We start from the raw sequence: 144,179 nt of genomic DNA on the forward strand, positions 1-144,179 counted from the left end.
AGACCTACTGAACAATCCTTTTCCTCCACTCTACTATACATGAAGTTATATATACACAAAACTATACCTATTTCTGGAGAAGGCAATGGCAACCCACTCCAGTACTCTTGCCTGGAGAATCCCAAGGATGAAGGAGCCTGGTAGGCTGCAGTCCAAGGGGTCACTAAGAGTTGGACATGACTGAGTGACTTCACTTTCACTTTTCACTTTCACACACTGGAGAAGGAAATGGCAACCCATTCCAGTGTTCTTGCCTGGAGAATCCCAGGGACAGAGGAGCCTGGTGGGCTGACATCTGTGGGGTCGCACAAAGTCGGACACAACTGAAGCAACTTAGCAGCAACAGCAGCAGCATACCTATTTCTGGGCTTTCTGCTCTATTACTTTATTCTTTTTGCCATTCCTATCTTACAAGGGCTTCCCTTGTAGCTCAGTCAGTAAATAATCTGCCTGCAATGGAAGGCCCAGGTTCGATTCCTAGGTCGGGAAGATCCCCTGGAGAAGGGAATTGTAACTCACTCCAGTAATCTTGCCTGGAGAATCCCATGGACAGAGGATCCTGGCAGGCTACAGTCACAGGGTCGCAAGAGTCAGACATGACTTAGCGACTAAACCACAACCACCACATCTTACTTGAAGACAGGTCTCCTCTTCTGCTCTTTTTCAAAAGTTTCTTAGCTAGTTGTGGATCTTTATTATTTTACATTTATTTATTATCTCACATATACTGTACTTTCTAAGATGTAGGAGAATATCTCCATAACTCTGAGGTGGAAAATACATTCTGTAATCAGTCCAAAAAGCACTGATGCTTTGACTACAGCAAAACTAAGGATTCTTTTTTAGTGAAGACTGCACCAGACAAAGCTAACAGATGACTGTCATCTTGACAAAGATATCTGCAACATCTAAAACTGAGACGAGATGAATATATGCAGATAGAGAGATATAATATAAACTATGTATATTGTTTCTCAAAAACTGTTAAAATATTTGTTCAAATCTTGTTTTATTTATGTCTTATCACATAAAGAATTTGAATCACCATAATATTAAGTCAGTCTGTCTTTAAACATGGCATATGAAATTTTCTTAGGTCTTTATATAGCTTTTAATTTTTTTTTTAATTTAAAGGTCTTATGAAGACTTTTTAGGTTAGTTTCCATATAATTTTTATTTTTTGTCATCACTGCAGTGTTATCTCATTTTCTGTTTTCTACAAATAGTAACTGTTCATGAAAAGGGATGGTATATATTTTTATAAGTTGATATCCAGCAATCTTGCATAATTCCTTTATTATTTGTAACACTTTATCTATTGATTCTTTAGAGTATTATATGGAAATTATCATATTACCTGCAACTAATGCACAGACTTACAGTAGAATAGTAGCATTATACCAGGCTAACCTAGCCCTGAAATATAAACTAGAAAGGAAAAACAAACATAAACACAAACTGCAGATTAGACTTGCTTCTGAACATAGATGAAAAAAGCACACATCAATATTGAAAAACCAAATCCAGCAATGCATTAAAAAATAATACATCATGACTATGTTAGTGTTTATCTGATGATGTAAAGGAAAATACATGACTTGACTGATAGATATCCCACAAGTTGTGGTTAATGTTCAACAACCAACCTTGGTTAAAATGAACAAATAAAAATCCCAGTACTTTTAAACCAGGAATAAACTAAAACTCCTTAAAAACACCCCATAGCAAATACCACACCTTATATTAAATATTAGAATCATGCCCACTAAACAACAACAGTAAGGTTAATGAGGATTCTCATTACTACTGCTACTAGTAAAAATTTTACTGGGAGTTGTACTCATTTCAATAAGACAAGAAAACATAAATATAATAGGAAAAACCGAGATAAAAAGTGCAATTTTGCAACCTATATGATTGTCTCCTTGGAATACACAATATAATCAACTGAAAAACTATTAGAAGTAACGAGTTGAGTGTTAAGTAAACTGGCCCTATATGAGGGAAGTCTACAAAGATCAACAGTCTGCAATATCAACCAGTCATAATAATTAGACTGAGAAGGAGAAACATTCAACTATGGGAAGAAAAATTGTTAAATACATTAGAACAAATGTAACAAAATCTATATGAGGAAAATGACTCAATTTTACCTAAAAATATGAAAGAAACTTTATTAAATAGAAAAGCAAATGGTATTATTAGATAAGAAGATGCAGTATTAATATCAATTCATACAAAATTATCTACTATTTTGGTGTATTCTCAATTAAAATATAAAATAATTTTTTAAGAACTTGACTAGTTGATTTTCAATTTTATCATGCAGGGGAAAACCCCAGAAATTTAGGATATAAGGAAATTAGAGACAACTTTGATTGTAAAGTGAAGCGGAGTCATAGTGCAGTAGCTAGAGACGGTTTAATGATGAAGAGGTTTCTTTTTTTAAGACTTAACCATGTTTGAATGCTAATGGGAAAAAAGCTAGTAGAGGGGGAGAAACTGAATTGGAAAAACTAACAGCACAAATTTCCTAAATAGCTGAAGGGCAGGGTACATTCACAATAAAGTGACAACAAAAAAAAACCACTTACAATTTGAACAACACCATTTCAGAATATACAAAACAGAACTTTTGCTTAGGGTGGCATACTGAATATATTAGTTAACTCCTAGCTTCAATTCCTTCCACATTCTCACTGAAAGAACCCAAAGGATATAATGAAAGGGAAAAATCAGCCAGCAAGGGGACTACAGAAGGTTTTACTTGTAGTTACACTGAGAATATATTTAAAGATATAATGGATGAAAGACAGGAAAAAGGAACACTAAACTGTAACTTCCTTCAAGGAACAGAAAGGCCTTTCTGGGAATACAAAGAAAGTAATGCCAAGGTAATTCCTAATTAATTAAAACTAGTCCCTAGTCATCTTCACTGTGCCTTTATTTGATGCTGAAAGGACAGACTGGAGCATTTGCAGGAAAAGAGGCCTATTTAAATCCTATTTGAACCTAGAGGAAATGACATTGTCCAAAGAAATATTCTAACCCCACAGCACAGATTACCACCTAATTAAGGTGAGGATCCTGGTGAGGTGATATCTTTAAAAGGCACGATGAATTTTAGTCATTATATACAGTCATGTGAGTGCTGCCATAATACAAAATAGAGCAATATCATAAAACATATGTGTGTGTATATATATATATATGTATATATATAGGCAATCACACCAATTACAAAAGGAAAAAAGTGTTGGCTTAAGGCTATTTGAACTAATTGATCTGATCTGGAGAGACTACACTGAAATTTTCGACAAAATAAACATAACAATAATAAATAATAAACCTTATATTTAAACTCCAGGAGATAGTGAAGGACAGGGAAGCCTGGCATGCTACAGTCCATGGGGTTGCAAAGAGTCTGACGTGACTTTGCGACTGAACAACAACAAATGCATCAAAGATCTGCCAAAACAGTAAGAATTTACCAGGCCACTACTGAGCAACTGAACAACAACCAGGTCAAAATATAAGTGAAGAAACTTTGGCTAGGTGAACTTTTGCCAAATCTCTGAACTTTAACTTAGTTTCCAAGGCTTGCTTTCTCTAGGGAGTCAAAAGACCAAATCAAGGGTACATCCAGGTGAGGATTCTAAGAGGAGAGCCTCCCTCCAAAGAACTCTATCCTCAGGGTAAGACAGATACAAAGCTGATTCCCCCACCTCACAGAACCTTTCATACTAAGCTGAGCATCCATCAAACAGATTGGTAAATTAATGTGTGATGATACCAAGAGCTGCAAGGAGGTGAAACAATAGGTATTCACTAGGTGAACTCTATCTTAAGGACACCACATTTGAAAAACAGTGAAAATTAGGAAACTACTACCTCATTCAAGAAATGGATCTCACAAATCCAATAATGAGTGAAAAATAGAAAGTCGCAAAAGAAAATATACAGTATAATTTCTTTCATGTAAAATTATAAAATCTAGCAAAACTATCTCATATTGTATAAGAATATACTTAGGTTGTACTCAGTCGCTCATATGTGTCCTACTCTTTGCGACCCCATGAACTGTAGCCTACCAGGCTCCTCTGTCCACGGGATTTTCCAGACAATACTGGAGTGAGTTGCCATTTCCTTCTCCAATGAATATGTACATATACATATATATAGAAAAGCAAGAGTATAATTATACAAAAGTCAGGAAAGTGGTTACCTCAGGAGAGAGAGAGGAGTTACATGTGAGGAGGGGCAATGGGGACCTCTTGTGTGTTGGCTTGATTTAGTTGGTAATTATCTATGAATGTTAACATTGCAATTTTTCTCTAAACTGCACAAATAACTATATACTATTTTGGCATATATTTAGCAATAAACATTAAAAAGGAAACCAAGACAAAAATAAATAAAACTAAGAGAATGAGGATGACAGCAGAGGAAGAGGAAGAAGAGGAGGAAAGATGAAGGTGCACAACTCTCTAATTTGTCTCAGAGATAAGGTGCACAGTTCTCTTATCACAATAAACATGGAAACCTAGTTTTTAAGCATCAAGACCATGCTCCCTGCTCTGCCTGCTCCTAGTTCTGCAGTTTCCATCTTCCTTCTAGGTTTCTGGACCTCAAAAATGGCAAAGTAAAACTTGAGAGAATCTAAAATAACTCCTGTTTGTTGGTGTTTCAAGTATTTGAAAGGAACTAACATGATCTCGACAAAAGCCACCATCAATGCTTCCCACTGATAAAAGAGACACCTCTCAGCAAATCTACTGAAAAGAACAGAAATAATTTGACTGTGAAAACACTTAGCAGTGAAAAAGAGGGACTGAACTGACAAACCCAAGCAATGGCTTGCCCCCAGCACCTCAAGAAAACTGACTTCTTGCCTAAAAAAGTCATTAAAAAATCTAGAGTTAACAAGATATGGAGAGTACATTTTGTTTTATAACAACAGAAAATTATGAGAAAAGAACAGTACAAGATTAAGAGATATTTTTTGAGGTCTGAAAAGCATGACTGCTGAATTTTTTTAAAAGAAGCAGCAAACAAGAGATTTGATTTGAGTGACAAACTGAGATGACAAAGTAAATACATGCTCAAGAAAAACTCAAAAAAAAAAAAGGCCCAATATAGACAGAATTGATGAGAGAAAGTAAAAGATGTGGAGAACAAATCAAGCACATGAAATACACATACAAAAAGTATTCTCAAAAGAGAAACAGAACCATGTTCTGGTTTTGGTTTACTAACTGCTACTGCTAAGTCACTTCAGTCGTGTCCAACTCTGTGTGACCCCATAGACGGCAGCCCACCAGGCTCCCCCGTCCCTGGGATTCTCCAGGCAAGAGTACTGGAGTGGGTTGCCATTTCCTTCTCCAATGCATGAAAGTGAAAAATGAAAGTGAAGTCTCTCAGTCGTGTCCAACTCTTAGCGACCCCATGAACTACAGCCTACCAGGCTCCTCCGTCCATGGGGTTTTCCAGGCAAGAGTACTGGAGTGGGGTGCCATTGCCTTCTCCGTTGGTTTACTAACAGCTTGTATCTAAAATGGACACTGAATATTCCTTCATGTCTCATTGGAATTTCTGGATATGACTGTGTGACTTTTTTCTTTTGATCCACTGATATAAAAGATTATACTAACAGATTTTATAAAGCCACATTCTTATTTATTCATGGTAATACTATTCTTTAAATATGTTACTCATAAGCAAATGTAATGAAAATAAAAGATATATCTTCATAAAATTTGTGAATGTTATGGGTTAAATAAATTCAAACCAGCTTCAAGTAAAAAAGAAAAGATGAACCACAAAGGAAAAATAAAGCTCTGATGACCTCAGATTTCTGCTCCATAAAAATAAGAGTCTGAAAACAACTTAGCTTTATCTACAGAATCTTGAAAACAACAGACATACCAGCATTTTCTATGTGGTTGTACAAGCATTCATTTGAGAATCCACTGAAACATACTCCTCACCATATAAGAACTTAGAAATTCTACCAATCACATTTCCATCCTTAAAAGCTATTCCAGGTTCTACTTTAGCTGGCCACAAAATGAATTTAATGTTTTTTTTAATTTAATGGAAGAAGTATAAAAACTGTCAATAACTACTAAAAACAAAGAAAACTTGGACTACATAGCTTTAAAATATTCTAATGGAATTGAATTCAATTGTCACTATTTTGGGGGAAGGAAATGGCAACCTACTCCAGTATTCCTGCTGGGAAACCCCATGGACAGAGAAGCCTGGCGGGCTACAGTTCATGGGGTCACAAAGAGTCAGACACGACTGAGTGACTAAACAGCAGCAGCAGCCGTCACTGTTTTTGACAGAGCAGCTACGTTAAATAATTAAAATCTAAAATTCCTACAATTTTATTCAAAACTGCAAAGACAGCAGCAAACTAGGGAGTAGAAACATTCTAATTTTGTCTTTTTGAAAAATGAGGGAGGGTGAAAAATACTGTTTCATTCTCAACACTGAAGGTACAGCTCCTTTTTATAAACAGTTAAATGTAAACAATTATGCCATCAGAACATAATTACACTTTATCTTCAATTCCCTTTAATTTGCCTTTTTCCATATGCCAGTAATGAATTACTGTGAAGCAACATCCCTGTCTTACTTACTTTAGATTTCATTTCACTGTTAAAATATTATCAGTTGATACCTTAAGATAGATACCTTTTATCACATTATATTTTTGGTTTGCTAAAGAGTTTGTATCAAAGATTGATATTGAATTTTTATTAATGCTTCATTAGAATCTATAATCACAACTTTTTACTTTTGGCCTACTGATATAAAAGAAATTGAAATCAAACTACATTCCTACTTGTTCATGGTGTATTATTCTTTAAACATTGAGTGGTTCAGCTTACTCTCAAGTGATTCAGAATATACTTTATTTATAAATGAAAAGTACCTATAATTTTCATAATTTTGTATCTTTGTCATGTTTTGGTAAGAAGTTTATGCTGGTTTGCAAAATGAACTTAGACACTATCTTTTAAAATATTCTTCAGTGATTTACACAGCATGGGAACCATCTCTTTAAAATCTGAAAAAAGAGTGTGCATCCATAGTTATCATCTTATTTATATATTCTATGTGTTCTTCAATCTATTCTATTAACTTCTATTTTTCTACTAAAAGGTCTATTTTACTGAGAGCAGGGAGGGGAACCCAGGCCAAGCCTGGCCTTACTAAGAAACCCTTAGTAGAGGACATAGAGACAAGGGTCCAGAGACAACAAGGTATACCAGAGAGAAGAGAGTAGCACAAAGAAAGAACCCTGAACATCTGCAGAAGGTCCACCTAGGGTATCCACACACTCATCAGTGCATGTATGTAACAAACTATCTGAGGCTGGGGAAAGCACCACCCAAAAGACTTGGGAAAGAACAATACCAGGTCCTCATCCTGGAACCAAAAGAAGTGCTGGTTGCCACAACAGTAGATTAGTCCTAGAATGAAAACCATTCTGCTGCTTTTCTAAATTTTGTGGTTATTATGCTGCTTTATTGTTGTTTTTTAGTCACTAAATAGTGTCTGACTCTTTTGTGATCCCATGGACTGTATGTAGCCCACCAGCTCCTCTGTCCATGGGATTTCCCAGGCAAGCAAACTGGAGTGGGTTGCCATTTCCTTCTCCAGGGGGTCTTCCCAATCCAGAGATCTAACCCATGTACCCTGCAGTGGTGGGTGGGCTCTTTACCAAAGAGCCACCAGGGAAGCCCCCTTGTGCTGCTTAGCCAGTAGTTATACCCTTAAGGAGCTGAGGGTATCAGGTATCCTTCTGAGCCTCTAAAAACAGTTGTTTAGAACATCTAAAATCAGATGACTATTTCAACAAAGCACGTCCCTCCCCCAAGGTTCATAAATCTAGCTTTGTTGCTAATCCTTTACAGAACAAATAAAGCACAGAGGAGTTAATCCAAATATATTAGTTACATGTGGAGTGTTTACTCCACTGGAAATAATGAAAATAAAGCAGTGTTACTATTGAGGCCATAAAATCCATTTGGTAAAACCTAATCTTCTTAGTTTGTTATTTTAGCATATCAAAACACTCATAATATTTATGACTTTCTTACATCAGTGATAACGGTGTTTCTTCAAAGCTTCCAGAAACCCATTTTTCAATTCACTGTTGTAATGTACTTTTGGAGTTCTGCTGTTAAAAATATTTCTCTGGATATAAAAGAGGAAATACACAACAGCTTTATCCAATCCCTGCTTCACTTCAGCCTTTTATTTAGGTTCATCTCTAGTCTGCAATTTCCCTTATACTCCAAAGCTAAAGTTTCCACTGCTAGTGTAAAGTGTTTTCACTTGTGCTTTTATGTGAACTGGGTTACAACTTCTGGTTTTTGTGTTTTTCTTTCCCACTGAACTGAGAGATAAATATTCATAGTTAGTGGCTATAATAGGTGTCATCTGCCTGCATTTCCACCTTTCAGTATCATGCTCAGCCAGAAGTGTTTAATTCATTTACAAAAAACGAGTGAATGGAAGTTTGAGGACAACTGCAAACATGAAGTAGTCCCCTTTCACAAGCCCCATGCCACTTCATTCCTCTCCAGTGGGTGGGATGCTCTCTTGAAAAACACTGAGCATCTGAAAAGTGGAACTGCATTTCCAGTCTGTCTAAATGCCCAGACTGATAATTATCCCACGAATATCTCCCCCAATTAAATATTATACAAATGATTTATTTTCCCAGGTCTCTAATTTTAGTGAAAACACACAACATGATATCAACTGTGGACGGCTTAAAACTTCACATAATAAGGTCTGGGGAAAAAGCTTGTAACAAATTTCCAGACTGAAAAAGAATGGATATATGTAAAACAGAATCGCTGCGGTAAATCTGAAACTAACAAAACATTGTAAATCAACCATACCCCAATATAAAATAAAATTTAACTTAAAGACAAAAAACCACATTTCCAGACTAAAAAGAAGGCTAAAGCCAAACATGTAGCCTCAATAACAAAATAAAACACAAATGAAACAAGAATGTTACAGTGATTGAGTTGCCTAGCACAAATTTGAGATTGGCAACAGAATCCTATTATGTATCTTGATGTTGCTATTGGAAAAAGAAAAACAGATGGTACTATAATGTAATGGAAAAATTAGGACATTTATGAGTTTATAATCTCAAGACAGACAAGAGTCAATGAGTTGCTGCCTCTGAGACAGTTGCAGAATTCAAGTGAGGGAATGATTAAACTAAGGAATCATACCAAGGATTTATCTCAAATTACATCCAGACAATTGCCACCAGAAATTGGTCAATATGAAAGCAGTATGTCCCCCAAGAGTCTGACAGAGTTGAGCTTAACTCTGCATTTGATACCAAAAGTCACTATAGGATTTTTTAAAAAACATACAAAACCAACTACAATTAAAGATTTATTGTGAGATTTTTAAATTCAGAACCAAGACTGAATGTGATTGAGGGGTAAAATGCTAATTGTAAATAAGTTAATGATAAAAGTAATCAAAAACAGGCAGAAGCCAGCAGAATACCACAAGAGCCCCCAATATGTCTTCCTCTGCTATCCTTCTATCTTTTCCAAAGATGAAGTCTGAGTTATGAACAGATACTAGGGATTGTGTAGAGCTTCATCTTTGTTAAGTAATATAATTTTTAATATGTTTCTTCTCAATAAGCATTTCCTATAGTTCTGAAACATGAATGGTTATTAAATAGGGGAAGAACATTCCTCATTTAGCATTGTTTCTTAAAGCTGAGTCACTTGGACTGACATCATGGAGATTTGGGCTCTTATGTATTGCCTGCCTGGCACAGGTGATTTTTTTTAGGCAGTATAACTTTGGGCTTCTAGAGGCCACTTAATTGGATAAAATTACTACTATACTAAATTTCTATCTCTGTAAGCTTAGACAAACTACTTACCTTCTCTAGGCCTCAGTTTCCTCATCTGCAATATGGGTATCAAAAAGGCATCTAACTCACAGGGTCATTGTAAAGACTGTGCTATTGTGCTCTGCTTACCCGCTCTGTCCAACTCTCTGTGACCCAAAGGAGTGTAACACACTAAGCTCCTCTGTCCATGGGGATTCTCCAGGCAAGAGTAGTGGAATGGGCAGCATTTCCCTTCTCCAGGGTAATCTTCCCGACCCAGGGATCGAACTCAGGTCTCCCTCATTACAGGTGGATTCTTTGCCATCTAAGCCACCAAGGAAGCCCAAGAGTACTGCAGTGGGTAGCCTATCCCTTCTCTAGGGGATCTTCCCGACCCAGGAATCGAACTGGGGTCTGTGCATTGTTGGCAAATTCTATACCAGCTGAGATACTAGGGAAGCCCCATTGTGAAGATTAAATGAGGTAAATTATCTCAATTCTTGCTTAAAGGAATCATTCAAAAATATGAGTTATTTCTGTTACTATCATTAGAGCCAGAAAGGAAATTTAGAGATTATATAGATCAAAATTATCCTAACCTCTGTCAATCCTTTATTTTTGAACAATATTAAGCTAAACAAACTAAATGATAATCTCTACCAATATTCTGATATTATCCTAAGTACATAAAACCTCTTCTTAAAAAACTGTATACTTTCTGTTCAGCAATAATTTCCAAGAAGAATTTAGATTTTAAATTTAAGAATAAAATACAATTGTAGTCAATATATTATTTAACAAAGCCCCACAAAATTCCTATTCTCATCTGATTTTTTTGGTATCTTCTTAAAACTCATATTGCATGTTTTCTCCATCTGATAAACATACATGGTAGGGGTACTCCCTGTATTATGTCACATTATAAGGCAAGGTTTTTCTAGGCTCCAAAATCACCACAGATGGTGACTGCAGCCATGAAATTAAAAGACGCTTGCTCCTTGGAAGAAAAGTTATGACAAACCTAGACAGCATATTAAAAAGCAGAGACATTACTTCTCCAACAAAGGTCCATCTAGTCAAGGCTATGGTTTTTCCAGTAGTCATGTATGAATGTGACAGTTGGACTATAAAGAAAGCTGAGAGCCAAAGAATTGATGCTTTTGAACTGTGGTGTTGGAGAAGCCTCTTGAGAGTCCCTTGGACTGCAAGGAGATCCAATCAGTCCATCCTAAAGGAGATCAGTCCTGGGTGTCCATTGGAGGTACTGATGTTGAAGCTGAAATGCCAGTACTTTGGCCACCTGATGCGGAGAGCTGACTCATTTGAAAAGATCCTGATGCTGGGAAAGACTGAGGACAGGAGGAGAACGGGACGACAGAGGATGAGATGGTTGGATGGCATCACCCACACAATGGACATGGGTTTGGGTGGACTCCGGGAGTTGGTGATGGACAGGGAGGCCTGGCATGCTGTGGTTCATGGGGTCGCAAAGAGTCGGACATCACTGAGCAACTGAACTGAACAGATAAGGCAAGGTGATGAGACGGATGTCCATGATTATGGATCAGAATATGGAGTCTCCATGATTACATGGAGATGTGTGTGTATACATATATATGGAGATATATTGATGTACAGAGATGCTACATAGATGTTACATAAGACTAATGTTCTGTTGTTATGTAAGAGTCTGCATTAGCAGACCTAGGGACTCTTTTTCAAGTTCTGAAGAAATAAGCTGCCATGTCTAAGAGGGTGAGAAGGTCATGTGGAAAGGAACTGAGAGCAGCCTCGGATGACAACCAGCAAGGAAACAGTATTACTTACTGAACTCTGCCAACAACATACGTATGTATGAATATATATGATAAACCAATAAAGTTATTTATTTAAATGGAAAGTGTTAATCTTTATGCAATCAAGTGAATACATGTATTAACTTTTGATACCTCTGCTTTGGGGCCGAAAAAAATCTTCCCCAACTCAAGATGCTATTAAAACACACATATTTTTCCTAAACTTTTTGAAGTTTCTATTTTTTATACTGAAAAAGTTAATCCACCATTTAACAAGATGAAGAAAGGTCTGTGGATGGATAATGATGGCAGCACACCTGTGTGAATGCACTTAATACCACTTAACTGTACACTTGAAAATGGTCAAGATGGTAAACTTTATGTGTATTTTATCAAAATTTTAAAAAATTTAAGAAAAAACTTACCTAAAGAAAAAAAAAGTAGTTAATTCACCTGGAACATATTTTGGAGTATAATAATAGTATACATAATTTTTTTTTTTCCAAAAGTCCTTAGCCAACTGAATCAGTATCACTTACTGAATTATTCATTCGTTCCTACAAATCTGTATACTTGTATATACTTCCGGTCTTTCCAGATGTAAATAATGCTCATTATCTGATTAGATAAAGATTTCCAACTGCCTCTATTTTACTTTCATCTTATCCAGAAGAAAGACATCACCTAGCCCTAAAGTCATTGGCCGTGGAGCTTCAGGCTGCTACAAGGAAGGAAACATAAGGCCACAATCTTTAAGCTTTTGGCGCCACCTAGAGGACTGTCTTCATGTTTTAACCTCTGTTCAGAGTCAGAAAACACTTTGCCCTAGGAAAATCCTTTTCCCCTTCTTAATCCACTAGGGCAATTTTAAGTATATAAAAAAATTAAGCATCATCATGTACAGGATAGCATCCTGCCTCTGACCTTTATCTGTAATCCATCTTTCAGATGCCATGGATATAACAGTAAGAGCAGCTCAGATCACTACTCCTGTCTTCAGACGTTTCAGAGGCTGCCAACTGGCAATAGGGTAAGCCTCATGTAAATTAGCAGAGATGGAGAAAATCAAAAGAGATGAGGAAAATCCTAAAATTCACTACTAACAGAAACAAATGGACCTAGCCCTATTTAAAGTGGGTAACATATACATGCTAAAGAAGACCTTTTTTGTTTCCAGGAAAACTTTCAAATCCACCTTCTCTGTAAAGACTTCCTCTAATCAGAATTCTTCAGTATTCTTGCCTTGAGAACCCCATGAACAGTATGAAAAGAGAAAAGACAAGACACTGAAAGATGAACTCCCCAGGTCAGGAGGTGCCCAGTATGCTACTGGAGATTATTGGAGAAATAACTACAGAAAGAATGAAGAGACGGAGCCAAAGCAAAAACAACACCCAGTTGTGGATGTGACTGGTGATGGAAGTAAAGTCCAATGCTGTGAAGAGCAATATTGCATAGGAACCTGGAATCTTAAGTCCATGAATCAAGACAAATTGAAGGTGGTCAAACAAGAGACGACAAAAGTGAATGTCGACATTTTAGGAACCAGAGAACTAAAATGGACTGGAAACAGTGAATTTAACTCAGATGACCATTATATCTACTACTGCGGGCAAGAATCCCTTAGAAGAAATGAAGTAGCCATCATAGTCAACAAAAGAGTCCAAAATGAAGTACTTGGGTGCAATCTCAAAAACAACAGAATGATCTCTGTTTGTTTCCAAGGCAAACCATTCAATATCACAGTAATCCAAGTCTGTGCGCTGACCAGTAATATTTTAGAAGCTGAAGTTGAACAGTTCTATGAAGTCCTACAAGACCTTCTAGAACTAACACCCAAAAAAGATGTCCTTTTCATTATAGGGGACTGGAATGCAAAAGTAGGAAGTCAAGAAATACCTGGAGTAACAAGAAAATTTAGCCTTGCAGTACAGGATGAAGCAGGGCAAAGGTTTGATTTTTTTTGAGTTTGTTTTTTGAGTTTTGCCAAGAGAATGCACTGGTCATAGCAAACACCCTCTTCTAACAACACAAGAGAAGACTCTACACATGGACATCACCAGATGATCAATACCGAAATTACACTGATTATATTCTATGCAGCCAAAGATGGAGAACTTCTATACAGTCAGTAAAAACAAGACTGGGAGCTGACTCTGTCACAAACCATAAACTCCTTATTGCCAAATTCAGACTTAAATTGAAGAAAGTAGGGAAAACCATTAGACCATTCAGGTATGACCTAAATCAAATCCGTTACAATTATACAGTGGAAGTGACACGTAGATTCAAGGGATTAGATCTGATAGACACAGTGCCGGAAGAACTATGAATGGAGGTTCATGACATTGTACAGGAGGCAGTGATCAAGACCATCCCCAAGGAAAAGAAATGCAAAAAGGCAAAATGGTTGTCTGAGGAGGCCTTACAAATAGATGAAAAAAGAAGAGAAGCTAAAGGCAAAGGAGAAAAGGAAAGATATTCTCATTTGAATGCAGAGTTCCAAAAAATAGCAAGGAGATATAAGAAAGCTGTCCTCAGTGATCAATGCAAAGAAATAAACAGTAAAATGGGAAAGACTAGAGACCTCTTCAAGAACATTAGAGATATCAAGGGACCATTTTATGCAAAGATGGGCACAATAAAGGACAGAAATGGTACGGACCTAACAGAAGCTGAAGATATTTAGAAGAGGTGGCAAGAATACACAGAAGAACTATGCAAAAAAGATCTTCATGACCTGGATAATCACAATGGTGTGATCACCAACCTAGAGCCAGACATCCTGGAATGTGAAGTCAAGTGGGCCTTAGGAAGCATCACTATGAACAAAGCTAGTGGAGGTGATGGAATTCCAGTTGAGCTATTTCAAATCCTAAATGATGATGCTGTGAAATTGCTGCACTCAATATGCCAGCAAATATGGAAAATTCAGCAGTGGTCATAGAACTGGAAAAGGTCAGTTTTCATTCCAATTCCAAAGAAAGGCAATACCAAAGAGTGCTCAAACTACCACACAATTGCACTCATCTCACATGCTAGTAATGCTCAAAATTCTCCAAGTCAGGCTTCAACAGTATGTGAACCGTGAACTTCCAGATGTTCAAGCTGGTTTTAAAAAGGCAGAGGAACCAGAGATCAAATTGCCAACATCGACTGGACCTTCAAAAAAGCAAGAGTTCCAGAAAAACATCTATTTCTGCTTTATTGACTATGCTAAAGCCTTTGACTGTATGGACCACAACAAACTGTGGAAAATTCTGAAAGAGATGGGAATACCAGACCACCTGATCTGCCTCTTCAGAAATCTGTGTGCATGTCAGGAAGCAACATTTAGAACTGGACTTGGAACAACAGACTGGTTCCAAATTGGGAAAGAAGTACATCAAGGCTGTATACTGTCACTCTGCTTATAACTTCTATACAGAGTACATCATGAGAAGCACTGGGCTGGATGAAGCACAAGCTGGAATCAAGATTGCTGGGAGAAATATCAATAACCTCAGATATGCAGATGACATCACCATTATGGCAGAAGGCAAAGAACAAACAAAGAGCCTCTTGATGAAAGTGAAAGAGGACAGTGAAAAGGCTGGCTTAAAACTCCACATTCAGAAAACTAAGATCATGGCATCTGGTCCCATCACTTCATGCAAATAGATGGGGAAACAGTGTAAACAGTGACAGACTATTTTTTTGGGCTCCAAAATCACTGCAGTCATGCAGTCATGAAATTAAAAGATGCTTGCTCCTTGGAAGAAAAGTTATGACCAACTCAGACAGCATATTGAAAAGCAGAGACATTACCAACAAAGGTCCGTCTAGTCAAAGCTATGGTTTTTCCAGTAGTCCTGTATGGACGTGAGAGTTGGACTACAAAGAAAGCTGAGCACCGAAGAATTGATGCTTTTGAACTGTAGTGTTGGAGAACTCTTGAGAGTCCCTTGGACTGCAAGGAGACCCAACCAGTCCATCCTAAAGGAAATCAGTCCTGAATATTCATTGGAAGACCGATGCTGAAGCTGAAACTCCAATACTTTGGCTACCTGATGCAAAGAACTGACTCATTTGAAAAGACCATGATGCTGGGAAAGACTGAAGGCAGAAGGAGAAGGGTATGACAGAGGACAAGATGGTTGGATGGCATCACCAACTCAATGGACATGAGTTTGAGTAAACTCTGGGAGTTGGTGATGGACAGGGAGGCCTGGCATGCTGCAGTCCATGGGGTCACAAAGAGTCAGACACGATTGAGCAACTGAAGTGAACTGAACTGAATCAGAATTTATTTGTTCTCTAAGCACATTGTCTATGCCTATCTCATAGCACTTCTCTCTTTTGCAGTCTAGGTAGTTTGATTCAGGACATCCTGTCAACCATATTAGACTGTGAATGCCTTAAGGATAAAGATGGCATCTGATTCATCACATATTTAAATAGTCTTGATACTTTTAATAAGAGTGACTTTCTTTGTTGAAGGCGATTCTGGGATTTTAAAGGGGGCTTCTCTGGTGGCTCAAAGGTAAAGAATCTGCCTGCCAGTGCAGCAGACGTGGATTTGATCCTGGGTAGAGAAGATCCCCATAGAGAAGGAATTGGAAACCCACTCCAGTGTTCTTGACTGGACAATTCCATGCACAAAGGACTCTAGCGGGCTATAGTCCATGGGGGTGCAAAGAGTTGGACACCACTGAGTGACTAAACAACAATCGTGGCATATGCAGTTCATTTCAGGGTGTTAATCCAGACAATCTATGTCTATCTTCCGTTTCTACATTTTACTTGTTTACTTTTTTTTTCTTATGTGTTTGAGCTCAAACTGATCTCATATTTCCTATCTTTCTTATTTGTGATTCACATTTTGGTATTCCTCATTTCTGCTCCCCTATTAATCAACCTTAAGATATGCATGCCTTCTTAAGTTATGCCAGTGATTCATCTGTGTACCTTCACTCATCTGTACAGTTTAAACTTCAGCAAAACTACCCTGATGTCAAAAAATAGCAATGTAATTATTAGCTAAATACAAATCAAAATTAGAATAATTTTGATACCAGTCAGAATAGCTGTCATTAAAAAGTCTACAAATAGAAAATGTTGGAAAGAATGTGAAGAAAAGAGAATGCTGCTACACTGCAGGTGGGAAACTAAACTGGTATAGCCACTATGGGAAATGGTATGGAGGTTCCTCAAAAAACTAGAGGTACCTTATGATCCTATGATCCCATTCCTGGACATATTTCTGGACAGAACTATAATTCAAAAAATAAATACAGGCACCCCTATGTTCAAAGCAGTACTATTCACAATAGCCAAGATATGGAAAAACCTAAGTGTCCACTAAGAGATGAATGGATAAAGATGTGCTACATACATACAACAGAGTATTATTACTCAGCCATAAAAAAGAATAAAATAATGCCTTTGGCAGCAACATGGATGAACCTAGGGATTATCATACTAAGTGAAGTAAATCAGAAAGAAAAAGACAAATATATGACATCACTTACATGTAGAATCTAAACTATCTCACAAATGAACTTGTCTACCAAAGAGAAACAGACTCACAGACATAGAGAACAGACTAGTAGTTGCCAAGGGGGAGGGAAGGTGGGAAAGGGGTGGAGGGGGAGTTTGGAAGTAGCAGATGAAAACGAATTAGCAGATGCAAACTGAATGGATAAACAAGAAGGTCGTACTGTAAAGGACAGAGAACTATATTCAATGTCCTGTGATTAAAGCACAATGGAAAAGAATATGAAAAAGAATGGGTACAGATAAAATTGAATCACTTTGCTGTAGAGCAGAAATTAACACAACTTTGCAAATCAACAGCACTTCAATTTAAAAAAGAATAGCAATAAGAAACCCACAGCCTCTATTTACTAAGAGCTTACTACCTGCTACATGCTTTAATATATTGTCTCGCTTAATTTTCAAAGCAATTTAGTTCTTACTCATCTGTCACATCTTAATTCAATCATCACTTCTTTAAGGGTGCATTCTGATGTCCTATACTACACTGAACTTTATTAAATACTGCATCTCATAGCATTGTACATTTCCTTCATAATGCTTATTACAGTTAAAATTTTACATTTTTTTCCAAACTTAGTTGAAGGAAAATTACTTCACAGTCTCTGCCATGAGTCAGCTGTAGGTATACATGTGTCCCCTTCTTTTTTAACCTCCCTCCCCTTCCTACCCCCCTCTAGGTTGTTACAGAGCCCCTGTTTGAGTTCCCTGAGTAATACAGCAAATTTCCATTGGTTATCTATTTTATACATGGTAGTGTATATGCTTCCATGTTACTCTATTCATCCCACCCTCTTCTTCTTCCCCCCGGCCCATGTCCGTAAGTCTGTTCTCTGTCTCCATTGCTGCCCTGTAAATGGGTTCATCAGGATCATCTTTCTAGATTCCATATATATGTGTTAATATACAGTATTTTTCTCTTTCTGACTTACTTCACTCTGTATAATAGGCTCCAGGTTCATCCACCTCATTAGAACTGAATCAAATGCGTTCCTTTTTATGGCTGAGTAATATTCCATTCTATATATGTACCACAGTTTCTTTAGCCATCTATCTGATGATGGTCATCTAGGTTGCTTCCATGCCTAGCTATTGTAGATAGTGCTGCAATGAATGTTTGGGTACATGTACCTTTTTCAATTTTGTTTTCCTCAGGCTATATGCCAAGTAGTGGGACTGCTGGGTCATATGTTAGTTCTACTTCCAGTTTTTTGAGGAATCTCCATACTGCCTTCCATAGCTGCTGCATCAACTTACATTCCCACCAACAGCGTAAAAGAATTCCCTTTTCTCCACACTCTCTCCAGCATTTATTGCTTTTGGATTTTTGATGATGGCCATTTTGTTGGTGTGAGGTGATATCTCAGTATAGTTTTGATCTGCATTTCTCTAATAATGAGCAATGTTGAGTATTTTTTCCTGTGTTTATCAGACATTTGTATATCTTCTTTGGAGAAATGTCTGTTTAAGTCTTTTGCCCACTTTTGATTGGGTTGTTTGTTTTTCCAGTATTGAGTTTTATGAACTGCTTGTATATTTTGGAAATTAATCCTTTGTCAGTTGTTTCATTTGTTATCATTTTCTCCCATTTTGAGGGTTGTCTTTTCACCTTGTTTAAAGCTTCCTTTGCTGTCCAAAAGCTTTTAAATTTAATTAGGTCCCACTTGCTTACTTTTAGTTTCATTACTCTAGAAGGTGGGTCATAGAAGATCTTGCTGTGATTTATGTCACACAGTGTTCCACGTTTTTCTCTAAGAGTTTTATAGTTTCTGGTTGTTCATTTAGGTCCCTAATCAATTTTCAGTTTATCTTTGTGTACAGTGTCAGGAAGCATTCTAATTTCATTCTTTTACATGCACCTGTCCAGTAAAAACTCTTCAAAAATGGGCATAGAAGGAACCTACCTCAACATAATAAAGGTCATATACAACAAACCCACCGCAAACACTAATCTCAATGGTGAAAAACAGAAAGCATTTCCTCAAAGATCAGGAACAAGAAAAGGGTGCCCAATCTCACCACTATTATTCAACATAGTTTTGGAAGTCCTAGCTATGACAGTCAGAGAAGAAAAAGAAATTAAACGGGTCCAGATTGGAAAAGAAGTAAAATTCTCACTGTTTGCAGATGGCATGCTACTATACATAGAAAACCCTAAAGATACTACCAGAAAATTACTAGAGCTAATCAGTGAATTTAATAAGGTCACATGATACAATGTAAATATACAGAAATCACTTGCATTCCTATGCACTAATAATGAAAAATCAGAAAGAGAAATTAAGAAATCAATCCCATTTACTATCGCAACAATACCTAGGAATAAACTGACCTAAGGAGAAAAAAGAGCTGTATACAGAAAAGTATAAGACACTGATGAAAGAAGTCAAAGCAGGCATATTCTTTTCCATCTAAGCCACTAGTTTCAGGTGTACTACATAAGAGATTTGGGCTTCCCTGGTGGCTCAGACAAAAAATCTGCCTGCCATGTAGGAGACACAGGTTCAATCCCTGGGTCACAAAGATCCTCTGGAAAAGGAAATGGCTACCCACTCCAGTATTCTTGCCTGGAGAATTCAGAGGAGCCTGGCAGGTTACAGTCCACAGGGTCAGAGTCAGACACAACTAAAGTGACTTAGCAAGAAGAGTGTGTCCCAATGTAACATTAGTATGGTATTCTTGACTGTATGCCTCATGATGCATGTTACCATCCTGTGGCTTATTTATTTTAGAACTGGAGGCTTGTTCCTCTTAATCCTGTTCACCTATTTCATCCCCCTCACCCTCCTGACTCCCTTCCCTGAAGGAATCATCTTGACAATAACATGTATCTGCCTCACTCCAGACAGGTTAGGGATGGGACACTGAGCCTGGTGATGCAGGTTCTTAGTCACCTTAGCTGTTAAGAAGGCAGAGGCAGCAGGATGTAAGTTGGGGCATAAAGAGTCAAGTACATCTTCAAGATTTCAAGGTGAGCAAATAAATACAGTAAAACTCTCCAGCTGAACTATCCTGAAGACTTCTAATACATAAGCAATTTTACTAGTCAATGGCAACAATAAACTGCTATTGCTGTGTGTAGCATGTTGTGGCACTACCACTTAATGAACCCCAATCATTTCAGGCACCATGCTGTGTGCTTACATGCCTTATTTTAAACTCTGTGGTTACTGGCACTGGCATATGAAAAAAACCAAAGGTCAAATTTATAGAAGGTAATTGCCCAAATCAAATAACAAAATGAGGACTCTGTGACTTACTGTGACCAGAATGTACCTTTCTACTCTAACAAGGAGCCTCCAAACATTATGGGGAAGCTATACTATTTTTTCCTAATTTCCTCCCTAAAAATTTATAATGCACCCTCAGATTCTTCATTATTCTTGACTATTTTGTAAATATGATAGTGGAATACATTCCACATGGTCATCATTGCTCTGTACCTCCTTTAGAGTTAACTTACTTTTGTACTTGATATTCATGTTCAATGTCACCCACAAAATATCTGGACTCATAATAATCTTTAAAGAGTTCTTAGATGTGCTACATTATGAGATAAATTAACTTCAGAAATAACATCAATGCAAACAGAACACTGAGATTCTGAAAGGATTTCCACCACCACTGGATTTCAAGTGTGCACAGCAAAAGCAACAGTCTACTTGCTGAGCTTGAGAAATGATCCAAAGAGGAGAACAGAGTTTAACTGTCCCCCAAGAGGAAACTTCTCTGTAGAAAGAGAAGGATAATCACATAACATTTAAGGTAAAGGCTAAAAAGGGAGGCAGCATGGACCCCACATAAACTTAAGGTTGAGAATGTTAGAGAGGTCCCAGGTTGGAAAAATGCAGCCAGAAAATTCTCCATCTTACCTGTCCTGAGGCAAGGTATAAAGGGGAGCTATTGATCTACAGGAAACAAGTATCCCTCCAGAACTCTAAAACCCCAGGGTTCAGGTTGCAATCAGAGATGGAAGAGTTTGGGCCTCACCTGATAGGGAAATAGTAAGCAATACTGTCAGCTGTCACATGGACAGTTTGGATGCCTCTGGAACCCTTTTGGACAGAAGGAATGTGGAGAAAGGGTCTCAGAAACAGGCTGAGACAAGTTCAAGACAGAGAACATAAAAGTTTTGGTTATGAGATGCACTTTCCTTAAATTATACCCAGTGAATCTGTCTTGCAAAACAGCTGATTTGCACTCATGTGCTCCCCCCCATCTTTCTCCCTCTCTCATGAGATAGGAACAAGATCTTAATTGACTAGCTCTCTTGCACACTTTCCTACAAAGTTAGTTTTAATACATTAATTTGCACTGAGGAAATATTGCATCTGTTATACTATATACATACATGAGAAACCCACAGCCTTTGTAATCTATGATCTCTTGAGCTCATTTAAGTTCTGGCTAAGTCTTTATTTCCTAATGTTTGCATCCCACTTTTAAAAAAGCTATTTATTAGCAGTTTCAATAGCCATTAACATTGCTCTTTAGATGTAACTATTCTGCTAACTGGTAAAAAGGTTTTCACCGCTATTATACTTTAAAAAGAATATGAAAGGGAAAACTGTATTTTCACCTAAGATTTGGTTCTCAGATATAAAAGTTCTACCCTTGTATTTATCATGAGCTGGCCACGAACACAGTATAGTATAGGAAGGTTCTATAAATTGAGTCAAATAGAGTAAGGCATCACCCACAAAGAAAGAACAAAGCTGGGAGGGAGGATCACTGTCAAGATAAGACAGTTTCAGAATAATATTCAATAGCTAACTTTTAAAAAAATATATATGTAGTCATTATATTCTGGTGCTTACTAAGCTCTACTTTTCTTACTAACATTTGTAAAGCATTTTGAAATTATACAATAATAGATGCCAAAGCATAGACTATAGAAATTAAGATAACATTGTCATTTTTGCTTAGAATCCATCTCTTTTTAAAGAGATAAAACACTACAATTCACCTGAAGCTCAGTCCTCATCCCATCCTTTCCTCCTGACATTAAATATCATTTTTATGTTATCACTCCAATCTTTTGTTGTTTTTACTATACCTGTATTTATGCAATTTGTCTTTTTCACCCAACAAATATTTTGACATTTACCTGTTGATACTTGTGGATCTGGTTGATTCACATTAGCTTCTACATTGAACTTCACTGTAAGGATGACTCTCAGTTGATCCTCTCCAATAGGCTTTCTACCTTTTTAACATTCAAGGGTTGTAAAGACCAATCCTGTACATATCTCCTTGTGTACATGTGCAAATTTCTCTAGGTCCTCTCCTTGAAGCAGATTTTCTGGGTCGTAGATATGTATTCTCCAACTGTACTAGGCATTGCCAAAATAATTTCCAAAGTGAATGTATCAATTTACACATCTATCAGAAAGGTTAAGTTCTTTTGCCCACTTTTTTTTTTTTTCATTTTCTAAGTACTCTTTTCAAAATTATTTCAACACAAATCAATTCTTCCAATCTATGGTTTAATATTTCACTTTATCATAAGTGACTTTAAAATATTAATGTGGAAAACTGTATCAACATTTTCCTCTTAGGTTTGTGCTTTTTATCTTAAAGAAACTCTCTACCTCAGTGTGATATATTTCTTCAAGTGTTTTTTTCCTCTTCATATCACATTTATATCTTCATACCATCTAGAGTGTATTTTTGTGTATGCTGTTAAGAGAATCTCACCTTTATCTTTTTGCAAAGAAAGCCATTTAAAAAAAGTCCATCCTTTCACCAACTTTTAGAGCTATCATATATTTTCACATACAGCTTGGCCTCTTTCTAGGCTATTTTGGTCTACTGATCTGTCTTATATTTGTCAAAAGATGTCACACAGCTTAAATTACTAGAATTTTCTAGTAAGTCTTGGTATCTGATAGAGTAAGTTCTAATTTTTTTTTTCAGAATTGTTTTGCTTTTTGTTTTGCTTTTCTCTTTATTCGACCATGTAAGTTTTAGGATTAGTTAAGTCTCCCATTAGTGCTTTTTAAAAAATCTGTTTCTTGATAATTTGTTGGTAGTGAACAGGAGCTATTTTTTTTCAGTTTTGTGGTTGATTGGCCAAATCTTTTACTTAGCATTCCATCGCTGATCAACACAAACATATGGTATTACTAGGAAAGAGGGGAGGGGAGCTGTGTGGGGAAAAAAATCATGTTCTAATTTCACTTGAAGTTGTACTGATTTTCCAAATTAATTTGGCAAGGTTGAGAATAGTTATGATAAAGCCTTCCCAACCATGACATAGCATGAATCTCCATTTATTTAGATTTCATGTCCTTAAATAAAAATTAACATTTTTTTGCCATAAAGGTCTTACACATTTTTGCCAGATTAATTCCTGGATTACTTTTTTATTGAGCTATTAGTTGCCTTTGATCTTCTGGGCCACTACCACAGCCTTTCCTTTAACTCAACTCACTTTATTATTTAATCAAAAAATCATACTTTTAGAATCATATATGTTATATTCAGATCTCTTTAAGTACTTTTGTTGTTGTTCATGTGTTCATCTGTTTTTCCAGCAATTATTACACTGAACATGGCTCCTAATATTTTGACCGGATTCTTCATTTGGTCATTACAGACCTTTGACTGTAAATTACCTTTCTTTCAGATAAACAGAGAATTCCACAGGAGCTGAATGGAAAAGATGTTTCTTACCCTGCACTTGGGGCAAAACAAAGGAGACTCTCACATCCTTCCTGAGCCACTTTAGAGGAAGCCTCTAAAATCTGTGTTTAAGCCCTTCTCCCCACCATAAATGTATGGACCACTCAACTCATATCCTTGTCTTTTGTGGACAGGAAGACCCAAGTGCCTCCTACTAGACTGAGTTCCTCAGATGTTGAAATTGCCAAGCTCTCAGGGGCTCTTTGAGTTTCTGAGCTCTAATGATGCTTACTTTTGATTCTTCCACCCCTAGTGGGGAGAAGCCCAATTCTCCAATTTCCTAGAGCCAAAGGGCAGTAGCTCGCAGTTAAGAATAGAAGCCATTTGGATTTCCAAATCCACCAACGGTATATTTTCTATTTGTTTCTTAATAATTGGTGGTGAAAATGAATGGTATTGATTTTAAGAGGGGTGGTTTGCAGCTTTGTGGTTGGTTGGCCAAATCTTTAATATAGTATTCCATCCTAGTGCAACACAAGAGTGGTATTTTGGGGAGCAAGGGAATAGGAAATTCTGCACATTTCAAAGTATGAAAAAAGGCAAAATATGCCCAGCAATTTTCTTTAAGACTTACTTGTGAATAGAACTTTCTTTCTTTATATATACTGATCAAAGCGGTTTCTGTTGTTGCTGTCAGTTGTTTGCTTTTTAATACAGGTAACACTGAGATTTAGTTTGAAAGACACCTTGAAATCTCAGGAGTAGCACACACCAATCCCTCCCACTCAACCCCCCAATCTAGTTGGATTGAATGTAAAGAATCATCCAATTTTCCATCTTAGGTGAGCAGATCTTTGTAAAAGATCTTAGAACTTTCGGCTTCATTTATCAGGAAAAATTAGAAGGAAGGAAGCCTTTAGGAGAATTTCTAGTTGGGAAATATAAGAAAACTAGTAAGCAGGTTCAAATCGTATGCTTTTAAATGAGCTTGTTGAAAGAAACGTTAACAATTCCAGAACGAAATCAAAACGAGTTTAAACTTTTTCCTCTCAAATGCACACACACAAAAATAATCATGGAGAAGTTGTTAACAGGAAAGTCTTAAAAGTGAAAAACAATTCTTCCTTGCACTAGTCCTTGGGTAGTTACCACAGAACAGGCTCTTCTTCACTGGAGCTTCTTTGAAAACCTGGTTTTGGTCCCAAGGTCTTAGTATCTGCTCCGGCCTCCTCCTCTCTCCGAGCGGCTCCCCAGGCGGCCTCCGCCTCGGGGGACCCGGCGGCCCGACCGGCTGTAAGACTCGCGCGGGGGCGGGCACCCCCTCTCCACGGACTGCGGCAGCCCTCGATCCGCTCTGCCTACACGGTCGCGGCCCCCAGAATAGCGCTCGCTCCTGCCCCCAGCATAACCGTCGCGGCCGCCGCCATAGGCGTCGGGCGAGCAGCCGCGGTACTCCTCATAGCGGCCGCCGCCGCCACCGTAAGATGGCGGGGGCCCACGCGCGGGGGCGGCGCTGCGCGGGTCCCCGTAGCTCTCGAAGGGGTCTCGGTAGGAGCCTCCGCTCGGGTGATCCGCGTAGTCGCGGTCGCGCCCCCCGTAGCCGTCTCGGTCACCGTAGCCTCTCGATGGACACTCATCCCGGACGCTGGAGTGGCCGTAGTCACGGTAGGTATACTCTCTGGGCGAGGGGGCAAAATCCCGGGGGTCGCGGGCGCTCGGGTAGTCGCGGCTGGAGTAGCCGTCTCGGGGAGAGTAGCCCCCCTCCCGGGAACCCAGGTAGGGATCCCGGCGCGGGGGCGGCGGCTCCCGGCGCGGCGGGCCCTCATAGCCATCTCGCCCTCGCGTGGCCGGGGCCCGCCCGCGCATTCCACCGCCACCGCCGCTGCGAGCCGGGCCCGACGGCGCGGCCCTCTTGGGGGGTGGGCCGGCCCTCCGCGGTGGCGGCGGCCCGCGCTTCATGGGTAGCGGGGCCCGGGAAGGCCGCAGGTCGAAGTCGCCCGCGTAGCCGCCGTCATCCGCAGGCCCTCCGCGGGACGGGGGGCGCCGCGGACCGCCGCCGCGGGCCCCGCGCAGGCCCCTCGAGCGGCCCCGGCTGCGGGACAGGGGTGGGCCCCGCCGGCCGCTTTCGAAAGCCGGTTTGGTGGCCTGGGCCACCTTGATGGCCTTACCATCCAGGGACTTGCCGTTCATGTCTCTCACGGCGGCCTTGGCGTCTGCCGGACTTTCGAAGGTGATGAACGCGAAGCCCCTGGACTTGTTGGTTTCTCGATCTTTCATCAACAGCACCTCGGAGATGCGGCCATACTTGCCAAACGCAGCCTCGAGGGATTTCTCGTCAGTTTCGAGGTTGAGCCCTCCAATGAAGAGCTTCCCCGGGCGATCCGCTTCCACCATGTCTGCCGGTTGGGTGGTCGGTCAGGGGCGGTGTGTGGCGAAGGCGACAGTCGTCGTGCCTTCTGAGCCCGCTGGTTCAGGGCGGCTCCTACTGGTCGGGCTGCGCGTCGTCGCGAAACCCCGGAACCGCAGTTCTCGCCCCCCCACTGCGCAGGCGGAACGCTCCGGTTTGTGCCTCTCTGATCTGGTTCCCGCAGCCTGCTCGGCTCTTGCTGGTTGTGATTGGTTGGTGGTGCTGGGCCGTAGTCCCGCCGACGTCGAGGAAGGTTGACGGTTTTGTAATTTTTTTTCCAGTCGTTAGACTTCGGCTGATTAACCTATCCTTGGCTTAAATTCTTTCGGTTCACTCCTGAAAGCTCGGCTGTTAAATGAAAAGCCGTTAGGTTGAAACAAAAAAATATTCCCCATTGTTCTTAAAGAGAAGAATTTTAATACATTCCGATCCAAGTTCCCCATACCACATTCAAACAGAAAAATTAACCGAAACATGGAATAAGAACAATTTTAAAGTTTTTAAATGAATTTTGTACGTAAAAGGTATTAAGAATAAGATATTTTGCATTGCCAAGGGGGAAGAGAGAACTTGGTAAGTGGAAGGTTCCCTGGTAGAACAGGAAGGAGAGGGAGTCATTCTTTGGATGCACCATCTTTCCCCTCTCCATTTTCTTCCGTTTTTCAGCTTTCAAAGGACTCGTAGTTGCGTAGTATTGAAATTGTCTTTTCAGATAAGTATTAAACAGAAAGTCACCTCAGGGACAAAGTAAAGGCAAATATGAAAGCACATAGACACCTGTCAAAGTAGGACCTAAGCAAGCATAGAACACTAAAGGCTTCACCTCTTAATCTTGATAGGAGAGGCAAACCTCAGGAAAACAAAACATTCTGGGTTCATTCAAACGAATTACGCAATTCAAATTTGTTCCTTATGATATTCTCTGAATGGAAGTAAGTGTGAAGAGTAAATTAGTGAACACTCTTGTCCTGAGTAAATGGTCTAAAACCTTTTTTTTTTTTTTTACTATATTGACTATGAATAATGCTACATTTGTTTATTGCAATAGCATTTAATCTTGAAAAGGGTAGTAAAAGGCATTTTTATGATGCTTCTGATTTTAATAAGAGCTCTTCTAAGGTTTTGAGATTTTTTTTAGCATTCATGAATGGAAGTGAAAGTTTAAATGCATCACAACAGTTTACAGTAACAATTGTTTATTATTTAATATTAATATATAATTTTAGTATATTCACTATTAATATATTTCTGAAGTAAACTTACCTGTTTGGGATGTATTTGTTTTTAAATATATTAACGAATTTTGTTTGTTCATACTTAGAAATTTTACATTTCCAAGCATAAAGGGTCTTAGCCAATAATTTTCCCTCTCATACATAGCTGAGATTTTTGCCCAGATTTCTCTTAGTTTTTCAGTCTAGTTAGATTTTTAAAAATTTCTTCTTGATTTAGTTTTTGTAAGATATACTTTTTTCTAAAGTTACCATTTTTGTTCAACTTTAAAATTTATTTTTTCAATAGCCATGTCCTGTTTTGCTTTCTCTCTTTTATGTGATCACTCTTGCCAGAAGTTTATCTTTTGCAAGAACTAGCCTTTTTCTTTGCTCACCCTCTCTTTTGATTTTATTTGCTGCTATTGTCTTTTTTACCTTCTTTCCATATTCTTTGGATTTGCAATCTGTATTATTTTCATTCTGGATTTTTAGATAAGGTACTTAGTGCATTAAGAGTTTTAAAAAAACATTTCTTCTAATTGTTGTATCTAAGTTTAAATTTTATTCTCTACTACTAGTTAGCAGCATGCCCTGTGCTGTGGTACATGGTATTTTCATTGTTGTTCAGTTCCTAACATTTTCTCATTTTCATTATTTCTTGACTCATGAATTATAAAGAATATGTTTTTAAAATTTACAAACATATGGATATTTTTGGTGTTATTTTTAACATGTTGTATATGATATCCACACATTGGTGTTGGCTGAAACTTGCATGAGTGCCTGTGTGTGTCTAATATGCTTGAGAGGAAATTATATTCTCTAAATATTAAGGTCCAGTTCTTTCCTTGTATAGTGATGTTCAAGTCTTACTTATTCTAACTTACTTTTCATTTGATAGCATTGTCAATCACTGAGAATTGTTTTAAAATCCCATAATTGTGGATTTGTTAATTTCTCTTTATGTTTGTGTCTACTTTGCCTCATGTAATTTAAAGGTATATTCTTGAATACATGAAGATTGAGAATTGCTGTGTGTTTCTAGTGAATGACTTCATTATGTAATGATCCTCATTATTCATATCTTTTATCTTAATTTGTTTTGTCTGATACTTAATGTAGCCCAATATTTTTCCTTTTTTTTTCTGCCAGCTTATTGTGTGTTGTCTCTTAACCACTTCTTTATTGCCTCTTTGTTCCATCCTTCTTGCCTTCTCTTGTATCACAATTTTATTTTATTCCTTTCTTTTTTCTCTAATAATATGAAAGAAGTTATGTCTTCTGTTTCTATTCTTAGAATGATTATGTTTAATGTTTTTATTGAGGGCTAACTTATAAACACAAAATTTACAAGTTTACTTATAAAATCTTAAATTTAATGCTTGATTAATTTTATTTATGTGTACATCCATGTAAACATGGATGACGTATGTCAAGATTTATAATATATTTGTCTCCATAATGGTTGTTCACCCCTAATGGTTCCCTCCTGCCTTTCAAAACAATACCTTCCTCTCAGAGATAACCAGTTTCCTGACATATCAACCATAATTTAGTTTTGATTATTTTTAGACTTTACATAAATGAAATAAAAATAGAATGAACTCATCTGTGTCTGGCTTATGGTACTCAGTATATTTTTGAGATTCATCCATGTATTGCACACATTAGTAGTTGTCTGCACTTTTGTTAGATTTTTTTAGTCACTGTATGACTATACTGATTTGATTTTTTTCTATTTTTCTGTTGATTGACATAGGGGCTTGGTGGGGAGTGATTCCTATTTTCTCCCATTCTCACAATGCCCTTTCTGCATATGATCAGTCCCTGATGCCACAATACATCCAGAACCCATTTACTTAACTATTTATGCACTTCTATCACCTTCATACAAACTACCTAGGTCCTTTGGACATTTTAAAATGTCAGTGGTCCCAAGGGTCTGTCTGGGACTCTTTCACAAGAGAGCCTCAAGCTCCTTGTCAAGTATCAAAACCCACTGGTGATCTATAACTGGAGCTGCAATTATATTGAGAGAATATAGAAATGTAGGGTTGATAGAATTTAAGAGGAGGTTTGGATGAGAAATGGAATTTTTAAACAGGCTTTACATTAAATGATTGGGTCTCTTTGTCTCTTTTATCTGAATGGATTATGTGGATGGAAATTATATCTGAATGAGGAATGTTTCCCCTACCTAGTACTGTAAATTGCCCTTCAAGAAGTATCAGTCAGACATGCTAAATGGGAGCAAACAAGATCGCCTGAGCCCAAGTGATATGACCAATAAGAGATTATGTTCCAAAATATACAAATTCATACAGCTTAATAGCTATATATATATATATATAAAATATACACACACAGAAGACCTAAAAAGACATTTCTCCAAAGAAGAAATAAAGATGTCCAACAGGCACATGAAAAGATGCTCAACATCACTAATTATTAGAGAAATGCAAATAAAAAGTATCATGAGGTCCCACCTCACCTCAGAAAAATGGCCATCTTCAAAAATTATACAAATAATAAATGCTGGAGAGGGTGTGAAGAAAAGGGAACACTTACCCTGTTGGTGGGAATATAAGCTGGTACAGCCACTACAGAGAACAGTATAAAGGTTCCTTACTAAACTAAAAACAGAGTTACCATATGATCCAGCCATCCCACTCCTGGGCATATATCCAGAGAAAACTCTAATTTGAAAAGACACATGGACCCCAATATTCACAGCAGCACTATTTACAATAGCCAAGACATGGAGGCAATCTAAATGTCCATCAACTGATGAATATATATATAATGGAATACTACTCCGCCATAAAAAGAATGAAATGCCATTTGCAACAACATGAATGAACCTAGGGATTATAATACTAAGTGAAGTCAATCAGAGAAATAAAAATATCATGTTATCTATGTGAAACCTAAAAAAATTATATAAGTGAACTTACTTACATAGAAAACAAATGTATGGTTATCAAAGGGGAAGGAATAGAGTAGGGATACATTTGGAATTTGGGATTAATATATACACACTACTATATATAAAATACTGTAGATAGATAACAGGGACCTACTATATAGTCAGGGAACCATATTCAGTATCTTGTACTAACTTATAATGGGAAAGAATCTGAAAAAGAATATATTATGCATTCATCACCTTGCTGTATGCCTGACACTAACACAGCACTGTAAATTAACTATACTTCAGTTAAAAAATGCTTTTAAGATTGCCCACACAGTATAGAGTAAAACCTTGTGTGCTGGTATAAGTGAGTTCTCTGTACCGTAGACTGATGTGGAGTGTAAACCGGGGCTTAGAGCAAAAGCCTGTGAACACCCCACAGTAATGACTACTGGGACTATGGACTAGAAAATTTCCATTTGAGGGGCAGTTACTAGCTTGTTCTTGGACATTAATTGAAATTGTCCTTATGACTGAAGGACATGAATTAATCTTACCACCTTGCATGCATTAGTATGGTTACTATCAAAAAAACAAACAAAAAAAATATTGGGGAGGATGTGGAAAAATTGGAACACCTGTGCACTAGTGGTGGGAAGGTAAAATGGTGCAACCCACTATGGGAAACAGTGTGGTGGCTTTTCAAAAAATTAAAAATAAAATTACCATATGATCCAGCAATCTAATTTGAGATATGCATAAAAAAGAGTTGAAAGCAGACTCTCAGATATTTTATACCCATGTTCATAGCAACATTATTCACAGTGCCAAATGGTGGAAACAACTCAAGTGTCCATTGATAGATGGATAAACAAAATGTAGTATATATGTGCAGTGTAATATTATTCAGACTTAGAAGAAAATGAAGACACCTGCTACAATATGTATGAAACTGGAGGACATTATGCCAAGAAAAATAAGCCAGTTACAAAAAAGAAAAATACTGTATGATGATTCCACTTATAAAAGGTATCCCAGAATGGTCAAGTTCATAGAAACAAAGTGGAGAAGAGGTTGCCAGAGGCTGGACAGAAGAGAAATGAGGAGCTATTGTTTAATTGGTATAGAATTTCAGTTCTGCCTGATGAAACATATCTAGGGGTTTGTTGCAGAACAATGTGAATATACTTAACACTACTGAACTGTACATTTAAAAATGATTAAGATGGTAAGCATCATGTTACATGTATTTAACCACAACTAAAAATTTTGTAAATAAAAACTATAATAATATTAAAGCCTGAAGGATCAGTGATGTCTTGGGTAAGGTCAGAGAAGCATGCTAGGGGGAAGACAGTGCCTAGAAGAGTTCCATAATAAAATGGAAATGCTTGTATAGGAATATGGTGTTAGGGAAATGCAGAGAGCTACTCAGTGGATTCACAAGCAGGTGGACTCTTTCTCCCAGGACTGACTTTGGAAATGCATGAGGAGCTGTCAGAATCTATTCTATGAACAGTGCCCTGTAAAGTTTTACAACTGATCAACAAAGAGTTGCTTGGTTTATGGATGGCAGTTCCAAGGTGAATGGATAGCATCCTATTTGGAAGGTTATCACTGTGTTTATAGAAGGTAAAAACCAGTCAGTTCAATAGGACTTCTTGCTCCTCCTTTTGAGTAGGAGTCCAATGTAATAATGGAAAAAAAAAAAAAAAACAGTTTGGTGAGCTCAATTATATGCTGTTTTCCTAGCAATGACTGAAAAAATGAACAGTGATAGAAAGTCCCTATGTTTGAGCTTTTACTGACTCCTAGGTAATGGCCTGGTCTTAAGTGAATGGAAAGTTGGCCTATTAAAGAGACACCTGGATGGGGAACACATGTAAATCCATGGCTGATTCATGTCAATGTATGGCAAAAACCACTACAATATTGTAAAGTAATTAGCCTCCAACTGATAAAAATAAATGAAAAAAACAAAAGAGAGACACCTGTATGAGGCATGCTGTATTGAAATTACTATGAGACTTTAAGGGATGCATGATAGTAGATATGGTGATGCCCATAGGAAGAACCAACTTGCAGGTTCACAAGGTGGCTGGAACTGACCAGTGGATACCCTTGTGTGCTTGCTTGAGGATGACACCTGGGTGCATGAAATGAATGGACATTGAGGGGCGACAGCAATACAGAGATGGACCCAGTCTAGACATATTCCTCTTGCACCTCTGAAGCACAAAATGCCACTAAGAACTGCTTTGTTTGCCAACAAAATAGAGCCTGCAGATGGAGATGTTGCAGATGCCTCAAAGGGGAAAAGACCATGAACACAGTGGCAAGTGAGTCAGATGCTGGTATCCAACAGGTCTTAATGGGAATAGATCCTGATTCTGACACAGACTTGGTTTACTCAGTGGTAGATGCAAATGCTCCGAGTACTATAAAAGAACAGTAACAGAAAATATTACACCAGTTTGGATCACAGAGTGACATTGCTTCAGACGAAAGTACGTACTTTATAGTCCATAATGAAAAGAGATGGACAGAGATATCCTGCTCAGAGTAACAGTTTGATAGAGAATTGTAATGCGGAATTAAAGCATCATTGTCTGAGGGGTAGACACAGGCATGAAGAGCTGGTTTATACACTTCATGAGTGTGTGCTCACACTCAGCATGAACAGGACTAAGGGCGTATCCTGACTAGAGTCTCCCCTTCCCCGCCTGCCTGGTGGATCTGGGGTGGAGGAGGATGCTAGTATGACTATATGGTTTAGTCAGTCCTGCCTATGTAGTGAAACCCCATCTAGAAACCCTAAAAAGGGCTCAGGGAACTTCTGGTTTGGTGAACACATGGATGTGCTGGGAGGATCATGCACTTGGAAGAGGCATGGAAATCTCTGTGCATTCACTACCACCTCCCTCCCTCAAACTTGCTCTTTATATCTCTTCATCTGGCTGTTCACTTTTATCATTTATAATACACTGGAATCCTAAGTATAGCACTTTCCTTAGTTCTGTCAGTCATACTAATGAATTATAGAATTGGGGGGACTGTGAATATTTGGAGGAGGGTTGTCTTTTAATGTTCCCTTTAATCTACATTTATATTATTTCAATGAATGATAACAAGTGTCCACTTTGGAGGATTTCATTTCTTTAGGAAAATGGCTTCACAGACAGGGACCTCAGCGTTTATTTTGAGTGGTGAAACGGACCAAGCAAACAAAAGATCTGGGAACTAAAAGGGGTAATGCAGGAGGTCGCCGCCTCCAAGCGCTGTCCAGGGTTCTGCATTCTCTGGTATGAAGACCAGAGTTGGGGTCGCTTTCAGGCATGCCCCTGCCAGGCGCCCCGCCCCGTGAATAGTTCTGACAGCACCAGAGTTAGGGACGAGGGCTGGCAGCCGCTGAGTTCCTGGACCTGAGAAACCCTGTGCTCCCTGCAGTCCTGGCCAGGACCCTGTGAAAGCTAGGTCCGCAAGCAGCGCAGCGCAACGCTTTCCTCTGAGCTGTTTCTTCCCCTCCCACTGCGCAGGATCCACAAGCGCCCCGGAACCACTGTCCTGACCCTGCCTTCCTTCCTGGTTTCCTCAGAGGACTTACGGACAGATTCGCCTCACTTAGAGTAACCATTCTCAAAAGCCAACTGGAAACGCAGGGTGCTGGCCTCAGGAATAGAATCTAGGCACTCCCGACGGAAGGCCACGATTCCAGAAGCCCCAGGATAGTGCGCTCCCAATGGGTGTTAGCAGATATTCCCCTGCCAACAAGATCACCTACTTTACTGAGTTGCTGGGAAGTTGGGAAGGAATAGAGTATTTTTGCTTACATTCATTTATTGAGAACCCACCGTATTAAAGACACAGTGCTGTAGGCTAGCAATATTAATACTGAACTTACATTGGGGTGAGATAGAAGGGAAAAAAAAAAGGAAATCTTTGTCTTAGTGGTAGGAAAGAAACATGATGCAGTGTGAGGAAAATGGAAGAGGATGGTGATAGTTAAGATAGGGTTCAACCTGCAGGAAGAGGTGATATGTAAACTACAGTGAAGAGTGAAGACCAGAGTAGGCAGAGAGGATGAACTGCATAAAGGACCAGTGGTGAAAAACTGGGAGCATTCAAGGTATTGGGAAGAAATTACAGTTGTTTTGTGAGAGATTGGGATTACCATATACACACTACTATATATAAAATAGGTAATCAACAAGAACCTACTGAAGGAAATTTTATTCAATACTCTGTAATAACCTATATGAGAAAAGAATCTGAAAAGAACAGAGATATGTATATGTAAAACTGAACCACTTTCTGTTCACCTGAAACTAACACATTATAAATCAACTATACTCCAATATAAAAATTAAAAATCTTTTTAATGTTTTTCATGATGGATATATAAACCCTTCTTCCTCAAATGCTTTGTTAACCAGCATCTCACTGGTTCTCTTACTAATGAATTGATAATATTTCTTTGATAAGAGTTCATTTTGCATTTGTATAAGAGCCATGATTTAAAATCCTTGAAAATTATTTTACTACATCACTGGATTCTCAATGAACCGATTAGAATCTTTGGAAGACATTTAAAACTAAAGCAGGGAAATAAATCTTTTCTCCTTGGTTGCTAAACTGAAAGCATGTGAGCTCAAAGCTGCCTGTGACATATTTCTACTATATTTACCCATTGCCATAGCCTCAAAATATCCAAAGGAAATTTTTAAAGAATTCCAAGAAAAAAAGAAAAATTTTCCATTGAAAGAGTTAAAAAAATATTCTCAATAATTTAGTTTGAGCAGCAAAAATTAGTACAAGATTATTTGAACTGAATAATTAAAAAGCACGATTTAAGGGGTATATATACATACATAGACAGTCATGGGAAAACACATATCCTTCAAGCACATGTAGAAAACTGATTATATACTAGGCCTTGAATTATGTCTTAACTAATTTCAAAAAATGTTTTCATGTAGAACACATTATCTGAACTCTATTAGGTTAAAAACAATAACAAAAAGGTAACTTTAAAAATGCCTAAGTTTGAAAATTTATAAGCACACTTCTATATGACATGTGGGTTACAGAAAAATTAATTCATGTAAATAAAAATATTTGGATATGAATGCTAATGAAAATAGTTCATATTCTGGATGGACTTGAAGGGTATTATGCTTAGTGAAAGAAGTCAGAAAGAGAAAGGTAAATATTATATATATATATATATGATATCACTTATATATGAAATCTGGAAAATAAAACTAGTGAATATAACAAAAAAGAAAGAGACTCACAGATACAGAGAATAGTGGTTACCAGTAGGGAGAGAATAGAGGGAGGGGCAATATAGGGCCAGGGGATTAATAGATACAAACTACTATGCATAAAATAAATAAGCTACGAGGATATACTGTGCAACACAGGAAATATAGACAATATTTTATAATAGCTATGAATATATAAACTTTAAAAATGGTGAATTACTATGTTGTACACTTGAAACTTATATAATATTGTAAATCCTCTCTACTTCAGTAAAGACTCCATGGTCAATGATGGGAATTCAATTAAAATGCAAATAGAAGGAAATTTATAGTCTTCATTATAATAAAAGAGACGATTTTAAATCAGTAAGAATCTAAGTTAGCATACTAACAAAGCAAATTCAAAGATAATAAAAATAAAATAAGAATTTACATTATAAATCTATAAAAAGAAAACAGGCAAAATGTAAAGAATCAAACATAACATTTGTTTTGACTGCCCTATTTTATTCTTTCACTATCATATTCGACTCCTTAACTATACTATTTAAAACTGCAAACCATTCGTAACATAGAGCTCTATTTAGGATGAGGGAAGTGGTTTTCCTGATGCACAAAATTTAAGGAGATGCCAAAAAGCCCCTCAGAAATGAAGATAAATCATATTTTAGTGGAATATTTTTAAAAATAAAAATTAGTGCAAAAATATCCATGATAACCAAATATTAAAAATTTAAATAATGGTGTCTGACCTGGAACTTGCACAACCAGGAGAATAAGTGCCTTACTTGCCTCACCCTGATCCTGGCCCATGGGTTACCTGATAGCAATGATACCAGGCACTGGTATAAAAATGTAAATGGTGCAAATGTAAATGGTGCAAAATGTAAATGGCATTACTTCTAGTATACTGTTAGCTCAGGGTAAACAGACTTTGTGTTATGGAAGTAAGTACCTGACCAAAAAGACTAAATTTTATTAAATGCCCTTTCAATATATATTAAGATGATTATTTGGTCTTTCTCCATCAGTCAACTAATGTCATAAATTATAAAATTACTTCTAGTACTTGTCCTCTCATACTTCTGTTACAAATCACAGTAGTCATGGTATATATTTTAATTGTTAGAAATAATTTTCAAATATATTTGGTCTTTGAGTATATATTCATAAGTGACAATTATAAATTTCTCTTTAGTGTTATCTTTATAAGTTCTATTATCAAAGTTTTTCTAACTTTATAAAATGCAATGGGAAAGTTTTCTTCCTCTGTAATGCTCTGAAATTTAGTTAAAAAGACAAAAGAATTTTCCTTTATCTGAAAGTTTGGTAGACATCACCGTGATTATAAGCAGTTTTCGGGAATTTCCTGGTGGTCCAGTGGTTAGAACTGGGCACTTTCACTGCCATGGGTCAGGGTTCACAGTGCAACCAACAACAAAAAAAAGCAGCAGCATTTATCACTCCTTGGTTGGAACTTTATTTGGGAAGCTTGGAAATCCTGTTGTTTATGAAGGATAAGATGCTGCTCACTGCAGCTCAGGGCTGCCCTATGAAAGGAATGCCACTTCTTTGATGTATGCTTTCTTTTCTGTGTTTGTAACAGCCTGAGGCTAGCTTTCTCTAGCCAGCACAACTGTATCACTTGGGGTTAACTTCATACTGACCCTTCTCTAGGTATCATCTCTGCCAAATGTCTCCTGTTATCACTGTTCTGTGTGCATGTATCCGCTCCAGGAACATTACTTGTAAATTCTCATCCGATTGCCATCTGCCCCCTTCTAACTGACATGGTTCACTCTTGTCTCTAGCCCTGCTATGCTGACTTGGGAGCTATTATACCAGCAAAGAGACAGACAGGGAGAAAAAGGATAAGAGTTTGTGGTAGTCTACAGAAGGCCACAAATTCTCTAACACTATTCCCGTCAACCAGTGACTGCCCTTGAATCTAGACTGGCTTGGACTGTTTAGATCAATGGAGTAAGAAAGAATTGGCTTTACACCAGTTCTGGGCCTACCTTTTAAGAGAACTGGCAACTTCCCCTTGACTTCGTCAAGACCTGAACCTCCATTCATTACTCCATCCCTGCTGGAGAGGCCCTAAGACTGGAGGGAAGAGGGGCCCAGCCTAACCCAGCCTGCCAGCCAGCCATCCTCTGCAAGGCACCAGGCATGTGACTGAAGTCCTCTTCAGTCTTATAGAGCAGAGCAATATGACTGTCAACTAAATATCACAAGACTCCAGGTGATGTCATGTGTAGCATAAGAAGTGATCAACTGAGCCCTTTCTGGATTCTAATTCATCCAGTCATGAGACATAACAAAGTGATTATTGTTTTAACCCAGTATGTTTTTGGATGGTTTGTTACTTGGCAATAAATTGCATGGCAAAACATTCTCCCACTGAAAATTTTAGTATACCATGTTTCTGCCAAAGGAAGGAATCTGTTTTTAGCTCCACAAACTCCAATAATCTTTATATCTTCATTTATCTTCACAGTAAAAAGGCAACTCCCATTTCTATTGTGACCTGTGATTCTTTAAGAGTAATGTACCAAAGAATTGCCTGAGTGAGTGAGTGAAGTCACTCAGTCGTGTCTGACTCTTTGTAACCCCATGGACTGTAGCCTACCAGGCTCCTCCCTCCATGGGATTCTCCAGGCAAGAATACTGGATTGGGCTGCCATTTCCTTCTCCAGGGGATCTTCCCGACCCAGGGATCGAACCCAGGTCTCCTGCATTGTAGGCAGACGCTTTACCATCTGAGCTACCAGGGAAGTTAAAGAATTGCCTGGGAAGTTATTAAATATGCCAGTGTCTGGGAATCTCACCCAGTAATCTAATTCAATAAATCTGGTATGGAGCTCAGAAATCTGCATTTTAAGAAAACACCAAGTGGTTTTGCCCTGACTGGTCCCAAGAACACACAGAGGAGCATTCAATAAAATGCGCCACAGATGGTGAGACTGTGAAGAGCCATGGCAGCAGGAATGGAGAAAAAGGAAAATAAGGGGCTTTAACAGAATCTTCCCTGGCCCATTCTCCAGTCTCATTTCCAGGCTTCTCACATCTGAATCCTTAAACTTTGTATTCAACTCAAACCATGTTATATTTTCCACAGAGCTTTATGTTTTCCATTTTATTATAGCCTCTTAACTCCCATATGAAGTAGAACAGACATTTTACAGAGAAGTGACTAACCCATATCTGACAGACATCACATGCTATATGTCTGGGCACAGAGTACCTAAAGCTAAGAGCCTCCCACCCCACCTTGTCACTCTGAGGCCTTTATTTTACTTCATTGAAGAACATCAGGTTTTTCAAATCAGAAACACTGCCACCAGGAACCATCTTCTTCCTCATGATCATTACAGTCCTGCTTAACAGCTAGGTGTAGATTGCTACTCCCCACAGCTTCCAGCAGCTTCTGGGCTTCCTCATCAAGTGCCTCTTTGCACAACCTGAGAAGACAAGGGAACACCTCTTCTTGCCACAAAAACACCTCTCAATTTTCCCATAGCCCTTTACTTTCTCTGGAGAATTTATTTCAGGGGAAGAAAAAACCTGTTAGTAGAGAGAGAATATTAACATGGCTGGGCAGCAGGTAAGGAAAAAGAGATACACTGAGAGAGATAGGGGTTGAAGGAAAATAGAGTACAAAAAATAAAGGGAAAATAGATTAAGATTTTTAAAGGATCTGTCAAGAGACTTTTCCGATTCAAGCAAAATAGCTCTATTCATGATTATGAAAACAGCCAATACATACACTGTTTATTATGTGCTAGTCACTGTTCTAAACACTGCCTGTATGGACTCAGGTGATCCATGCTCACAGTAACCCTATGAGTAAATATTGTCATTTCATCAATTTTATAAACAAAGGAAACCAAAACACAGAGAATTTGGGGACTAATACTACTTCAAATATCTAGTAAGTGGCAGGGCCAGAGTTCAAACTCAGAAAGTCTGGCTCTAGAGTTCTTGGCTCTTAACTACTACGCTACATTGCAACTCTTGAAATTCACTCTTCTATGTGAGAAAAACAAATAAGGGCCTGGAAAATACCCAAGGATTCACAATCAGGTTGATGCTGAGGTTTGTCATTAATGAGTGGCTCCCTAAGTGCCTCATTCCAGGAAACTTCTCCCCTGAGAAGCCAATGAAGACTTACCCTAGAACCTGTAGTTTACATTCAGTAGACCTCAAGACTTCACTTAACTTCATAATTTCTTCACGCTCTAAGGTATTCAGTGTCAGGCTTATTTTTCTCAGGCCTTGGTTGCTGCTAAGAGTAGAAGAGAGATCCTGACAACAGAGAGAAGTCAAACCACAGTGTTCCAACCTGCAGGAAAGAGAGACTAAAGATAAATGAACTTTATCTCATGATATAGAGCATGATCACAGGAGATCTGTGATCTGGGAGTGTGGTAACTCCAGAAGCTTAAAAAATGACCACAAATAGGGTAAAGTCAAGGTATATAATATTCATTATTTCTAGATGTTTATGGGTTGAATATATCCCTTCCTTAATCATGAATTACAGGTTCATAATTATGGTCCAGGAATAAATAAAATGTGGCAGCACACCAAGGAAAACTGAAGCAACTGAATCCTTAGACAGAATTAAAAACACAGCAACATAAATAGATTTTAGAAATATGATATTGAGTGTTAAAAGTCAAAGTATACAACACAGGGAAACAAACTAAATGTCCATGGACAAAGGAATGGATAAAGAAGATGTGGTACATATATACAATGGAATATTATTCAGCCATAAAAGAAATGAAATAATGCCATTTGCAGCAATATGGATGGACCTAGAGATTATCATACTAAGTGAAGTCAGACAAACACCATATGATATCACTTATAAATGGAATCTAAAATATAATACAAATGAACTTATCTATAAAACAGAGTCCAGACATAGAGAACAATCTTGTGATTGCCAAGGAGGAGTACAGGTGGGGAAGGGTTGGATTTGGAATTTGGGACTAGCAGATGCAAACTATTATATATAGAATGGATACACAGCAAGGACCTACTGTATAGCACAGAAAACTATATTCAATATCCTGTGATAACCCATAATGAAAAAGAATTTTTTAAATATTTTTTAAAATGTCATGTGTATGTTAAAGAAATTATGGAAAATGGGTAAGGTAAATAAATGGCACCATGCCAGTTATACCAGGGAAGCTCCAAAATAACATTACATCTTCTGTAAAGTAATACAATTCTATGGCATATTTCAAAAAAACTAGGTAAATTGCCTATAAATGGAAAGGAGACATAGTTAATGGACATAGTTAATGGAGATAAATTAACCAACTAATCAACCATCCAGGGCCCTTGCATAAAACAAGGATAATAAAATACCACAAAGTGGATCTATGGAAAAGAATAGAGAACCCAGAAATAAATCCACACACCTTGACCAATTAATCTTCAACAAAGGAGGCAAAAATATAAAATAGAAAAAAAAAAATGGTCTCTTCAGCAAGTGATGCTGGGATAGTTGGACAGCTGCATGTAAATCAATGAGATTAGAATGCAACCTCACACTATACTCAAAGATAAACTTCAGATGGCTTAAAGACTTAAATATAAAACAAGACACCATAAAACTCCTAGAAGAGATCATAGGCAAAACGTTCTTTGACATAAATTGTACCAATGTTTTTTTAGATCAACCTCTTCAGTCAACAGAAATAAAAATAAACAAATGGGACTTAATCAAACTTACAAGCTCTTGCACAGCAAAGGATATATATATATATGTTTATATATTTATATTATATATATATATTTAAAAAGGACAAGCTACAGAATGGGAGAAAATATTTGCAATGCTATGACCAACAAGGACTTAATTCCCAAAATATACGGACAGCTCATACAACTCAACAACAATAAGACAACCCAAACAAAAAATCAAAAAATGGCAGAAGACCTAAATGGGCGTTTCTCCAAAGACAGATAGATGGCCACTAGGCACCTGAAAAGATACTCAACATGGCTAATTGTTAGAGAAATGCAAATCAAAAATACAATGAGGTACCACCTCACAACAGAAGAATGGCCATCATTTAAAACTCTACAGATAATAGATGCTGGAGAGAGTGTGAAGAAAAGAGAACCCTCCTACATTGTTGGTGGGAATGTAAATTGGTACAGCCACTATGGAAAAGAGTAGAGAGGGTCCTCAGAAAACTAAAAATAGAATTACCATATGATCCAGCAATCCTGCTCCCAGGCATATATACAGACAAAATTATAATTTGAAAAAGATACATGCACCCCTATATTCATAATAGCACTTTTTACAATAGTCAAGACATAGAAGTAACCTAGATGTCCATCAGCAGATGAATGGATAAAGAAGAGATGGTATATATACACAATGGAATACTACTCAGTCATAAGAGAGAATGAAATAATGCCATTTGCAGCAACATAGATAGACCCAGAGATTATCATACTAAGTGAAGTAAATCAAAGAGAATGACAAATACTTTCTGATATCACTTATATGTGGAATCTAAAATATGGCACAAATGAACCTGTCTATGAAACAGACTCACAGACATAGAGAATAGACTTGTGGTTACCACGGGGGAGGCTATATGTAGGGGATGCACTGGGAGTTTGGGGTTAGTAGATACAAATTACTACATATAGAATGGATAAACAAGGTCCCCCACTCTATAGCACAGGGAACTACATTCAATATTCTGGGATAAACTATAATGGAAAAGAATATAAAAAGAAATACATATATGTGTATAACTGAGTCATTTTGCTGTACTGCAGAAATTAACACAACACTGTAAATCAACTATACTTCAATAAAAAATTTTTAAAAGAAAAAGAAAAAATATATATAATACCATGAACTGATGAAGTATGTTAAACTCAACCTTCTGGAACTGATGATCACCCCCTACCAACTAATTTTAATTTTCACTTTCTGTTCATCTAGCTATTCAACATTTGAATGCCTATATAGGTGCTGGGTATATAATGTTTTTCAGTTACTGTCTACATGAAACACACATTAAATGTGGTGGGGCAACAATCCCAATAATTATGACACAGGTACATAAATATCACACAAAACAAACCTTATGGTAAAAGCATATAAGACATAAGACATAAAAGCATTATAAGAATAAAAGCATTATGAGACATAAAACACTATCAAGAATTCATCAGGAAATAATCATTCTAGATTTGTGGTCACTAATAAAAATCTCAAATATAGAAAATAAAAACTAACAGAGCTACAAAGTGAAATACACAGATCTGTAACTATAGCAGAGATTTTAACATATTTTTCACAATAATATAATTATCTGGAAAAAAATCATTAAAAATACCAGATGATTTAAACAACAGAACTAACAATCTTAACTGATACAAAATACTGCAACCCACAACTCTCATAATCTTTTCAAGTGCACTATGGAACACATATTAAAAGCTGACTATATAAGGGCCATGAAACAAGTGTCAACAACTTTTTAAACACTGAAATCATGTACAGTATATTCTCAGACTACAGTGCCAGAGGTTAAATATAAGAAGATAATAAGAAACCCTTCTTATGTTTGAAAATTAAGTAGTACACTTTAGAATAGTGCATATGTTGAAGAAAAAAATCATAAGTTAAATATTTTAAACTCAAAAGTAACAAAAATACCACATATAATATCAAAATTTGTAGGATGAACTTAATGACTTAATGAAGTCTGTTGGAAAAGAAATATTTATGAGATAAACATCCAACTCAAGAATTTAGAAAAATAATGGGGAAATAAACTCAACAAAAATAGAAAAATATAGTAATTAATGAAACATGACTATCTAAACACTAGATATGACTAAGAAATTAAGCAGATAATAACAGACACTTGCCAGTAAGTTTTAAATTTCAGATGAAATGGCTAACATCACTTGCCAGAAGTTCACCAGAAATTTCTGCCAAGTTCAAGGAAGAAATAATTCCAGTTCTACACAGTCACATGCTAAAACCACACTTGATTGGCTAAAATTTTAAAAATTAAGTCTGACAAAATTGACAAGAATAGAGTAACAAGAACTCTTACACACTGCCAGTGGTAGCATAATGGGTGTAATCCTTGGAGATATTCCCGAGAATATAATAATTCCACTCCTAATTATTTACTGTAGATAAATGTGTACACACCTGTCTTACAATCCATATATTAAAATGGGCTTCCCAGGTGGTGCTAGTGGTAAAGAAAGTGAAATTGAAAGTTGCTCAGTCGTGTCCGACTCTTAAGACCCCATGGACTGTATAGTCCATGGAATTCTCCAGGCCAGAATACTGGAGTGGGTAGCCTTTGAACTCCCCTGGCAATGCAGGAGACCCGAGTTCGATCCCTGGGTCAGGAAGATCCTGTGGAGAAGGAAATGGCAACCCATTCCAGTATTCTTGACTGGAGAATCCCATGGAGAGAGGACCCTGGCGGGCTACAGTCCATGGGGTCACAAAGAGTCGGACATTATTTACTGGAGATAAATGTGTAAACACCTGTCTTACAATTCATGTTTTAAAATACTCATAGTAGTGCTAATCATTAAAGAAAACAATCCAAAAGTCCACCAACAAAATAGACTGCGCGACTAAGCCCAGCCCAGCACAGAAGAAACCTATGATAAACACAAACCTCCTTTAAATAGAGTTGGGAGACCAGAAGGGGGAGCTCTCACACCCTGCAAAGAGCACAGCCCAACAAGGACTTCTTTCCTGGCAAGGACTCAGCCAGTGAAAAGCCAGACTCTTTAGTTTTCGGTAGCCCCTCCAGCTTCCTTTTCCTCTCCAAAAACACGTTCTCTTTTCCTTGCCATGTAGAGACTTGCACGTGGCTCATCATAGTTACAGACCCCAAATTACAATTCTCTGCGGATCCTGAATAAATCCATTTTTGCCAGAGAAATATCTGGCAGTCTGTTTCAGGTTAGCAATAGTTGGTAGTATGGTCATTCATTGGAAGCTTTCATAGCAATAAAAATGAGTAAAAACAGCCATATGAAACAACTAGATGACTTTTACAATCATAACATTAAGCAAAAAACAAAAAAATCATAACACAAAAGAATAAAGTATGATTCTCTGTATAGAAAGTTCAAAATCAAGCAAAATTCAAATATATTGTTTATGATTACATATATTATATAAATCTATAGAGGAAAACACAAATTACTGCTATAAAAGTCAAGATAATGTTTACTTCTTGAACAGGAGAGAAGTTGTTATGATTTGGGAGGGATAACTGAGGGGAGTTTAGTTTACTGGGAAAATTCAATTTCTGAACCTGACCATGATTGTTACATATTTCCTTTTTAAAAAACATTAGTTTTATTTCCTTTTCTGTATATTTTATTTTATAAATAAAGTGTTTAAAACATGATTTAGCAGAGCTTAAAAGTAACAGAAGAAAAAAATTACAGAATGAAGGCCACATTAAAAGAAGTCACAACTGCTAAAAATACACTTAGGAATATGTAGCATGAGTTAGAAAGATCCAGCAAAAGAAGAGTGAGTTTTAAAAGATCAAAGAATATAGATAAAGAATTATCCATAATTACAGAAAAACAAAAGAGATCCAACAAAAGCATAATTAGTAATCCCGAAAAAAAAATTAGGTCAAATAGATAAGCAGAAACTAAAGATAGGAAAGCCTAAAAAAAAAAAAAAAAGCACAATCTTCATACTTAAATGGTAAATAGCACACCATTTCCCCAGAAAAATATTATTAAAGAAAATTCAACAAAGGCCAAAGGAAAAATTTGCATATATAGCCCCCCTCCTCCATTTTTTTAAAACAGTAAGGGTATTAAAAGGAAGAACCAACTGGTTTCAGACTTTTCTACAACCAGAATCAATGCTAGCAGGCACTGGACTCTTCAGAACTCTAAGAGGATAACCAAAATATTATGAAGACAACCAAATGTGCTCATTCAAGTTCACAGAAAACTAAGATATTTTCAGATATGCAAAAAAGTTAAATATCTCTGGACTGGCCCCTCAAAATTAAAAAAGAAAGATTACTGACCCTACATCCTTCACTAACTCCTGGTCTACATCCCTTAGAGGGGCAGTTTAGTCACTAAATGTGACAATCCCCTGAAAGCTCATCTCTCTTTGGCTACCTCCTGGGTAATGATTAGGATGAAAGGGATGGAAGCTTCTATAAAAAACTACTTTGAAGTTTCAGGATTGTATTCTGGTCATTCTTGGGCATGATGCTTTTCCTCCCTAAAAGCAACTCCAGACCACCCTGACTGGTACACCTTCCAGGTGGCAGGTCAGCCAAAAAAGGACTTTGGGATTCAAACTTAATTCAGATCAGATACCTGGATTCTCTTTTGGACTGACAAGGCCATAGCTCGTGAAAATAACAATCGTTTGGTTGAGTACAATGCTGGACAACTCCCCAACAAGCCAAGATGTGGGATATAATGGGTTTCTATAAGTACTGAAAAATTGCTTTTGTTCCTTTCCTGTCTGATCCCTCTGGACTGAAGGCCTGGTGCTGGTGGGGGATGATTATAGAGAAAAGGGGAAGTTATAGACACTGGGATGGGACACACCGATTTCATGACTGGGAGGAGGACTAACAACATTAACAGCTGGAGAAGGAACACCTTAGAACCTGAGAGGTTCAGGAAGGGGGAAGAACCACCACGGCTCTCTGTCACCCTGGATCCAACACGGCCACCTGACAAATAATTGTGTGGTTTGCTTGAGTCAAGCAGCAGCTGGCACCCGGACCCACTGCCCAGTTGTCATGCCTGTCTGCATACTATGAAAACAGAAAACCTCACATGGACATGGCAGGTCCTCAACTATTCTGTTATGCCTGCAGCCGTCAAAGGCAGACCCCAAATGTAAGATCCCTTTCACAGGGCAACTGGTACGAACTTGTTTCAATCTGTCCGATGCAAATTCACTGATTCTTTTAATGCTGAAACAGCCTGGGTTATGCCACATACGTCAAACAAAGCAGTTGTAACTCCTCACTGGCACTTCCTGCCTGATATAACCAAAGCAAGGCAATGGTGACCCAAATCAAATATAACAACAAACCCCACCCTGGAGCCACCTGTGCACCTTCAGGTTATAGGTCTGCAGGTGGGGAAGTATAGACCATTGAATGGCTCTTTAATGGCGAAAGCATTGCTTCTGGCCCATCTTTTGCCTCCTTTATTTATTGCCAATGAGATGAGGAACAGCAGGTCATTCTAAATTCCCTTTCTTGAATTATAATCGAAAATTGGACACATTGTTCTTTTTATTCTTACTCAGCTAGCAAAGCCCAGGGCCCTGGGGCATGTTTTAAATCAATACTGCAAATTGGCCTCATCCTGTGCTTGGAGTCCTGTTGATAGTGACCTTAATTAAATGGCGTAGAGAAAAACTGAACAAATTTGGTCCCAGCCTTTGTTGGTCTGACTAATCAGAGTGGCCAGTGGAGTAGCATATCTGTGCAAAAATTCACCAGAAGCCAAGACTTCTGTAGAAAACTTTTTCTGTTGTGTAGAAAACATGTTGGAAGTTGTTGGGGGACATTCTTCTATGGCTATGTCACCCTTCTACATGTTTTACTGACAAAAATGCAAGGTCCTGACAACACTTTACCTGATCGTGTCCTGGGATGTGTGTGCAGTGAGCAACCTTGAGGGATGAAGAAATGTCTCCCCCCCAGGACAAAGGGCAGGCTTGCTCACTGCTTGCTATGAAATGATGGGTCCCCCAAACTCAACGTTCCTCTCCTGGAACGTAACAACTGCCTGTGCCGGCATCCATCTGAGTCCTACACACTGACCCTGTGAGATCTGGGACACAAGGGAAACTGCCAACAAACATGCCCAATGCTTATGTGACTATCCTCTGAGTAATCAAGTCCTCTGTCTCTGATAGAATCCCACTCTCCTGGCAGGATGCATTAAACAGTAACTGGCTAAAACAGGCAGAATAAAAGTCAGACCCAAAAGTAATATCATAATTATTGTGAAATATATATATATAATATATATGTATTTGTGTGTGTGTATATATATATGTATATATATATATTTGTAAATTGTCAGTGGAAACATAGAAAAAGCAACACTGTCTTAGAAGAGCCAAGAAGATATATCATAGTGTCTAGGCTTTCCACATGTAGAGCTAATTTCTTGACCCAGAGGACAATAATTTATGCTGTATAAGTAAAAATGTGCTAGCCAATACCAATCTGTTCAAGATTTAAAGAAAATAAAAATTTAAACATTGTTCAACATAAAAAGTACTCAGAACATAGGATGAGATTTTGTTAGATTGCAAGCTCCTTGAGACCACAGACAGCATTTTTCCAGGTAGAAAATGATTAGTAAAACCTTTGATTTACTAAGAAAAATTAATTCAAGGGCACATGGAATATCTGAAGGATGATAGAACATAGAAGACCTAAATTAAGCATTATTTACCTAATATATACCATGTCCAAAGCACTAAGGGGGACAGAAAGAAATGTGAAGTGTGGCTTCTATACTAATAACATGTAATACACCAATTTGTATATATGAAATTCAGACTTTCATTTTTGAGAAGAATTTACCTCTAGCCCCATTAATTTTTCATCTTCTCTGCATATACTAAATTTCTTCTAGGTTATACAAGCCACCAAATAGGTACCATTTTCCTAAGGAAAACAGAACTCACCCAAGCCTCTGAATATTGCAGTTTGGATGTCTCAAAGCCTCAAACAGAAATTTCACTCCATCATCCTGCAAGTCATTGTTCCCGAGGTCCAGGCTCTGCAAGTGTGGGTTGTTCACAATAGCAGAAGCCAGATCCAGGCAACATGCACTAGTAAGGACACAGCCCATCAATCTGTGAGAAATAAAAAAGAGAAGTGAGATTTTCAGTTGTGAGGCTTTATTAGTTTATTCCTGGAAGGGATGCCCAAGTAGTTGAGCCTTTTTTTCCTAAGCCTTTTCTATTTATAACCTAGGATGCACACAGAAAGGTCTAATGTTAAACCACTAAAAGCAGATGGGATTGCTTAATAAGCAAGAAAAAACCAACAGGTAAAACTGCTTTCTCCCACAAATAGGTTGTTTTCTAGTAGGTTTCCCAAGTCAAGGGTATAAACACTTATTTCTACCTCTGCCAAAAAAAAAAAAAAAAAAGGATCCGATATAACTTTCCTGAGGAATCCACAGATCTCTATGCCTTCAGTTTCTAATATATTTTTGAAATTAAAATGCGGTTCAGGAATCTAAAAGTACTGTTTCCAAAGAAGAAAGAAGCGAGCTACATACAAAAAGGTATTTCCTTCAAGTCCTTTGTAGGACATTCAAGAGCATTCACAATCTGGCCTTTCTCTTTCCATATTTTGTCCCAACCCTATTTTCCAACCATACACATCCATTTACCCTACCCCAAATATATCACATCTATCTGCATTCCCCATCTTTTCTCTCTGCATAGAATATATGCACATAACAAAATCCTCTTTATCTTTCAAGCCTAAATTAAATAAGTTTCCTCTGTCCCACTCCTTGCTCCTTGGGACTTTTGCCACATCCTTATAACAACATATGGAATCTATTATAGTTGGCTTTATATTTATTTCCCTGCTGTCAGCACTTTGTAAGTTACCTTAGGACAAGAGCATAACCTTAGAGATAGCCTTTAGTTCCCTGAGCATCTAGCTCATATCTGTTGTAAATATTGCTTGACAGAATAAGAATGCCTGCAGAGGCTTTGAAAGTGGCTAAGAAGGCACAAATTTGTCCATGTGTTTCCAGCAATGCTTAGGAGAAAAAGCAGGCTAAGCAAACATCTTGTGTGCCTAGGCCACATAGAAATTATATCTCTGTAGCTGAAATGAAGGCACTGGATTTAATGATAAACTCCATGAAGTAAATTTCTGTCTTCCAGGTGAATAATAATCAAAGAAACCAGAAAATCACACTGTAACCCATATCATATACATTTTCTCAGAGGAAGTACAGGTACTTATTGAATCCAAGAGTTCAATCACCTCAGGGTTTATAGAAATAACAATTAACTATTAAACTCATTTGAAAATTTGGTTATCATAAGTCAATCCGATCTGGCCAAACACTTCTAGGTATACCATCGATCTTCAGTTTATAGTTCTAGGAAAACAGTGTTGGGCTTAGACCCTTAATGACTCACCCAGGCTACTAGTCCCATGGGAGGCCCTAGTGGGAAAGTGAGATTTCTAAGTAACATCTCTTATCTTGCTTCACTTGAGCCACAATATTTACCTAATGAAATACTATGTATTATGTAGCCATTAAAATAAATAGATAATTATATGTAGGTATTTAAATGAAATACTACATTTATCTGAAATACTATCATGTAAAAAGGAAACCTCAAAGTCATGTAATCACAATTATACATACACATACAACGCAAATGTTTGTGTACCCACTCCCAGAGTAAGACAGACTATAATGGAATTAAAAATGGTTGCTGCTTAAGAATGATTGGATTCTTGGATATTCTTAAAAACTTCATTCCCAGTTTCTTTCAAAGTTGACCTAAGTATAAACCCGAGTTTAAGAAAGAAAAACTAGTAAAGCACAATTCAGCTTCCTGGATTTAGGTAGGAGACATACAACAGGCTCCCTGAAGCACAACCAAGGCAAAAATGAAATGGCTACATGCAGTTCAACCTGATGTCTCTGACCCTCCTTAACCGAGGGAATGAGGGAAGTTGACTGTAATTACTGCAGTAATTGTTTAACAAAAATCTGATGAAGAGACTCCCCCAGCTTTTCTCATGCAGAATGAGAGAGAATTAGCTGTGCATTCTTCTCTGACAGATACTCTGCTCTCAGACTTTCTTTTTCCATCTCCCCTGCCCTCACAGTACTTAAAGCTACACAAAAGTAAGCTCACAGAACACCTACTCCAGGTTCTGAAGATTGCAACTCGGATGCCGAAAGGCGTCACACAGAAGCTTTACTCCATCATCTTGTAGGCAGTTTGACCCCAGATCCAGATGCGTCAGGCTCTTGTTGTGCAGGAGAGAGGTTGAGAGAGATTCACTGCTGAGTGAAGTGAAATGGCAGCGCCTCAGCCTGCGGGAAGGACAGTGTGAGGAACGATGGAATCACTGCTCTCTACTGCTTAGATTTGTACATCTTTGAAGAGGTTTCTAATCCCCTATCTTCTTGCCAACCCTCCATCTATCTCAGATCAAATACCCTCCTTCCTCATTGCCTCTTTGGCTGTCTCACTTGGGATCCTTAGGTCTGTGCAAATTTGGCTTCAAACTGGATTCTTGTTCTTCAGAATTTTTCTTACTAAAAAGACCATGCCAACTTCCCTACATTGTGCATAAATATAGTATCCTATTGCAGAAGTAGCTCTGTGGAGCAGAGGAGCAGGCAAACGGAGTAGATGGGAGGAATCATAATTAAATGAGGACTTTCTGTACATTTTAAATGTGGCATTTCCAATCAGAAGGGAAAAGATACATTATGCCATAAATGATTCAGGGACACTTAATGTCCTTTACTTTATGTAGGGGACATTTAATGTCCCTTAATATGTAAGGCAAAGTAAATTTAAATCTTATGACAAAACTAATTTGGAATAAATGTTAAAAATTAAGCCATGGTGGCTCAAATGGTAAAGAATCCACCTGCAATGTGGGAGACCTGTGTTCGATCCTTGGGTTGGGAAGATTCCCCGAAGAGAATGGCTACCCACTCCAGCATTTTGGCCTGAAGAATTCCATGGACAGAGGAGCCTGGCAGGCTGACTTTCACAAGCCATAATGAGTATGAAAAAGATGACAGAAGTGGTTTATTTTTTAATGTATTAAACAATTCTATTAAGTCATGAAGGGGAAGATAATTCAACTTCACGAAAGTTTTAAACTTCTATATTCTAAAAATAACCATAAAGAAAGTTAGAAATACAACAGGTAAGTTATTTATAATATATAAAAATAATAGTGATAATGTATATGTGACATTAATAACCATAATAAATATAACAAAAAAATCAGGGGAAAGCTGAGCCTAGGAAGAGGAAATTTCTAGAATAGTAAAAACCAAAAAATTTGAAAAGATGTTCAACACAAATCATTTTTAAAGTTATTTTCAACTAATTAATATTGATAAAGAATCTTGTATAGGTTGGTGCAAAAGTAATTGCGGGTTTTGCATTGTTGAAATTTGCCATTTGATATTGGAATATGTTCTTAAATAAATGTGATTATGTTACACATCATTTTAATGTGCATTTCTCACTTTATGTTTTTTTGCTAATGACTTATTAATTGCTGGTTATTTTATATTTATTTTAGAATATGGAATTGATGTTAGACAAAAAGTAAATTCGAGCAATTTTCTTATTTAAGTTCAAAATGGATCATAAAGCAATGGGGACAACTCACAACATCAACAACACATTTTGGTCCAGGAACTGCTAATGAATGTACAGTGCAGTGGTGGTTCAAGAAGTTTGTGCAAAGGCGACAAGAGCTTTGAAGATGAGGAGCATAGTGGCTGGCAATCATCAAAGCTGATCCTCTTACAACTACATGAGAAGTTGCCCAAGAACTCAATGTCGACCATTCTATGGTCATGCAGCATTTGAAGCAAATTGGAAAGGTGAAAAAGCTCGATAAGTGGGTGCCTTGTGAGCTGACCAAAAATCAAACAAAATCATTGTTTTGAAATGTTGTCTTCTCATCCTATGCAACAACACGAACTCACATACTTCTCACATTACCTAACAGCAATGAACAGTATAGTCACATCATAACCCAGCCATACCATGGAATACTGTCTTTGTTTAATGGTAGTGATAGATATTTAACTGTTTGGAGCCCAGAATATAGAGCTGGATGGGTGGACTTTAATTATAAATACATCATTTTCTTGTAAGCATTATGCAAGTTGCATAACCTTTCTAAGCCTCACAATCCTCACTATTCAGTGAGGCACTTAGAACTCAGGTGACCAATTTGACACCAACGGGTACTTCTGGGCAGGTTAAACAAATTTTGCACAGGGCTCAGCACAGAGTAGGGTCACAATAAATGGCAATTATTAATATCATCACCCTCATCATCTTCATCATTGTAGACAACAGGGAAAAAGCAAGGGACATAATATGTCCATAATATTTTCCTAGTTTAAATATATTTCAAAATGTATATTACATGGGAATGATGAAAACTAGTAGACAGTAGGACTTCCCTGGTGGTCCAGTGGCTAAGACTCTGCACTCCCAATGCAGGGAGCCTGGGTTTGATCCCTGGTCAGGGAACTAGATCCCACAAGCTGCAACTAAGAGTTCATATGCTGCAAAGAGGATCGAAGATCCTGAATGTCACAACTAAGACCCAGCACGGCCAAGTAAATAACAATAAATATATATATATATATTTAAAACTAGTAGACACTTACACTAGGCTCTGTAGAATGCACTGTGGATGTTTCAAGGCCTCACTCATAAGCTTTACTCCACCATCTCCCAAGATGTTGTCCGCCAAGCATAAATGTGTCAGCCTTTTGTTGCTGATGAGAACCAAAGACAGATCCTCACAACCAGCTACTGTGAGGCCACAGCTTTCTAAGCTGAAGCAGAAACACAGATGAGGAGGGGTCAGTCAAGTCCCCAAGTGCATGCTGCTCTCCCCTTTCAGAGAGAAGTTAGCTGGTACTAACAACCCCTACATCTCTACTATAAAAGCAACCTCATCAAATCGATTTAAATCATGAATTCCATTGCAGCCATGGACAAGGTATGATGAAACAAAATACAAGAGGACAGAGAAGAAGCCTGAAAAAGAATGAAAATAAGATGTCTATCATAAACAAATGTCTAAAAGTGAAAGGTGGAAGGAGGTAGAAGGAAGAGGTCATCCAGGATTGACAAATGAGCCAATTAATGTCAAGACCCAGTTTTCCGACTCAGTTCATAATTATAAGTTACAAAAAAAACTGAACAAAATGTCTCTGTAGAAAACAGTACAGAAAGACTCACGACAGTTTCTCCAGGTTACAGTTTGGATGCATTAAGCCCTCGCACAACAGCTTCACTCCATCATCCAATAGATTATTAGTTGACAGATTCAGAGATAACAGGCTCTGGCTTCTCACGAGAGCCTTAGAGATATTCAGACAACAAACCGTAGTTAGGTCGCAGGATCCCAAGCTGGAAAACGATACAGAAAAATAGAAATGACCACTCCTTAGAAAAGAATTATAATCCCAATTCACTCAGGTGTGGTTTACCGGTCTTTGGGACTTGTTCTGAAAACCCAGCTTCCCTACACAGAATGAGTGATTTATCTAAAGCACAGGGCTCTGACAGACAGTTGGGAAGGGGAGGGTAGGAAGTATGTCTCTCCCATCCCTACCTCCCCAATTCCCTACAAAATATGTATGAAAACATTCAAAAAAGTGTTTTTAAATAATAATCTGTTTTTTTTTTTAATCTGGGAGGAATTTCTTTTAACAACAACATTAAGAAGGTGGACTGAAGGATGGTTGTACCCTTGCACGCTTTGACCTTTGAAACAGAACTGAGATGGGCAGGAAACCAGGGGCGAAAGCTGAAACAACCATAAACTACTGTCAAGATTTCATTTATTCATGGTAGCCAACCTGTGTTTTCTGAGTAACTCTGTCCTTAACAGTTAAAACAAGAAGTAAATTAGAAATAAAATTAAGTATTTCTTAAAATAAAAGAGGAAGGGAAATAATAACAAAATAAGAAGTGCATGTAGAGCACTTATTTTTAAAGACTCATGTTTAGATACCACTTGGGCTTTAAACATGCCTGAGAGTAATATCAGCTATTTGTAAGCAGAGTCAGGCAGTAGCATTCCTGGAACTTGAACTTGTTCCACTTATTCCCTTTAATCAAGGACTTATCAACTTGAGTCCCTTGAGAATTGGGTCTCTACATCAAAATCAGGGTACAGAAAGTTAGGAACAGGAGAAGCTCCCTCCCTCAATCAAGAATTAGTCCTTAGTGGATGACCTAGAACATGACCTAAAGCTGAAAAACCTCAGCTTGTTCTGAAAAGTTGTTATGGACTGAATTGCACTCCCCAAATTTGTATGTTCCTTGTCCAGTGTGACAGTATTTGGTGATGGGGCCTCTAAGGAGGTAATTAAGGTTAATGAGGTCATAGGAGTAGACTTGCTAATTCAATAGAACCGGTGTCCTCATAAAAGGAGGAAGAGACACCAGGAGTGAGTACATGTCCAGAAAGGCCATGTGAAGACAAAACAAGAAGGCAGCCATCTGTAAGCAAGGGAGAGAGGCCTCACCAGAAACCAACTCTGCCAGCATTTGATCTCGACCTCCCAGCTTCCAGAACTGTAATAAATAAATTTGTGTTTTCTAAGCTCGCCAGTCTGTGCTATATTGGGTACTTTATTATGGGATCCTGAGTAGATTAATGCAAAAAGATATTATATCAGCAGCCAACCAGGCAGTTAGGGAAACAAGGGAAATCTTATAAACTATGTATGGATAGAGCTCTTCCAGACAGAAAAGATAGTCCAATATTATGGGATCTGTGAATAAAATATTAAAGCTCAACAGAAAAAGATACATTATACTAAGGGACAGAAAATAAGCACATGTATAAAAAACAAAAGTAGGAAACAGAAGAAAATGTTTAGAAAGACTTCTTTTACATTTTAAATGTATAGGACAATGCAGATTCTATGAAACAAGAATAGCACATCAGAAGTGAGAATGCTTCACATGGGTTCAATCAACCAAAAAAGAAAAACAAAAACAACAGAGAACTGAAATCTATATTTGACACAATAGAGCAAAATCAACATAAATAAATCTAAGAAACTCCCCTAGAAGGAAGAGGGTAAAAGATTATGAGGACAAAAGTAATTCTTACAAAAGTAAGAATTATATAGGAAGAAAGCTACAACCATTGACTATCAGATGCTCTGAAAAAGGAGACACAGAGACAGCACATACAACAGAGTGAGCCCTGAAGTCATTTTAAAAAACTAATTTAAAGAAATAATTTCTGACAGGGAAAAAACAAACATTTCCAGCAGTTCAAAAGTTCAGTTCAGTTGCTCAGTCGCTCCGTTGTGACCGACTCTTTGAGAACCCTATGGACTAAAGCATGCCAGGCTTGCCTGTCCATCACCAACTCCTGGAGCCTGCTCAAACTCATGTCCATTGAGTCAGTGATGCCATCCAACCATCTCATCCACTGTCGTCCCCTTCGCTTCCTGCCTTCAATCTTTCCTAGCATCAGGGTCGAAAGTAACAAAATGTAAAACCAGTTTTAAAAAATTCTGAGACCACTAGTGAGAAAGTCTGGGAAGGTGCAGCTGAAGTGGCAGATTATTCTCAGACTTCTGTTTAGAAACCTAGATGTTAGAAAGTAATGTAGCTAAGTCAAAGTGTGCAGAATAGAGTGGAGGCCTCAGACCCAGACATGCTGTCATTCATCTATGAAGGCCATCCAAGGATATAAAGGAAGTCGGCAAATGTTCACACACACTGCATGAAAACATTAGTTTAAAATTGTACTAGCCAATGGTGCAATGAATCAAAATTAAAATTTTATACAGTGAGAAAGGTGAGTTTAAGAAAACAAACCCAAAAAACTGGCAGTACACACTGGTTAAAAACTAAATGTGTAGAATTAAGTCTAAATAATTGCTGCAGTCATGTGTGTTGCCATGATAGAAAGTTTTAGAAGAGTTCAAAAGGTAAAATATCTAGCCCTTGTAATCCTGGATTAAATGAACATACTGGAAATTATATGACAGAGGTTACTAACTGTACTGCTTTACATAGGGTATTTTGAATGCTGTAATCCTGTTGAATTTGTTCAAGCATACATATGAGGGGGAACCCTGAAGAGTAATAACTAATAATTACCAATTAAAAACAGACACTATAACTTGCTGGACATGAGACAAAATGTAGCTCATTTATGAATCAAGAAATAGAAGTGGTACTGAAATGTTAAAAAAAATGCTTCTGACTGGAGATATAAACAGTACATGCCCCAGAGTCCCTTTGTTCATAACCTATTTTGCTCTTATCTTTTCCATATTGTAAGTTTGAGTTTCTTGAACTTTTTTATTTGTGCCAATTAATAGAATTTCAGCTATGGACCACCTAATGCTTGATGAATGAAATATCAGCCTCATAAAAAGAAAATGATCCCTCTTTCTCTTGCATCCGCAAAGAAAAGCAGATGGTATCATAAATCAGAAAATATTTTGTAAGAACATTTTTGCTGTGTTTTATTGTTTTATCATAACAAGGGAATCTTATAGGGTACCTGGACCTTACACATTGTTGCTGTGTCTTGTGAGAACAACCATTGAGTGCTTTTCAGTCTGTAATTTTGATTGCCCTGTTTAATAATGTATCTTTCTTTCAATACTCAAATTGATATTTTGGAATTCCTAAATGTTACAATTATTGAAAGAATTTTGTTAAATCAGAAAAAAGATTTATCAGTACTCTCATCTCACAGTATGATAACAAAAATACATAATTTTTTCTAGAGTTTGAAGGCCCTGTCTTATTAATATGTAATATCAATCACCAGTGACTCAAAAGGGAAGGTGAGAGCTGAGGTTTGTGACTCCATATTTAACCCCTAAATAATGAACCAGAAAAACAGGGAAGATGCACTAACTTACTTTTAGGTCTTGCTGGAGAACCAGTCTCTTAATGTTGCCACTAAAATGAGACCCTTGGCTGAAAACTTCCAAAGCCCCTTTAAAGTAGGCACATTATAATTTTTATTCTTTTGCTGTTCTTATTGATTGCTGTCTGTGGCTCTTTTGAGTTGTCATGGGGCACTGGTCCATAAAGTGGTCCTTAGGCAATGGGACTGAGAGGAAGGAATCCACGCTCCTAGAATAAGTGTCTCAGTTCAAGAGGTAGTCAGGGTAGAATTTTATCTGATGGAAGCTGCTACATCTTCATTCATGAGTTGAGGCCCAGTGGAGTTAAGCTCTCCTGTGCTACGGGATTACGGTAAGAAAACTGCCACTCGAAAGGCATCACCCAAGAAAGCCACCATTCCACAGTGAGGAGGACCTGCTGTCCTAGAGCGTGAACTCTTGGGGAGCTCAGAACAGCTGTCTGAGTGTATTTTTCTTTTCTAAAAATGCATGTTGTTTAATTTGCAGGTTATTTCTTGTTGCTGAGTGTGAGATGAGTTTTCTGATATGAACTAGAAATTAAGGTACAGCAGAATGGAGTTGTTGCTAAAGCAGAATGGTTGCAGAAGTTGTCTGTTACCCACATAGGGGCTGAATGTACCACAGGTGCCAGGGAAATGATGCTCACAAGGACCTTTACATTAGTGGGATAGGCTTCATGGGCCTGTTCTAAAGCAAGGTAAATCATGGGATAAGTTAATCTGGTCCAAAGTTTGAGACTTAAAATGTCTATGGGACTTCTCCCTGATTTTACTAAAGTGAAAAATAAAAATGCACACATGGTTTTTTGGATCACATAAGGTTTTCCATTTCTTTAACAATAAATCTAAATTAAAGAACTTAAATCTCTTACAGTTCTCTTACAGATCAAATTATTATGCTAATATTTAAAAGAATATAAATGCAAATCTGTGTGTATAATTTAAATGAGTTAAATAAATGACATATTTATAAATTATAATTTTATAAATCTTGGAATCAGATAATATTATAAACATGATATCTGGGTCAAGCTTTGAGATATAAAACTGTTTTGCTAAATTTGTAGTTACTAACAGTGATTATACTATCCTTAACATTAAATATATTTTCTAAACCTACTCATTGATTTTGGAGGCTCAGAGTAGTGTAACATTTTAAGAATTAGTAATGTGTGCTTATCTAAAGACATATACAGAAATTAAACTTCAAAGACAGAAAATAAATTACACTCTTACAATAATCTGTTACCATTTCTTGTTCATATTACTCAAATTATAGTAGCAAAATCTTACAGTTCCCTTATAGATCAAATAATTCCCCCAGATCAATGAATTGTCTTATATCCCATATCATTTGCATTTTAAAAGTTAGGGCTTAAATGTTTAAATGATACTTCATTTAAACCTTATTTGGGGTGATTATGAAGCTGTATAAACATACGTATGAAGGTTTATTAAAACTGATGAATGAAAGAGATTTTTGTAAGAGAGAAGAGAAGATCGGTAGTTCAGTTTTCAAGTCTCTGCCTGCTGTATCACCTAGTGGTGGCAGAACTTCTAGTTTTAAAGTGTATTCTCTCACTTGGCCAAAGTCTGTGCATGTTTATCATGACTCATTATGCTTTGAGCACTTAATGACTGTAAACAATTGTAATAAATTGCAAGTTCCTCAATCCTGGAAAAGCAAACATTTCTACTGGACCATATGCATTCTACCTATTAATATTATAAAGTATTCTATTCTACTTAATAATAGAGCCAAGACTGTGGATATGTGACTCAAGTACCTTCTGTTTATATTTGGCAACTAGTCAGTTTCTTCCAGCAACCATTTTAGATGCTCCCTTTCTAGAATGTTAGTCCGCTAACTCAAAACCTTTGAGGATCTAAGGGGTGTTTTGCATTTATGCCATTTTGGCATTCTTCAGGGGGCTGTTTGGTGGAACCAACGATTGCTCCCTTAACCTTGCTTGTAACCACAACAGCAGAGTAGAGGCAAACTAAGACAGGATTCTGGGCACAATTAGGCAGTTAATGCATGTCCAAGATCCCCCCTCCCATGTGTTCAACATATTTTAAGAGCTACCCTGTTATCACAATGTGGAAAAAGTTAATAAGACAAGGAGACTAGATCTTTCTCCTCTTGTGGGGGAAAACCTTTGGCAAATATCAGAGTGAAATATTCACATGAAGATTAGTGATTGTGTGTACCTTTCCAATATGTTCATTTGCAAGGGCTGATATGAGTCTCTTTACAATTTAAATCGTTTTAAAACGCTCTATTTCTAAATTTGCTAAGTCCCTGTAGCATCTGGGGATCATATTTAGTGAAACAGACTGGCAAAGACCCACTAATTTATCAACACTTTCGATGCCCACATCATCTACGTTCAGCAGGCAGAGTAAAACATCAAAATGCAATTCTAAAATGTTAAGCTCGGCATGATATATGCCTAAACTAGACAATCGTGGCCACTCAAGCTGTTTCTAACTCTCATAACAGGAGGCCTAAAGCAAACACAGAACTGGAGTTGTTCCTAGAAACTCCTAGGAGGTTTATGAGACTGATTACTCCCCAATGGCCACCCACACTGGGAGAACATCCAGTCCTACAGAATATAGTGTTAGACAATTTACAAAGCTCTGATGACTTCTGCCTCCAAACATTCTATGCACTGGTGCAAAAGCCCTATAATAGTTGACTTGAAGAAATGGTTTTCTATTTGAAAGTCTAGTAATTGGCCTACATCAAGGTTAATCAGTGGAATGCCTTATTCAAATCTCAACTGATGAAAGGAATCTTATCAAGTCCTGCTGATCTGTCAAGTGCCAAGGCCTTTTTCTTGGATCCATGGCTCCCACTACAAGAAAACATCTTTCTCTCCATTTAACAACTCTTTGCTGCTAATATGTTTTATGCTTGGATAGAGGAGAAATTTCCTCAAAATGACCTAAAATGTCCTTGTAGTTGGTAAAACCAATACCCTAGGCTGACTTGCTGACAGCTGAACTCTATACATGATCAAGAATTAACCAACAACTTTCCAGATATCCTGTGAATTTCATCCCGTAAAAACTGGTGAGACTTTAAAAAATCCCAATGATATTTTTGCCTGTTGTCAAAAAGAAGGTCTTGTTTCAGATTTCACTTGTTTTTTTCCACATAGAGATTATAATTTGCTTCCCACAAATACAGCCTTACCTTGGCCCCTCATGTATCAAGGTTCAGTCTTGCTCCCCTGAACTGAACCTAGGGATTTCAAAAACTTCTAAGGTAAAACTTACTGTAATGATTTTTTGTTTTTCTTTTTTGGTTGTTTTTACTTTGTCAGAAGTTGATTTAAGTGCCTTTCCTTGGAAAATAAGATCTTTCTTGAAATGTGTTACACAATGTGGAGACCAAGTATGACTGCTAACCTTCTCACTTTTGTAAAGAAAGGCAATCAGGCCTGTCAGTAGTGTGTGAAAGCTAGCAAGTACCTTGACAGCTGCTCCACTGTTCTTCCTCAACTTTCTGACCTGGTGTTGCAATTATAAGGTAAGGGGGGTTCACTATCCAAAATTAAGTTAAAAAAATTTAGCCCACCACAGCATTGCACACCCCACCCCACTGTTGGTGCATTCTTTTCTGCGAGAGTTCAAAGATACAGTGAGCATGCCTGCATTTAAATACGAAAAACTTACAAATTCTGGGTCTGCTCCCATTTTTTTTTCCCCCCAGACTTAGAAGATGGAGACACAGAGAACTATACAATGAGGGAGTTCTTCTGTGGGGGAGGTGGGAGGAGTTGTAAGTCCTGTCAGGAGGAAAGAAGCCTGAATCTGTTAATCCCTGCTATTTCGTATCAGGAAAGTAAATTTAAGTTAGCCCAAAGAATAGCAAGTCCAAGCTGTTAAGAGTCTATTTGGACAGACAAAAGTCTCAATTATAAACACACACACACACACACAACTCATGACTTACCTTAGATTCTGTAGTTTACAGTCTGGGTGTTTCAAGGCGTCACATAATGACTTCGCTCCATTATCCCCTATATCACTCCCCTTCAGGTCAAGATGTATCAGATTCTGATTGTGAGTCAAAGAACTAGCGATACCCTGACAGACGTCAGGGAAAGAAGTAAATCTCAACCTTCAGAGGAAAAAATACACAGGAGAGATTACATCATCATCTCTGTCCCTGATTACAACATCCTTTTCTTTTCAAGCCCAGCTCTTAGGTACTAATTATTTCTGCCATCTCTTATCTGACACCAGGTTTCTCATATTCCAGGTCAAGATCATCCACCCAGGATTCAGCATGCTGCCTAGGAAAAACACCAGGTTATGACTTAGATGTCCATTCTATCCTGACAACCAATACTCTCAATTTTTTTTTAACCTTGAAGGAAAAGAAGGTGTAACCTAAGGAAAGCAGAAGAGGGTTTTTTTGTTTTTTTTTTAACTCTTTAGTCTCAGGAACAATGATCAAATATTATTGGGGCTATTCCAAATATTGCAGTTACAACATTAACTCACAACATTAATCCTTTAAATAAGCCAATGTGAGTTCACAGTTAATATCAACTTTTTGATATGCATAATTAGCAAAACACAGTTTTTCAAAATATTTCCTGTCATCCCATGGGCTTTGTTAGGTGTAGAAAGAGAGACAGCTGAAAGCAAAATATGAAGTAAGTTAAATCAGCCAGTTTTTAAATTTCCATCTCCTAACTTTGTCAGAGACTTCAGACTGGGTCCTCTAGTGCCACTGCTGGCCCCAAATACCCAGTATGGTCACACTTCTCACTAACCGTTCAGAAACCTCTGTGATATCATCTCCCTTCCCTTTTGCAGATAACTCACCCTTCGCCCTCACCCCCCATCCAGCCAAGCACACCAAAAGAATAAAGCTTTATACCCATTTAGAGTGCTAGGTATCATCATATAGTAAAGGTGCCCAATGCACTCACTAAACGTAAGTTGAAAGTACAATCCCCTTGTCAGGAAAAAGGGATTTGAGTAAGTAAGATGACACTAAGGTGAGAAAGACTGAGAGCCGTCTTCATGGTGGTGTCCACCGTAAGAGACTCTCACATTCTAAAAGAGGAAGCCATTTAATCCTAGAGAAGACATTGCATGCTGTGTTGCCTCAGTTGTGTCTGACTCTTTGCGACCCCTTGGACTGAAGCCTAGCAGGCTCCCCTGTCCATGGGATTCTCCAGGCAAGAATACTGGAGTGGGTTGTCATGCCCTCCTTCACGGGATCTTCCCGACCCAGGGATCAAACCCAGGGCTCTTATATCTCCTGCTTTGGCAGGCAGGTTCTTTACCACTGGCACCAACTGGGAAGCCCCAGTATTAGCTGATGTTGAGATTTGTGTTGGTGGCATCCAGTGAAGGGACACTGTGGGGGAGATGAGGGCAGGTAAGTGAAAAGGGCTAAACTACTCTATCATCACATATGGGCAAATGTCAACAACATCTATAAATATATGCAAGACCAGACTTCATCTACTTACTTAAGATTCTAAGGGAAATATTTAGAGGGAAGCCTGTTTCCCGAAAAAAGAAAACTTATCTCCAGTGCTAATGGAAACAACAAGTCTCAATTATTTGTTCAGCATTCACTACATATTACTGAGCACCAATCAGGCCTTGGGCACGTTGATGGGCATTGAATACAGAAAAAAATAGGATCAGTTCCAGCTCCTGGTGGAGCCAATAGACAAGAGAGTGAGATGTGAACAAGCAAATGTAAAAAAGTGGTAAGGTATCTAAAATCAAATGAAGATGTAAAAATTTTGAAAAGCAAATAGCAAATGTTAGCAAGGATGAGGAGCAGCTGGAACGCATACACGATGTAGGCAAGATTATAAAATGGTAAAACCACTTTGAAGAACTACCTGGGAATTTTTTAAAAAGTTAAATATATATCTATGAGCTAACAATTCCATCCCTAGGTATTAGCCCAAGAGGTAAGAACATGTCATAAAAAAGGTTAATACAAAATATTCATAGAAGCCTTATTCATAACAGCCATAAACTGGAAACAATCCAGAGATCCATTAACAAGAAAATGAGTAAGCAAGTTGTAGTATATCATTACAAGGGAATGCTAATCAGTAATTAAAAGAAATGAATGATTGAAACATGCAATAACATGAATTTCAAAAAACATTTTGTTGAACAAAATAAGATGAACACAAGAAACACATACTGTATGAATCAATCTAAAATGAGTTCCAAGAACAGACAAAGCTAATATACAGTCATAGAGGTCAGAAAGTGGTTGCCTTTAGGACAGGACAGAGTGAGAGAAATAGAGAAAAGACTACATGGAAACTTCACGAGGTGAGGGAATTATACTCTATCTTGTTTTGGGTATTTGTTACAAAGGCATATGCAACTGTCAAAACCTAATGAACTGAACACTTAACATCTGTGCGTTATACTGAATGGGGAAAAAATAGTACGTTCTGGAACTTGTCTTTGAAAATGCTTTGTTGACCTGCCTAGAATGCCTTAGTTCTATATTCCTCTTTATCTAGAAAATTCCTAATCAAGCCTCAAAAACCCAGGTCAACCACTTCTACGCTCTGTGCAGTTTTCCCCAAAAAAAGTTACTTATGCTCCCACAACTCCAGATGTTTCCATTGTTGGTGTTCTTAGAGTATTTTATGCAGTAGATTTTAATTTCTGTTTACTACTAGTTCCCTCTAATAAGTAGGAGTGGGAGGTGGGATAAAGAAAGAAAGTAGAATAACTCCATTACATTTTCTCACACCAGACTTACAGTAGTTTTTGTAGTTTACAGTTTGGGTGTCTTAGTTCTTGATTAAAAATCCTCATTGCTAATTCATCAAGGTTGCTGTGACACAAGATCACTTCTCTCAAGTGTTCATTTGTATGAAGCACAGAACAGAGGTCTTGCCACCAATGAAAAGCATGACTGCCAGCCCTTTGCCTAAATGATTAGAAAAAGAAAAGACCAACAAATCTGTTTCAGCTCAGGCAACTCTCAGAAGATGGTACTGAGTCAAAGCAAGCATCCTTTGCTACTCAGTTATGAGTAACTCAAAGGAGTGGTTGGAATGTGGAGTCTATATACCTCAATTACTAGAGGAAAGGCAGAGGGAGAAAGGGCACTTATAGGAAAACAAATGACTTTTTGGTAAGGTAAATGGGCCCCTTGGAGGAGAGACTGAAGACATGATGGTGATAATAATGTCTGAGTGTGGTTCCAACTGCTGTTTTCACAAATACAAGATTAGAGTTACTCTGGGGAGGGGATTTAAAAAGCTAATTTAAAAAGCTGAGATCTTTTGGAAGGCTCTGCTTTTAAGCAAGTAAGGAATTCTGGGAACTCAAATGCCTTCAATTCAAAATAATTCCTATGTAAAAACTGCATATTTGGAAATGCAATACAGTGATCCACTTCACTACTCAATAAATATTGGTTTCCCCAGGCCTTGCTTAAGGGATGGATGACATCACAGAGGGGTGGTCTCTACATCACTCGGGGTCTTATATTTGAGAAAACTTAAAATTGAGATTGAGGTGGTAAATCCTTCATTCAGACATTCAAGTGCTTACTGCATACTATGTATAAAATGGTGAACAAGACAGAGATCCCACTCTTGTGCACTTTACAATGTAGTTATGTCATAAAATAGGCTGAGGTCACCTGTAATGTCTCTTAAAAAAACACGGGATTCTCCGTCTCTTATTTTCACAGCAGTGGCAACTCTAGAATCAGATAACACTATAACATAGATGAGGGGAAAGTAGCACAAAGACTAGCAACACAGTTTCTAAAATTCCTTCCTAATACTTATTATTAGGCATAAAATACATTCTGATGTTCTGGGTTCAATCATGTCTTCTATAAGTAAAACTATGAAGTCAGCATTAAGAAAACTGACTGCAGGTGATTACTCACAACTCCCTAAGGACAGGGAAGGCCATAGCATCCCAGCCTACAATTCCTACTCCCACAGTTCCAAGAGAAATGAAATGCATGTTCTAATAAGAGGAATACATTTGTATGTAATGGCAACGAGAAAACTTGGGTAAAGTTGGAAAACCAAGTACCTATAATCAGATGTGTAACCTCAATCAAGTTATGTTCCTTCTTGGTACCTTAGTTTTTTACAAGTAAAACGGAAATAATAGCATCTACGTAGGATTGTTGGAGACTAAATGACTGGGACTTAGAGGCATATTGGGTATGTGTTAAGCAAATGTTAGCTATTATTTGATCTGCGCTTGAATAACTGATAACTGTACTCTAACTTTCTGGGTGAACTTCTCTGAATCTCAGTTTTATAATCTTAAAAATAATTTGAGATATGTTTTTGACCAGCATTAACCTGGACAACATGTTAAATATTCTGTGATTATATAGCTGTGTATCACATAGTAAGCCCTCAAACAATTAAATCTGGAACTGCAACCATAGTTGAAGAGAGTTAGAAAAAGTAACTTGAGAAAGGAGAGAGGGTAAAATAATATGCATAAAATGCTAAAGGTGCATTTAGTCTTTCAAAACATTCCTTCAGCACCTACTATTTCTTATAGTGTTATGGGTGTTAAAGGTCTAAATCTTTCATGCAAAGGCCAAACTATATCAAGGTAATAGGGAAGGTGAATGAGGTCAGTAAAGTGAAACAGCCCAGACAAATGACCTATGTACTGTGGGTTCAGCAAGAAATTCCTGGTCCCTATTTTTTAAAAAAGAATATATTACAGTGGATGGACATTAGCACTGTGCTGCCTCCCTGAGAACTGAAACACTCATTCCCTAGTTGCTGGGAGCTCTCAGCCCAGTGCTTCTCTGGGGATCGCCCTCAGGCCAAGATAGCAACCGCAGGCGCATTTTTGCCCATTCCTCACCAGTAGCTGTGACTGGTCAACAGGGGGTTTCAGTGCCTGGCCTCCTTGTCTCAAGGTGGGACAATGCTGAAAGGTTATCCTGGCTCTGGGACCTCAGTTAAACAACTCATCCCCTCCCTCTGACAACATCTACGTCCTTCACTCCCTTGCAGGGCACTTCCAGGGAACTGACCTAACCCACTTACCAAGTTTCAGGTGGGAAGCTTGAGTTTAACATCTTCTTCTCAAATACCTCAGTTACCATCAGTTTCATGGTCCGTAAACACTGGCAGTGCTTCAGGCAGAATGAAGATAAAGGCAAATGGATTTCCTCATAAATATTAATGACAACCTTTTGGAAATATTTCATTGCCTGGCTTACAAATACATCATCTTGAGTCTCATACAAGTGGAAAAACAACTCCAGAAAAACCAGGTGTGATGGAAGCTGTTCACTGTTTCCCAGTGTTTCCATCCACTGAAGTATTGTCCATTTCACCTCCAGTGACATTGTACAGTTAAAAGTTTCCTCCAGTTGTTTCATTCGATCTTCATTCAAAAGGCCAAACAAAAAGCATTTCATCTGTAGCAAATGGGGATCTTTATAACTGCTGCTTTCAAGCACCAGCTCCAAATTGTCCAAAGACTGAAGGGAATCGTCCCTGGTGTTCCAACTGCCTGGCAACACATAGAACATTGCTGCAAAAAACTCCTGAATGTGTAGGTGGGTGAACACATAGCAGTTTTCATACTCTGTGTCCTTTTGAAGAATATTTGTGTCTAGGAAAATTGAAACATCAGATTTCACTAGCCCATGTCTTCTGAGATTTTCCTTGTAAAATACATATGTCATAGTCCATACTCCTTTGGCAGCCAAGTGGCACAGGCTCCTCAGTTGGGTTTGGCTGGGTAAACCAGGAGAGCTTCTATCTACTTGTGTCAACAAGTTAGAGATATAGCAGGCAAACAGAGAAGTGGTCGTCTTGCACGTCAGCGTGATATCACCACCCTTTTCCATTTGCTGCTCCAGACAATTACAAACGACCCAGCACACTGCGGGGACTTTGCACATGTTAAAAAGCATCACATTGTTCCGTAGGGAACTGAATACTTGCAAGGCCCAACTCTGGTCTTCAAAAAACTGGTAAATATATTCCTGTCTTGCATCCTCAGACATACCTAGTAACTGTATAGAATGCTGATTCTTCAACAAAGGCTTTAGTTTCTTCCAAGCTGTGAGTTTTGTCGTCACCAACAAGGACGACTCAGGGAGCATCACTTTTCTCAGCAAACTACTCATGAGGAAGGACACAGGGTGCACTTGGGTCCAGTCTGCACACAGCACAAACTCAGGTTCCTCAAAGGCAAAGTTCAGTTCATCAAAACTATCAATAATAAAAAGAAGACTACTTGGCTGGGACATAATCCTTTCAATGGGACCTTCTGTGCTGGGCCAGTCCTTTGACAGCAACTGAACAAAGCTTCTCTCTCTCAACTGGTTAATTTCTCTCGCATTGAGATAAAAAACATAGGTAAATTTCTGCTGGTAGAGGTTGCCCTGTGCCCAGTCTAACATCATCATTCTCACCAAAGTTGTTTTGCCTATTCCAGCAGCCCCTTGAAGGACCACCGTCTGTGGCTGCTCTTCGGTTCCAACATCTTCATCAAACAAACGTTCCAACAATTCTCGGCCTTCCTGAGCAATTTCATGACAGAAATTTTCACATTTCCCAAGCAAATGGTTCTTATCTAACATGATGCGAAATTTTTCCCTTATTTGAATTCTGTATTCTGCTCCATCACCTAAGTCAGTTAGAAGGGAGATTGAAAAAAAAAAAAAAAAAGATACACATGATCAAAATTAATTCTATGATTTGCAATGTTAAGAATATTGGACATAGAGTAGGAGTGATATAGGCTGAAATCAAAGCACAGCTGGTTTAGATGAGAAAGGAATGTAAATAAAACAAAAATATTCCTGTGGGTTTAAAACTCACATTATAATTTGTGAAAAAAAAAAAAGAATTGACAATGCAGAAATTTATGATGGAAAATAAAAATTAGGTTCATTCCAGAAGCATTTTTTCTTCTTTGTACTTCTATAGAGGAAAAAAAAAATGGTATGTATGGAGAACAGAGCCATTCTCCACATAAAAAGAGAACATAGGCAACAATTAACAATAACAGCCAGAGAGGATCTGAAGACAGACCTGAATCTATAGATCAAAGTGATCTGCTTTATACAGATAAAACATTAATGGGCATGAACAGTTGCAAACATGTTTCTCAAGGAGCAGGAGGGTTGAGGCCCACACTGAGCTTCTCAGCCCTGGGGTCCTGCCCTAGGAACATGAGCCCATGGAACATTTGGCTTTGAAGACAGCAGGGTTTACTTTCAGGAGAGCCAGGAAGGCTGTGAGAAACACAGACTCTGCTCTTAAAGGGCACACACAAAATCTCACATGTTGAGACCCAGAGTAGAAGCAGTAATATGAAAGGAACTTGAGTAAGTAGCTGATCTTGGAGAGCTTCCCAGAGAGGCAGAAGGCACCTGGGACTTATCCTCACAACACTGACAACAGCCACTTTGGGAGTTGATTCTACCAGGAAAACACGGGTGCTGTCAAGAGCCATTTTGGAATCCTTCCCCTAGTTCATTAGCACCAGGACCCAGCCATGTCCACCAGCTAGACAGCACTAGTCCCTGGGGCCCTACCCACCAGCAGGGAGACACCAGCTCCAAGATATCTTAGGCTCCTCAGTCAGCTTCCCCGGAATCCAACCCAACCACCAGTGGGCCAGCAGTGGCCCTGGAATCTGGCCTCATCTACCAGCTGTAGGACCCCCAGGCCACAGCCAAACCTGGGTCTGCCCATCAGTGGGTCAGCACTAGCCCTGGAACCCCCCAGAGCTCCGCAGCTGGTCACCTCTGGATCTGGCTCCACCCAACAACAGACCAGCCAGTTCTGGCACCCCTGTACTCCCAAAGCCAGGCACTTGTGATCTGGCCCTACCCACCACCAGGTCATCCCAGACTGTGCAACCAGTCACAACATGCCCCAGCCCCACCCAATGGCAGGTCAACATCAGCTCTGGCAAACCTGGGCCTGAAGCCAGTCACAACCCAGCCCCACTTACCAGTGGGACAGCACCCGGACAGGGATTCCCCAGGCCATGCAGCCAGCTCCTCTGAGGTCAGTTCCACCAGCAGCCAGTAACCTCTGCACTAGGCAGGGCCTAGCAACCAACTGGACCAGGGGCCAGCCATGCCTACCAGTGTGTCCACAGTAGCCAGCCCTGCCACAACAGAAGGGCCCATGGGACCCACACAGGGGCCACCCCCAGAGCATATGGCTCTGCTGACCAGGGGGAAGTGTGCTGCTGGGCCTCACAGGACAGACCTACCTAATACATAGAAACAGATACAAACACAGGGGGCTAGACAATGTGCTACTAAACAACCAATGGATCACTGAAGAAATCAAAGAGGAAATCGAAAAATACCTAGAAATAAATGAAAATGAAACCACAATGATCCAAATCCTACGGGCTACAGCAAAAGCAGTTCTAAGAGGGAAGTTGATAGCAATAAAATCTTACCTTAGGAAACAAGAAAAATCACAAATAAACAACCTAACCTTACACCTAAAGCTAGAGAAAGAAAAACAAACAAGTCTAAAGAAGAAGGAAATAAATCATAAAGATTAGAGCAGAAATAAATAAAACAGAGATAAAGAAAACTATAGCAAAGATCAGTGAAACTAAAAGCTGGCTCTTTGAAAAGATTACACAAAATTGATAAACATTTAGACATATTCGCCAAGAAAAAAAGGGAGCGGGCTCAAATCAATCAAATTAGAAATGAAAAAGAAGAAATTACAAGGGACACCACAGAAATAGAAAGGGTAATAAGAGACTACCACAAGAAACTACATACCAATAAAATGGACAACCTGGAAGAAATGAACAAATTCTTAGAAAGAAACAATCTCCCAAGATTGAACCAGGAATAAATAAAAAACATGAACAGACCAATCACAAGTACTGAAATTGAAACTGTGGATCATAACAAAAGTCCAGGACCGTGGCTTCACAGGTGAATTCCATCAAACATTTAGAGAAGACTTAACATCCACCCTTCTGAAACAATTCCAAGAAATTTCAGAGGAAGTAATACTTCCAAACTCATTCTATGAGGCCACCATTACCTTGATACCAAAATCAGACAAAGATCCCACAGAAAATTACAGGCCAATATCACCATTGAGCATAGATGTAAAAACCCTCAACAAAACACTAGCAATCCAAATTCAACAACACATTAAAAGGATCATACACCATGATCAAGTGGGATTTATCCCCAAGGAGAGATCAGTATCTGCATATCAATAAGTGTGAGACACTGCATTAACAAATAATAAAAATCATACAATCATTTAAATAGATGCAGAAAAAGCTTCTGACAAAATTCATATCCATTTAGGATAAAAACTCTCCAGAAAGTGAAGATGACCATAGGCAGCCGACAGATTCAATGCAATCTCAATCTGAATACTAATGGGATTTCTTCCTCCATACATTCTCTCAGAACATAGTATATTTCTCATTCACAGCACATATCTCAAGCTGGAATTACTTTAATTTTTTAAAGTATATCATTCTTTTCTTTGTTCTACTAAGGCCTTCACTACAAACATCTAACAAAGTTCAGATCCCACTAAATTATCCTTATTTCTCCCTCAAGGGAAGGTATGGTATTAGAAGTCAGATACTTTTTATGGTATAACCTCTTAGACACTGCTGCACTTTTTAAAAATCAGGGTTACAAGGATAATCTACTTTCTTTGTAATACTTTATCTATCTTCCAAATTTTAAAAAGTAAATATCTATGGAGGTAGAATCTTGGTTTCCTAAATTTACAGCTCATTATACCACAAAAATAAACTTCTTTATATTGTATAAGAAATCACAGCCCAAGCAGGAACTTATCTTCAGAATCATTTAATACAATAGGAAATTTTTATTTATTAGTTCTTGGAACAAAGTAGGCTTTCAACTATTTTTGAATGAAATAATGTAGCCCATTAAAAAGCAGCATAGCTAAGAACAAAGGCTTCTCACATGGTCCCATTTTCTCTGTAATATACTTCAATTTATAGAAACTGGGATTCAGCTTATATAGAATTCAAAACAAAGCAGGGAGGCTGGAAGTGATATTGAATTCGGACTAAGAAAACCTGGTCCTTGAAATTATATTTTATGTAGATTAGTTGGTCACCATCCTGGAACTCAATTACAGCATCATTTTGAACAGAAGAGAAGAGATGCAACAAGCCAAATTGTCCCTGCCAACTCTTATGAACTGTTCAGTGCTTAAAACAAGATATCAAGCTACCTTTGTTCATCAGACTATCAATTGTGACAAGGTCATTTCTAGAGACTCTGAATTAACATGGTCCTGTGTCTGATTTTGTCCAGAGAGCTAGTTTTGTCAATTCTTTCTGAATGATAATCACTGAGCAGGTAGTATATCGTAAGAAATTAGCAAGAGTTGAACAAAAGTCCCCTGAGAGATAATCTTCCCCCATTATGCTTCAAAAGCTCAAACCTCCCAAATCCGACAAAGAGTTCACCTACTTACCCAGCACTGCTTCCTGATCACCCTGTACCTCGCTGGCCTTGGTGTCCTCTGGTCTCACGGTCTGGGTTGTCCCTGCAACAGGTTCCAAAAGGAACATGAGATTTACAAAAAAAAAAAAGAATTTGCTGATGGCCACACAGGGGCCAGAATTTCCCTCAGTGGTCCAATTCTGTGATCATCTGGATTTAAAATACTAGAACCAACAGAGCCCCAGACTCTACCAGCTTAGCTGACGGAAAAGTGATGCGCTGTGAACACTGAAGCAGGACACTTCTTGACATGCCTCCCACCCTGTCACTCTGAGGCAAGTGGTCTAGTCTAAGCCTGTTTCCTTGTCTGTACTGACCTCATAAGGATGTGGTGAGGCTCAAAAGAAATAATGGACATACATTTTGGAGCTGTAAAGCCTTAAATGTGAGCAAGGAATTTTAGATGTCTACAGTATTTCACACCTGGGAATGACAAAAAATAGTTTTTATGTCCCTTAATATTTTTTTTTGGCCCATTCCTCATATTTCAGCAAAGATTTAAGGTCATATATGAGTATTCGCTTCAGTCGTGTCTGACTCTGTGCGACCATAGACAGCAGCCCACCAGGCTCCCCCGTTCCTGGGATTCTCCAGGCAAGAACACTGGAGTGGGTTGCCATTTCCTTCTCCAATGCTTGAAAGTGAAAAGTGAAAGTGAAGTAGCTCAATCGTGTCTGACTCTTAGCGACCCCATGGACTGCAGCCTACCAGGTTCCTCCGTCCATGGGATTTTCCAGGCAAGAGTACTGGAGTGGGGTGCCATTGCCTTCTCCATCTTAAAATTTAGGCTAACCCAGTGGCCATGTATGGATGTGAGAGTTGGACTATAAAGAAAGCTGAGCACCAAAGAATTGATGCTTTTGAACTGCAGTGTTGGAGAAGACTCTTGAGAGTCCCTTGGACTGCAAGGAGATCCAACCAGTTCATCCTAAAGGAGATCAGTCCTGGGTATTCATTGGAAGGACTGATGCTGAAGCTGAAACTCCAATACTTTGGCCACCTCATGTGAAGAGTTGATTCATTGGAAAAGACCCTGATGCTAGGAGGGATTGGCGGCAGGAGGAGAAGAGGACGACAGAGGATGAGGTGGCTGTATGGCATCACCGACTCGATGGACATGAGTTTGAGTAAACTCCGGGAGTTGGTGATGGAGGAGGCCTGGCGTGCTGCGATTCCTGGGGTTGCAAAGAGTCGGACATGACTGAGCGACTGAAATGAACTGAACTGAATTACTTTATTTGTAGTTTAGGCAAAGGAACACTAGATGGGGCAATTCTTTCTAATCACTGTTCTTTTAATCATTCTAATCGGTACCAGATGGACGAATTACTGCCAATTAAGGAGCCATACTCTGGAGAAGGGCATGGCAACCCACTCCAAAATTCTTGCCTGGAGAACCCCATGGACAGAGGAGCCTGGCAGGCTACAGTCCATGGGATTGACAGAGTTGGACACGACTAAAGCGACTTAGCATTAGCATATCCTAAGGAGCCATACTGAACAACAGTGCTCAAAACTCTTTAGCCTTTTAGTGCTCCTCAAATGATCCAACAAACTCCCATATATACCTGAGCACCATGGAACTTGTGTACCAGAGAACGGTCTGGACTTCATTCCCAAGTCTCTTTCACAGAATCAATGGGCTTCAGGAAGCACCACCTTCTCCCCACCCCCAGGTATGTCTCCGGTATCACTCACAGTTGATCTCTGCTTTTGCTCTCTCACACAGATCCTTCAGGTTCATCTTGCCAAAGATACTGAGAGCCACCTCCCAGGCTTGCTCTCCTGGATAATACTTGCTCATCAAGTCAGCCAAATCCTTCCGCTTGGCCTTCTTCACTTCAGACCAGGGTATCCTGCCGGACCTGGGTTGCAGGGTCTCATTCTTTAGAAGTGACTTGAATCTAATTAATTCCTCTCTGTTTAGCTCCTCTAAATACAATAGCAGCCCAAAATCAGAAAAGAAGGAGGAAGACGACAAATGCGTCATCTTGTCTATGGATTAATATTCAAGCTTCAGTGGGGAAAGATAATGCAAAGAACATGGGATAACTGGGACCTGTGGAAAAGTAAGATTAGAGAATGAAATACCTCTAAAAACACAGACTAATTCAACAAACTTATTGAAGCCCACTGTTTCAGGCTCAGTATTAACCTCCTGTCCACTATAATATATTTTCTATCATACAAGCATTTCTCTAATTATGTTTCTTCCACCTTCCCCAGAGTTGCTCCCAGCCCCATGTTAATGAGCTGTAAGAAATCAAGGAAGGCAATCCATCTCTCATTACTCTTCTGCAAAGCGAGAACATCAAAACCAATCTCAGAGGACTATGGTCTGGATTAAATGAGGTAGAGTTCATGTATCACCTGGCTCAGAACAGGCTCCTACTAAGTACTGGCCAATTTCTTCATTCACTCTCTCCCCTACCAACACCCAACATACATCTCAAACTATAAAATGTTATTATTGTACCTCCACCATTACTCGTAAAGCAGGGCATGCAATTGGCATATGTCACCTTTTTCCTAGTCTGGTCATGTCAACTCCAGTCACAAATCCATACCAGTTCCTGATGATCTGTGTTCCCTAGCTCACAAGTGCCTTTCACATCTATTCAATGCCAAAATTACTATAGATGAGCTCAAAGGCAAAGCCCTTCCAAAAGAGCATTCTCGGCCATCCCTGACCTCGACTCTCCTGACTTCATTCCACTCCAGCACTTCACTCCAATGTTCTCACTCAGACTTCATCATCAACAACTACTCAAACTCTGTAGAATCTTTTCAACTCCTAAACTAATACTTTCTAGTTAACTGAACAGTTTCATCCACTCACTCCCATGACAGTTCTTCAAATGCTATTAAATCTTAGTCTTTTCAGCCCTATGTTTTCCTTATTTATTAGCCATCTTAAGAGCCTTATTCAATTTCTTATTTAGCACAGGAACTTTATCTTCAAGTTCCCCATCACCTCTTCAGTGATTTGCCTAAAGAGACAGAGCTAGTAAGTGATACACCTAGAACTCACCTTAGATCTTTCTTCAAGCCCTCCTCTCCTTTCCAGCCTTTCATATGCCACCTGCTACTCTTGCCAATGAGACTGGAAAAGATGAATGGGGGAAGAAATAAATGTACAGAGGGAAATTTTACTTCTTAAACAGAAGGTGAATTATCTCAAAATTACAAGGTAAATTAGGACTTTCTTATATAGTAATTGGTGAGTTATCAGCTGTTTCAGGATTGTTTTTGTTTGCTTTAATGGCACTGCAGAAATACTCTACATTATAGATAGAATCCAACCAAAACAGGTTCAATAATTTTTTAAAAGAAGCAAAAAGGAGTCAATTTGAGGTAACTTCAAAGGAACACTAAAATTTCTCCAGAACATACAAAATATGGTAGGTGAAAGAAAATGTGATATAGAATACCACACCCTCAACTTCCTGCCCAGAAATGTACAGTTATCACTGCACGGGGGCTTATCTGTTCCTTCTTTTCCTGTAACAAAAGATGTGAGTGCTAGCTCCTTTTCCATAGCTCATTCCTTCACCTGTGATCTGAATCTCATCAGCATCAGGAATTAAGGGACTTAGTCCATCAAAAATCTCTTTCCTTCTCAAGCCTCAACTTCTCCCTGTCCTCTAGGTCCTTCTCACCAGCATTTAAACATGCCCAAGTTCACCTTAGTCTTTTACAAATATTTCCTTTACTCCACATCTCCTTCATCTTAAAACATCCTCAGTCTTCTATACTTTACCTCCTTGTAATCTAACTTTTGCTACTCCAGTTTCACTGGGAAAACTGATACCAATGATCACTGTTGTAAAACCCAATAGGTAGGCATTTGGGGGATTCAATTTTTGTATTTTTAAGTAGGAAAAATAACAGTACCTACCTCTGCAAGGATTAGAAGATAATGCATGCCCCTAATTTATAGGGTCCCATATATATAATATTACAATTTTAACAGAGTCTTAATTCTTGATGTTCTTTCTCTTTGGCTCTTATAATACCTCATACTCCCTTCATCTTCCTCCTGTCTTTCTAGGTGTTCCTTTGAGCCAAGATTTGTTAACTTCTGAATCCCTTGGGTTTCTACAAAATGATATCTACAACTCTGATCGAGTACAATATGCCTTGGCCTCCTTTCCAAAGATTTTATGTTGTTCTTTAAGGGCTTTTTTTTTCCTGTTTTGTTTTGTGATATTCCTTTGCTTATATTTTTGGGAAGAGAAAAGCAGATGTTGTTTGGTGTGACTCCTTTTCTGGGAAGGCATTCATAAATTCCAAAATGTTCTGAACTAAAATGGGAACCCATGGCCTAAGAGCATCTATTTCAATTTGCAAATTTATTGATGGAAATTTTTACCACCTATGATAATTAAAGAATATTTGCTCAAAATAAGTTATTCTCTCAGCATGTATTAATAATTATCATATTTCTTGAGAACCTACTGAGATAGTTTCTTTATGAAAATGTTCTCTAGTCCCCAAAGCTTGGTTTTATCTACATTTTACAGATCCATGGACTCAGAACTTAATAAGTTTGCCCAGGTTACAGAGTTGACAAGGAACTTATCAGGCTACAAAGCTCATTTTCTTTCTACTATGAACCACTTGCCTTTAATTTTACTTTATTTTTCAGGCACTGGGAATTCTGGTTTAATGAAATCTGCGTGACTGTGCTCTGCTACCTGACTTTTGCTCAACACTGGGATAGGGGAAAGGTAAGACCTCTAAATATATAATGGCAGAACATAAGGAAGGAGGGATTCTTTTCCAAAGAGGGTAGAGATGACAAGGTCTTGGAAAAGTTGCATTCTATCTAAGAAACAGGATATTCCTACCCTTTTCATGTGTTTCTGCCTGACTTCCTATATAGGGCCACTGGAATCTCCTATAATGGATTCTCAACCTCACCACCATTAACATCTTTTGCCAGATGACTTTTATTTGGGGGACACTGTAAGTGCACTGTATAATGTTCAGTGTTCTTCCTGGACTCTGCCCACCACATGCCATTAGAACCTCAATCTCCCACAGCTGTGACAATATGTCTTCGGATATTGCCAGATGTCCCCAGGGGAGCATATTTCCCCACTTGAAACCAATTTCAAAGCCTTAACCTCTACTGCTTTATATACAACTCATCAGCCCTTTTCCATGTCATTATCATAATAAATCAAAGAAACAGAGTAGACAGCTCAGGAGAAGGCAGCATATAAGACAAGAAATATAACTGGCAAGGGAAACATTCATTCAGTGAAGATTATTAGGACAGCTTGTAAATCCTTCAGACAAAAATTATTATCCTCACATAATAAATCTCAGATACATAAATCAGTACATTGTTAACACTTCAAAGCAGACTGGGATAAAGCAGAGCATATTCATTACACCTCAGGAGAGCAGGAACTTACCAGCTTGGGCAACTTAAGGGAAATGATCAAGAATCAGGATAACTATCAGGAGATACATTGTCAAATATGTTGAAAATAAAACTTCTTGTCCATAGGAATTCAAATGCAAAAAGTAAACTGAAAACAACTAATGTTTACAGGAAATTTGACAAATAAAGGGCTGAAGTTTAAATTAGTAAAACCACTTTAGAACTGTTGGCATTAACTACTAATGAGGGCTCCTTGGAGAAACTGCTGATTCTAGAGCTGGGGCTGGGAGTATATGAGCTGAGTCTAGAGCTTCTTGTTATGCCAAAAAGTAAGGAAAGGAAAAGGATTAGGTACATCAGAAATACACAAGAACCAACCTAAAAGAGCTCCCAGTGGCAAAAGTAAATAACATTGTATTGGGTTATAACCTAAAGGGTAAAACAAATGTCTATAAGTCCAAATAAATTAAAGGGGGTGGGGTGGGGAGAGACAACTCTTACAGAAGAATTCCAAATACTTTATGTAGCAGTTTCCTCCTCCAGGAGGTAGATCTCACCCCCAGCCCACTACCACCTAGGAGTGTGAATGGTGAAGAAACCTGACAAACACTGGTGTTTAAAGTTAATATCATCAACCATAAGTCATCACTGACAGTATGTACCACTGATGTGATTGATGAGAAAGGCTTATAACCACTGTGATATGCTTCTCCTAAATCCGTAATCCCAGTCTAACCATGAGGAAAACAATAGACAAATTTAAAGGAAATGCTACAAAATACCTGGCCAGTACTTCTCAAAACTATCGAGATCAAAAATAAGGAAAGACTGAGCTCTTTGCTATCTTGCAAGATGGCGGGTGTAAAGGCTGAGAAGCCAGATATTAAGGGTAAAAAACCTAAAGCCAAGAAGGCTGATGCTGGTGAGAAAATTTAAAAAGTGAAGAAGGTTAAGAAGGGGGAAATCCCACTGCAGCTGAAACCCTGTCCAGATCAGAGGAATTGGTAGATATTCCCAATCGGCTACGTGTTACAGAAAGGCCTTGTACAAGAGGAAGTACTCAGTGGCTAAATCCAAGGTTGAAAAGAAAAAGAAGATGCAGGTTCTTGCTACTGTCACAAAACCAGTTGGTGGTGACAAAAATGATGGTACCTGAGTGGTCAAACTGCGCAAATGCTTAGGTATTATCGTACTGAAGAGGTGCCTGGAAAGCTGCTGAGTCACGGCAGAAAACCCTTCAGTAAGCCTGTGAGAAAGCAGGGCACTAGCATCACTCCAGGGGCCATAAGACCATCCTCACGGGGCGCCACAGAGGCAAGAGGGTCACTTTCCTGAAGCAAGCCGAGCAGTAAGTAGCTTGTTACTTGTGACTGGGCCTCTGTCCCTCAGTCAAGTTCCTCTGCATAGAACACACCAGAAATTTGTCATTACCACCCTCTCTAATATTGATATCAGTGGAGTGAAAAATCCCAGAACATCTCACTGATGCTTACTTCAAGAAGAAGCTGTGTAAGCCTAGGCAACAGGAAGGTGAGACCTCTGACCCACAGAGAGAGAAAAATAAGACTACAGAGCAGCACAAGGCTGATCAGAAAGGGTGTGGACTCACAAATTCTGCAAAGGATCAAAGCTGTTCCTCAGCTCCAGGGCTACCCTGACTCTGTGTTTGCTCTCACAAATGGAATTTATCCTCACCAAGTAGTGTTCTGAACTTCTTACAAAGACCCTTATTAAGTAACTTGTACTCCCCCCCCAAAAAAAAAATCCACAAAAATTTAAAAAAAAAAGGAAAGACTGAGAAACTGTTACAGACCAGAGAAGACTAAGGAGACAAGATGCCTAAAGGCAATATGGTGTCTTGGAAAGGATTCAAGAGCAGAAAGAGTACCAGGAAAAATAAAGTGAAATCTGAACTAAGTGTGAATTAATAGTTTCAGTTCATATCTTTGCTGTTACAAATATACTATGGTAATACAGGATGTTAAAAATAGGGGAAATGGGGTGATGGGTGCACGAAAACTCTTTCTGTAAATCTAAAACTATTCTAAAACAAAATGGTTATTTTTAGTTGGATTTATGTATACCCTACGGCTTAGCAATTACAGTCCTCAGAATATACCTAACAGAAATGTGTGTGTGCAAGTATATGCCAAGAGACATTCAAAAATAGCCACATCAGCATTGTTTGCCAATTCTTAAGCACTGGAAAAGATCCAGAGTATCTTTTAACCTTCCTTTAAACATATAAGAAGAACCAATAAATAAACTGCAATAAATTCATACAACAAAATCCTAGACAGCAATGAAAATATATGACCTGTAGCTACATGCCATTAGGATGAATCACACAAACATAACCCATGAAAGAAGTCAAATCCCCAAAGATTATATACCATATAATTCAATTTATAAAAAATATCATAACTAAAAAAGTAAAAAAAAAAACTAAACGGGTATACTGTTTACAGATACATGTATAAGTGTTAAAGCCACATTTAAAAAATGGGCTAGTGGTAAGGAAGTAGCTACCCCGTAAAAACTGATTTATTGTTACCTCTGCAGGGAGGGAGGAATTTGTAATCAGCAAAGATCCCCTGGGCTCTTGGACACTCTATAGTAATGGTAATAAGTTAATATAGTATAGTATAGTAATAGTAATGTTCTATTCCTTAATCTGGTGATGGCTTACATGGGTAATCATTCAGTTATCACTCACTAAATGCACATTTATGTTGAATACTGTCTTCTATATGAGTTATAGTCTCCTCTAAAATAGTGATTTTAGTTCTTATGACCAGAAAGAAGACAAATATATTTGAAAAGAATTGAAATAAAATTATTGCAAATAACTGCTTCAGACAGAGGGGAAAATGGATAATAAATATTTCAGAAAATTGTCAAACTTAAGCAGATACCAAACTAATACAAACCAGGTGATACCACTACATACTTATTAAAATGGCAAATATAAAATGTAAAAACAACACCGAATTGACAATGAGAACGGGATGGAACATTGTTAGTGTAAATGTTATTTGCTACACTCTTGTAAAGCCGCATGTTTAACAACTATGCAGAACTTCAAAAACATGCATGACTTTTCAATCAGTAACCTTTCTCTGGGAAATTAACCAATGAGAAGAACTACAAATACAGAAAAGAAGGTTTTGGGCATAACAGAATAATTTTCTGTGCATTTTTCTGTGCAATTTCTGTGCAATTTTCTGTTGCATTCTGTGCAACATAAATAATTGTCAACTAATTAAAATTTAAAGATGATTAATGAAATGAATGCATAAAAAATGAAACACCTTTTCAGCTATGAAAGTGATCTCTTCATACAGCAATATGCAACACGTGCATGGTTAAAAGCAAATGGTAGGAGTATAAAGATTACAACCAAAGAACTGAAACCCCTGCATTTAAAAAAAAACCAAATACACCAAAGTATCAACCACGGCTGTGTTTTAGGCTTAAGACAATTTGTGACAACTTTCTTTAATCCGATTATATTACTTCAATAAGTGAAAAAAAAAAAAAAAGGTGAGAGGAAATATCAATTTGTCAAATGCTAAAAAAGACAAAGAAATGAATACCTGTACTTGAATTTGGCGAGTGGGAGTTCAAGGAAAACCTCTGTGAAGAAAGCAATTTTAGGTCTCCGCTGGGGGAGGAGTGCGAGTGATAACGTCTCAGTACTATGGGGGTAGCGGGTGACTGATGCAGTGAGCAAATACGCGCTGTTCTTTTTAGAACTTTGCTACTTACGGGGGGAAAAGAACTTCAGCGAGGAGCCCAGAGACTGCAGAGCTGACAGTTTTGTCTTCAGTGCGGTGAGAGCGGGTCGGGGGAGGCTGCACGGGGTGGAGGAATAAAGGCGGAGCCCAGGTGGAGGGAAAAATCTGGGATTAAAGGATAAACACCTGCGGGGGCAGAGAGGCGAGAGGAGTGCCTGAATCCATTAGGATGCACGAAAGCGGGGAAAACCATACCACCTGACTTCAGGAGCGTTAAGAAGCGGGCGTTGCACTCGAGTTAAAGGCCACACTACGTCTTCGACCGAACTGGACTCCTTACCCACGTGCGCGCCCGGTCCCGGGCTCCCCGCCTCCCCAGGTGCGGCGGACTGGAACCTGGGAAGTGGCCTCTCCCGCCGGGTCGTCCGTCTCCCGCGCCCTCCAGCCGGCTGCGTTCTCCACCCTGGGGGTCCTAGCAGCTCCCCTCCTGGGCCTCGGGCTGGGGCCGGCCTGCCCTTCCTTGTCTTCCGCACAGAATGCGGGTTCTGGCAAGACTCTCACGGATGTAACTTTGTATTTTAGAGCGGGCAAAACACACGCAGAGAAGAGGAGGATCATTCTATAACCTTGCGTCACACGGCGGATATTGGAGGCGAAGATTCAATTCCAGCGCTGAAAACCGCGAACCAAAGAGAGAAAGGAAAAAGAGAACGAGTACCCTCTAATGCGAAAGGGAAACTCATTCTTAGATCCTTACACTAAAACTCCCTCCGGAGCTGCGAGTGTTGCAAAAGCGCCCGAAGGGCAGCGTGGACCGCCCGGGGCGGCTGGACCCTCGAGGCCGGCCCAGAGAGTCTTCGCATTAGTTCGCTGAGCAAGGGGCTGCTCGCATCCTCCCGCTCCCCGCCTGAGTCTCCGAACAGCTTCACCACACACTGCTGCTAGGAAAAGAGACATTGTTCATTATAGGATCCTCTGTGTGCAGCACACCTTGGAATACACAGCCTCCTTTCCTTCCAGATAGTCAATAACCTGGGGAAGAGAGAGTCTGGGAGTTGGGCCCTAGTTCATCTGACCTTTCCTAGACTGGCGGATTCCTAATAAACCACGTCCCTTTATTCATCCATCCAATAATTCATGTAATTTTTGAGCATCTGTTTCCTGCCTCATAGTTTTCTTGTCCTTCTCTTGAGGGGAATAAAATATCCAAATTTTGCTCCCATCCCCCTGACTCCCACCCCTCCCATGGAGCTTAGTCTATTGAAGAAGTAGAGATATATCAGGATTGTAATATATCATATGTAGTCTTTGCTAAGGAGAAAAACAGTGAGGTAAGGGACCTAGTGCTGGTGGGGGTGGATAGTGAGGGTCCTATTTCTCTTAGGGTAGAAAGGGAAGACACTCTACTAAGGTAACGTTTGCAGAGAGGGCATGGGCCATGCAGATAAGATATGCTGGTGATGGAGCAGCTAGGGAGCCCCTCCAGCAAGAGCCTGGCTGATAGATACGAGGAACATTTGAGTTAAATCAAACATCATGGTCACCATGACTCCATGTTGATATATAGATAGTGCAATTTCATCCAAATCCCACATGACTAGAACTGCTCTTGTATGAATATGGCCTTGGTCCTTCAAAGTTGACTTCCACCCTAATAAATCTAGCAGCTTCAGGAATTAGAATCGTCTAATTCTTGGATCAAAAGGGCAAATGTGTGTTCCTTTAGGATGGCTTCCTTTTTCTCAGGATTAACTATTCTAAAGACCTTTTCTGGTTGACACAGCAGCAAGATTTGGGAGATTCTAGAATTGTCCATAACCTCATTTAAGGTAGTATTTCTCCAGCTGGAATCTACATGGAGAGTTTTAAACCTTATTGGCAAAGTAGGAGCCAGCATTCATTGTCATTAAGTAAATATACACTCTAGGCAATTGATACTAAGGGTTCAGCCATGCTGGTTAGCAAGACGGATCCAACAAACTCAATCACATTCAGAAATTAGAGTCCTAGATTGTAAAGATTCATATAAAAATTAATTCAAAAGGATAACCAATAGTGTGAGGGTGAGAGAAAACAAAGTACACTCTCTTGGTTTGACTCCAGCTTACTATATGTATTGGCTATATAAAAGTTATCCAAGTAATGTGCTAAATATTATATTCGCAAGTCCATACATCTTAAGAGAAGCTATGTATGTTAGAAGTTTTGGTTCTGAAACCATTTCTAACATGCTCATAAAATGAAATAGAATATTTATTTCATGAAAAATTTAAAAAGGAAATTGTTGAAGAAACAAAGTTTTAGAAACTGAGGGTCCCAGAACTGTACATTAGTAAAAATGAATTAGACATCTGCATTTTTACTTAATTTACAAATATCTGGCCATATTTGATTTTACATATATGCACAAGCTTTATGCCTGGCTGTAGGTGAGTGATCACACCATTGCAATTATCTGGGTCATGAAGATCTTTTTTGTATAGTTCTTCTGTGTATTCTTGCCACCTCTTCTTAATATCTTCTGCTTCTGTTAGGTCCATACCATTTCTGTCCTTTATTGTGCCCATCTTTGCATGAAATGTTCCGTTGGTATCTCTTAACTTTCTTGAAGAAATCACTAGCCTTTCCCATTCTGTTGTTTTCCTCTATTTCTTTGCATTGATTGCTGAGGAAGGCTTTCTTATTTCTCCTTGATATTCTCTGGAACTCTGCATTCAAATGGGTATATCTTTAGTTTTCTCCTTTGCTTTTCTCTTCTCTTCTTTTCTCAGCTATTTGTAAGACCTCCTCAGACAAACATTTTGCCTTTTTGCATTTCTTTTTCTTGGGCATGGTTTTGATCACAGCCTCCTGTACAATATCACAAACCTCCATCCATAGTTCTTCAGACACTCTATCAGATCTAATCCCTTGAACCTATTTGTCACTTCCACTGTATAATCGTAAGGGATTTGATTTAGGTCATATCTGAAGGTCTAGTGGTTTTCCCTACTTTCTTCAATTTAAGTCTGAATTTGGCAATAAGGAGTTCATAATCTAAGCCACAGTCAGCTCCCAGTTTTGTTTTTGCTGACTGTATAGAGCTTCTCCATCTTTGACTGCAAAGAGTATAATCAATCAGATTTCGGTGTTGACCATCTGGTGATGTCCACGTGTAGAGTCTTCTCTTGTGTTGTTGGAAGAGGGTGTTTGCTATGACCAGTGCATTCTCTTGGCAAAACTCTTAGCCTTTGCCCTGCTTCATTCTGTACTCCAAGGCCAAATTTTCCTGTTATTCCAGGTATTTCTTGACTTCCTACTTTTGCATTCCAGTCCCCTATAATGAAAAGGACATCTTTTTTGGGTGTTAGTTCTAGAAGTTCTTGTAGGTATTTATAGAACTGTTCAACTTCAGCTCTTCAGCATTACTGGCTGGGACATAGACTTGGATTACTGTGATACTGAATGGTTTGCCTTGGAAAAGAACAGATATCATTCTGCCATTTTTGAGATTGCATCCAAGTACTGCATTTCAGATTCTTTTTTTTTTTTTTTTTACTATGATGGCTACTCCATTTCTTCTAAGGGATTCTTGCCCACAGTAATTTGGAAAACTCAGCAGTGGCCACAGGACTGGAAAAGGTCAATTTTCATTCCAATCCCAAAGAAAGGCAATGTCAAAGAATGCACAATTGCACTCATCTCACACACTAGCAAAGTAATGCTCAAAATTCTCCAAGCCAGACTTCAACAATATGTGAACTGTGAACTTCCAGATGGTCAAGCTGGATTTGGAAAAGGCAGAGGAACCAGAGATCAAATTGCCAATGTCTGCTGGATCCTCGAAAAAGCAAGAGAGTTCCAGAAAAACATCTACTTCTGCTTTATTGATTATGCCAAAGCCTTTGACTGTGTGGATCACAACAAACCGCGGAAAATTTGTCAAGAGATGGGAATACCAGACCACCTGACCAGCCTCCTGAGAAATCTGTATGCAGGTCAAGTAGCAACAGTTCAAACTGGACATGGAACAACAGACTGGTTCCAAATTGGGAAAGGAGTATGTCAAGGCTGTATATTGTCACCCTGCTTATTTAACTTCTATGCAGAGTACATCATGAGAAATGCTGGACTGGATGAAGCACAAGCTGGAATCAAGATTGCCACAAGAAATATCAATAACCTCAGATATGCAGATAACACCACCATTATGGCAGGAAGTGAAGAAGAACTAAAGAGGCTTTTGATGAAAGTGAGAGAGGAGCGTGAAAAAGTTGGCTTAAAACTCAACATTCAATAAAAACTAAGATCATGGCATCCAGTTCCATCACTTCATGGCAAATAAATGGGGAAACAATGGAAACAGCAAGATACTTTATTTTTTGGGGCTCCAAAATCACTGCAGATGGTGACTGCAGCCATGAAATTAAAAGACACTTGCTCCTTGGAAGAAAAGTTATGACCAACCTAGACAGCATATTAAAAAGCAGATACATTACTTTGCCAACAAAAGTCCGTCTAGTCAAAGCTATGGTTTTTCCAGTAGTCATGTATGGATGTGAGAGTTGGACTACAATGAAAGCTGAGCACCAAGGAATTGATACTTTTGACCTGTGGTGTTGGAGAAGACTCTTTTTTTTTTAAGTTATTAATTTATTTTAATTGGAGGCTAATTACTTTACAATATTATAGTGATTTTAGCCATACACTGACACGAATCAGCCACAGGTGTACATGTGTCCCCCATCCTGAACCCCCCTCCCACCTCCGTCCCTATCCCATTCCTCAGGGTCATCCCAGAACACTGGCACTGAGCATCCTGACTCATGCATTGATCATGGATTGGTGATCTATTTCACATATGGTAATAAACGTGTTTCAGTGCTATTCTCTCAAATCATCCCACCCTCGCCTTCGTCCATAGAGTCCAATAGTCTGTTCTTTGTATCTGTGTCTCTTTTGCTGTCTTGCATATAGGGTCATCATTACCATCTTTCTAAATTCCATATATATGCATTAATATACTGTATTGGTGTTTTTCTTTCTGACTTACTTCACTCTGTATGATAGGCTCCAGTTTCATCCACCTCATTAGAACTGATTCAAATGCATTCTTTTTAATAGCTGAATAATATTCCACTGTGTATATGTACCACAGCTTTCTTATCCATTCATCTGCCAATAGGTTGCTTCCATTTCTTAGCTATTGTAAACAGTGCTGCAGTGAACATTGGGGTACACCTGTCTCTTTCAATTCTGGTTTCCTCGGTGTGTATGCCCAGCAGGGGGATTGCTGGGGCCTATGGCAGTTCTATTTCCAGTTTTTAAAGGAATCTCGACACTGTTGGAGAAGACTCTTGAGAGTCTTGGATGCAAGGAGATCAAACCAGTCAATCCTAAAGGAAATCAGTCCTGAATATTCATTGGAAGGACTGATGCTGAAGCTGAAATTACAATACTTTGGCCACCTGACGCAAAAAACTGACTCACTGGACAAGACCATGATGCTGAGAAAGATTGAAGGCAGGAGGGAAAACGGAGGACAGAGGATGATATGGTTGAATGGATGGCATCACCGAGTCGAAGGACATGAGTCTGAACAGGTTCCAGGAGTTGGTGATGGACAGGGAAGCCTGGCGTGCTGGAGTCCATGGGGTCGGAAAGAATCGGACACGACTGAGGGACTAAAATGACTGAATCCAGGTGAGAGAACACGATGAATCCAGAGAAGCCTAAGACAGCAGGAAGAGAAGAGGGAGAAAAGCCCAACCCGACCAACGAGTTAACAGGAAAGAAGCGGGTCCCGGCAACCACAAACCGAAAATTGAAAAGCCCTCTTCGCGGCTCTGTGATTCGAATTTGGGGAGGATGCTACAGCCAGAGCTAGTGGGGTGCCCATTTCGCTGAATGCGCGGACAGCAAGCGCTACCACCCCCTCGCCCTCCAGGGTGACTGTTTCCCAGAATCCCCAGCCCAGCACCCTTCCCAAGGGTCCTAAAAAAACCTAGAATTGTCCATTAACGTTAGTAATATCTTAGATGGCTCAAGCGCATCCTCGGTTCAAAGTTCATTCAGTAGTGCTCGGTCCTCCCGCCCTAGAACACTGGTGGTTTAAGACCAGGCCTCCCCCCACCCCCGATCTTTCTGGCCAATCAGGAGCCACGTCCTCCGGCGCGCTCCTTTCCTGCCCCGCCCCCTCCCGTCTCCATGGGAACGCTCTGAGTGTCCTGTCCGAGGCCTGAGGCTTTGGTTTTGGTCAAGCAGGGTGGCAGACGTTGTTTGGACGGAGTGTTTGAGTTGGTCCCTGTTCCTCTCCAGAGGCTCCGTAAGTGACGCGGACTCTCGGGAGCACCAAACCAGAAGCAGACAAGGACGAGAAGAGCTGTGGCAGAAGAGAGGGCCAGGTGTCGAGAAGCCGCTCAGGCTTAGAAATCTCGGACTCCAGTGTAGGTGAGTCCTTCCCAACCGCCTTCCCCACGTTAAAACTGAAGGGGACGGAAAGAGGAGGCAGAGGCGACTTGGATCCTCGGGCCGCGGTGCTCGGGGCTGGGAGGTGCTGGGACGGAGGTCTGGATGCGGAACAGAGGCCGCCTGTGTCTCCGCCGCAGGAGCAGAGGCCCTATGGATCCTGCTCTGAGAGAACAGTTTTGTACGTCTGAACCCGGAGCTTCAGATATACAAACTCTGGCGGCCCTTGGTGTGTAGGGGGCAGTGCAAACCTGTCCTGCTCCTGGAACACCATGAATCCGTTTTCTTTCTAGAGAAAGAGGGCTCTTAATTGTTTATCATTTTCTCCAGGGACCTGTGATCAGCAAGGGAGGACCAGAGTGGCAAAGACTAATGCCCCCATTTTACAGGTGAGGAAAGTGAGGTCCTAGGAGGTCTAGAAGTTTGGTCTTTTTCAGAGTTCTACAAGTGGTTGGTGGGATTATGATCACGTCGTGGAAACCCTAGATCTGGGATCTTCTGCTAAGATTCTGTACTCTGATCTAATAATAAATCCAGTATTTATGTTGTAAGAAGTGGGGTGGGAGAGGGTGATGGAATTAACCTTTCTACTTTACTGACTGAACAAAATTTAAAAAATGCTTTTAGAAAGAAGCTTTTTAAGTGTGTTGCTGTTATTCCAGTTGTTTTTATTTTTCTTGTTAATTATAAACTAGGAAAATTTTGATGCTCAGAGAGGTTAAATTACATGGAAAGCATCTGTATTCCTGGAGAGACTAAACTTTGAGATCAAGTTCTATGTTTCCATGCCCGGGCTAGAACTGTACTTTTTCTAGATGTTCAGAAATGAGGTCCTGAGTGCAAATTCATGTAAGTCTCCTTTCTGGTCTTTGAAAGGGCACAGAAATGTTCTTGGGCTCTTTCTGACATCTTTCTGGGAGTTTTGGGGGTCACACTCAAATCTTAGTGCATGGGGATTGTAGTGAGTTTGGGAATTTCAAGTCATGCCAGTCTTTCATTCCTCCTCTCTTCTCTCTCAGCTCAGCCTTCTCAACACTCCACCCTTCCCTAAAAAAGGAGCACAAAGGAGGAAAGAATGGTCACTCTTTCCCTCACAGTCTGATCCTGGGTGAGTAGGATTGTCTTCTCTTATTTATAAAACGCCCCTGACTTCTTCATGGATAGCAGGAGTAGTAGAAGTGGCAACAGGGATGGATGGACCAGACTGAATAGAACAAGTTCCTCATTTGCCTGGGAAGCTTTCAAGCCTCCTATGCAGCAAGCCCCTGCCTCCCACCCAGGGTCTTTTCTTGACATTTACTCATTCAGCCAGCCAGTCATTCAAGTCTACTATATAATTCATACTGTCTTTGATACCCTGAGATAAATGTCAGAATGTATTTCCTTAACCTTGGGCAAATAAATCACATGAGGTTAACAAGAATTTCTAAAGTTACCATATGTTAAACAGTGCTGGAATGAGTGGCAATTTTAAGTAAAAGACAGAAGCAGGTACTCAAATTTGAATTATTATTATGAATTGGAAGATATCATTCCAGCAGGAAGACCATCATTTAGTCTCTGGCAGAATATGAGGGGCTTCCCTGGTGGCTCAGCGGTAAAGAATCCACCTGAAATGCAGGAGCTGCAGGAACCGCAGTTTTGATCCCTGGGTCAGGATGATCCCCTGGAGGGGTAAATGGCAAACTTTTCCAGTATTCTTGCCAGGAGAATCCCATGGACAGAGGAGTTTTGCGGGCTCAGTCCATAGGGTCACAAATAGACACAACTGAAGCAACTTAGCACACATGCACATGGAAAGATTAGTACATATACAAAATTTCGAATCATGATAGATAGGCTCCATGAGGGCAGAGAATGTTCCCAGTATCTAGAACAATGCCTGGCATATAGTAAGCACTCAGTGAATAGCTGTTGAATGTGTGAATGGCTGTTATATGTTTCATTTTTTCATTTAACATATGAAGTGGACATTTTTCCAAGTATGTTTTGGTTGCATGAGTTTTAATGGCTATACAATCTTTCATGTATACCATGCTTTATTTAGATTTTCTTTTATTGGGAAAAACTTGAGTATTTCCCAATATTTTGCTATTATAAGCAACTTCTAATAAATATTCTTATAATTTATTAAGTGTATTTCTATTTCCTCAAGATATGTTCCAGGACATAAGATAATAAAGTCAAAGAATACAAACATGTTTTAGGCTTTTGAAAAACTTAAGTTCTTTTTCAGAAATATTGCATAAACTAACTGGTACAACCATATAATGAAAGATCTTGTGTTGCTGAACCTTTACCAGCATTGAATATTATTTTTAAATTTTAGCCTTGAATTGCATCTTTTCAGTCTTTATTAAGATTGATCATTTTAAACATATACTTCATGATCATTTGCATTCCTTCTTTGATAAAACGACTGGACATACATTACCTTTTTTCCAATTTTTTTTCCCATATGATAAAAGGTATACTTTGTATGTAAAATACAGCAACCATTTGTTGTATGCTGTAAGCGTTACTCTAAGTTATCATTTGTCTTTTACTTTTAAGGACTTTGTTTATATAATTTAAATTTGCATAAAGTGAATCTTATTTCTTTTTATTTATATGTATAATTTTATGCTTTGAAAGTTCTTCATCCCAAGTCTCATACATAATTACTTTTATTTTCCTCAATTATTCTTATGGTTTCAAGTATTTTTAAAATTTAACTCTTAAACCTATCAGGTATTTATTTTTGTGTGAGAAAAAAATACAAAGAATATATGGAAGCACATATGTGCAATTTAAAATACAGTGATAGCATGGGTACCCACCATATAGACCAGCAAATACTTTTAAAGCCCCCTGATAAGCCCGCAACTTCACTCTTCCTTCTCCTAGAGAGGCAACTGATACCTTAAATGTTGTGTTTGGCATTCCCTAGCTTTTGTGTGTGTGTGTAGTTTTAACTACCTATGTCTGTATCGCTAAACAAAATTGTTTAGTTTTGCCTATTTTTAACATTAAATGGAATCACTGTATATATTTTGTGAATGGCTACTTTAGCATAACGTTAGATTTTTACAGTGCAACCATGTTGATTCATGTAGCTGTAATTTATTTTCACTGTTGTGTACTATTTCACAGTATAAAAAACAGCTTATTTATCCAACATAAATTGTGCCTTCTGGATTATTTCCAGTGTTTTTGCTACTATAGCAGTCATACTCTAAATGGTCTTACACATAGCCTCTGGTATTCATATGTAAGCTTCTTTAGGCTACAAACCTTGTAGTGGAATTTCTGGGATGTTGAACTCCCTTATAATTGCTCATAATTTTCAGTTGATTTTCTTGGACTTCCCAGAAAAAACAAGCACACCCTCTACAGATAATCTGCTTGCACTAGCAAATGCTTTCATATTAATGGCTGTAAAATAGTGAATTTGTTTCCAATTTTAATGGGAATGCCTTTATTGTTTTACCTTTGGATTTGAACTGTTTTTGCATGTCTTTGTTTTGGTAACTTGCTTTGTTTGTAGGTTTAAATGAAGGACCAAGGTTGAACTTTAAGAGATACCTTTTGGGCATTGATTAAAATAATTATATGGCTTTTCTTATTTGACATTATGGCTTATAACTAATAGATTTCCTCTTATGAACTTTCCTTTGCTTTTTTGGAATGAGCCACCATTTCATCATGCTATAATATACTTTCGTATATTTGATCAAATGTTTATTTAAACATTTGCTAGAACTCAACTATAAAACTCTTTGGGCCTGTGATTTTGGGGACGAGAGAAAGAACCTTGGCTGCCATTTCAGTTTCCTTAATACTTACTGGTCTATAATTTTATATTACTCTTAAAATCTATTTTGGCATTTTATATTGGCATTGTGTACTTTACTAGGAATTTGTCCTTTTATATAGATGTTCAAGTGTATTTGCAGACAGTTCATAATGCCCTTGTCTTATTTAAAAACTTATATCTGTGGTTATTTCCTCATTTTGTCTTATATTTTGTCTGTAATCATCTTTTTAAGAAAATCAGACTTGCAGAGATCTGACTTCTTAAGTTTTTAAAAATTTATTTAATTGAAGGATAATTGCTTTACAGAATTTTGTTGTTTCTGTCAAACCTCAGCATGAATCAGCCATAGGTATACATATAGCCCCTCCCTTTTGAACCTCCCCCCATCTCCTCCCCATCCCACCCCTCTAGGTTGATACAGAGGCCCTGTTTGAGTTCCCTGAGCCAGACAGCAAATCCCCTTTGGCTGTCTATTTTACATATGGTGATGTAAGTTTCCATGTTACTCTCTCCATACATCTCACCCTCTCCTCCCCTCCCCATGTCCGTAACAAAGCAAGGCAGCAGTGGAGAAACAGACATAGAGAACTGACTTCTTAAATTTTTAAGAGTATCTTTTGACTTTATGCATTTTCTCACCATCTGTTTATTGCACCTTTGACTCTCAGCTTTATTCTCCATTTCTGAAGTTTGTTTATTTTTTTTAAAGCAGGAGGGTTTCTGCTTTCTAAGTTTCTGAGTTGAATGCTTAGGTTGATTATATGCAGCCATTCTTATTTCCTTTAAGTACTTTTTTATTTGGATCTTGAAAAGTTTGATATGTAATTATTATTATTAAATTCAAATTTTTCTTATCATATTTTCCTTTTAAGTTTAAGGACTATTCTTGGTTTTTTTATTGTTAATAGTTCCTAATTTTATTACATTCTATGTAAACAATGTATTTTGCATTATATTAATCCTTTGGAGTTTATTTAGATTTCTTTAATGGACCACTACATGGCCAATCTTGTAATAGTATTGTAGGTGCATGAAAATGTGTTTTTAGTGTTTCAGAAGTAAAGAGTTCAACACAGATAAAAATAACTAGCTTATTAATTGTACTGTCTAGTCTTTATATTGTTGAGTTTGGTTTTGCTTGATCTATCATTTTCTGAGAGGAGTGCATTAATATCCATAATTACCATCAATGGTGTATATATCTCCTTGAACTTATGATAATTGTTACTTCATACATTTTGAAATTTATTTGTGGATGCAATTTAACTATTTGGTATATTTTCTTACTATTTATTTGAAAGTGAAAGTGAAAATCACTCAGTTGTGTCTGGCTCTTTGTGACCCCATGCACTATACAGTCCATCGAATTCTCAAGGCCAGAATACTGGAGTGGGTAGCTGTTCCCTTCTCCAGGGTTACTAATATATAAAAACCTATATTTTTGTTCCTTATGGTATTTTTGCCATAAAATTTTTTATTGTGATATAGTTTACATATAATATTATATTAGTTTCAGGTATACACATAATGACTCTACATTTGTATATGTTGTAAAATGATCACCACAATGCCTAGTTAACATCTATTACCATACCATACCAACTGTATACCATACAGTTACAAATTTTTTGCTATAAATTTTATCTCAGCTGAAATTAATTATTACAGTTTTCTTTTGGTTCATATTTGTGTGGAATATGTTTTTCCATCCTTTTATTCCCATGTCTTTTCTTTTTAGTGTATCTCTTCTAATCCACATATTGAATTTTATTTTATTTTTTATTTTTTTTTTTTTTTGTATTTCTGTGTCTCTTTTTCTGTTTTGCATATAGGGTTATCATTACCATCTTTCTAAATTCCATATATATGTGTTAGTATGCTGTAATGTTCTTTATCTTTCTGGCTTACTTCACTCTGTATAATGGGCTCCAGTTTCATCCATCTCATTAGGACTGATTCAAATTGAATTTTATTTTTTTAAGCTACAAATCTGTCTTTTAATCTGTGAGATTGAGCTATACTATTATTTTTGCTATCATATGCCTTTCCTCCTTTCTGTTTTCCTTTGAAACACATTGTCTTCTGTTCTTGCTTTATTTTTTATAGATTCTACTATGGTTCTTCTGGTAATTGCCCTAAAAGCCCATGTTGACTTTTATTTACTCCTATTGACTTCTTAAACTTATATCTAAGTCATTTTTCTAAACGACAAGTACTTTGGCACACTCTCATGTCCCTTTTGGAGAAGGAAACGGCAGCCCACTCCAGTGTTTTTGCCTGGAGAATAATCCCATGGACAGAGGAGCCTGGCTGGCTACGTCCATGGGTCGCAAAGAGTCGGACATGACTGAGCGATTAAACCACCACCACCATGTCCCTTTTTTCTTATCTCCCACTCATCAATGCTTGGATCGTCAAGAACTGTAGGGTAGGTGTAGATGTGCTCTCTTTTTCCTTTTTTGTTCTTAGATTTTGTTTTATTGTTTTTACTTGTTTCATGATAACAAACTTTACCAAGGCTTTTGATCCGTCTTTCCTTATTATGTCTCATGCAGCCTTTCTTGGATTTGTTTCTTTTCTTAAATGACTTACTAGAAAAATAGGTAAGTGTATATGTTTAAAGCATATTTAGATTGACTCTTAAAGAATATAAATTATTAATATATGTATGGAATCAAAATCATAGAGGACAAAATGGGAGGAAATGAAAAAATAAAAACTAGAGACAGGAACAGATTTTTTTTTTTAATAAGGATTATAGCAAAAGAATAATAATAAGAATTTTTAAAAATAAGTAAGATTTTAGAAATAAGTCCAAATATATTAGTAATCACAATAAATGAACATGGATAAAACTTACCTATAAAAAAACTGAGTCATAGAGAGTTGATGAAAAACATGATCTTGCTCTGTGCTATTTACTGGAGACCTACCTAAAGTAATGCCATGAAAAAGGCTAGATGTATTAATCATGAACAAAACGTGTAGCTAAGAATGTGTTTCAAATTATATACAGCAAAACCTGACAAAATTATAAGGAATCAAAATTTCAAATACTTGAGAATAATTTTAATATCTTCTTGAAAAGGACCTTTAAAGAAAAATTTAATTATTGGAGAGAGAACTATGTTTATGGATGGGAAGACAAGAGGGCTATCAAGTTTACATATTGTGGGGGAGGTTCATTTATATAGAAAAGAAAAAACTGAGATTTTCAAACATTTTGGAGAAATGGTGAATCTTGGTTGGTCCTGGAAAAGCAACAAAACTGAATCTAGGACACTTGTGCAAGAAAGTAAGGATGTTTTCAAACACTAGAAATGGTCATGTCACAAGAACTTGAGGCCAACCTGAAAGAATTCCCACTAGCCTAAGATAAGGGAGGTTTGAATATCTAGAAGTAAAATGACTGCAATTTAATTGAAACACATCAAATATGTAAAAATCAATGAATTCATAAAAATACTTAAAAGCAAAACAATTCAAATCATACTAGTCACATTTGGTGGTTACTTTGCCCCATCTGCCATCTAATTACTTTGCAAATTGAATTTCTTAAAGGGGGTAGTTTGGGAAATAAATATTTATCCTGACTTTTTTGATTGGACTACATTTCAGGGTAACCAGAAAATTTGTGATGGGGACTTCTTTAGAAGAATTATAGCTTATATGTGTACAAGGGATAGTAGAATTAGGAAACCAATTTACAGTGTTTAATGACATGACATATCTAAGAAATGATCATCATTTACTTCCAAAACTTAAAGTGAAAGATTTATGGGAAACATTAGAATGGAAGGCCGGAAGTTGAAAGCACCAGAACCCACTACTTAGTAAATTTAGCAGCCCTCAAGTATTGTAACAGGAAGTGTACAACAGGTATTCTTTCCAGAAAAAAAAAAAAAAAAAAAAAAGAGCTTTAGTCTTCATAGGCTTCTGGAATAAAATGATCAAGTACCAGAAATGGAATAAAGAACAAGTTAAAACACCACAAGGAAACAATTAGCCGAATTATTGATGTGGATGTTCTATAGAAGTGTGGTCCCTGGAACAGCAGCATTGTCGTCACATGGGAATTTATTACAAATGAATCTTGACTCCTATCTAGGACCTAATAAATCAGAATCTCTGGGGAAGGTGCCCAGGTAACTGTGTTTTAGCAAGTTCTCCAGGTGATTCCGATGCTTAATGAAGTTTGAAAACCATTGTTTTATAGGATAAATGTCTGGGTTTCTTTAACAAATCAATGGTGCAATGAATTTTTTTAAAAAGGTAGGAGGTGACTTACAGAACAAGAGAGATTTAAGAAACACAATAACCAAATACAAATTGACCATTTTTGGATACTGATTTAGACAATTCAACTAACAAATACTTTTACATTAGAAAAATTAAATTTGAAGTGAGTGTTGAATGATATTATGTAATATAATAGTAATCTTGTTAGGCAATTACATTTTTTAAAGTCCCTATCAGTTAGTGAAAGATACATATTGGAATATTCCTGAAATAATTATATGTGAAATGACTTTATATTTGGGATTTTCTTTAAAATACTCCAGTCAATAATAATAACAACAATAATAGTAATGGGGGAAGCAGAGGATTAAAACAAGATTCATAGAATGTTGGTAATTATTGAGTTGGTTATATGGGACCTCATTTTATCGTCCTCTTTATTACTCATGACTGTGAAATTTTTCATACTCAGCTATTACCAGTATAAAGTCTTGGAGAAATTCTGACAAAATTTTAATTCTGGTTGGTGGTACTCAAAGGGCAATCATTTCATTTCTCATTAAATGACTCTAATGTAATCTTTCCCCTTTGACTTTACTTCATGTAATATTAATATTGCAAAGCCTACTTTATTTTGGTCTACAATTTTCTGTTATAGATTATCCTGTCTTTTCATGTTTAATCTTTTAGGATTCAGTAATTTGGAGTGTATCTCTTCTACGCCATATGCCTCTATATTTTAAAACTATTTTAGTATCTTTATGTCTATTAAGAATTTTACTTGCCATCTTAATTTATTCTTTATATAATTCATTTTTTCCTCTATAGACTTCTACCTACTAATTTTGAATGTAGGTATTGAGCTTTTAACTTTTCTAGTGGAGGAGAGTGTTTCAACATATTTTTAAAAGTATTTTCAAGGGAAGTCTTATAGTGTTTTTGGTAAACTGAAATACACATGCCTTGTGGTTCTAATTTCTAGAAATGTATTTTCTAGAGATATTACAAGTGAGTGTTCCATGATATATTTAAGAGAGTTGTTTACTACCATATTATGATAGCCAGAAAAGTGGAAACAATCTCAATGTCCGTTAGTATGGGAACAGTTAAATTTTAGAACATTATAACATGAAATGCTATGCAGCTTTTACAACAATGCATTAATCATCTATTTCTGCATAACAAATTATACATAGCAGCTTTTAAAAATGACAAACATTTATTATCTTACTCAGTTTCTGAGTCAGGAATCTGGGAGTATAGCACTGTGGTTCTGGCTCAGGGTTTCTCATGAGCTTGCATTCAAGCCAACAGCAGGACTACAGTTCATTGGAAGCCTTCACTGGGGCTGGAGGATCCAGTTCTAAGATGGTTCTCACATGGTTGTTGGCAGATGCCTCATTTCTCCCTGAGGACAGAAGGCCTCAGTTCCTTACCACTTGGGCCTCTCCACAGGGCAGTCTAAGTGTTCTCACGGTATTTTAGGTAGCTTCTCCCAGAGTAACTGATCCAAGGAAAAAGCAAGGAGGAAGAAAAGTGAAAGTCGCTCAGTCGTGTCAGACTCTGCGACCCCATGGACTATACAGTCCATGGAATTCTCCAGGCCAGAATACTGGAATGGATAGCCTTTCTCTTCTCCAGGGAATCTTCCCGATCCAGGAATCGACCCGGGGTCTCCTGCATTGTAGGTGGATTCTTTACCAACTCAGCTATCAGGGAAGCACATGGAGGAAGATGTAGTGCCTTTTATGAGCTAGTTTTGAAAGCTGCACACCACAGCTTCCTCTTGTGCATTTTTTTCTATTCATCAGAACTAAGTCCCTAAGACCAGGCCACATTCAAGGAGGTGAGGAATTAGGCTCCACCTTTTGAAGGGAAGCATATCAAATAATGTTTGGACAAAAGCAAATAATTTTGGACATACTTAAAAATCACAACTAACACAGGCCTATATGTACTGAAATGGGAAGTTGTATACTATACATTACCTGAAAAAGCAACCTGCAGAATTATGATGTCTGTTATTAAAACAACATTAGTGGCGTATGTATGAAAATAAGGTCAGAAAGGACACAATGAAAACAATAGTGGTTATTTCTTAAGTTATTTGTGGAGGGTAGACTTAATTTTTACTTATATTACTTTAGCATTGTTACAGTTTTTATGAACTTATTTTCAGTAAAAGATACTAGACTCTTAATCTCTAGTATATTTAAAAAATAAATTCTTAAATCTTTCTTAAAATGAGAATCAAAACCAGTAACAACAGACTGGGTTTTATATATTGCACTTTTTAAAAAGTGAAGGACCAGTGAGTTCATTTATTTTTCATACCAACACCAGTTTGTCAGTTTCTGAGAATCCCAATTTGTATGTGTTAAGCAGACTTACTGTCTTTAAAATTTTTAGCATTTATAAACATTAAAAAAATAAATAGCACTGTATTTTCTCATTGTTGAATTCATATTTGTGATCGTTTCACTTTTTAGACATGGATTTTTATTTAGTTTATTTGGAAAATGGTACCTGGGTGGTATATTTTGAATCCTTGAATATTTCAGTATATCTTCCTTTTGTCCTTCTATATTAACATCATATGGCTGTATGTGGAAATCTTGATTTACCACCCTTCGCAAATTGTTTTTAACTTCTCTCACTTTTGCTTAGGAGGTAAAGCAGCAGTAGGCCTATGTTAAAAAACCACTACTTTGTAACTACAGGACCTTGTAATAGTTACTTAATCTTGCTAAATTTAGATTCCTCTTTCCTTTCAGTTCAGTTCAGTTGAGTCTCTCAGTCATGTCTGACTCTTTGCGACCCCATGAATCACAGCATGCCAGGCCTCCCTGTCCATCACCAACTCCCGGAGTTTACTTAAACTCATGTCCATCGAGTCGGTGATGCCATCCAGCCATCTCATCCTCTGTCGTCCCCTTCTCCTCCTGCCCCCAATACCTCTCAGCATCAGGGTCTTTTGCAATGAGTCAACTCTTCCCATGAGGTGGCCAAAATATTGGAGTTTCAGCTTCAGCATCAGTCCTTCCAATGAACACCCAGGACTGATGATCTTTAGGATGTACTGGTTGGATCTCCTTGCAGCCCAACGGACTCTCAAGAGTCTTCTCCAACACCACAGTTCAAAAGCATCAATTTTTCCTTTAGTGTTGATAATAATATCTTACTGGATTGTTGTGACAATAAATGAGATAACATAGCCTATTTCACATAAGTGCCCCTAACTGCTAGATAATATTTAGCTGCTCCTATGATTATAGTTTTATGATGATGATAGTTTAGTTTTCTTCCATTTTATTGTAATCTCCTTAAAAGTATCTATTTCTTTTATTCTTAATATTTATTGAACATTTTAAATTGAACTTTACAATTAAGAATGTGTCATTAAATAAAATGAATTTGTTATACAACCAACTTATTATGTTATACTAAAATAATTATTTTTAGACAGAATACATGCACTTATCCCTTCAACTTTCTAGAACTGCATAATAATAAAACAAACCAAGAAATTTATGAACTTACAATAATGAAACTGAAGAGCCATCAGCAAATGAGAAATTTCAACAAAAACCTGTATGGCAACAGTAGGAATAGTGATAAAAGCCATTTAGGGCTAAAGATATTACATCCCAGAATACCCAGCAGAGTAATACAGACAAGAAAGGAACTGATGAGCCCTGTGAACTTTGGAGAAGCTCAAATCCATACACCATTTGGGGCAGAAGGCCAGCCATTAAAGACCACCCTAAAATATTTCCAGAGAGGAAAGAAAAAGTTGCCTACAAAATAATTACAGTTTATTTATTTATTTTTAATCAGTCTTGGCAACACTAAAAGCTTATAAAACAGTGAAACAGTTTTAAGGAAAAATATTTTCACTCTAGAATTCTACACCCAGCCACTTGTGAGGGACAGAAAGACTTAAGGTATACAGTGATTCAAATGATTCTTGGGAATCTTTCCTAGTAACTATGTTTGGAGATTCTCCTTTGAAGAAAACCTCACCTGTTTCTCACCTTTGCTTTTTTCAGTGGCTAAAAAGTGTAATGTTCACAGGCTTGATCGAACTCATGTTGTTAATGTGCCTCCCAATTAATGGAGTAAATCACAAAAGAGGAAGAATCATGTGATTTTGAAAATGGAGCACTAAAGAGTAGCAGGCCCTGATGGCAGCAGGAAGATAGACTTTCCAAACCAAAAGGGGTGGGCAGGGGAATGAGACACTTGATAAAACAGATTATATAAAGCCTTTTAAACAAATCAAGAATTTGAGGACAGTAAGTTTATCAAGTAAAAATTAAACAGGTAATCCCCCCTGAGAAGTGTATAATCATATTCAAAATTATACAAGTGCTGCTTATTGATTTAAACAGAAAATTAGCAATAATGCTATAGGAGGATGAAAAGTAGAGGTAGGAAGTAAATAGATAATGTCTAAAATGACCAATCATGAAGCAATAATACAAGCAACATGAAGCGATATTATTATAGTTGGCAAACAGTTCTTGTTCAAAGTGTGTAGACCTGGATCCTAGCTGCAATACCTCCAGGTTCATGATCTTGGGAATTAATCTTTTTCAACCATTATTTAGTAATGTGTAAATGGGGATAATAATAGTATCTGCAACACAGGATCACTATGAGGATTACTTGAGATATATGTGAAGTACTTACCTGGCCCAGTGGTTAGCAGACAAATGGTATATAAATATTTCTTATGATGGTGATGATATTCAGTGATTGTATACATTATTTAACCAGTTGACCTATATTATGTCTCTTCTTACTTTTCTTGTCTTTCTTCATTATTAGAGTTATTTCTTTTTGGTTTACCACCTATGTTACATGCTGAATGTCTTTTTTTGTTGTCCATCTTCTTAGATTGCTTCTTCCTAGAAAGCTAATCTTCGACCAGATGGCAGTAACATTTGAAGATGTGACTGTTATTTTTACTTGGGAGGAGTGGAAATTCTTGGATTCTTCTCAGAAAAAGCTCTACAGAGAGGTCATGTGGGAGAATTACACAAATGTCATGTTAGTAGGTAAAGTTATCCCAACTCTTAGGGAATAAGGTTAGTTTCTTCTGGGACCTGTTTTGTTGAGTATTTTGGTTCTTTATCTGATTGCTGTATTGAGGTAAAAGAGATTCTCAAAAATGGGTCTTAAATCACATGAAAGACAACAGATAAAGAAAACAAGGTATCTTCCAAAACATTTTGGCTATGTAATTAATAGGTGTTTGTGATTATTATTATTATTTGTGACTATTTTCTGGATTACACATAAAGCACAGATTTCCACCTATAATTTTGTGCAGTCCTAAATTTGTTCTCATTTCATGTTCTATTTGTAGAAGTTAGCTTTTGCTATATATAACAAACTACCCTAAACTTAGTAACTTAAAACTTTGTTATGTTTCATGATTCCAATTGATTACATGGATCTTCTATCAGGAGTGACTTGATTGGGGCTAGATGATCTAAAGATAAAACTGGATAGCCTGACTCACATGTCTGGCAGTTGGTCAGTATCAATGTTATAATGGCCATGAGTTGACCATATGTCTTTCCTCAAGGAGGCCAGCCCAGGCTCATTTATGTGATGGTGATCACAGGACTATCGAAACCAGCAAAAGAGACCAACCCCAACGTACAAGTACTTTTCAGATTTCTGTTTGTCTCACTTTTGTCCCAGTGGCCAAAGCAAATTATAGAATCAGTGTGTAAGAGGAACACCCAAAGATGTAAATAAGCAGAGTTTTTTTTTTTTTAAACACAATCTACTACACTATTTTAGAACAAAAAATAGAAAGAGGTATTTTATTTCTTATAATAATTTCCCAAATAGAGTAATCTAATTAAATCTCAGTCTTTAAGACGATTTCCATGAAGCCAATCACTTTCTCTTTTATTTCTAACAGTACTTAGTAAGTATATTTACCAAGGTAATTGGTATATTTATTGAATGAATGAGTGAAATGAATACATCTACGAATGAATAAATGAATGAATTTCTCACCCAAATATGGAGCAGCCTAAGTCATAATCCTTCTTTCTCACTTGTGCCCACACATATATTCCTATAATTCTGGAGATTGTTGACTGTGATACTTGGAAATTTTTAAATAGCTGGATTATCTGCTTACCACTGGATTATCTGCTTATATTTTAGGAAATTGGAAAGAGAGCTGCAAACCCCAGGAAGAAAGATTCAGATATTTAGAACATGAAAATCTTTCCTGCTGGCAGGGCTGGAAGACTGCCAGCACTCAGATATATGAGAATAAAAACTATGGGGAAATGGTTCAAGGTATAGATTTCAAAGACCTAAAGCAGCAACACCTTTCTCACTATCAAGAATGGTCAACACTCCCCACACAAGTAGCAGGGTATGGGAACTATGAACTGACTTTTGAAAGCAAAAGTCCCAGGAACTTAAAGTATACCAAGTATATACCTTGTCAGTCCTTAGAAAGGAAACACTCTGAAGATGATGGTAGAAAAATCTATGTGAGTGATTCATGTGGTTTTCAAGGATGCAGATACCATGTTGGCATATCCAGGAAAAATCTCTCTATGGAAAAAGAACAGAAGCTCATATGTCAGCATTCTATCCCAGGACAGGAAGCCTTTCCAGAGTACATTGGGCAGATATGCCAAAACGACCTGCTAAAAGGCTCTATGGAAGAGAAATACTGTGGATGTAAAAAATGTAAAGAAATTTATTACTGGAACTCACAGCGTATTCTCCACAAGAGAAATCATTTTGGAGAAAAGTTCTATCCATGCTCCATCAGCCCCACATGCTTCCCTCAGAGATCAGACCTATACAGACATCTAAGAATCCACATAGGTAAGCAGCTGTACAGATGTGACGAAGTTGCCAGTAACCTTAGTCAGAGCTTCGGTGTTCACTTTCCTCAGAGAGCCCACCCAGGGGAGGTACCTTATATATGTAACGTGTGTAGTAATAGCTTCAGTCAGATCCCCAGGCTTCACCATCATCAAAGAGTCCACCTGGAAGAGAAACTCTATAAATTGCAGTGTGATAAGGACCTCGGTAGAAATTCATTGCTTCACATTCACCAGAGACTTCATATAGGAGAGAAGCCTTTTAAGTGTGATCAGTGTGGTAAGAGGTTTAGTCGGAGTTCAGTACTTCATGTTCATCAGAGAGTCCACACCGGAGAGAAACCATATAAGTGTGATGAATGTGGTAAAGGCTTCAGTCAGAGCTCAAATCTTCGAATTCATCAGTTAGTCCACACAGGAGAAAAGTCCTATAAATGTGGTGACTGTGGTAAGGGCTTTACCCAGCGCTCAAATCTTCAAATCCATCAGAGAGTGCATACAGGAGAGAAGCCATACAAATGTGACAACTGTGGGAAGGACTTTAGTCACAGCTCAGATCTTCGCATTCATCAGAGGGTCCATACAGGGGAGAAACCCTATATTTGTCATGAATGTGGGAAGGGCTTCAGCAAGAGTTCAAAACTTCACACTCATCAAAGAGTGCATACTGGAGAGAAACCCTATAAATGTGAACAGTGTGGTAAAGGTTTCAGTCAGCGTTCACATCTTCTCATTCATCAGAGAGTCCATACAGGAGAAAAACCCTATAAATGTGATGACTGTGGAAAGGGCTTTAGTCACAGCTCAAATCTTCATATTCACCAGAGGATCCACACAGGAGAGAAGCCTTATCAATGTGCTAAGTGTGGTAAGGGTTTCAGCCACAGCTCAGCTCTTCGAATTCATCAGAGAGTCCACACGGGAGAGAAAACTTATAAATGCCATGAGTATTACACGGGATTCAATCAGAATCCACATCTTTACAATAACTGCAGAAGAGAAACCTTGTAATTCCGTTCATTTTGTTGTAACAGCTTTAATCAAAGCTTCAATTTAAGCCTAGTAAATGCTGCTAGAAAAAAATGCTATAAATAACCCAAATAATCCCAAGCAACATTTAAAATTTCTTCTAATTCCTACTAAGAATCATTTGCTTTAAGAAGAGACGCTTAGGACAGTATTTTAAAGTATTTTCTTTTTCTACCATATACATTAGGTATAGTAGTGTTGTGTGTTAGTTGCTCAGTTGAGTCCGACTCTGCAACCCCATGGACTGTAGCCTGCCAGGCTCCACTGTGCATGGAATTCTCCTGTCAAGAATACTAGAGTGGGTAGCTATTCCCTTCTCCAGGGGATCTTCCTGACCCAAGGATTGAACCCAGGTCTCCTGCACTGCAGGCAAATTCTTTACCATCTTAGCCACCAGGGAAACCCCATATGCATAGTCATTATAAAATATGTAAATGAGTCAAGAAGAAAACGTCTCATCCTGTTTCATTCTATGTCTTTTTTCTGTGCATTTTCATGTGCATGAAATCATACTGTATGTTCAACTTTGTGTTTTCACTGACTTCAAAACATTTGCTTGTATTTTGGTTTGAATTGAAATTGGTTAGCTCTCAATGAACAGCAAGAATCTTGACTCAACTGTAAAGTCCCTTAGAAGCTACAGAAAAAAAAGAAAAGAAAACACACAAAACCTGTAACTCAAATTGGCAGACAACTGAAATATGGAAGAATTAACTAAAGGGTCAGTAAATTTCAATTGCTTATGAGAAAAAATCAGAAAACACTGTATTTCCCTTTATCCAAGGTAGGATATCTTAGATAATTTATTTCTCTCAACCAGAAAACTCAAGAACCATCCTTTTCTTGCAAGGGTGCTATCCTGTAAAGTTACCATAACACCCTCCCACCCATTCCCCTACCCAGTTTTCTACATTTATGCATTCGTTTAGACCCTAGGAAGTATGGAAAAATTCTGGTTATCTACAAAACCTAACAGAATGGATACAGAACTCTGCAATAGTAAATGTCAGAAGACAATGTAATAACACCTTCAGAATTATGAGACTCAAAAATCTGTTATCACCTATATTTTTTCTTATCAACTAAATTGCCTTTATAGGTAACAGATAAGCAAAAAAAAATGAAAACAAAATCCAGAAAACATATATGTACCTTTCTTAAACAGATCTCAAGAATGTGAAAGTCATAATGTAAAAGGATGGGTAACAAACACTAAAATCAGTTAAACATGCAGTTAATTTTGAATTGTTAATTTGTTTACAAAACTTGAAAAATGTTAAAATAGTTGTGCAAGAAAGTATTTAATACAGAAATGCTGAGTATAAAAACATTATATGTTAAAGACTGGATGGGATGGTAGGATTATCAGATAAAGGAATCTCGGACACCCAATTAAGCCTGATTTTTCAGATCAGCTCAATTCAGTTCAGTCGCTCTGTCGTGTCTGACTCTGTGACCCCATGGACTGTAGCACACCAGGCTTCCCTGTCCAACACCAACTCCCAGAGCTTGCTCAAACTCAGATCCATCCAGTTGGTGATGCCATCCAATCATCTCATCCTCTGTCGTCCCCTTCTCCTCCTGCCTTCAATCAGGTTTTTCTGAATTTTCATCATATATCTGATTTTTCAGATATACAGTGATCATTTTTTATAAGTATGTCCCACATATTGCATGGAACTTATACTAAGAAAGTATTTGCTTACATGAAATTCAAGCTTAACAGCACCCTGTGGTTTTATTTGCTAAATTTGCCAACAAGATGAGGGAAGAATAGCAAAAGAAAGTCTGCTACATTTCTGGTCTTAAATAGCATGGATTCATTATATTTTCTTGAATTTAACAATTCTAGAAAGAAAGGCCTAAAATTTTTTTTACAGAGTTCAAAATTACAATTAAAAGAACTAAAAGCACATACATTTCAAAACAGGAAGATAAAAACAAAGAATATTCAGTCCCTAAAGCATAAAAGGCAGAAAACAAAAACAATATGAAGATGATTTAAAAAATTAGAGAACACAGATCAAGATGAGAGCAAATCAGTTATCAAAATAGCTTAAATCTCCCTTTAAGAAGTTTTGAAAACCCTTGATTGAATTAAAATTTTACTTATATGTGATTAAAAGACTATAGCAAAATGATACTGGTTAACTGACCAATTTTCAACTTCTCAGTATTATTGATTAATCTTATTCATATAAGAGAACAGGCAAATGTTTATTAGGCAAACATAAAGGCATGTCTACAATATGTTTTAAAAGTTAATTTAAATGAACTAATTATAACCTGTTAAGGTGGATAAAAATATAAAAACCAGTAACTTTCTAAATTCTTAAAATAATCAGAAAAATACTATGGGTGCAAAATAGAGTTTGTAATACTAAGTGAAAGGGAAAGTCGTTCCGTCGTGTCTGACTCTTGTGACCCCGTGGACTATACAGTCCATGGAATTCTCCAGGCCAGAATACTGGAGTGGGTGGCCTTTCCCTTCTCCAGGGGATCTTCCCAAACCAGGGATCGAACCCAGGTCTCCTGCATTGCAGGCAGATCCTTTACCAGCTAAGTCACAAGGAAAGCCCTTGTAAAGAAAAATAAAATTAGACTTTCATCTCATGACCAACATCATGTAGATATTCATCTAATATGTATTGATTAAAGTACAAGTTTTCAAACTGTGTTCCATGAACCTGTATATGGTTTCATGAAGTCCGCTTCATCAAAAACAAATCGCAAGTTAACCCCATCCTCTTCTTCTGATTTGTATTCAATATTAGACCAAGATTTCTCCTTCTTTTTTCTTTTTTTTTTAAGAGGGGGTTCTACCACTTTAAACATAAAATGTTTATAATTCACTAAAGCGTGTTTTTTGGGCTTCCCTGGTGGCTCAGATGGTAAAGCGTCTGCAATGCTGGAGACCCGGGTTTGTTCCCTGGGTCGGGAAGATTCCCTGGAGAAGGAAATGGCAACCCACTCCAGTACTCTTGCCTGGAAAATCCCATGGACAGAGGAGCCTGGTAGGCTACAGTTCATGGGGTCACAAAGAGTCGGACACGACTGAGTGACTTTACTTACTTAAAGTGTGTTTTTATATAGTTGAAAACACACATACACTTTTTTAAACTTTGATGAAATGGAATTCAGAAATCTGACTACATTAACAAATTTTAAACTATAGGTTAAGAACATACAGGAGTTAAAACAACAGGGAAAATATTTGCCATGATTAAGGTAGTTATAAGCTTAATTTATAAAATTAATATGAGATGGATACCTAGCTTAAAAAATGGCGCAGGACATCAACAGATTAAAGCAACGTGTATGTGTGCACTCAGTCATCACCAACATTTTGCAACCCCATGGACTGTAGCCCACCAGGCTCTCCTGTCCATGGAATTTTCCAGGCAAGAATACTAGAGCAGGTTGCTATTTCCTTTTCCAGGAGATGTTCCCAACCCAGAGATCAAACCCATGTCTCTTGTGTCTCCTGCATTGGCAGGTGGATTCTTTACCATTAGTGCCATCTGGGAAGCCCCTTAAAGCAATGAAAAACCATTTTTTTAATTAACAAAAATTATAAAAGCTATTTTCAGTGAGTACAGAATGATTGATACTTATATACTGTTTATGTTGAGAGTAAATTGTAGACTTTGGAAAAGCTATGTGGCAAATCATAAGCCTTAAAATTGTTATTACTCATTCTACAGTGATTTCATATCTAGGCATATATTCTATGGAAATAGGGTTTCCCATTGTTAGGGAAATCCTATTCACAGAGAGCAAAGCTCTACTTATTTCATATAAAAAGGTGTTATATAACATTATGTTTCAGAGTCTCAACAAAACAACAAAACCCACAGGGACAGAAGCTTAAATATGAGAACTTGCTCTATAAAGCCATTAGACAATGAGGCTACTCTTTCAAGAACTTATTTTTGTTTCTCTTTGGTTATCCACTCCTCTACAGACTGACTTCCTGTTTACTCACTCTGTGCATGCTTATAATTGCACCACACCCTTGAATATACTTTTTTTTCAATTTTATTGCCCACCACTAACTTGTAACTTCTTTCTGGGTCTCCAGATTTCTGAGTAGTGGGGAGATGATTGGCTTAACTTATAATTACTACCTCCTGACAAGTCTTTTAGTCTGGGCCAAACCATAGGCTAGTAGGTAAGCCTTTGGTTGGCTAGCTTTGTTCAGATGTTAACTCTGGTGTTTTCAAACATACCCAGGGGTGAACTTATAAGGCATATAATTGTGATTAGCACTGATGTTCAATTAGGTTTCTCCAAAAAGTGGTGGGTCTGGGCCAAGCATTCTGAACTACATTAGAACACATAAACAGATAAATGTTCAAGATATTTACAAAAATATTTTTATGCTGTCCTCCCCCTCAAAATAGGGGAAAGGTCAAATTATGATGCATCTACATGATGTAATATTATGCAGTCATTAAAACTTCTATTTTCTAAAAATGTTGTAAGGATAAGAATATACTTATGGTATTAAGAGAAAAAGTACAAGATATACATAGAACTCTGTATGGGATAAGATTCTATTTATATATAAATATATATTTATATTTTCATGGAGAAGATATTGGAAATATACAAAAATGTTATCAGTGAGTTTGATAGGCTGAATTATGGTTCTTAATGTTCTTCAAGTTTTTCTGTATCTTTTATATTTTTATTGGTGTCTTAGTTTCATATAAACTTTTTTTACATAAAACTTAAAGTGTAAATAATGGCTACATATTCCATTGTGTGACTGTATCATAACATGTAATTATTTTTATATTATCAGGGATTTCCATTTTTAATTTTTACATCATGAATTGAACTGCCATAAATGTGCTCATGTATCAACTTTTCTATTACTCTAGGTAATTTTTATAATGATTTTCTGTATTCAGTTATTGGGTTAAAAGATAGGAAGCAGAAGTATAATTTGGTAAAGAAATGGAATAATGAATTACATAATGTATACAGCCAGCTACTATCAAAGGAGGAGCAAGCATGGAGGTCACGAGGCCATACAGTAGACATGACAACCAGGAGGTGTCAATGAGTTTTGATAATAGGAAGCAGTTTCCTTTTATAAAAGTGGAATTTATTTTCCACTTCATTAGTATGCCCACCAGAGTAAAACTGGAAAACACAGTCACTAAAAAATGAGTTGAAAGATAGTATAAAAAAAGCCCTTATTGCTCAGGGCAGTAGGTGTTTCTTCATGCTGAAATGCAGTTTCAGAGTCATCTCAAAGATCTTGTCCCCAAGGTGGAGGCTTAAACTTAGCCAAGTCTGGTCTCTGGAATCCTGTGCTTTCACGTCATTTGTCCAGTACCTCCTATACAGGTATCATGAGTGTCTGGAGGGTCTCCAACTTCTAGCACAGTGTTGACATACTATAAACGCTTTAGGGGTGAATACTGTTGAAGAGACATCATCTTAATTAACTTCACATCTTTGAATGATTTCAAGTCCATTGAGAGGAAAAGAATTTTGGGGTTTAGGAGCAAAGAATCCACAAAAATCTTTACAGGTGCCCCATAAAAAGTTAAAATATTAGTTGCACAGTCATATCTGACTCTTTGTGACCCCACAGGCCACCAGGCTCCTCTGTCCATGGAATTCTCCAGGCAAGAATACTGCAGTGGATAGCCATTCTCTTCTCCAGGGGATCTTTCCCACCCAGAGATTGAACCCAGGTCTCCTGCATTACAGGCAGATTCTTTATTGTCTGAGCCACCAAGGAAGCCTGTATTTCCAGTTCCTTTTATATGAAAACTGAGTCACAGGAAGAGAAACCTGACTTAAAAACTCCCCTCCTCTCTAAACTACAGCATTTTTTATATTCATAATGCAGTTGAGAAGAAAAAAACAGCATCAAGCAAATCACTGTACAGGTCGTCCTCATGTCAGCTTTCTCTCTCCACTTTTGTATTATCCACTAAATAAGTGAACATGAGGGAATTATTTTAGGATCAAAGAATCAAATAGTAGCTGATGCAGAATACTGATCTAGATTTTTTTAATTCCAAGGGATTACACATTTTCATTCAGAAATCAAAACCACTGAGATGTTACCATTTTGTATCCACGAAGGAAAATTCTGTTATTCTGGGAAGTTTAATCTAATAGCCTCTTCCTTTTCTTCCCTCAACCCTTTTATCTCTTGTCCTTTTTAGTTATGGTTTCCTCTATGAGGTACATACAGGCACACCTCTCTTAACTGTTCTTCACAGATGTTGAGGTTTGGGTTTTTTTTAATTGTTTACAAATTGAAGGTTTGTGGCAACCCTGCATTGTCAGGTGATGGTTAGCATTTTTTAGCAATGGAGTATTTTTAAATTAAGGTTATGTACTTTTTTTTTTTTTAGAAATAATGCTGTTGTACACTTAATAGACTATAGTACAGTATAAACATGACTTCTGTATGAACTGAGAAACCAAAAAATAAAAACTCAAATGACTTGCTTTACCACAGTTTTTGCTTTATTGAGGTGGTCTGAAACCGAACCCACAGTATCTCCAAGGTATGCCTGTATTTTAGTATTAGACCAGATATCTGGTTTTATCTTCCATTGGGCAAAAGGCCCCTTTGCTTTCCTGTTGTCATCCACCTGGGCAGATCCTTATCAATACCCACTTTCCAACTTGTCAGACAACAGATGAGTATGCTCCCATATGTTAGTTTCTGCTGGTTTTTCTTGTTTTCAATATAATTTCTTTGATCTAGTCAGTATCTGCTATCCTTGGTAAGCCTGCATTCACATGTGTAAACATAGACACACTTTATTGAGAGTACTGCCACAGGCACAGGATTTTTGAATGGATTTTTCCATAGTTGATATTCATCTCTGAATAGGTCTCCAAGAGTTGTTACCTTCCTTTTCTAGTTCAGTGATAGGAAAAGTAAAGGTAAGTCTCTCTCCTGAAAAAAAAAAAAAAAAAATTAAACCATTTCACAGCTGAAAATATACTAAATTGTGAGGCCAGAGTGGGATCTATCCCTGTCAAAAGTGAATTGCTGTATCAGTGATGAATTCTAGGGCTAAAGGTTCTCCCAGAGAAAAATAAATTTCACTCTTCGAAAATCTAAATGGATAAGTTGAGGAATCCTTCATCCCTGGAGCTAGAATTTATTGTTTATTGCATTTGATATTTTAGAGGGTTGACTGTTAAACAATTTCTGAGCCAGGCTATTGCTTCTTTGGTCAATGATTAACATCTATAATGGCTGTGACTTTTTAGCATTTACAATGAGTCAAACACTGCTAAAAATCATATATCTGCATTTCATTTGCAATTCCTGTACTTACATAATATATAATTCCATTTGAGCTGTATAACAATCAATATGTGGACCCACTATCCCTTCTCAAATAAAAATTAGAATCCCAAGTTAAATAACTGTTTATGGGACAAGAAGTTCTAATACTTTGGCCACCTGATGGGAAGAGCCAACTCATTGGAAAAGACTCTGATGCTGGGAAAGACTGAAGGCAGAAGGAAAAGAAGACAATAGAGGACGAGATGGTTGGATGGCATCACCGACTCAAAGGACATGTGTTTGCACAAACTCTGGGATGTGGTGAAGGACAGGGAAGGTTGGTGTGCTGCAGTCCATGGGGTCACAAAGAGTTGGACATGACTGAGCAACTGAAGTGGCTCAGTCAACAATGAAGTGGCAAATTGAGAATTAAAACCTAGAAGTTTGACTTTCCATCTCTTAAGGCTATATTAGGAGATGTAGGTGTTTTATAAAAATTTTCATTGAAAGGGGAGTATCAAAATACAAATCCTACATATTGTTTTCAGAAACTTTTTTTAGTTACTAAACTCATTGTCAGATATATTTAGTAAGTGATATCTCTCATGATTTTCTTCACTTGCTAGAATGGTAACCTAGTTATTTATGACAAACAAAAGTAGATCTTTCATTTAAGAAATAACCTATTTCAGCCATTACAGCATCAAAATGAAGTAATAAGAGCAAGAGAAATCAACTTGGGTATCAGAGAGTTCTTAAAGAAAATTGACAGAGCACAACTACTATTGGTAAGTTACTAACTTTAAAGATCACATCTATGAAGATAAGAGGGCTTCCCTTGTGGCTCAGCTGGTAAAGAATCTGCCTGCAATGTGGGAGACCTGGGTTTAATCCCTAGGTTGGGAAGATCCCCTGGAGAAGGGAAAGGCTACGTACTCCAGTATTCTGGCCTGGAGAATTCCATCGACTGTATAGTCCATGGGGTCACAAAGAGTCAGACATGACTGAGCAACTATCACACCCACTCATGAAGATATCAGGGCCACTGTTCATAATCCAGTCATAATTTAATGTGAACAATAGAAATACTTTTTTTTTTAAATTCAAACAAACACATAATCTTGAAAAAAGTACTAGTATATGTTAGTGGAATCATCAGTACAGAGCCAGTATGGACAACACCTTCAAGCAGTTTGGCTGGCCTGGAGATGATGTGTTAATTAACTAGATAGGAGGAATCCTTTCACAAAGTATAGGTAGCAAATCACCAGGATGTATACTTTAAGCATCTCACAGTTTTATCTGACTTATTTAAAGATGATTTTTTGGATTTGACACTAGAAACAAAGGCAGTAAAAGCAGAAATGAAACTACATCAAACTAAAAAGCTTCTGCCCAGCCAAGGAAACCATCAACAAAATGAAAAGGCGACCTACCCAATGGGAGACAATAACTGTAAAAAAAAAAAAAAAAAGTATATCTGATAAGGGGTTAATATAAAAAATACATAAACACAACTCAGTAGCAAAAAACAATCTAATGAAAAAACAGGCAGAGAATCAGAACAGATGTTTTCCAAAGATGAGAAATGGATGGCTAAAAGGTACATGAAAAGGTGTTTAACATCGCTAATCATCAAGGAGATGTGCTCAAAACCACAATGAGATACCACCTCACATTTATTAGAATGGCTATCTAAAAGACAAGAAATAACAAATATTAGCAAGGATGTGGACAAAAGGGAGCCCTTGTGCACTGCTGGTGGGAATGTAAATAGGTACAGCCATTACTGTTGGACAACAGTATGGAGGTTCCTCAAAAAATTACAAATAGAATTACTCTATGATTCAGCAATTCCACTTCTGGGTATTTAGCCAAAAAACAAAACAACACACTAAATCAGAAAGATACTTGCACTCCCATATTCACAGCAGCTTTAATGACAATACCCAAGACATGGAAGCAACCTAAGTGTCCAATGTGGTATGTATATTTAACACAATGGAATATTATTCAGCCATAAAGAAGGAAATCTTGCCATTTGCAACCACACAGATGGATCTTGATGGCATTGTGAACACTCAGTTGTGTCTGACTCTTTGCAACCCTATTGACTGTAGCCTACCAGGCTTCTCTATCCATGGAATTTTCCAGGCAAGAATATTGGAGCAGGTTGCCATTTCCTTCTCCAGGGGATCTTCCCAACCCAGAGACTGAACCCATGTCTCTTATATCAACTGTACTGGCAGAGGGGTTCTTTACCACTAGCACCACCTGGGAAGTCTTGATGGCATTATGATAAGGCAAATAGGTTAGACACAGAAAGACAAATACTGTATGATCTCACTCATATATGGAATCTTAAAAAAAAAAAAAAAAATTAACCACCCTTAAACAACAACAAAACTCCACAAACTCACAGATACGGAGAACAGATTGGTAGTCATCAGGAGTCACGGAGTGGGAAATGGATGAAATGAATGAATGTGGTTAAAAGGCACAAACTTCCAGTTATAATATAAATAAGTCTTGGGGATATAGTGTATAGTATGGACAGACTATAGTTAACAATACTGTATTGTGTATTTCAAAGTTGCTAAGAGAGTAAATTTTAAAAATTCTCATTATAAGAAAAAAAATTTGTTATGTGCAGTGACAAATGTTAACTAGTCTTCTTGTGGTCATCACAATATATACAAATAATGAACCATCATGTTGTACACCTGAAGCTGTTGTATGTCAACTGTATCTCAAAAACAAACAAAAACACTTCTATTTATGCTACAGATAATCTAACTGGGTACAGAAGCCAGCCCAAGGAGATCTGGGCACCCTATATATATATCACAGATATATCCAGAAAGACTGAGGTCCACTAAAAGTCTCTCATCAGATCATTTTGGATCCTGTCCATTGCCAGGATGTCTTCCGTTTGCCTTTCTAAATCCACTCTTTATCCTTCTCTAACATGAGAAGACTGACCTAAATGGACTGTATCAATAGGCTCCCCTAGCACTCCAGCTTTGACTAGGCTTGGCCAATGGGGAGCCCTGACAGACTGGAGGGCTGGTTTTGACAGGCTACTTTTCTAGATCTGAAGTCACATTTCTTACCAAAGTGCCATCTTTACATGACCTCCTTCTAGCTTCTCCTTCCTCTTGCCTCTTCAGGCAGGTCTAGTGATAAGATGTCCCCTTGTTACTATCCCTGGAATACTTCCCTATTTCTTGGGGTTTCCCTAAACTCTGTCCATACCTCCTAAATAGTCCTATGTTGTCAAGCTGTCATCAAATTATTATAAAATTAGAATCTGTTTCCTGCTAGGACCCGGACTGAAATATTTACTGGGACCAATGTGGACATACAAAATAGATCCTTTAAATGGGGTTCACTGGGCTGCTAGGAGCAGCACAGAGATAACCTCCTTGCTGGGGCGGGGGGGAATAATTTTAGGGCATAGAGATTTCTCCAATTATCACTAGTGGTAGAAGTGAATAAAAGTGCAGGTGAAGGCAAGGTGTTGAGAGATCAAGTGGCCATGGCATTCAGTTGCTATGGTGAAAATAATGATTTTAAAGATGTGGAGCCATCTGGATTTTCTGTCACCTTAGAGAATAAACACAGAGAACAAGAGCAACCAAGAGCTGTGAGCATACAATTCAGAACCAGAAGAGGATCACCAGAAGGACCCTGGAAATTTTGAAGTAGTTCTGACTTTCAACAATTGCAAGGCAAATATGACTAAGGATTGAACCCCACTCTGATTGAAATGGTTGCAGAATTGCAGCACCAATTAAATTCAAAACTTGGTATGAGATACGGTTAAGAAAACTGGTGAAGAATAGAGGACAGGCACTTGGGTAGAAACCGATGAGGCTACCACGGCCACCCCATTCCTCAGAACCTCTCTTCAATGAAACAGTATCCCTTATCTACTTATTTGAGCATGTCACACCTCCACTCCCTTCAAGCTTACCCCTGACTACACCTGGAGCATTTGCCTCACAAGCTGATACCACGCCTCTCCAGTACTCACCCCCACCACTGTCACTGGCTCCAGGCCCATAATGAGACTTAGATCTCAACTTAGCAGTGACAGAAAAAATGAGAGCATTCCCTGCGCCTAGAGGAAATACCTGTTAGCACTGTAAAAACTGCAAGATCTCTGTATTAGCAAGAGCCACAAAAGAAAATGTGGGAGTAGATTCTAAGATGGACCAAATGTAAATTACATTTGGGTTGAATTCACTGTCATGGGTGCAAACATCTGGGGCCTGGAGTTTAATGTGTTGCTTTAAACACAAGAAAACAACCTATTTTGTTAAACTGGATAATTAAAACCTGAAATTAAACTGGGCCTACTTCTAATAACTTCTCAAATACCATAGGGTACAGTGTTCAGAGGTACAGGGTGATGGAATGTGGGAATGGATTATTACTGTCCTCTCCAAAGATAAGAGATGTTTTGAAAAAGGTGCAAAGACATTCTTGAAGAGTTTTGCAGTGTCTGTCTAGGCTGGAGATGATAGTGAAAACTGCTGCAATGGAAATGGGTTTCTTGATCTTAACGGTAATCATATAAAAGGATCATAAATACTGCAGTAAGTTATGGGAAGGTAGGAGTTATCAGTGTTCTGATCCAGAGGAATCTGTGCCAATGAAAACTTGATCACAGCTCCCTAAATATGAAGCAGACGGACAGATATTTAAGTGATTACTGTTATATTTAAGTAGATGTCAGAGAGCCCGAGTGATGTGCTCCCCACTAGCTCATCTCTGACCTGGTCCTCACTGATCGTTGCTGCTGCTCCTGCTGCTGTTGCTGAGTCGGGTGGTTCTTGAATCGTACTCGTTTTTCGCTCTCTCAGGTTGAGCTCTGCAATTACTCCCTTACTTTATAGGCTGGATGCCTGGTCCTTTCTGCAACTCTTCCGTGCTTTTCTGTTGTAGATTGTGATCCTGTGCTGCCTGCCCTCTAGGGAAAGTCATGCATTCTTGAGGTTCCTGAATCCTTAACTCCTGACCTGTTCCCTTCAATGTATTCTTTTTAAAGGTTCTTCATACACGTTGTCAAATTGGCTCTCCAGAAAGGTAGTAATTATTTACACTGTTGTTAGTGGTTATTAGTTGCCATTTGGCTAACCATTATGCCAATGGTTATAGTTGCCATTTCTTGACAGTCCTGTTAAAATTAAGCTTTATTATTCCTTTCATTTGTTATGAGCGCCAAATGCTATGTTTTTATTATTAGTAAAAACAGTATTTCCCACGTTTATTGGTTATCTTTTTCATGAATTGACAGTTCACTTTTTAGACCAGTTTTCATTGATGTTCAACTTTTAATTTTTGCTTTTAATAAATATCAACCTACATTATAAATTGATCTAATGAATGTACCTGCATGATATAAATGCAATATTAACTAGTTTTTTTCCACACCAATGTGAAGTGATAATTTATGATATACTAAATTCTTATAAATATCTAGGTCTAGTTACAGTTCTGTTCCAGAGATTTCAATTCTTAGATTAGTACCATACTATGTTACTAAGGTTCCTATTATCACCCCTCTTCAATAAAAAGGTTCATAGTTATTTTAACTTGTCACTTCTACAAAATAAACCTTACATCACTTTGTGAAAGCAATCTTCCCAATGAAATGTTTAATTAAAATTTAATAGTTTAATGTGGGGAGATTCAACATCTCTACAACAATCTTCTCATCTGGAAACATATTCCCATTTGTCCAAGGTATTTTTTTGAGGGAAGTGGGATGTATGTAGTATGTCTAAATTCAGTTACTAAATCTATGATTTTCTTTGGAGCTAAGAATGTTTAACTATCTTTTATATTTTGGAAAGCTTAGAGATCTAGGAGAAAAGATAAGCATTTTACTTTGGCCCAAATAGCTCCTGAGAAAAAAAGATAAAAAATGAAAATAGTACTTTTATCTTTCAATTACCCAAAAGAAAATAGCTTATAAAAAAGGAAAACTATTAGAATGCCTAAAATGAGAATGTCATAATCCATTATATCAAACATGTCATTGCTTTGATGAATGACTGAACTATGTACCTCAAGAATTTCTTATGTTTGGAGTGTTTTGCTTTTGTTCGGGAAATTCATATAAATAAAAGACAGTTTGTGGAGAATCCTATCAATTACTTCTGTATGGATTTGTCTTAATTTAACGGCTTGTGGTGTAAAGGATGAACAAATGAACATAGGATAATTTTTCACATTTATTAACTCATTGTAGGGAGGGGTTCACTCCAGAATACATTTTCTGCCTTTGGATAAGGTATGAACCCTGACAAAAGCCACCATCAACATTCATTGGGCATGTCTCCAGTGTGTTTCTTTGGGGGCAAACTAACATAAGCATCTTGGTTCAAGAATCCTCTGGGATCCTGAGGCAGCTTATAGAAGAAAGAGGCAGTTCTGGTACACAGTATTAGGACTCCATTGACCTTTTAATGTTTGGGATAAATGACAGCCTTAGGGTTATGGATGTCTCCAAGCCTAGATCCCAGAGCACTTTAACAAATGCAGATATTGAGAATACATGTAGATTAACAACATATCTACCCACCACTGCAGCTGATAATACTCTTCCAGTTCCAGTCCCCACTCAGCACCAGGACACCCAAGGACATCACCACGGGTGGAATAACTGGCAGTCTCTGTGGTCTTTGCATTAATTCAGAGTCAGTTCTTAGAAGTGTCCTTCTATATTTTCATGAGCTCCTGGTTGTTGTGATCTTCTTATAAGGACTGAAAGTTTGAGTTTTATTAGATGTCAACTCCAAGGGTATTGCTTGGCTCCACCCTAATATCTACTTCATCAATAGATCAGGTGAATATAAGTATTCCATAGGTTTCATTTATGAACCAGGGAGAGATGATGGTAAATGGACGTCAGAATAATAACAAACACTACCACGTTGCTGTGTTTAGTTCCGAACCCTTATGGCTTCATGTGAAACCTGGAAAAGCTCCCTCAGATTTCTATCCAATTTACCTCCAGTATTAATTCAGTCATGTCAATTAAAGAATACTCCCTGACAAATATTCTCTTCCATTTACTATGTTCACAGGATTCCTTCCAGAAGAAATTCAAGGACTTTGAATGAGTTCTGCACTCTGACTGAAGGAATCCCACACTCTTGCTATCACAGGACTTCTCTCAAGTATGAATTTTTTGGTGTTTAAGCAGGTTTGAACTTCTGTTAAAGGTTTTCTTACATTCCTTACATTTGAATGGTTTCTCTCCTGTATGAATCACTTGATGTCGAATAAGTGAGGAGCTACGGGTGAAGGATTTTCCACACTTAACACATTCATAGAGATTACCTGCAGAATGGAGTCCTGGATTTTTATTACCGTCTTCATGCTCACTGAGGGCTTTTCCATATTGATTGTCTTCCCAGGCTTTTGTTGCAGCATGAATTTTTTGATGCTTAGTAAGGTTTGTACGTCGGTTGAAGCATCTTCCACATTCACTGCATTTATAGGGTCTCTCTCCTGTGTGAATGATCTGATGTCGAATGAGGGATGAACTGCGGCTGAAGGCCTTTCCACACTGATAACATTTATAGAAATTCACTATGGTATGACTTTTGGGGTGCTGAATATCTGTACTCAGGCTCAAGGCACTCCCACACTTATTATATTCTGAATGCTGCTTACCTACTGAGTCTAAATTAAATTCAAAGTTAGTTTTAAGCTGATCAAACTTTGGGGAATCCTTTCTTATAGGAATTCCCTGTTGTGTATCAAAAATTGAGTTAACTGAGTTAACATCAGAGCTTACCTTATTTTCACTATATTCAAAGTCTCCCTCCTCAGTGTAGACTATATTAGGAATGAAAACTTCTTGTGGCAAATTTATGTCCCAGGGTTCCTGATTCCTATATAACCAGTCATCACTGTTCCAGGCATCTAAAGGAAAATGTCCACCTTCGGTCAGTCTTGTCATAATCACTGCATGGGATGATTCTTCTCCAGAAATCCTCTGTTTTGGGACTAATTCCTGATTTTCTGAAATTCTCTCCCTGTCTAAAAATAAATAAAAAAATTCCATGAACTGGAAGGAAAATTGCTTAATTAGGAAAGGAATGCTAAGCCACATAAGGGTATAAACATATATTATGGATCTTTAAAAACAGAATTGAAATGTGAGGTGGGGTTAGAAAACAAGGATTACAGAGGAAATAAATGAGATAAAAATATTAAAAAGAGGATGAGGGGATCATAAAATATGAGGAGAGCTATTTAGGAGTACTAAGGAGAATACACAGAACTTGGCAGAGTATCAGCACATATACTGAGGTGGCATTTATGGCATATCACATTTCAAGCCATCACTGGTTCATAACTAGTCTGTGAAAGTTATACCTAATCTTGCTTTATCCAGTAACTTGTCTCTTTTAACCCAAGCTGTTTCAAATAATAAGCCCTTCTAAAATACCAATTTAATCATTTCTTTAGGAACATGTCTAAATCTATAGGCCCCGTACCTTAACCATCTGAAAGCAAACCTGCAATCATAGTGCCCCTATTATCCTTACAGTAGCAATTATTCCCTGTATTTAACAGAGTCAGAAAGAACTGAAATATATGATAGCATGGAAACTATTCTTATTCTGGGTGCAAAATCACTCCTGATTCTAAAAGTGCTCCATTTTTCTATGTGTTTCTTAGGACTCAAAACTTTACCTGTTCTGATTCAGGTTGTGTTTTTCTCTTTTCACCTCTCATTAGTTTCTCTATTTATTTTGATAAAGTTTCACTTCCCTTCTCAAAATTCCTTTTTCACTTAGTTTCTATGTATATATTTACCCAATAGACTGTGCATTCTAGCATTTTTTTAAAAATTAAATTTAAATGACCTTTCTTTCTCTTTTTCCACATAATTTCAGATATGTCTAACAATGTTATCTTCCATGGTTTATCAGTAGCTAAGTAAGATCTTCAGCTTTGCAGTTTCACACAGTTTCTAGGACATCTCCACTTGACTATCCCTACTCTCTTCCAAAACTCAACAAATGAGAGACTATCTCCCTCCATGTGGAAACGGCTTCCCTTGACATCCTCATTTTTGTTCAATGAATCACTGATCTTTTAACATTTACACTGGTGTTTATAAAGAAAACTTGAATAACCATGGCTTTTCATCTCTCACATCTAATCTGTCCTTAGGTAATACTGTTTTACTTGATGAAATGACTTTTACCTCAAAGCAGCTCCCACTGATAAATCCATCTTTGTCAAGTATATATCAATTCAACCTCCTTTAGTCTAATTTCTAGGGAAAATCATTTGTCTATATAATGCCCATGCTAGAAAGCAGACTATTAAATCAGAATCTCCTAGGGTGGAGCCTAGGCATATACTGGAAATACTGACTGCAGTTTTCCTGTCTACCTCGCCAGTGTATGTTGGATGTGTGGGAGCAGATAACTTGTTCCTTGAAGTCACAGGTTTTCAGAGCAAGAGGAATCTCTTCCAAACCTGGACTTAATTCACAGAATAAGTTTCTGGACTTCAAACTTGATGCCATAATGAAATGACATCTGAGGAGAGAGTAAATGTAATTAACGAGGAAAATGAAATCAACTTGTGGTCAGAGGACAAACTACAGCAGATCAAAATCATGGCACGTTCTCTGATATGCTCTTCATAGAGAAGTGCAGTGTTTTTTAGTGTTTTTTTTTTTTTCTTCCCCGGGAATTTGGGCTAATCCTGTCCCTGCTTAGCCAACAGAATGTAGTAGAAGTGATACTAGGCTACTTCTGGGCCTAGCCTTTAGAAGACTGACAGCTTCCAACTCCTCTCAGGATGTTTCCTCTCAAAGTATATGCTGTGCTGTGAGGAGTCCTTGCCTCAGGAGGCCAGGTACAGGTATTCTGGTCCACAGCACCAGCAAAATTCCCATGACAGCCTGCATCAACCTTCAGCTATGTGATGACTCATCTTGGCCATTCCATTCCAGTCAAGTCGCCAGAACACTGCATCCTCAGCCAACATGATATGGAATGTAAGAATTCCTAAGTCAACTCACAGAATTGTGAGAATTACTAAGATAACTGTTTTAAGTCACTAAGTTTTAGGATGATCTGTTAGAAGTAATAGATGATCAAAATCATAATTGTTCTAGCAGTATTTACTGAACAGCAAAATTCCTGGTTGTATTTCCTTAATAAGTCTATGTTCTCCTTACATTTGTACAACTCATTTTTCACATAACTTCACATAACTTTACTCCTATTTAAAAAATTACTTCATGTATTTTGTTATTTTCAAGTTACTTAGTTCTAAGATGTAGAAAACCTACTAATATTTTTATTTTAGATCTGGCCATCTTACAAAATCCTTAACAGATATAATAATTTTGAGACTGAGGATATATTTTGATATATATACATGCCTAACTGCATCACTTTTCAGTACACCAGAAACTAACACAACATTGTAAATCAACTACATATCAATTGAAAAAAAAAAAAAAAGGAGTCTGTATTTCTAACCCACACCACTGTTTCGCCTGTTCACATAAGAAAAAAACAGTCTGTGAATGAAAAGCAATGACTTTTTTCCTTCAAAGTTTAGCTGGTTTGTTGTCACCTCCTGACTATCAACTCAAACCCAACTCAAACTGGGTCATACATTATCTGTGTATTTAATGAACAGAAGCTTCTTACAAATGCCTCAGATCGGCCTGATTCTTACCAACAACAGCTGTTCTTGGGATTTCTTGCTCCATTATCCAACTTTCTTTCTTACTCTCCAACTTGGAGGTCTCAACTGGTTTAGAAAGTAGATGCTCTTTTCATGGGGAAAAGGAAACAAAGACATTTCAGGCATTTTTATAGGGAAGAGAATTCCACCCCAAAGTAGTGGTCTCTGAGCTGCTAAAAGATAAGGCCAGTGAACCTGTATATTTCTAGCTCTACATCAGAAAGGACTTTCAATCACATTCAGCAAGAACATCTGCAATTGTTCCCAAAAGTTATTAGAAAATCTAAACCCAAACTCAAATGCCCTCAACCACTTCAGCAGTCCTGTAGTTTTCAACAGAAGATGAAGAGACTACTGGGCTTCCCGGGCGGTGCTAGTGGTGAAGAACCCGCTCAACAATGCAGGAGACGTGAGAGGTGAGGCTTGGATCCCTGGGTCAGGAAGACCCCCTGGAGGAGGGCATGGCAACTCACTCCAGTATTCTTGCCTGGAGAATCCCCATGAACAGAAGAGCCTGGCGGGCTACATACAGTCCATAGGGTTGCAAAGGGTTGGACACGACTGAAATGACAGCACACACGCACACCTGAGGAGACTACTAAAGGGCAGATCAGGTAAACACACAGACACCTCCTTTATGCAGTGAATTCAGGTTCCTGTAGTTCTCCAGCATCACATGCCTGTACAGGGTCTTTACAGCAGGGTCCAGTTGCCCCCACTCTTCTTTGCTGAATTCCACAACCACATCTTTGAATTTCACTGGTTCCTAAAACATTAAGTTCCTGTTTAATTAAAGGTCTCCAAAATATCAGTATTACTACAGAACAAATGTATTTGGAAAGAATAGGGTAGGTGGTCACAACATACAAAAATAATTGATAGAACAGTGTTGGGAGTTCTAAGTGGTAAAAAATCAAGTTACATGAGGGGGCTATCAACTTGGTACTCTGTGAGGGCTGCAAAAGGAAAATGAAGGGCCATCCTAACTCTAGATTAGCTTGTATTTTAATTGAAGAGAAAAAAACAGTCGGAATAACTATAGAACAAAAAATTACTATAGAGTACAAATAACACAAAAAGAGTTCAGAACAGGAAGAGTTTAAGGTAGAATTGCGGGAAATTTGTAATGAAGATGTAGGCTCTGCTAGCAGAAGAGGGAGCATCTCTAATTGGGAAATGCAATCTTTTAATGCCTCATCCTTCAGGTCTCAGAGCCCAACATCATTCTGTTAAATACGTTGGTTTTTTTTTTTTTTTCTGATTACCCAACAAAGTAGCATTCTTCCTAATCAGTTTACAGGGTTATGTTTATTTTCTCTGTAATAATTATTACTATCTGCAATTATCTTATTTGCTTGTATTTGTCTGTCTACTTCTACTAGAATATAATCTCCACAAAGGCAGGTGTTTTGTTTTGTTTACTGTTATATTCCCAACCTTCAGAAATGTTAGGCACTGCAAAAATACTTATTATAAAGGCCCTCATCCCATTAGTTGTTGCACTTCTCTGTTCAGCACTCTTAACCTTGTCCTTCTAGGCACCATCAATCACACTGAAATACAAATCACACAAACTGTCCTCTACCTCAGAGCCAGTCTTTGTGAATAAGTTGTCTACATGTGTTCTGCCTCACTTTTCCTCTCCTCAACTCTCAACAATCTGGCTTCTATTCCCATGCATGCATATATCTCCAAGATGCTAAGAGAACAGACACTACTCAGCTGTACTTTCCTGAACTTTTGAAGAAATGAAATATGAAATATACTTGAAAATGCTCATCCTTTGCTTTCAAGGTGACATCATATTGTCCTGGTTTTCCTCTACAACTTTGGTCCCTTCATTTCAGCATCCTTTGTGGTTTCTCCTGCTCTTGCCTATTAATTGACATTGCTCAGGATTCTGCCCTTGGTTCTCTTCACTTTGAATTCTAAACATTCGCTGGGGAGGCCCTATGCCTACAGTTTCAGTTATCATCTACAATCTTGAGGGCATAGATGCACAGAAAATATATAAGATTAAATATTTTCCAAAAAGTGTATCATCAACTAAAATGGGTCCAGTGTCCGGTGGGAGAATAACAGTCATGCCTTTGTGTTTGGCAAAAGTTCAAAGACCAAAAGAGAAAAGGCAGGATGTTTCAATAAAGACTGGAATCCTAATTTACCTGGGATTTGTCTGTTATCAAGTCAGCTTCCATTTTCTCTTTCTTGAAGCTCCCTTTCTGATGTAGGACAGAATCCTTGCAGGTTATACCTAAAGATGAAGAAAACAATTAGGGAGAAACATTTTTCCCTGGAGAAACTTCTAATAATTATAGCAGTTTCACCGTGCTACTTCAGAAGCTTGAAAAAAATGTCAAGTTCTACCAGCAACCAGAATCTCCAGGGGTGGGGCACAGATTTTTATTTAATTATTTATTATTATAATTATTTACTTTTTGACTGTACCATGCAGCATGCAGGATCTTAAGTTCACTGAACCAGGGATTGAAACCACAGCCTCTGCAGTAGAAGCAAGGAGTCTAAACCACTGGACCACTAGGGAAGTCCCAGATCTTACAGTTTTAAAAAGGTCTAAAAGTGATTCTGATAGTCTACCAGGGGTGGAGAACTACTGGATCAGAGAGAAGAGGGAAAATTATACTTTGATGCCTCATCTGTGGTTATAGCAGATCAAATAATAGTAATAATAATAACTTTAATCTTGTCAAAACCAAATCCTAACTAAGGCTTAGCCACCACAGGCTGTTAATTCTACTGGGAGCTAAGAATATTTTACCTAACCAATCACTTCCTCAACGACATTGGGGATTACTCTGCTCAAGGATTCTTTTCCTCTAAGTTGCTTTGTGTATACTACACAGAGACTTAATGACTCTTCCATGACATAAAAATCTTTACAGCAACCATTTCTGTTCTCCAGCCCTTTGGTGAGACATATACCCAAGGGCTACTTTCTAATGTTACTCCAAGATTCATTAGTTATACCACTAATCCTCAAATGCTAGACTATGGACCAGTACTGGTCTGTAAGTACTTCACCCTTATTGATTCAGGGTGAAATAAGAAAAAACAGAAACAATGCAAGAAATATTTATGAGACCATTTTGTAAATAAAGGCAGAATTGAGGGAAAAAAACCCAAAATTTCAGCAACATGTCATTTGAATGTTGCCATAAGATTATAGTCTGTTTAGTGGAGGTGATGGAATTCCGGTTGAGCTATTTCAAATCCTGAAAGATGATGCTGTGAAAGTGCTGCACTCAATATGCCAGCAAATATGGAAAACTCAGCAGTGTCCACAGGGCTGGAAAAGGTCAGTTTTCATTCCAACCCCAAAGAAAGGCAATGCCAAAGAATGCTCAAACTACCGCACAATTGCACTCATCTCACATGCTAATAAAATAATGTTTAAAATTCTCCAAGCTAGGCTCAGCAATCCATGAACCGTGAACTTCCAGATGTTCAAGCTGGTTCTAGAAAAGGCAGAGGAACCAGAGATCAAATTGCCAACATCTGATGGATCATCGAAAAAGCAAGAGAGTTCCAGAAAAACATCTATTTCTGCTTTATTGACTATGCCAAAGCCTTTGACTATGTGGATCACAATAAACTGTGGAAAATTCTGAAAGGGTTGGGAATATCAGACCACCTCACCTGCCTCTTGAGAAACCTGTATGCAGGTCAGGAAGCAACAGTTAGAACTGGACATGGAACAACAGACTGGTTCCAAATAGGAAAAGGAGTATGTCAAGGCTGTATATTGTCACCCTGCTTATTTCACTTATATGCAGAGTACATCATGAGAAATGCTGGGCTGGAAGAAGCACAAGCCAGAATCAAGATTGCCAGGAGAAATATCAATAACCTCAGATATGCAGATGACACCACCCTCACGGCAGAAAGTGAAGAAGAACTAAAGAGCCTTTTGATGAAAGTGAAAGAGGCGAGTGAAAAAATTGGCTTAAAGCTCAACTTTCAGAAAACTAAGATCATGGCATCTGGTACCATCACTTCATGGCAAATAGATGAGGAAACAGTGGAAACAATGTCAGACTTTGTTTTTTTGGGCTCCAAAATCACTGCAGATGGTGACAGCAGCCATGAAATTAAAAGATGCTTACTCCTTGGAAGGAAAGTTATGACCAACCTAGACAGCATATTAAAAAGCAGAGACATTACTTTTCCGTCTAGTCAAGGCTATGTTTTTTCCAGTGGTCATGTATGGATGTGACAGTTGGACTACAAAGAAAGCTGAGCACTGAAGAATTGATGCTTTTGAACTGTAGTGTTGGAGAAGACTCTTGAGAGTACCTTGGACTGCAAGGAGATCCAGCCAGTCCATACTAAAGGAGATCAGTCCTGGCTGTTCATTGGAAGGACTGATGCTAAAGCTGAAACTCCAATACTTTGGCCACCTGATGCGAAGAGCTGACTCATTTGAAAAGACCCTGATGCTGGGTAAGATTGAGGGCAGGAGGAGAAGGGGACAACAGAGGATGAGATGGTTGGATGGCATCATCAACTTGATGGACATGGGTTTGGGTGGACTCCAGGAGTTGGTGATGGACAGGGAGGCCTGGGTGCTATGGTTCATGGGGTCGCAAAGAGTTGGACATGACTGAGCGACTGAACTGAAGTTTATTCAGGCCTATAACACCTTGTGAAACCTCCGTCCCATAATTCCTCGGACAGTGACTACCACATGTTTTTTTAGTCTTGTCATTCTTGGAAATATGCAAGATATATCTTGAAAAGATGCAAAAGCCTTAAATCAACAATCCTCCATTTTATCACTCTCACTGAGTATTGTTTCCTTTCCTTAACTCTTCTTCCCTCCTCACCTCCTTTCTGACCGTTACAATTGTATTCTCTGAAACTCTCATGCCATTCAAGGAAAAATTCATAAATTGATACATTCTCAAGCTCTTTCTATATTCTTTCTCCCTTTTAATTTAAAATGGATCTTGCCCACCAAAGTCACCTCCTCTCATTCTCCACTACTATGGTCTTGGTAGTTGCTTAGATATATTCATACTTTCTCCATACCCACTTCCTCAAAAATATTTTTTACTTGCTTGACATTTTTAAAATTACTGATTCAATCTCTTCAGCTGTTTTAGATGGGTTCAGAGTCAGTTTGGGTCGTTTTGGAAAATTTTCTATTTCATCTACATTTTCACAGTGTCCTCTTTGATTTATGCAAGTTTAATAATAATCTCCCTACCTTTATTCCCGATCTCAGTGATTTTAGTCTTTTTTTTTCTTGATCATTGTAGCTAAACTTTTATCAATATTGCTAATCTTCAACTTTTTAAAAATTTTATTAAGCCTATATTCTTTGTTTTCTGTGTCCACTAAGTGTGTTTCGTCAGCTTAGTGGTTAGCTAGCGATTCCACAGAGATTTCCTTAAATGCTTGAAACCAAGGAGAGGAAGCCTGATGGACAGGGAAGCCTGGCGTGCTGCAGTCCATGGGGAGGCAGAGAGTCGGACACGACTGAGTGACTGAACTGAACTGAACTGAACTGCGGGAGGGGGAAAAAGCTCAAAACCACTCCCTAGCCTTTGTAGATGGGCTGTCTGCATAGGGAATGTCTTCAACACTTAGCTAGATAGTCATCACCTCTGCTTGAGCAGAGCCTGAAGACTGGACAGAGGTGAGAATCAGGGAATCCTCAGGTCTTTCAGAACACATACCCAGCCTCCTAGATCTCTAAGAATTTGTAGGAGCTTTCAAATCCCTTACTCCCTAAACACCTTGCCTCCCAATCTTTTTGTTTAGTTTAAATGTTTGTCCCAACTGTTTATTTGCTGTCCCAGGTGGCAGGAGCTAATACAGTTTTCATTAAATCTTTTCAACAAATGCTAGTCAGTAGCCTCTCAGCCCTGAGAGGTCTGTGTATGTTTAGTCACTCAGTCCTGTCCAACTCTTTGCAACCCCATGGACTGTAGCCCGCCAGGCTCCTCTGTCCATGGGATTCTCCAGGCAAGAATCCTGGAGTGGATTGCCATTTCCTCCTCCAGGGGATCTTCCCAATCCAGGGATCGAACCCAGTGCATTGCAGGCAGATTCTTTACCATCTGAGCCACTATGAGAAGCCCCCCTGAGAGATCTAAGTTAGGTAAAAATAAAGGCAAACCCTTTAAGTGGATTCTTCAGGGATCCACGGCATGTTAAAAGAAACCAAAAGCTTTTCCCAGTCCTGTATTACCCTGCAACCTCTCATTTCCTTCCCAACTAAACTTCTCAGGAATAGTCTATAATCATTATCATACTCTCACCTCATATTTCTTTTTTTTTTAACCCATGTGATAGGCAGAATAATAGGCCCCTTGAGACATTTATGCCCAAACCCTTGGGTAAGATGGCAAAAGGGATTCTGTAACATTAAAGATCTTTGAGATGAAGAAATGATTCTGGATTATCTGGGTGGGCTCAATCAAATCACATAATTCTTGAAAAGCAGAGAACCTTTCCCAGCTGTGGTCAGTGACACAGAGAAAGTGAAAGAATGAGTGTGAACAACTGCATGTGTGCCAGCACACACTGTGACAACAGAATGGAGTGTCAGAGAGATGGCAGTGCGTGAAGGACCCAGTTCACCATGGCCAGTGTGAAGATGGGGGCAGTGCGTGAAGGACCCAGTTCACCACGGCCGGTGTGAAGACGGGGGCAGTGCGTGAAGGACCCAGTTCACCATGGCCAGTGTGAAGATGGGGGAAAGGGAGCATGAGACCCAAAAAGAAACTAAGAACTGCTGAAGCCTTGATTTTAGCCCAGACAGACCCATGCTGGACCACTGATCTAATCAACAATTTTAATCAATTATTTTCAGTACTCATTTTTATAAGACTTTTTTTTGGTTGCAACAGTGTTCAACAATCCCTTCTTGCAGATTTCTTCTTTCTTAGCTCAAGACACCAATCTTGCCTGGTTCTTTGACTTTCTGGATTACTCCTTTCTAGCCTGCTTACCTTATTTTGAGTTTTCTTATTTTTCTCAGTCCATTTTATTTACTTTTTAGATAAAGACTAAATATAACTTTTAACACCTATATAATCACTGTTTCTAATTAATAATTCTTAGTCAAATATCCAGTCATTGCCTCACATGTTTGTTATAAGCTCCATACATTCACATGATGAGTTACATATCTTTCATGTTTCTTTTAATCTCTAAATGTCTCTTCCATGCCCCTCCCTACTTCCTTAGAATTTTGTTCTAGAAACTGGATTGTCTTGCAGTTTCTGACAAATTAGATTTTACTAATGGCATTCCCATGGTATAGTTTAACATGTTCCTCTAGCCTAGATCTATATTTTCTATAATGGTAATTAAAGCTATGTGTGTGTGCTCAGTCATGTCCGACTCTGTGATCCCATGGAATGTAGCCCACCAGGCTCCTCTGTCCACGAGATTTTACAGGCAAGAATACTGGAGTAGCTTGCCATTTCTTCCTCCAGGGAGTTATATCTATACCACCTCTTAAATACTGGGTCTTCCTAAGAATCTGTATTTCTTCTACTTCCATTCACACCTATAAGTTTACCTATTTTTCCTTCTTGATTTTAGTGCAAAAAGACCCACTAATTTAAAGACATGTAGGACTACAATTCATATTGTTTTAAGTAATAAAATTAATGGTAACATGTTATAGCAGCAACAAAAACTACTAAACTTCTACTAAAATGGCTTCAACATTAAAGCCATATTGTTAATTACATATTAGATGATTCATTGCGGCTGTCGCACAAAGACCTCAAATTCAATGTGTCACATAATTAATATATCTCTCCTCCAACAAAATCTGTTATTTAACACCCCATTCATGCAAACCAGAACATTTATCTCATTCACAGAACCAGATAAATCTTTCTGGTTCAAACTCCTATTTTCCCAACACTTCCTCATTCTCTAACACCTGATCTACTACAATAGTTCCTAACTAGTTTTCCTATTTTCAGAGCTCTCAGTGCTATCCTTTATTGTAAATGTTGATAAACTTTTCCTATAAAGATCCAGATTATAAATATTTTATTTAGGCTTTGCAGGCCATACAGTCTCTGCTATAACCAATCAACTCCAGTCATAGTAGGAAAGCAGCTATAGACAAAATGTGGACAAATGGGATGTACCTGTGTTCCAATAAAAATTTATTTCCAAAAATATCTGACCTGTGGTCATGGTCTGCTGACCCCTGCTCTACAATGAAACCAACAGAATAGTTTTGTAAGGCAAATCAAATTGTTTTACTCCCCTACTCAATCTCTGAGCTCTCAGTTCAGCCTCCCCGGTATAGTAAAGTTCTCCTTGATACCATTCAGCTTCAGAAAAAGTTACTATGCTAAGTGAAATAAGTCAGACAGAGGAAGACAAATACTCTATGATATCACTTACATGTGAAATCTAAAAAATACAACAAACTACTGAATATAACAAAACAGAAACAGACTCACAAACTAGTGGTTACCAGTGGGAAGAGGGAATAGGGGAGGGGCAATAAAGGGGTAGAGAATTAATAGGTAAAAACTACTATATATAAAATAATCTACAATGATATATTATACAATAGAAGGAATATAGCCAATATTTTATAATGACTATAAATGGAGTATAATCTTATAAAATTGTGAATCACTATATTGGAAGGACTGATACTGAAGTTGAAGCTCCAATACTTTGGCCACCTGATGCAAAAAGTGAACTCACTGGAAAAGACCCTGATGCTGGGAAAGATTGAGGGCAGGAAGAGAAGGGAGTGAGAGAGAATGAGATGGTTGGATGGTATCATCAACTCAATGGACATAGTTTGAGCAAACTCAGGGAGACAGTAACTGTCAGGGGAGCCTGGCATGCTGCAGTCCACAGGGTTGCAAAGAGTCAGACACAACTTAGGGACTACACAATAACATATCATAAACCTCCAACTTACATAATATTGTACATCAACTATATACAAATAAAAAAATGTTTTAAGATAATTTTTCCTCATATGGGAAACTCATAGTTGACCTCATAGGGTCAACTATTATACCTCCAATTTCCTATATTCTCACCTTCATCTTCAAGCATATCAATCACATCCTGTATGAGGCTCACCACTTCTTTGCTATTCTTCGGATGTTGTAAATTCACCCAAGTCCTGACTTCTTCAGGGAGAATTGTCAGGAACTGCTCCAGCACCAATAACTCTAGAATCTGCTTCTTTGTATGAATTTCTGGTCTCAGCCACTGAAGACTGAGCTCCCAGAGTTGGCTCAGGGCTTCACGAGGCCCAGACACTTCCAAATACTGGAAATGCCTGAATTTCTGACGAGAGGCCTCACAGTCATCTGTCTCCACGACTGGGATGGTTTCCTGTTGCCAAGACGTATTTGCTGTCAGGACCTCACTTTGTTCATGAGCCAGGTTATGAGATTTTGAGATAGTCATCAGCTTGCTCAAAGGATGCATCTTCCTCCACAGGACTCCCCCTGCAATTCAAATTTGTCTTACCAGAAGATTCCAATAATTCTCAGGCTGGGGCTAAGCACTTGTGTACAATGTATATATGCAGTAAGAAAAGTTCCAGGAGCTTCAGACACACAGCCAATATTCAGGTAACTGAGAAACTGAAAAAAAAGACACAATGAGATCTAGGTCAAAAAGTATATCCCCAGACTATGATAATTAAAAGCTTTCATTTGTTAGGATTTGCTATGAACCAGTCTGCAATGTGCAACAGGGCGATCTTAGGCTCAACCCAATATTCAAAACTTACAAGTCTACCACAAGTCATATTTGGCACAAGCTACTAAGAAGGCTACTAGACAGAAAACAAAGCTTGCTAGCAGAGGACTGAGGAACTAGAATTCTTCAGTGGGAGTTCTCACAGAGTATAGCTCAAGTGCAAGGCAATGTGGCCCATCTAGGTTGGGCAGAAAGCATCTTGATTGGAAGGTTCCTTCCACAGGACCAATGTCAACAACTCTACAAGTGAAGCTGTCAGAGCTCCCCAAAAGAGCATGCCTGATTATAAGAGTCACTGCAGTCAGAGAAGTTCAGATCCAACTTTCCATCTGGTTTACAGTTCTCCCAGTCCAGATGCAATTTACCATTCAGGAGTCATGTTTATTTTAAGCCACTAGGCCAGTGGTTCTCAGGTGCAATTCTGCCAACACAGAAAATCTGGCAATGCCTGCAGACAGTTCTGGTTGTCACAAGTGGGGCTGTTACAGGCATCTAGTGGCTACAGCAGGGAAGCTGCTAAACACCCTGCAGTGCACATTAATCCCCTTATAAAAAATAACTATCCAGCCCCAAATGTCAATAATTCTGAAGCTAAGAAACCCTGATATAGTCAATATATAGTGGCTAAGAGTACACACTTTGGAGTCATAGACATGAGGTTAAATCCAGACTGTACTAGTTACTACATGTATGAACTTGAGCAAATTATTTAGCCAAAGTCTGAGTTTTCTCAACTGTAAATGCATGTAACAAAATCTGTCTGATTGAATTATAGGGATTAAAAGAACACTCACCTCACTTCTCGGCAGATAGTAAGCTCTCAATAGATTATCATATATCATCATAGACAAAACAGATGTGTCTGCCTATAAGTATACCTTACAATCTGGCCAAAAGTTTATGCATAAAAGTATTTCCTGACCTCATTTACTGGCAATGCCCACCTGAATAGATCAATCAACAGTCAAGTAAGGATTAATAAACAAAGTAGGGGAAGGATATATGAAGGCCGTTGAAATGAGAGAGCGATAGAAGGAAAAACACACAACGCTAGAGAGGAGAAGAAAACATCTTAGAACACGACATTCCAGGAAAAAAAAGGAATTTGGAAATAAGCAGAATCCATAAGACTAAAGGCAAAAGAGAACATACTCCAGTTGATAGTTATTTTCCATGAAGGTAGAAATGAACAATTCTGATACTGATATACACTTGTGCTGGAACTGAATAATAAGTAAATGGCGTGCAGTTTCTGAGAGCCAGGTTTCTCAATGGTTGAGTGGGAGTTTACACATAACCAAGGGAAGGAGGCCAAATGATCCACGTGGTAACGAATTAGAGCTGGAGATATCAGTGTGAACTTATGTTTCACTTAATACAGGTAAAGAAGGTTACATACAGAAATATTTACAGATATATGAATATATAGGGGTTAGTATACACACATATATTTCCTTGCTCTGCCATCAGAGTAGGCATAGAAGGAACACCTAGCTCCCAGATCTTGGTTTCTAAAACCATTCTTCAATAAAAGGAACCAGGGTTCCATGGACAAATGGATGATTTGAGGACTGGGGTAGGAAATATATAAGATGAGCATGGCACATCTTAAAATGCCAGAAAGGAGAGAAATGCTCAGAAACAAAACAAAACACATTTACTGGGGCGTGTCAAAGGCACACAGAAGCTAAGTGAACGAGCTCCCAATGGTCAAAGCTGGAGCAGCATGAACAACTGAATGAAGTAATACTGGATTATAACCCAAACTATAAAATAAATACCTTTAAGCCACACTGATATACATGACTAAATCAATCAATAAATGTGGAAGAATACACAAATCTCCCATGAGAAGAATTCCAAATATTTATATACTCAGCCCTTCAGGAGGTAGAGCATAACTCTCCATTGAGTGTGGGCTCTTTGTAGTGATTTCCTTCCAAATGAGTACACTATGGAGAGGAAGAAAAGTACATTTATAGTGGAGAAAGGGCTTCCCTGGTGGCTCAGACGGTAAAGAATCTGCCTGCAACACAGGCGACCTGTGTTCGATCCCTGGGTCAGAAAAATCCCCTGGAAAAGGGAATCACTACCCACTCCACTCTCCATTCTTGCCTGGAGAATTCCATGGGCAGAGGAGCCTGGTGGGCTATAGTCTCCGGGGTTGCAAACAATCAGACATGACTGAGCAACTAACACACACCCACCCACACACACACACACACATACAGGAGAAACCTCACAAATGCTACTTCAACCAGGTGATGATGGAAGGGTAATATCAATAGTGGTAAGTCACATTGATAGTATGTTCCCTTGAGACAATGTGGTGGAAATAGCACTTTTCTCTCTGTGATGTTCCTTCTCTAAACCCATAACTCGAATCTAATCATGAGAAAAATAATCACAAATTCTAAAAACGGGCTTCCTTTAAAATACCTGACCTATACTCCTCAAAATTGTAAAGGTCATTAAAGGCAAGTTTGAGAAACTGTTATAGCCAAGAAGCTTAAGGATATAAAACAAATAAACAGAATATGGCATCCTGGCTGGGACCACGGATCGGAAAAAAGATATTAGGTAAAAACTAAAGAAAAATGAATAGAGTACGGGCTTCAGTTAGTGTATTAATATTATTTCATTAATTGAAATATAATTAATTAAATAGTATTTCATTATCTCATTAATTGAAATAGGTGTACCATACTAATTTGTCACTAATAGAGGAAATGGTTTGGGTATATGGAAACTGTACTTTTCTGTAAATGTAAAATTGTTCTAAAACACAATCTTTATTAAAAAAATTAAGAAGACACTTGCCTGATGTCTACAGATTCAAAAGGATGTATTGTAACCAAAGACAATTAAAAATCCTGTTGGTAAAACAGGAATGAGGTAAAAGTAAGTATCAAAGTAGATTAGCAGACTTAAAATCGTGGTTGGAAGCAGTAGAAAGCAGAAGTAACACTTCATTGAACCAATGATATGACAGAAAAGCCTAAAAATGTCTCCCAAAATATGGAGGAGAAGGGAGAAAAAAATTTTCTGGTAAAAAATAAAATCATAGGGAAAAAAATTACAAATCAAAGTGATCCATGCACATGGCAAGAGGAAAAACAATCAAATGGCACATGAGAACTTCTATGAAAAAAACCAACCATTTTCTACCTTACCTTAATTTCTATGCCCAGATTTACTCCACAGAAGTGTTTTTTTTTTTTTTGAAAACTGATGAAAGCTTTTATGTTTTTTTTCTTTGAGTTATGGGGGATTTCTTTCACTTGACTTTGAAGAATTTATTTTTATGAAGAAACAAAAAATGTTTCTACTAGTCACTTTAAATTTATAAAATTTAAATTCATAAATTTATAAACTTTAAATTTATTCCTTACTGATGGTTCTCTTCCGATAGCATTGTGCCTGTACAGTTAAAATATAATTTCAAATTTCTCTGAAGATTTTCCTGTTTCCTAAATTCCCTTTGATTCTGTGATCAAGGTTTTTAATCATCGTGGCTTTTAGACATCGAGTGTTCCCCAGTTTTCTGCTCATATTTAAGAATCAAGTGTTAGGTTGATTATTCTAGATTGTCATATGAATTTCTACTTCTTCTGTATCAGTAGACTGGTTTCCTAATGGGTATTTGCCCTGAATGGGAGACTTACCAAGAGTTATGTGAATATCTTGTCACCCTGCTTATTTAACTTAAATGCAGAGTATATCATGAGAAACTCTGGGCTGGATGAAGCACAAGCTGGAATCAAGATTGCCACAAGAAATATCAATAACCTCAGATATGCAGATGACATCACCCTTATGGCAGAAAGTGAAGAAGAACTAAAGAGCCTCTTGATGAAAGTGAAAGAGGAGAGTGAAAAAGTTGGCTTAAAACTCAACATTCAGAAACCTAAGATCATGGCGTCTGGTCCCATCACTTCATGGCAAATACATGGGGAAACAATGACAGACTTTATTTTTGGGGGGGCTCCAAAATCACTGCAGATGGTGACTGCAGCCTTGAAATTAAAAGACGCTTGCTCCTTGGAAGAAAAGTTATGACCAACCTAGACAGCATATTAAAAAGCAGAGACATTACTTTGCCAACAAAGGTCTGTCTAGTCAAAGCTATGGTTTTTCTAAGAGTCGTGTATGGATGAAAGATTTGGACCATAAAGAAAGCTGAGTGCTGAAGAATTGATGCTTTTGAACTGTGGTGTTGGAGAAGACTCTTGAGAGTCCCTTGGACAGCAAGGAGATCCAACCAGTCAATCCTCAAGGAAATCAGTCCTGAATATTCATTGGAAGGACTGGTGTTGAAGCTGAATACTTTGGCCACCTGATGCAAAGAACTGACTCATTTGAAAAGACCCTGATGCTGGGAAAGATTGAAGGCAGGAAGAGAAGGGGATGACAGAGGATGAGATGGTTGGATAGCATCACTGACTCAATGGACATGAGTTTGAGTAAACTCTGGGAGTTGGTGATGGACAGCGAGGCCTGGCGTGCGGCAGTCCATGGGGTTACAAAGAGTCAGACACTACTGAGCAACTGAACAAAACTGAACTGACGTGAATATCAGTGAGACATACACATCGGCAAGCTTAGATTTAGGGTGAGAGGAGGAGCTGGCTGTCAAGCTATGGGCTCCCTACACAACAGAGTGAAAAGGTTTTACTATAAAAAAATGTCAACACCAAAGCTAAAAGTCTTCATTTTCCTCAGATGGTTTATTCAGTTTATTTAGGAAAGAACCTTTTGTGGGAGGAAGGTGCTGGAGCTAAACTGCTTCTCTATGCATGTGGAAAGAGGGCTGGGAGTTTGGGGAGATAACTGGAATAGATGTTTCACATGTAACCCTTCACTCAATCCCTATTTTCTATTTGACTTGGCCTGCCTGCTCCATTGAAGCAGCTTAAGAGTCACAGAGGCAGATGGGTTTCCACCTTCACTGTGGTCACCTCCTAGCGTATTCTAAGTGGTGGCCTTTGCTAAATTGTTTCTTTAAACCATATTTTCACTGTCTTGTAGAAATATTTGAAACCATTTATATACTCATTAAGATCCCCATTTAATGGGGACACAAGGCAAAGTGGATCAACTGAGGAAAGATTCTGAGATCCAACACAAACCTTCTCCAAACTTTAGGAATGTATGGGTTTATTAAAAAAAAAAAAAAAGAAGTTTCAAGTGCTAAAGAGGTATCACTCACTGAGTTTCAGCAGAAGAATGAACTATGGGCCCAGATACTTTAAGAATTAATAATATACAAGGAGAAAAAAGAAGAAAAAGTTCACAGATCACATGTTAAAAACAAAAACCAAGGGAGCATTAAAAAAAAAAAAAAAGTAGATTTAACAAACAAGAATATCCATTGTAATGATAAATGCACTGAGTAACAATTTAACTCAATTACATAAAAACTCAAGAGACATCCAAAAGGACTCCAAAGCTTAAAGGGATGATTAAAAAAAATAACAAGCAAATGTAAACAATAAAATAAGCAGGGATAAACTGAATTAAGATATACATTGAATTGAAAGCACAAATGAATGACATTAGACAAGGAGGAAACTTTTAAATGATTGAAGGCACAACTGATGACATTTTGACTACTACTCTCTGTATCAGATCACATAAGTGAAATATATTTAGAGCAAAACTTTCAGAAAACAAGAGATGTGATCAATAATAGCACAATATAAACAGGAGACTAAGACGACTTTTTTCAGTCCTTACCAAATAAAGTAAACTAAAATTAACAGCACAGTGGACATGAATATGCTTACTTTGATATACAAAACCAGATAGAATGTAATTTCTATTCAAGCACTCATGAGAATGCTTAAAAAAGCTGCTACTTATTAAGGTACCAAAACTCTTCAATAAACAAAAGGTAAACAAAAGTTGTACAAACTACATTTATTATCAGAATGAAAACTGGCTCTTAACACCATGTAGAAATAGAAAAAACAATCTCAACTATTTTGAAATTTAACTTTTGCTTCTAAAACACAACTCAAATTAAAAACACTTCAAACATTGCATTTCAAAATCTATATAGCACAGCTCAAGTTCTACTGTTAGGAAATAGTGAAGCTTTACATATATAATTAAACAAGAATGAGATGAACTACACATTCAATTCAAAGAGAGAAAAAGCATCAAAATACACTAGGGATTTATAGATTAAAAATTAATAAATTACTCAGTATAAATTATTATAGAGCTATGAGGCCAGGTTAGAGATGTTCAGGATGACATGCTGGCTCTTAAAGATTTCAAAGGAGGAACAGTCTGGATGATAAAAGGACCAAGGTACCGATGTGACTGTGAATAGCTTAAGCGGTCTGTTTAAGGGAGGAGCAATGGACTCAAGCAATGGAGTCAAGAACTGTTGAAGTTTAAACTCTAAAGTACTAAACAGACACCTTTAAGGACGATGGTGTAGCTCAGGATGAGGAGTTAAGGGCCAAGCCAGGACCTCTGAAGGACGGGCTCAGTAAGGCGCTGCTGCTGCTGCTGCTGCTGCTAAGTCGCTTCAGTCGTGTCCGACTCTGTGCGATCCCATAGAGGGCAGCCCACAGGACTCTGCCGTCCCTGGGATTCTCCAGGCAAGAGTACTGGAGTGGGGTGCCATTTCCTTCTCCAATGCATGAAAGTGAAAAGTGAAAGTGAAGTCGTTCAGTCGTGTCCGACTCAGCGACCCCATGGACTGCAGCCTACCAGGCTCCTCCGTCCATGGGATTCTCCAGGCAAGAGTACTGGAGTGGGGTGCCATTGCCTTCTCCCAGTAAGGCGCAGGTGACAGGAATTTGGAGAGTTAGATTAAATAGCCAGCTGACACCAGTTCAAATGATTTTACAGCATCAAGGAACTGGAACAGACGCTAATTACGGGGAATAGGTAGTATCTGTAAGAAGGGTTGTTTTTAATCAAATACGTCATAGGTGAGCAATACCCCGAGGTAAGGAGAAACTTTCACCTTCAGGTAAGGAGACTCTTTCACCTCCGAGATTAGCTTGTAAAAAGGAGCATAAAGCAGTGTGTCAATAAGCATCTGAATAAAGAGAATGCTTACAAAAGCCACTACTTTATTAAGGTACCAAAAACTTCTTCAATAAACAAAAAGTAAACAAAAGTTGTACAAACCACGTTTATTACCAGAATGAAGACTAGATCTTAACACCAAGTAGAAATAGAAAAAACAATCTCAACGACTTTGAAATTTAACTTTTGCTTCTAAAACACAACTCAAATTAAAAACACTTCAAACACTGCACAGAATCTACATAGCCCAGCTCCAGTTCTACTGTTAGGCAATGGCGAAGCCTTACATATATAAACAAACAGGAATGAGACGAATTACACAGTCAACTCAAAGTGAGAAAAATCAACAAAAAATATGGATTTATAGATTAGAAGTTAATAAATTACTCACTATATTTACTACTAAATATAAAATTACTAAGTTACTTTTAGCGCGTGTCCAGGAATGACTGAGAAAGCAAGGCAAGTTGGAATGAATTTTTCCCCATTTTCTTTTCCAGTTAATCGATCCAATCACACTTGATCTGGAATCCACGAGTCACTCCAAAATCAAGCTGGGCAAGATATATTTACCAGGGTAAGCGCCTGGAGACCACCCGCATCGCAGAATTGAAGGGGAGACAGGGGATCTGGACGTGGAACCTAGCCTTGCGGTTTCCCACCCATGCCCTGCTTACTTCTCCTCTCCCAGCGCTGACTTCCTTCCACAGCCCAGGCCTCCACCCTTGTCAGGTCGCGCCCTCCTCCAGCGCCTCCAGCAGAAACTGCAGAGCGCAGAGCTGGAATCCCGGCAACTGCAAACAAGCCGAGGAGGCCCGTGCGCTCCGCGTGGATGCCCTCTAGCCGGATTCCCAATTCCACTCACCCGCCTCCTCACTGCCCGCGGAGCCGCGTGATGCCTGCAAGTACCGCTTCCAGCCAGGGCTGAGTTCAGTCACACCCAGGAGCCAGTTCAGAGGAGCCGCACAAGTCGCCCGCCCGGTCGGGGAAGGGAGCTTGCGTCGCTAATCACTCCAGAACTGAAGTACCGTGGGTCACACTTGACCCTTACTCGCCGGCGCCGGTTCCGTACCTCTTAAATTCCAGGAGCAGGCCGACACACCTGCGCATGCTCACCAGGCTTGGCGGGAGCCCCCAGCAGCACCCGCGGCCCAAGTTTGTACAGTTGACCAGGGGGTGGGGCCTCTCCCAGACCCGCCCCTTTCCCAGGCCCCTCCCACTTTGTAGACTTGACCCCAACTCTAGTGCCTAGAACCGAGGGCCACCCATAGGGTAGATGGGAAAACGGCTTGTCAAACTTATGTGGCTTCCTCCATCTACATCTAAAACTGGCCGAATTTTTCTTACAAGTTTTCACTGCCCCACCCAGCCATCTCCCCTTTCTCCTGGAATCAAAAAGCAGACAGGAATGTGTAGATACTCAAGATATGAGAAGGGGTAAGATTTAGTTTCATGGGCTATTTGTCATTGATATTTCTTAGTTTTAAGGTTCTGATCATTTGAATAACCTTTCTATAGTTATAGTTTGGGCTTCCGTGGTAGCTCAGACGGTAAAGTGTCTGCCTACAATGCGGGAGACTGCCTACAATGGGTTCGATCCCTGGGTCAGGAAGATACCCTAGAGAAGAAAATGGCAACCCACTCCAGTATTCTTGCCTGGAAAATCTCATGGACTGAGGATCCTGGTAGGCTACAGTCCATGGGGTCGCAAAGAGTCAGACACGACTGAGCGAATTTCACTTTCACTTTCACTTCTATAATTACAGTCTTCTGTTGAGTGTTGTGGAGAGTTAGAGCCTATCTCTGTCCATAGAAATTGAATACAACTGATATTAACTGCCTTTGTCTGCATTGAAGTTAGGACTTAACCAATTATATACACCCAGTCTAGACTTTGCCCTGCCTCTTGAGAAACCTATGTGCAAGCCAGGAAGCAACAGTTAGAACTGGACATGGAACAACAGACTGGTTTCAAATAGGAAAGGAGTACCTCAAGGCTGTATATTGTTACTTTGCTTATTTCACTTATATGCAGAGTACATCATGCGAAATGCTGGGCTGGAAGAAGCACAAGCTATAACCAAGATTGCCAGGAGAAATATCAATAACCTCAGATATGCAGATGACACCACCTTTATGGCAGAAAGTGAAGAGGAACTAAAGAGCCTCTTGATGAAAGTGAAAGAGGAGAGTGAAAAAGTTGGCTTAAAGCTCAACATTCAGAAACCTAAGATCATGGCATCTGGTCCCATCAATTCATGGGAAATAGATGGGGAAACAGTGTCAGACTTTATTTTTGGGGGCTCCAGAATCACTGCAGATGGTGACTGCAGCCACGAGATTAAAACACACTTACTCTAATAAAAATAATTGAAAAAAAAAACAAGAAAAAAAAAACCACACTTACTCCTTCGAAGGAAAGTTATGACAAACCTAGACAGCATATTAAAAAGCAGAGACATTACTTTGCCAACAAAGGTTCATCTAGTCAAGGCTATGGTTTTTCCAGTAGTCATGTATGGATGTGAGAGTTGTACTTTGAAGAAAGCTGAGTGCCAAAAAATTGATACTTTTGAACTGTGATGTCGGAGAAGACTCTTGAGAGTCCCTTGGACTGCAAGGAGATCCAACCAGTCCATCCTAAAGGAGATCAGTCCTGGGTGTTCATTGGAAGGACTGATGCTGAAGCTGAAACTCTAGTACTTTGGCCACCTCATGTGAAGAGTTGATTCATTGGTAAAGACCCTGATACTGGGAGGGATTGGGGGCAGGAGGAGAAGGGACAACAGAGGATGAGATGGCTGGAAGGCATCACTGACTTCATGGACATGAGTTTGAGTAAAATCTGGGAGTTGGTGATGGACAGGGAGGCCTGGTGTGCTGCGATTCATGGGGTCACAAAGGGTCAGACACGACTCAGTCATTGAACTGAACTGAACTGACTTGAAAAAGCAAGAGCATTAGTTCCTTTGCTTTTTTAAAAACAGACTTTATTTTTCAGGTCAGTTTTAGAGTTAACGAAAAAATGAGAAGCTATAGTACAGCGTACGTGAATGTGACCTTCCAGATGTTCAAGTTGGATTTAGAAAAGGCAGAGGAACCAGAGATCAAATTGCCAACATCAGCTGGATCATTGAAAAAGCCAGAGAGTTCCAGAAAAACATCTATTTCTGCTGTATTGACTATGCCAAAGCCTTTGACTGTGTGGATCACAATAAACTGTGGAAAATTCTGAAAGAGATGGGAATAACAGACCACCTGCCCTGCCTCCTGAGAAATGTGTGCAGGTCAAGAAGCAACACTTAGAACTGGACATGGAACAACAGACTGGTTCCAAATAAGAAAAGCAGTAGGTCAAGGCTGTATGTTGTCACCCTGCTTATTTAACTTATGTGCAAAGTACATCATGAGAAATGCTGGACTAGATGAAGCACACGCTGGAATCAAGTTTGCTGGGAGAAATATCAATAACCTCAGATATTCAGATGACACCACCCTTATGGCAGAAAGTGAAGAACTAAAGAACCTCTTGATGAAAGTGAAAGAGGACAGTGAAAAAGTTGGCTTAAAACTCAACATTCAGGAAACAAAGATCATTCGATCACTTCATGGCAAATAGATGGGGAAACAATGGAAACAGTGTGAGACTTTATATTTTTGGGCTCCAAAATCAATGCAGATAGTGACTGCAGCCACGAAATTAAAAGATGCTTACTCCTTGGGAGGAAAGTTATGACCAGCCTAGACAGCATATTAAAAAGTAGAGACATTACTTTGCCAACAAAGGTCCATCTAGTCAAGGCTATGTTTTTCCCAGTAGTCATGTATGGATATGAGAGTTGGACTATAAAGAAAGCTGAGTGTTGAAGAATTGATGCTTTTGAACTGTGGTGTTGAGAAGACTCTTAAGAGTCCCTTGGATTGCAAGGAGATCCAACCAGTCCATCCCAGAGAAAATCAGTCCTGAATATTGATTGGAAGGACTGATGCTAAAGCTGAAACTCCAATACTCTGGCCACTTGATGGGAAGAACTGCCTCATTTGAAAAGACCCTGGTGCTGGGAATGATTGAAGGTGGGAGAAGGGGATGACAGAGGATTAAATGGTTGGATGGCATCACCAACTCGATGGACATGAGTTTGAGTAGGCTCTGGGAGTTGGTGATGGACAGGGAAGCCTGGCGTGCTGCAGTCCATGGGGTCGTAGAGTCAGACATGACTGAGCGACTGAACTGAACTGATAGTAAAGTGAATCCCAGACACCTCCCCTTAAACTTTTCCCATTATTGACCTTGTTTTTGCTCAGTTGTTCAGTTGTGTCCAACTCTTTGTGACCCATGGACTGCAGCAGCATGCCAGGCTATCCTGTTTTTCACTGTCTCCCAGCGTTTGCTCAAACTCATGTCCACTGAGTCAGTGATGCCATCCAACCATCTCATCCTCCTTCACCCCCTTCTCCTCCTACCCTCAATCTTTCCCAGCCATTAGGGCCTTTTCCAATGAATTGGCCCTTCACATCAGGTGGCCAAAGTATTGGAGCTTAAACTTCAGCATCAGTCCTTCCAATGAATATTCAGGGTTGCTTTCCTTTAGGATTGACTGGTTGGATCTCCTTGCTGTCCAAGGGACTCTCAAGAGTCTTCTCCAACACCACAGTTCAAAAGCATCAATTCTTTGGTGCTCAGCCTCCTTTATGGTCCAACTCTCACATCCGTACATGACTACAGGAAAAAACATAGCTTTGACTATATGGATCTTTGTCAGCAAAGTGATGTCTCTGCTTTTTTATATGCTGTCTAGGTTTGTCATAGCTTTTCTTCCAAGGATCAAGAGTCTTTTAATTTCATGGCTTCAGTCACTGTCCACAGTCCATTGTTGTTATTTACATTATTATGGCATATCTGCTACAATTAAGAATATAAGAATGATACCTTATTATTAACTAAACTTTACACTTTGCTTGGATTTCCTTAAGTTTTCTTTTTATCCTTTTTTTTTCTGATCCAGGATTCTACTCAGGATACCATATTACATTAAGTTGTCATGTCTCCTTGGGCTCCTCCTGGCTGTTACAGTCTCTCAGATTTGTTTTTGAGGACCTTTAAAGTTTTGAGGAGTAAAGGTTATACATTTTGCAGGAAGCCCATGTATGAGAATTTGTCTGATGATTTTCTTCTGATTAGACTGAGGTTATGGGTTTGAAGATCTTCCGATCATAAAGTGCTGTTTCCATCACATCATCTCAAGGGAACATACTGCCAACAGGATTTAACACTATTTATGTTAACCTTGATCACTTGGTTAAGTTGTTTGTCAGCAATTTCTTTTTTTCTATCAGCGGTAGAGAAGTCGCACTATTCCAATTTCCAGATTCAGCGAATTGCTGCGCCCGCCTGAAGACGGTATTGACTGTGTAAGCTGCGCCCCCTAGTGCTGAATGGCAGTGATGTCCTCACTGACCTGTGCGCGCATGCGTGCGTGCCAAGTTACTTCAGTCGTGTCTGACTCTGTGACCCTGTGGACTGTAGCCCACCAGGCTCCTCTGTGCATGGGATTCTGACGCATTCTGTGATAAATGAATTAGACCTGTGGTTCTGGCTGAAGGTAGGAATTAATATTATTCAGTATTTTTTCTTTTCGGCTTAAATCATACATAGTCAGTTTCTGTTACTTGCAACTAAAAACCCTGACTGATACATCATCTTTATTATAATTCTTTAGAAGCCGCTTGGTCCTTTATCCCCGTCTCCCTCCATAGCAGGAGAAGTAGTAGTTTTCATTGGTAATGTGAAAGAGCCCCACAGACTTCTATTTGAATGGGATGGAGCATGATTCTCTCGGAGCGTTAGTGATCTATTGCTGCATAACAAACCATCTCAAAACTTAGTGCCTTAAAGCAGCAGTCATTTTATTTGCTCAGGATTCTGTGGTTTCACATTTTGGAAAGTGGGGATGACAACTATTGGCAACGA

At 38.3% G+C, this 144,179-nt stretch overlaps 4 protein-coding genes and 1 pseudogene across 10 annotated transcripts; 2 read left to right on the forward strand and 3 right to left on the reverse strand.

Annotated features, from left to right (window-relative positions):
- Positions 1–24,805: 24,805 nt before the first annotated feature.
- Positions 24,806–26,458, reverse strand: RBMXL2 (RBMX like 2). Its single transcript, XM_043901376.1, has one exon. The coding sequence runs from the start codon at positions 26,239–26,241 to the stop codon at positions 25,057–25,059; it is 1,185 nt and encodes a 394-aa protein (XP_043757311.1). The 5' UTR covers positions 26,242–26,458; the 3' UTR covers positions 24,806–25,056.
- A 12,513-nt stretch (positions 26,459–38,971) lies between these two features.
- Positions 38,972–73,894, reverse strand: NLRP14 (NLR family pyrin domain containing 14). The gene is made up of 11 exons (XM_043901494.1): positions 73,603–73,894; positions 71,876–71,947; positions 66,440–68,036; positions 64,156–64,320; positions 61,345–61,512; positions 53,705–53,875; positions 53,125–53,295; positions 50,611–50,781; positions 48,383–48,553; positions 39,818–39,988; positions 38,972–39,107 (listed from the first exon to the last, which is right to left on the reverse strand). Exons 1-11 carry the CDS (start codon positions 73,892–73,894, stop codon positions 38,972–38,974), a joined length of 3,285 nt encoding a protein of 1,094 aa, XP_043757429.1.
- A 4,575-nt stretch (positions 73,895–78,469) lies between these two features.
- LOC122693773 lies at positions 78,470–79,006 on the forward strand (annotated as a pseudogene).
- Positions 79,007–87,223: 8,217 nt separating this feature from the next.
- Positions 87,224–103,732, forward strand: ZNF214 (zinc finger protein 214). 6 transcript variants are annotated; one of them, XM_043904238.1, is made up of 7 exons: positions 87,224–87,462; positions 87,811–87,869; positions 88,176–88,329; positions 88,500–88,588; positions 93,832–93,879; positions 100,415–100,575; positions 101,705–103,732. In XM_043904238.1, exons 6-7 carry the CDS (start codon positions 100,449–100,451, stop codon positions 103,393–103,395), a joined length of 1,818 nt encoding a protein of 605 aa, XP_043760173.1. In that variant the 5' UTR covers positions 87,224–87,462; positions 87,811–87,869; positions 88,176–88,329; positions 88,500–88,588; positions 93,832–93,879; positions 100,415–100,448; the 3' UTR covers positions 103,396–103,732. The 6 variants fall into 6 exon arrangements, with proteins under 6 accessions (XP_043760173.1, XP_043760168.1, XP_043760160.1 ...); XM_043904233.1 differs by lacking the exon at positions 93,832–93,879; XM_043904225.1 differs by lacking the exon at positions 88,176–88,329.
- A 13,202-nt stretch (positions 103,733–116,934) lies between these two features.
- Positions 116,935–139,364, reverse strand: ZNF215 (zinc finger protein 215). Of its 2 annotated transcripts, none has more exons than XM_043904276.1 (6): positions 139,281–139,364; positions 130,489–131,043; positions 123,595–123,683; positions 122,060–122,195; positions 121,421–121,516; positions 116,935–118,747 (listed from the first exon to the last, which is right to left on the reverse strand). In XM_043904276.1, the coding sequence occupies exons 2-6, from the start codon at positions 130,883–130,885 to the stop codon at positions 117,876–117,878; spliced, it is 1,590 nt and encodes a 529-aa protein (XP_043760211.1). In that variant the 5' UTR covers positions 130,886–131,043; positions 139,281–139,364; the 3' UTR covers positions 116,935–117,875. The 2 variants fall into 2 exon arrangements, with proteins under 2 accessions (XP_043760211.1, XP_043760202.1); XM_043904267.1 differs by having other exon boundaries at positions 139,074–139,323.
- Positions 139,365–144,179: the final 4,815 nt, after the last annotated feature.

Source organism: Cervus elaphus, chromosome 1 (assembly GCF_910594005.1).
Source record: "Cervus elaphus chromosome 1, mCerEla1.1, whole genome shotgun sequence".
In the NCBI taxonomy this organism is placed as follows: domain Eukaryota; kingdom Metazoa; phylum Chordata; class Mammalia; order Artiodactyla; family Cervidae; genus Cervus; species Cervus elaphus.

Bases quoted from the DNA above. Each gene is read 5' to 3' on its own strand.
- ZNF215 (XM_043904276.1), bottom strand. From the start codon at position 130,885: ATGCATCCTTTGAGCAAGCTGATGACTATCTCAAAATCTCATAACCTG. The intron at 123,684-130,488 runs GTGAGAATATAG...CTTCATCTTTAG, and splicing joins TGATATGCTTGAAGATGAAG to GTATAACCTGCAAGGATTCT. The intron at 118,748-121,420 runs GTAAGAATCAGG...ATTTATTTTTAG, and splicing joins CCCAAGAACAGCTGTTGTTG to ACAGGGAGAGAATTTCAGAA.
- RBMXL2 (XM_043901376.1), bottom strand. From the start codon at position 26,241: ATGGTGGAAGCGGATCGCCCGGGGAAGCTCTTCATTGGAGGGCTCAAC.
- ZNF214 (XM_043904238.1), top strand. From the start codon at position 100,449: ATGGCAGTAACATTTGAAGATGTGACTGTTATTTTTACTTGGGAGGAG. The intron at 100,576-101,704 runs GTAAAGTTATCC...CTTATATTTTAG, and splicing joins CACAAATGTCATGTTAGTAG to GAAATTGGAAAGAGAGCTGC.
- NLRP14 (XM_043901494.1), bottom strand. From the start codon at position 73,894: ATGACGCATTTGTCGTCTTCCTCCTTCTTTTCTGATTTTGGGCTGCTA. The intron at 71,948-73,602 runs GTGAGTGATACC...AACCTGTTGCAG, and splicing joins AGCAAAAGCAGAGATCAACT to GGACAACCCAGACCGTGAGA. The intron at 64,321-66,439 runs GTAAGTGGGTTA...ATTTAGGCAAAG, and splicing joins AGCTTCCCACCTGAAACTTG to GGCTGGCAGTCATGCTTTTC.